The 103,615-nt window shown below is 36.7% G+C and overlaps 2 protein-coding genes across 2 annotated transcripts; both read left to right on the forward strand.

The window, feature by feature from the left end:
* Positions 1-1,604: 1,604 nt before the first annotated feature.
* On the forward strand, positions 1,605-33,612 carry LOC115928551 (mutS protein homolog 5-like). The gene is made up of 5 exons (XM_030995858.1): positions 1,605-1,655; positions 17,587-17,710; positions 28,674-28,754; positions 31,475-31,570; positions 33,518-33,612. Exons 1-5 carry the CDS (start codon positions 1,605-1,607, stop codon positions 33,610-33,612), a joined length of 447 nt encoding a protein of 148 aa, XP_030851718.1.
* Positions 33,613-55,547: 21,935 nt separating this feature from the next.
* Positions 55,548-101,981, forward strand: LOC105441443 (mutS protein homolog 5-like). Its single transcript, XM_030996754.1, has 17 exons — positions 55,548-55,628; positions 74,704-74,813; positions 84,025-84,146; positions 87,659-87,797; positions 88,600-88,662; positions 89,208-89,279; positions 89,607-89,663; positions 90,241-90,313; positions 91,158-91,267; positions 92,065-92,145; positions 95,074-95,119; positions 95,694-95,832; positions 97,107-97,323; positions 98,667-98,816; positions 99,622-99,840; positions 100,712-100,849; positions 101,681-101,981. Exons 5-17 carry the CDS (start codon positions 88,615-88,617, stop codon positions 101,867-101,869), a joined length of 1,539 nt encoding a protein of 512 aa, XP_030852614.1. The 5' UTR covers positions 55,548-55,628; positions 74,704-74,813; positions 84,025-84,146; positions 87,659-87,797; positions 88,600-88,614; the 3' UTR covers positions 101,870-101,981.
* Positions 101,982-103,615: the final 1,634 nt, after the last annotated feature.

A 103,615-nucleotide genomic window follows, 5' to 3' on the forward strand; every position in this document is an offset into this window, starting at 1 on the left:
CCCCCCCCCCCCCCCCCCCCCCCCCCCCCCCCCCCCCCCCCCCCCCCCCCCCCCCCCCCCCCCCCCCCCCCCCCCCCCCCCCCCCCCCCCCCCCCCCCCCCCCCCCCCCCCCCCCCCGTATAGTACGATAATACTCTGTAAAGAGGTCTGTACTCAAAAGGAGGAAGAAGAAGAAAAAGATAAGCTTTAATATAGAATTAAAGTAGAACATTTTAATAAGAATTAAAAATCGCTTAATTTTGAAGGTAGAATAGAAAAAGGAGATAAAAAGAAGTGAAAATAAAATGAGTTAAAGAAGAGACAAATAAAACAGCTTGAACCAATTCTAAGTAAAATGCAAAAAGTGAATAACCCCTTTCTGTTTGGATTGTCTTATATCATTTTGAGCGAGTAAAAATTGAGGAGCTTTAACCACATATAGTGGGTACTAAATAGACAGAAAAACATCAATTGTAGCTATACGTGACAAAAAATAGAATAAAAAATGTGTTAATTTCTCATATCTGGGTGAACATCATCGCTTTACACCGCGGATTCAAACATTACTCACGATTATTAAATCGACTTTGCCTCAGGCCATTATTTAGTAAGACGCTTCTCCATTCAACCAGGCATTTGTGGAGGTATAACAGGTGTAGAGCTTGGATAAGAACTAGATCATCAACACGATGCTATGTTTATATTTCCCTATAAGATGATTAATTACACGATCTGTGAGTCTGTTACTTTTATTTGTAACACAAAACATTGTATGCGCTTGGAGACTTTGGTGGGAAACGCTTTATAAGCACCGTTTTAATTATTATTATTATTATATATGCCTACAGATTACAGTGATGAACTAAAAAGATTTATCATTTTTTTATTTGATATTTGTTTCCAGATCTTTGAAATAAACAAAATAAAATAGTCTAAGGAATATCTTATGAAAATTTGTAGTTCTAGAATATGCTAAATATTCCCTGTAAATAGAAAAAGTTCACTAAACTACATACAAAGAGAGGTGTAAACAAATTACAATAGTAAAGTGCTCACAGAAATGTTCATGACATTCATCAGAAATTGACAGGCCTTCCTCATTTTGTCATTGAAAATTTGAGTGAAATAGCATATTGCATATCTGTATTAAGTGTCTGATGACAATGACTACATCAGACTTGAGCTCTAGAATGAATGGAAGGGGTTTATGATCCGTCATGTTGACGTAGTAAGCAGCGTTGCCCATGCAGGATGTAGGGATGTTTGAGCCCGATGGCCAGATGATTCACGCACTCATGATGGCTAACTTTGCGTGACCCTAGTAAGAACCCCCTTCCTATACCCACCCCCAAGGTCACCCAGCTATCCTCCCTCCTCGGGGGAACCGCAAGACAGACATTCTGGCGGAAGATTGATCCCGACACTTTCTCACAAAGTACACAAGTTCACAACTAGTCTTGAAGTTCCTGATGTTTTTTATATGTTAACTTCGCATGATTATTACGAAATATGCATTCCAGGGACCTATAGATATCAAAGGGACAGCATGTACGTCATTGAGTCTTCAAGTCTTTCCCAAACACGCTGGTGCATTGACGCTAAACTATTAATATCTTAACGTAGAGATGTCGTGGTTGAGTGGATACGTCACTGGACTGCAGATCACAAGGTCTGCGGTACGTGTCCCACCGTGGCACTAATGTCCTTTGGCAAGACATTGATCTACATTTGTCACACTCAACCCAGGTGATGTAAATGTGTACCTGGCAGGAAGTAATTCTTTGAAATGCTAGAGCGCCGTAATGGTAGCACAGCTAATGCCGGGGTAATAATTTCGAAATTTGTTAAGGCGCTTTGAGCATCCCTTGGGATGGATATATGTGCATTATGAATGTTATTATTATTATCATTATCAATAAGCCAATTGAGATAACATTTAAGAAAGAACAAAGAAATGTTTCTGTACATTTGATGGTCTTTGTGACAGGTGTCCTTATGTTTAAGAAATACTGATCAAGTAGACACTAAAAAAAATCTTTACAAGGGGTTGTAAGAGCAAGTGATATCTTAGTAAGCTTATATTTTGTCCGTTCCTTTTGATCTGTTTCTAAAATATTAGCAAATTGATTCAGAAAAGGGAACCCTCCACAAAGTACAAATGTCAAAAGAATATCAAAATATATGCCTCAACGACTTTCCGTACAAAATTGCAAAATTTCATAGTGCAGAAAAATTGAAATAAAGTGTCTCTTTCCTCTTAATTGTTTGCTCGTGACCTTTGCTGACCTTTTAGGAAAGAAGCTCATCCATCCCTTCTCTTAAAATGACCCATTTCCACTCTGCTTTCAAACGGACAGTACCAGATGTTTGACAAGACCACCTTCTTTCCCCGTTACTCCTCGACAACGTGGCAAGAGGGGTGTAAGATGAGAACCCGAGGAGAAGGTGAAGGGGGGAAATGGCTAAATTGATTTACCCTTCCTCTTACAGGCATCTTATTTCATCTTGAAAGATGCACAAAATTGACTCTTTAAAGAAAAGTTCCATGTTCCTATTTTCAGTTAATTCTTACATCCTTACTCTGGAACGATTTGTCACTAGAAAGTGTGTTGATAAAAGTAGGGCCCAAACAATGACAATTCAGTAAACAAGAATGCTTTCGTAAAACCAGTTGTTCCCTTATACCAGTGTTTGTTTGGATGGTGAACTTATGATGAACTTTTCAAGATAGAATATGAATCAAAATGCCAAGCTGATGTGGCAAAATTAATTATGCACCATTTGTGTTTCTATGGTATATCTCATTTTTGTCATATTTAAAGATTTTCTAGAATTGGGGCATTGAAAATATAAATGTTCCTTCATGCGAAGGGTAGGAATTAACTTGTTGAGGCTTTATGAAAAAGGAGTGTCTTAATATGGTTTAACTCTTTCTCTTTAAATCTGTTTCAGATGTCCTGAGCTTAATCCTTAACCCTCGCGTTATCTTTATAAGATGTGGACCTAGTCATTGCACATCACTTACAAATATCTCTAAATAATTGAAAAAAATGTTAATATTGTAATGCCTTTAATTTGAAAATAGATCTTTCACCAATTTTATGCCAACTTTTTAAACAAAAGCTTCTCTGACAACTAAAGAGCTCTGCTTGAGGCTACAACTAATACAGTCAAACCTGTTTTAGTGACCACCTGTCTACAAAGACCACATTTTTTGTTTCCCTTGAAAACGTTTTCTCATTGAAACATGAACTAAAGGAACTTGCCTGCAAAGACCACCTGTCTACAAAGACCACTTTTTGTTTTTTCCCTCTGGCTGTCGCTATAGACAGGTTTGACTGTATATGAAAAGTGGATTCCATCTACCGTATGAAGATTGCCATTATTCATAGCATGTGAATGAAATGCCTGGTAACCAGGGGTTCAGCAAGAGAAACATTCACAAATTGAAATACATTAGTAAACTGGTCTGAAGGCTCAGCGCTCATTTAAGTTGTAAAATGCAATTAAATTTATATCACTTACAAAATAGGTGATTTGAACAAAATAATGCTTAAAGATGAAGTTGAATTCCGGTCATGCCATTGCATTGTGAAAGAAACGGTGTGGAATCGACCAGAAAAGGTTGATCATTTAGCATATAAGAATTTGTGTGTATTGCAAGGTTCTGGAATCATCAAAATGATAAGAAATTTGGCCAAGTCTTGGTAAAGTTACAAACACTATACACAGAAAGATGTATATGGGACTACACGAGCACGTGGCGTAAAAATCCTACCCCGAGTTTTACAATGTTACTTGACATATTTAGAATATGAAGGCATTTAAAGAGCCATGTTTTTCAGGGAACATGTCTTATCTAATGTTCTTCCACACTTGCATAATACAACGATAATGCTCACAAATTATTTTTCACCTCTTCCCAGAACTCAACCTTCTCTTTAATTTACTCAGCTGAGGAAACAATCCTAAATGTTTAAGTGTACCTTTAAATGAAATCAGAAATCATGCATGCATCGAGGATTCCATTTCTTCCCTGGTTACCCATGTTTTTATCTATGTTACTGGCCTTGTCTGTGACAGGTACACGTTCGTTTAACCAGAAGTAAAGCTTTACATTTCAACTTCCGGAGGAAATCTGACTTTAAGAGTGAGGTCGCGTTGGATCAAACCCAAACAAGTTACATGGACATGAGAGTGAACTAACCTGCCTCAATCAGTATCCTTCAATGGGAGATTGATTGCAATGTGATGATTTTAGTTTATCAATTTAGAGCTATAATATAGTCAAACCTGTCTATAGCAACCGCCCAAGGGAAACACAAAAAGTTGCCTTTGTAGACAGGTGGTCTTTGAAGACAGGTTCCTTTAGTACATGATTCAATGAGAAACCATTTTCAAGGGAAACAACAAATGTAGCCTTTGTAGACAGGTGGTCTTTGTAGACAGGTGGTCACTAAAGCAGGTTTGACTGTACCATACCATGGAGAGAAGGGGGGGGGGGCAGTAGACATGAGCATTGCTAGTCCAGTTTGGAAGGAGCTGGGGTGTCAGACTAAATTTGCTGACAAATTAGTCAAAGTTTACAACAAACAAAAGTATGACAGGTCCTCAGATTTTCAGATTTAGTAATTGATAGGCACAAGGAGATGGCAGTTTTTTGCAAGGGTAAAAATGACAATATTGCATATTGCCAGCTGCCTGTGAGAAGGCCAGTGTTGCTATTGAAAATGCACAGCTCTTACAACAGTTTTGCAGGCAGGGGATGATATGCACTTGTCATTTTTTTTGTGTGAGAATATATTATAGTAAACTACCTTATGTGGAAACACACTAAGTAGCAAAAGTTGGACAGAACTGGGCATATACAGGTAGCCTTATATACTTGTTGCTCTTGAGGCTCAGACTACCCTCAAGTAAGCCACATGAATCTACACCATCATAGTTCATGTTCGCAGACTGTATTAAACTTATCCGCCATCAACCTCAAACTTGAAAGAGCATGTCCTACACCAATGGTTGTTGCCCTTTGATACTGTATCATCCACTAAAGCCCCGACAACCTGTTCAGCCTTCACCCCTTATCCCATGAAGAACAGATCCCTCAAGTTCTCTCTCTAAGAAACGGATGCAGCATCCATCTGTATCAACCCCATGGCTTCTGAGTTTGCACTGCAAATCATGATCAAGGTACCCGCTGTTTGGAGCCAGAAGAGCATTAACTCTAGGCGCGTCTTCATCATCTCGAGATTGCCAAATAGCCCGCTATTTCTGATTTGGGAAATAATCCCGAAGTTACAAATCGCGTCTTCATCAGCTCGAGATTGCTTGGCGTTTGCGCATATTGTGAGTCTTCGGTCTGGTGAAGATGCACCGGACAAATAGCTGGATATTTTGCCAAATACTAGATATTTTGCAAACTATCCCAAGATATCTTGGGATGATAATCCCGACCAAATATCCCGCAGCTAATTGCAACTTCGGGCTGACGAAGATGCAAATTAGCTGGATAGTTTGCGATCGGGATAGTTCAAATAGCTGGATATTTGGCAATCTCGAGCTAGTGAAGATAGGCCTTCTGTGTACTATTAAGCACATGAGTTAACTTAATGCCCTTCTGGCACTCAACAGATGATACACAGTATAGGCCTCAAGGATACAACGTTTCATGGGCTTCGTTCCCTGACTTTGTTGAGAGCAGTAAACAAGCTTGTGAATCACTCAGTCAAGCCCGGATCATCTCCCTATCTCAGCTTTCCATTTTAACTTACTTGCTTCTCGAGTGTCTTCACGACAACGTGATCTTGGATTTCGGCTTCAGGAAGATTTCTGTTAGGAGAGAAGGTCAAAGTTGTTTTGAAAATTAAATGAAGAAGATTTAAGAACCTCACAACATCGTTGCCATGGATTTTTGTCTCTTTAAGGATTAAGTCAGTGGCAGAAGTGCGATAGCTCAGTGGTAGAGCAATGGTCTTACTAGAAGGCTCCGGGTTCAAAGCCAAGTTGATGCTTTTATTGCCCTTGTTAAAGCAGGAGTCCTTAATTTCTAATCCATTTTGCTTATTGCCATTTTGACAATCATGTAAAATGAACACATCATCATCATCAAGTTCTTGATTGAATATTAGTTACAGCAGTTATGGTCATGCGATTGCATTGTGAAAGAAACGTTGTGAAATCGATCAGAAAAGGTTGATCATCTAGCATAGATGTACTGCAAGGTTCTGGAATCATCAAAATGATAAGAAATGAAGAAAAGTCTTCATAAAATTAGAAGCACTGTACACAGAAAGATGTATATGGGACTACACACACGTGCGCGACACATGCATTTCATATCTTTCAACAGGCGAGAGATACACTAATTTACCAAATATATCAATTAGTAGTCGGTTTCCCGTCAAAATTGTTATCATCATGTAATATTCAAAACATATTCTTTCACAAGATTGGTAATAAGAGCTTTCATTTCATTTTTTGAAATTGGGGCGTTTCCAATACTGAACTTTACCTTTAAATCGGTAGCATTGAATTACCTGCACATAGTCAAAAGGAAGTTCTTTTTAAGCTTAGTGTGTTCATTGATATATTATCTTACTCGAACATGAATAAATATCTGTTGTTCTGGTAGATTTTCTACAAAATGAATATCAAATTCATAGACAAACCTATTTCATATTGATTAATCATTCTGATTATAAGAATATGAAGAGGAAAACAGGAAAACCTGAGTGCTGTCCTCGGGTTGCTCTCAAGGTTACTTGAAGGAAACTTCTATCATTTTGGTGCAGTATAACTCCATGATGTTGATTAATACTGCAAATTGCCCTGAAGGAAATAGTCTATCAACTTAATGTACTTGCCAGTACAATATTAAGAATTTTGTAGGTCAGGCCGTGAAATTCTTATGAAGCATTTGTCACGTTCTCTTGGTTAATCATTCCAGAAAACTTTACCTCCGGTAATCAAGGCAAGTAAACATATTCAATTTCAATCATGTTGCAATCTTGTTTCCTACAAGTCATGTTGCTGGTATGTCCGTAAGCATGCTCTCTTCCGGAAGCGGGATGCCTTCACGAGGGAAGACCTTTCCCTTGGCCGACTGATTGCTCTCGGCTTCCATCAAGTCAGTACTCAGCTATGTTGTCCACCTCTTACCTGCCCCACTTCATGAATGACTTCATTACCAGTAGACAAGTACATGTAGTTAATGGTAGATGGATGAAAGAGCAATAGCCGCATTTGAGATGTCTTGGGGGTAATCAAGGGGTGGGTGTAGAGTTCAAGGGTAAAGGGGGTGGTAGGAAGGGGAAGGAGCATGGGGAGGTAGAGGAGGGAGGGGAGGAGAGAAGGGAGGGAGGAGTAGGGAGAGAGGAGGGGGAGGAGAGAGGGAGGAGGGGGAGGAAGAGGCAGGGAGTGGAGGTTACGGAGGCGGGTACAGTAGGGACTTTTCGAAAGGGGACGGTAGAGCATACAGAACGGAGAGTTGAGTTGACTGATGGTCCTCAAACAATTGGTTCCCGTCCTCATTTATGAACTATTTACATTTCTGGTGAGGGTGACGCATGTGACCCCTTTTCATGTCACTCTTTTTGGTATCTTATTCCATAAATCCTTATGTATTTCTTTGTTTTTGTTCTCCTTTAATCTTTTCTTTGTTACCTTTGATATACTTTCTTTTATCATTTTCTCTTCCACTTTTCCTTATGATATTTTTGTTTTATACTCTTATATTTTTCTTTTATACTCTCATATTTTTCCTTATCATCCTCATTGTATTTTTTTTTTTATTTCTCTCCTATTACCTATATCCCTTATCACTGCTCCATCCTGTTTACAGACCAGACATTATTTCAGCAGAGAACCGTCTTTTATTATGATTGACGGTGTTTTAAAACTTTGTTAATACATAGAAGCCTGCATCTTTCTGATATGTAGTGTGTCAAGCATGATTGCTTGATACAAAAATCTGTAAAACTTATTCATACCCATGTCTTCAAGAAGTCTGAAAAGTTTTTCAAGTCCAAAAAGTACAAACTTCAATAGTACACATTCCACTTTCATTATCTATAGACCTGAGGGTTGTGACTTGTCAGAGAAAGAGAGTGATGCAGCCAGCCCTTCGCTTGCTTCCATCCCCCTGGGACTGGGTGACTCACGCTCACACACACACACAAACACACTCCTCGTCGTCGTGACTCATCAACCCACAACCTCTGGCGGCCTGACAAAACACACAACAAATTATTAAGTACTCGTCCTTCAAGCAGCAGAGCAGGACCCTTTTGTTGTTTTCGCCAATATTGAAAAACCAAGTACCTGGGAAGAAATTAAACAGCCTCTTGACTCCTAGCAGTTTTCTAGGCTTTCTCATATAGATCTTTTCTGTGTGTCCTTTAGAAGCTTTTTAATTGTAATCAGTACTTTGGAACTGTAGTGGTGCGAAAATATGAATCTTCTTTCTTTCCAATTGTTCTTGTTTTTTTTCAAAGCTCATTTCTGTTTTTCTCATACTGTTTATTTATGGTTATTACTTTCTCATTTCTCCGCATTTAACTTGTCCCTTTCTTCTCTACTTATCTAATGTTATTATTTCCTGTCCTGTTTCATCTCTTCCTTCTACCCATTCATTTTGCTTTACATTTTGCCAGGAGAGCATTGAGTCTGTGTTAAAGGGACTTGGTAACATTGTAAAGATGAAAGAAAATGGTGCTATAAGGTAGTGACTTCAATGTTAGATGTACAATTAAAGATTGTCTGAAAGTTTAAGTGAAAACAGACCATTATTAACGATAAAAATTGGGAAAACCTAATCTGATCGATACCTTAATTCTCCCAACTATATTATTCAAATGTAATTACATTTTAGGTGAATATAATTCGTCACAAAGCAATGAATTGGCTCTATATACCATTCCAGACACGTAAGTGTTGAAAGATTTTAAAAAAGTCTGTCTTTTGTCTTATATTCATGGAAAAACAGTTGGGAAAATTCAAAAATGGTTGGGAGAATTTACTGTTAATCATTGTTACAGGGTGTTGCACAGTGACTCCTTCTTATAAAACCATTAATATCTTTAGGGTTTGAAAAAAAAAATCAGGATTTTTTGCATATTAGAGGCTTAGTACAGTAGAAGGAAGATAATAAGTAACATTTCATACACACATTACGCAATTTTTAAATCAACCTTCAACAATGTTACCGAGTCACTTTAAAGGTATATGAGCTGACACCTTTCTGGCTCTCTATTTAACCCTCTAACCTGTTGCCATTAATCCCTATTTTATCAAATAAGGTTGATTAAGATTGATTAGTTTGCTTCACGATGTATGTGTGAGAATTTGAGAAGTGTAAAACATTCAAGAAATGTCATTTCTCTAACTGAATCTCATAAAAATAAGAAATGTTTATCTGAAAAAGAAGATGAGAAGAAACCTCCAAATGAAAACAAATTTGACTCCATGAACTTTTATTCTTCAATTTTCAATGATAAAAGAAAATCAAGACCACAAATTATTTGTGATGATAGAAAAATATTTGTATTTAGTTCATTAATTAATTGGTCATTGGCCTTTTTTCCCTTAAAAAAAATTACTTAATGCGACCGCAGTGGTACAGCAATGATTTCTTTCTTTTTTGGTTAAACTTTTTTGTTTTTTTGTTTTTTAAAGAAGAGGGGTGCATTGATTTGGATTTGGTGTCACTCTTCTCCTATCTTACCATCTTCCTTCCCCAGCCTCCAGGCAACTCCCCCTATATGGGACTGACCCTTCCCCCTAGAGGGGTATCAATGTGCTCCCAGGAGGGGTAAGGCCTTGGGAGGGGGTAGAAAACTAGAACAGAGGAAGACTGTGGATTATGAAACCCATTTTCATGAAGAAGATTGGTATCTACCAGAAGAATACATTTTAGAAAATCTGATGTGTTGCAGTAACTCTGAACTACTTGATGTTATTGGAAGATTCCTCGATAAACCAATACCATACATGTATACTGCTGATAAAACATTTGTGTTGTCTAAGAATACTCTCAATACTTTAATACCAAGCTAATGTTAGCAAGAATATTCTCTGAAATGGTTCTAAACAGTCAATTTTCAATAGTTTTCTTACTTTTCCCCTAGAATGATGTGTTCGACCAGTACAGTGAGATGTAATTTTCAAGGGTATTGAAATAGTGTATGTGTGTGTCTTCTCATTGTGGAAATTGAGTGTATGTGTTTTTTCCTTGTTTGTGTGTACAAAACCCTGACAGGTAAGTGTCACAATAGAGTCTGTGCTTGCAGACTATCATTGAGTGACTTTCAGCCAATCAGATGACTCCACGATCTGCCCATTCTGTTAGCAGAGTGAAGAAAAGAATGGAGTACTATACACTGTAGCATGTGGTGTAGATTATTGCACTGCTATGACCTAAAGGAGATCTTACCTATGAAAGGTGGGGGCATTGGGGAATCGAAGATCAGAAGACACCTTACTACCTGTCCATACTAGATAACACTTAAATCATGGATGACAAGGCATAATCTTTTTTTGAAGGACACTGTCTTTAAGGTCATCCCTGATTTTCAGATCTACTGGATGGATTCATTAATGTAGTAAATATAAGGCCTAAAAAAAAAGATTTTGTATTGCCCTTTGCGACCGACCCAAAAATCTTGAAATCTACAGTCGACTTTTTAATTTTTTTAAACCATTTTTTTGAGGAAAAAATGTATGAAAGCACTTAAAAATATCAGCCCAAAGAGGGAGCTTTAAAAAAAAAAAGTTCTGACCGACCGACCCCTGTTTTGGCACCTAAAGGGCCAAATACAACATCCTTTTTTTTTAGTGGCCTAATCAATGATGGATATGACAGACATGTTCCTGTATGGCACCGTGGGTTTAGCTGATGTGTTTTTTAAATGGGGACAGTTTTTGGAATACCAGATCAAGACACACCTTACCTGGCTATAGTAAATAGCTGGTGGACTGGATGATAGGCATAATCTTCTATGAAGGACATTGTGTTTTGTTTAGGTCAATCCTGATTTCATGGCACAGGGTAGTGTCATTCAAGGAATTATGTTGATGGGACTAACCTTTATATTAATTTTTTTGTTAGTTCCTTTTACCAGAAGTATGACTAAGTGTTTTTAATTTTAGTATGAGGGCCATTTACACTTGCAACCAAGCAACCAAACATGCCTAAAGATGCCAAACCTGGGGCCTGACGGAGATCTTTCTTTGAAGTTTGCTAGGCAACTACACCAAGCCAGAAACATTCCAAGCCGGAGTATGAAATTTATAAATAGTTTCTCGCTCAAAATAAGTAAATTTATCTTGAAACTAGACTAGGTAGGTTAGGTCAATAGAAAGCACTTATAATGAGGAGAATGGCACAGGAAATTTATGTATCAATATAACTTATCTAGATAAAAAAAGTATTCAAGACCTATCCAAAAAGTTTTAAAGATGAAACAAAAGAAAGTTCAGAGACAGTTCTTGCGGCAGTTCTGAATATTGAACAAGGAAGTTCTAAACACTAAGGAAGAAAGCAAATTTGAGAGACCGATCGAGCAAGAAGCGGGATGTTTGGGATCAAAGTCAATCATCCCCATCATTCTTTCTTCCTTCCCCGCCCTTAGGCAGACCCCCTTTTCATTCTGTTTATATAGTGGAGCTGACCACCCCCCTAGAGGGGTACGCCACCGGTCCCTTGGGGTCACTTCCTGCACCCCTTTCAGAAGGCCTGTCTTCACTATCTCGAGATTGCCAAATATCCAGCTATTTGAACTATCCCGATCGCAAACTTTCCAGCAAGTTTGCGTCTTCATCAGACCGAAGTAGCAATTTGGTTGGGATTATAATCCCAAGATATCTTGGGATAGTTTGCAAAATATCCAGCTATTTTTCCTGTGCGTCTTCACCAGACCGAAGCGCTAACGCTGAGCAAAATATCTCGAGCTAATTTCTCAAGGTCGAGTTTCAAATTTCGAGGTCGAATCTCGAGCTGATTAGGACGCAGTTTGTAACTTCGGAATTATTTCCCAAATCAGAAATAGCGGGCTATTTGGCCATCTCGAGATGATGAAGACGCGCCTAAGGATCACAATGGCTGGGACAAGAGATGCTGAGGCAGCCTACAGGTAGACTTCAATTTGGGTAGGAGGAAGCCGGCGGTATTACTTGATTGAGAACAGGATCAGAGATTAAAATCATGGAGGTGGGCTAGTATTTATAGCATGAAATGTTGCAAATTCAGGAGCGTTGATGCGATGATTGAGCCATGATATGGGCAGATTCTATTACTTCAAGATGTCTTTCTTTGCTTTATCTTTGTTTTATCTTATTATGACGAGACCTTTAAGAATAAGGAAGCCTTTAATTTCTTTGTGTGGGTTTACTTTCTTTTTTGAAGTACCGTCTTGAAGAAGGCACTTATCGTGTTGGTATGAGGCTTTGAGGTTTTGAGGACCAACTCTTTGATATTGAATAATTCACTGAATAGAGTTTATGTTTATCATAAAAGCATAGACCTGTGAAATTAAATGCCTGCAATATAATGAAGGTGTCAAAATCTGCACAAATGATAGAAGTAGAAGCTAGAGAAAATGAACTTATATTTACCCCCTTTCAAAGTTCAAATTTTCATTAAGGGAATAGTCTGGGCAAAGGTCTACATTATAGTGCTGTAAAAGGGGATATTTATCATTATAAAGTTGACTCAAAAGAAAGTTACTGTATATTTGACTGAGAACGAATTGTCAAATCATTTTGTTGAGACCGTCTTGGATGATGACTTTGTGATAGGCCATTGAACCTCCTACATCTAAAGATGATTAGATGTGCATTATGGAAATGAACGTTCATGGCCCCTGTCTGACAACCTAGATTGCTGACCCAGAAACAATTCATATTCAATCATTCCATTTAATCAGCGGCATAGTAAAAATGTGTTCAGTGGGGTGGGGGGGGGGGGGGGGGAACAAGGAGGTCACCATCTTCTGTGGGGAGGGGAAATGGCACTGGATTATTTTTTTTTAAATTGAGTGCATGAACATCTTATACTTACATCTAGTTTTCTGTGATGGAGCTCAGCGACTGAGCAAAATCTAAACGGCATTTTGAAAAAAATATCATAATTTGCCATTTTGATGCATAAATTGCTACTATGCATACAGTAATCATGTTATGTTTATTTCATATTTGTCAACTTTTTGTGGGGGTGGGAGGGGGACACCTAGGAGTATGAGAATTTGGAGCAGGGTACGTTCCCCGAGGGTATGATGCCTTTAATATACAGAGAACATTCAGAGACTGTTTCCATTGCTGCATAACCCTACCAGTGATGATAGGAGATAATTCAAAGTTAGGATAGCTCCACTGCAAGCAATGGCAACAGCCCTATTATGATTAACCTAAATATTGACCCAGAAACTATTTGTATTCAATCATCCCATTTGATCTATAGAGAACATACATAGATTATTCTTAGGCCCTACTGCTTGCTGTGATATATATGTTGGAAAATGTTGTTGGCTACTTCATGTAAATCTATAACACGGAGCTCATCTTCCCCAAAATCTGTAACGGGTTCAATTAAGCAATTTGCTTTCTGATTCTGAAATGCTACAAACAGAGAAATTTAAAATAAAAGTGGAAACTTTATTCCAAACCATATCTCTTGAAAGTCTCATGAAATCTTTTTTTGTGACATACATTTGTCAATATACATTTATCTGATGGTAAAGTTGAGTTCTTTATTTCCATGCTCATGCATTATTACAACCCAAAGTTTCCCCATTTGAAAACAAAAAGCTGTAAAATGCAAACTATTCTCTGTATGCATTTGCATGAGATTTGGTGTGTGTATGTTGAATAGGGGTTTGCGCTGCTGTTGAGCAATGTTGTCAAAGACTTGGGGTGTGAAGCTGGGAATGGGAACAGTGTCATTAGAGTTAGCCATCTGTCTGACACCATTTCTTACTGCGATTGACCTGTTAATTACCCTTTAATTAGCAGTCTGATTAGAGAACTGCTTACCTAATACACATAGGGCATGTATTGCTAGACTGACTGATCATGTGATTTAAACTTTGTATCTTAGGTAACAATGAGAACTCCTTTTTCAGGTTTGATTATGTTCAAATAATTGCACAATTATAAAGAGAGAGGAAGATAGAGAGAGAAATAAAGAGAGAGAAAGACAGAGGGGGTTAGGGTTAGATATAGACATTAACTGGTAATCAAAGATAGAGAGGGATAGAGAAATGAGGAAAAGGGCAGAGAGAGAGAGAGAGAGAGAACCTGAAGAGAGACATGAAGAGAGAGCATGAGAGAAAAACAAGAAGAGTGTTAAAAGAAGAGAGAGAGATAGGGAAAGAGAAAGAGGTATACTGAAAAACCCTATAGAGAGGGGAAGGGGGATGTAAGAAATTGAAGACAAAAAGTGGGAGGGGCAGAGTGATATAGATAGGTTAGGAAACCGACTAATAAGTAAAAGTACAGATAAAGGGGCATCAAGAAAATGAAATAGAAGATAATGGGAATTTGATGGCACAGAGAGAAAGAGAGAGAGAGAGGGAGAAAGAGAGAGAGAGAGAGAGAGAGATAGAATACATTTCCATCTACATTAGATAAAGAATTCTGCAGACATGGAGTTAAAATGCAATCCGTCATGCTGTGCACACTGATGACTCTAGCTCTAACCCGCTATTAAATGAATCCATGCATCATCGAGCATTGTATGTGAAGACATGAAAAGGTTTCTCCAGATGTCACTTTATCCCTTTCTTGTTTTGCCACGGAGGTGAACGTTCGAGACATCCTACTCTTTTCTCGGAAAGCGGTCCATGATTCATACCTGCTCCCCAAGCCGTCACTGATGAACATTGTTCCCACATCTCAATGCTGTTTACAATCGCAGATAAATTAGGCTGTGTTCATACTTACTCTAACCACTTCAGTGGTTAGAGTGGTGATTTTGAAAATGAGGTCTGAGGTTCCAAACCAGAAGTTGTTAATCTCGGGCAGTTTATGGACGAGGAATTTCTTACCCACAAATAGCCTTGTGTAAATTAATACAGGATTTTCAGTCATTTATGAATATCATGTTTTGTAGGGAGATTTTGTCAGACATTTAATGAAAAAAATGTGTTAATAAGTGTGAATGAACTCTTGCCTCTAAAATAAGGCACATCGTTTGTATTTTTCAGATTCTATGAGAATTCAGGCAAGAGTTAATTACTTCCGGTATGTACACTGTATGCGGTAGTATCACACCTTTCAATTTGAATGAGGTGTCGGTAGGGCATGTGATATTTTTTTCCCCCACAATTTCTAGCTTTAAACATCTAAATTTTGTGAGTGTTAAAAAGGCATATGTAGAAAAAGTGATTTAAATGATTGCCCAATATAGCAACAATACTAGTTTTGATATGTTGGACAAGCTGTAGGCATTTTTTTAGAGGAAAATGTGATTTTATCCAAATTTGTACATCTTGACATCATGTCCTTTTTAGCTGTAAAGTAAAGCAAAAGTAGAAGATGCCTTTTTGTTTATGAAAACTAGGGGACTGTCAAAGAAAACTAGTATTGAATTTGTAATTAATTTTTTTAAAGCTAATGCATCAAACATTTAAGTATGAGCTAGGCATCTGTAGAAGATATGAAGTCATCATCATTGTTATTTCATGGCTGTCAACATCAGCTATGGAACTGAAGACTAATCAAATCCTTTCTAAGATAAGCAAATCCTCTCACCATCTGCCCTATACTCTGACTGTAAAGAGAAGGTTGAGTTCTGGGAAGAGGTGAAAAATAATTTGTGAGCGTTATCATTGTTATTATGCAAGTGTGGAAGAACATCAGATAAAACATGCTCCCTGAAAAGCATGGCTCTTCAAATGCCTTCATATTCTAAATATGGCATGTAACATTGTAAAAATTGGGACAGATTTTACGCCACATGTTCGTGTAGTCCCATATACATCTCTGTGTACAATGCTTGTAACTTTACCAAGACCAAATTTCTTATCATTTTGATGATTCCAGAACCTTACAATACACACAAATACTTATATGCTAGATGATCAACTCCACCCCATTTCTTTCACAATGCAATCGCATGACCAGAATTCAAATTTATCTTTAGAACACTTGCATCGTTATAAACTTGAAGACCTTCTAAGTGTGAATGCACCCTCCTTAATGTAACGCTCTTGACATTTAATCTGTCTGATTGATCCCAGCCAGGTGTGTGAACCCCAATGCTATGTCGTATCATGAGGCCTTGCCAGAGGTAGCACACTATAATCTCCAAAACATGGTTGGCTGCCAATCCCTTTAGGTACTCGAGAGCCAAAAGGCCATTGATTGTTTGTAAATGTGTGTAAGTTAATGCCTTTTTGGATCTAAGCAGATGGTTTAATCACAGACAAAGTCCTGTTCAACCTTTCAATCTCTTTAAGTAGGTGTACATTTGTTTGATCATAGACAAAGTCCTATTTAACATTTCAACCTCTTTATATCTATGTATGATTTGTTGTTGTGAGCAAGAAGGGAATTAACATTATGTAAAAGTATATAAGTTCAAGCTGTTCTAGCCCATAGCAGAGAATTGAATCACAGACAAAGTCCTATTAAACCTTTCAAACTCTTTATTTAGATTCATGTGGATTTGCGTGTTGTTGTTGTAAGCAAGAAGGGCTTAACATTGTAAAAGTATATGAGTTGGAGTTGTTCTGGCTCATCGCAGAGGATTTAATCACAGACAAAGTCCTATTAAACCATTTCAACCTCTTTTTTTAGATTTATGTAGATTTGTGTTTTAGTGTTAAAGCAAGAAGGGCATTAACATTACGAAAAGTATATAAGTTAGAGTTGTTCTGGCTCATCGCAGAGGATTTAATCACAGACAAAGTCCTATTAAACCTTTCAAACTCTTTATTTACATTTATGTACATGTAGATTTGTGTTTTGGTGTTGTAAGTAAGAAGGGAAATAACATTATGTAAAAGTATATAAGTTTGAGCTGTTCTGGCTCATTGCAGAGGATTTAATCACTAGCAGGGTCTTGTCAACCCTTTCGATCTACACGTACCTGTAGATGCATGGTGTATCAGTTGAGAGCCAGGAGGGTGCTAATGCTATGCTCTCAGCAGATAGCTCAATCACAGAAAAGGTCATATGAACCCTTTCAAAACTACACTTAAAGATGGTGTATCTCTTCTCTATGCGTCAAATATAAAAGTTGTATTTAAACACAGTGGGAAGGTTTCAGGAGAAAATAATGTTTAAGAACTCCCCTCAGGGAATGGGATCTGAATTTTTTAAAATATTTTTTTTTTAAACATTATTTTATGAAAAAATGCATGCAATTAGATTTTGTTTTGCATAGTCATGAAATGGTCGCTTAAAAATAAGTCGTCCACGTTCATAAAAAATTTACTAACATGTTTAGATAACTTCAGTTCTGTCACCTGGCATCATTTATACTTCTGTATACATGTATAATATATAATGATTAAAAAAAAACACTTTGAATGGACTGTAAATGTTTCATTTCTATTTGAAGACTATTAATTTTATATATCTTTTGTCTTTTTTCATTTTATCATCATTTAGATCTACCTGAGTGTAATGTGGCATGATGGGACATTGGGCGTCGCTTACTACAGCACGGAGACAGCTGAGATCTATATCATGAATGATACCATGGAGACAAACAACTATTCACTGCTCAAGAAAGGTGTGTACATATACAAACATCAGATTCGTTTTTCAAGGGCTATTTAAACTAGACAAAGCTTTTGTTTCCAGGCATTAGAGCCCATTGACGGAAATTAGTTTCTCCTTGAAATATGTGTTGTAGTTATCCCTAAGGTAACATCTTTTTTTTGTTCACTGGTGTATAATAATCATGGCATTAATATAAGTTTCTCCATTTTAAATAGGGTGATCATGTTGATTTAGTTTTTCACACATTTTCTAGTACCTATCCTCTTCAAAAGATTCAGTACCTTACCACTTTTTGAATCCAATAATGTGCACTTTTACATTTGACTTTTCTTTTTATCAGTTTTCTAAAATGCCTAGAACATGCCATGATATGTTAATGACATTAGTGATTTTAATATTCCTTTTGCTGTCTCTAGCAAATTTCAAATGATAGCTTTTTTTCGCTAAGATAATGTTTAAAAAAAAAATATTTTAAAAAATTCAGATCCCATTCCCTGAGGGGAGTTCTTAAACATTATTTTCTCCTGAAACCTTCCCACTGTGTTTAAATACAACTTTTATATTTGACGCATAGAGAAGAGATACACCATCTTTAAATTTCAAATGATAGCTTTTTTTCGCTAAGAGGGCAAGCTTCTGGAATCTAGGCAACATGGATATCTTGCAAATGTTTGTGTGATGCTCTTGTTTTCACTAGGTATAAACATGTTGAATTAGGCAAACACACCTGGGTGTAATTCAATTAGCTTATCCCTTTGTCTCGAGGAAAAGCCTCCATTATGTCTTCTTCCTCTCCTCAAACACAAGCTGCTATGATGAGGATGTCCTCTTGGAATGTCTTGAGGCTTCCTCAAACCTTAAAGAGAAGATTGAGTTCTGGAAAGAGGTGTAAATTAATTTGTGAGTGTTATCATTCTTATTATGCAAGTGTGGAAGAACATCAGATAAGACATGTTCCCTGAAAAGCATGGCTCTTCAAATGTCTTCATATTCTAAATATGTCATGTAACATTGTAAAAATCCAGGGTAGGATTTTTACGCCACGTGTTCATGTAGTCCCATATACATCTTTCTGTGCAGGGTGTTTGTAACTTTACTAAGACTTGGCCAAATTTCTTATCATTTTGATGATTCCAGTCACACAAATTCTTATATGCTAGGTGATCAACCTTTTCTGGTCGATTCCACACCGTTTCTTTCACAATGTAATCGCATGACCAGAACTCAACTTCACCTTTAAAGAGAATGTTAGGTTCTGCTAAAAAGAAGAACAATAATTTGTGTACTTCTCATTCTATTTTCATCAGTTTGTGAGAGTAACATCTACTGAAAATATTCCATGAAATGAATTAGTCTTCAAATCAGTTTTAAAAATTTGATGAGAAATAGCATGAACATGTGGCATAAAAATCTGTCTTGATTTTTATGCTGTTACATGCCATATTTAGAATATTAAGGCATTTGAAGAGCCATGCTTTTCAGGGAACAATTGTTATCATGTGTTCTTCAACACTTGCATAATAACAATGATAACGCTCAAAATTTTTCACCTCTTCCCAGAACTCAACCTTCTCTTTAACCTCAAGCCTTCATGGTCTGTTGAGACCTTGTTGTGTAAATACATAAATGATGTTTATGTGGGAACAGTGTAATTAAGGGTTATTGATTGGACATCCAGTCTCATGATTTCATTTTTGTGAAGAACCAAACACCAGACAGAGTCAAAAGGAATGTGGTATGAGAAGTAGAGGTGCAAGGCAGTAATAAAGATGGGGAAAGAAATAAAAGGATGAGGATAAGGGAGTGAGGAGTAAAAAGATATGAATTCCAAAGAAATAAAGGAGCAAGAGGGAAAATAGGCAGAAAGATGAAGGGTTGAAGATAAAAAATCATATATGTTACATATTTATTCAAATATATTTATACAGGATACACAAGATCAGAATGTTCCTGCTTTTCGTCTTGGTCCTGATATTAAAAACATAAAAGTAATAATGGTAAATACTATTTACAGTCAATATAATAACAAAAAAAAGAACAAAATTGAATTGAGACAATGCATGATGAATAAAATAAATCAAGAATGTAAATTATAAACATAAATTGAAATCAAAACATTATTTCTATGGATAAAAATGCACATAATTCTACACTCATACATGTGCGTGTAAAAGTCTAATATGCCTAAACAAGCCAATCGATACGGTACATGCCAGAGGACAATTTGTGGCTTTGTTATGGAGGTATTGTGGCATTCAGTCTTAATTAAAACTACCCCTTTTTGTCAACTAAAAAGAGCATGAGCCAGGAATTCAACAATTACAGGACAAACATAAGAGGGGGAAAAGAACCTCTAAAGAGTGCAGATGACACCTATTATTCCTTTTTCTTGTTACATGCTAATTGGAAAGGGGGAAACGTATTGACAGTTTGATCCTGTATGGGGTAAAAAGGTATTTCCTGCGTTTTGGAGATTAAGTGTCCCGATAGTGAAACCATTTGTTTGGTGAGAGTTTGTTAAAATCTGTACTTTACAAAGTGTCAGTGTTTTATTTTTGTATGTCTCCATGCACCAAAGGTGGTGCAGGGGGCATTTATGTTTTCAGGTTGTCCTTCCGTCCGTCCATATGTCCCGCTTTCTCGTTAACGCTATATCTGAAGAACCTCATGAGGTATGAACTTCACACTTGGTGACAGTGTGTATCATCATAGGAATACGATCTGATTATATTTTAGAGTAAGTAGTTCAAAGTTCAAAGGTCATTGAGGTCAATATGACAAATTACAGGTATAAGCCTCGTTATAGCAATGTCTCAAGAACCAAATTTTGAACCTTAAAAAAAAAAACACCTCCGAAATATTGTGTATTAAACAAGGTGTGGTTAGTTTGTGAAGAAGTGGCAACCAACTAAAAAACTAAGCAGGATTTTAACTCTGTCCCTCTGCTTAATAGTAAGTTAATCTTATTATTAATACAAAAATACCAAAGGAAACCAGTCTGTAAAGAGCTATTAACTCTGTGTAAGAATAAAGAGCTACATGTATATTGCTCTCTGACTCTTAAAGACCTTAAGACTTTAAGACCTTTCTCCTCTCGTCAATTACATCTCATCTCGTCGATTACATCTCATCAATTTCATGTCATTCCTCCTACCACCAAGGACCTCCCAGTGCAAGCATGCGCAACATATAGATGATATCATTCCTATTCCCAGCCCAAGATGTAATAGTAAGATGAGACGGTCTGTTGAGAACCAGAAGGGCAAATGAAATAATGGTATCTTACACAGTAGGCCTGTCTTCACTATCTCGAGATTGCCATATATCCAGCTATTTGAACTATCCCGATCGCAAACTATCCAGCTAATTTGCGTCTTCATCAGATCGAAGTAGCAATTAGCGGGATATTTGGTCGGGATTGTCATCCCAAGATATCTTGGGATAGTTTGCAAAATATCCAGGTATTTGTCCTGTGCGTCTTCACTAGACCGAAGACTCGCACTATGTGCTAACGCTGAGCAAAATATCTCGAGCTAATTCCTTGAGGTCGAGTCTCAAGTTTCAAGGTCGAATCTCGAGCTGATGGAGACGCGTTTTGTAACTTCGGGATTATTTCCCAAATCAGAAATAGCGGGCTATTTGGCAATCTCGAGATGATGAAGACGCGCCTATTGTATCCTGGCTCTCAGCATATGTGATATAGATACACCCTGCCTGCTATAGAATATCTTGGAAGTATTGAGGATGGTCCATATGTCACGTTGTTAATTGATTTGTCAATTACACTGTAGAACATTATCCTCTTTGAAGTTTTGCCCGCTGCCGTCTCAGAACCGATCAATTCGTCTCTCAGGAATTCCTTCCCTAATAATGCACAGCGCGGTCTTCCAGTGGAGGTGTTCACACATCCTGTCAATGTTACCACTACTTCTTTTCAAATTGAACTCTGTGGAAGGGTGTGTTCACACATCGTATCATTGATACCACTACCGGTACTTCTTTTCATTTGAACTCTGTGGAAGGGTGTGTTCACACATCGTATCATTGGTACCACTACTTCTTTTCATTTGAACTCTGTGGAAGGGTGTGTTCTCACATCGTATCATTGGTACCACTACTTCTTTTCATTTGAACTCTGTGGAAGGGTGTGTTCTCACATCGTATCATTGGTACCACTACTTCTTTTCATTTGAACTCTGTGGAAGGGTGTGTTCTCACATCCTATCATTGGTACCACTACTTCTTTTCATTTGAACTCTGTGGAAGGGTGTGTTCTCACATCGTATCATTGGTACCACTCCTTCTTTTCATTTGAACTCTATGGAAAGGTGTGTTCATGTGTGCTGTCCTAAAGGCTCATCATGTGTAACAGACCGTGTATAGTCAACCCATTTTCTTTTAAATTTATAGGTTTCATCAGAGGAGAAAAATTAAGATTCTTGCAATTACCCTGAGAACAATTGTCATAACTTAATGAATGATTTAAGTTTTTGTACATATTTTATACATCAATTATTTCCCCTACCAAACATTTTTTTCTTCAAATGACCTTGAAAATTGTATCCATACACCAAAGATTACTGGTACTCTAATAATTTTAATCAGAAGTCTGGATATCTAAATATGTTATTTTCTTGGATTTTCAGTTAATTTACACCAACGTTTCTATTTAATATGCTACTCCCCCAAATTTTGTTTGTGTCTTTAAGCTTTTGATTTATGTGAAGCTGTTAAATCTCAGTTCAAATGAGTAAGATAAAGAAATTAATGCAATCGCATCTACACTGACGTACATCAAAGAATAACACACGTGAATGTCGCAATCGGCAAATTATTTACTAGTAACACCAGAACTTGTGACATGCATCCTTTTAACTTCATACTTCCTTTTATATACTCCATTACTTCTAACCACCCCACTTCACAGCTTCCTTTTAGAAGTGGGAAGTAATTCATCATTGCTTCATCTCCAAATATGGAAACATTTATTGTCAATTAAACCATTTATTGTTCCCTTCCACATCGTGATGGAAATCATTTATTCTTTAATGTCATACGTTAAGATTAGGTGAATTGCTGTTTGGTCCAAAGCGAGTTCGTCTACAACCCAAGTGGTTTATTCCCATAGGATCTACACCCAGCCCGTCTACTATCCACATGGTCACAAAATTATTTTGTCTGCTTATCATTTGGTCTAATGAACATTTAGGCTAACAGCCATTTGGTCCAATTTCCATTTGGTCTAATCTCCAATAAGTCTACTACTAATTCGGTCCATTGTCCTTCCAGTCTAATAACCATTTAGTCTAATTCCCAGTTTGTCTATTGACCATTTCATTCACCATCCACAAGGTCTAATAATCATTTGATTATAATTATTTATGATTAAGTGATTATTAGACCATGTGATGTCAATCATATTGAAACAGACAAATTGGGTAGTAGAAAAACTTGTTATGGACCAAATGGCAAGAAACCAACAATTATACATTACCCATCCTTTATGAGTAGTTCATCTTCAATTCAGGTAATAGCTTCCATTAGTTTGTGCAGGAAAATAATAATCGAGCAAATTTTTTGATATTCTATAACTCTGTTAATTTATTGTACCGGTAAATGAAGCGACATGCAATGTTTGGTTTTTATAATAGTTCTTATTTCAAGTAAATTGTACAACTGTTTAAACAAGAATTTCTTCAAAATTTAATCTCATCCAGTAGTCAATGGGTTGAATAACTGACAAATCATTTATTGAAAATTCTTAATCTTAATATTTTTTTGCTGAATCTCCAAATCTAACAAGTGCAAATAGGGAAATCTACCTATATTTAGGAAGACTCCTTTGAAAATAAAACATATAACCTTCACAAAACTCGCATATTTACCCTTGAATGTTTGGACCATATACTGAGCCATCATTATAACATGTGATATGCGCGATAGCTCAGTCGGTAGAGCAGTAGTCTCGTAATCTGGTGACCCGGGTTCGAAACCAAGGCGATGCGCTAGTGCCCTTTGGTAAGGCATTAATCCTCATTACCAGGTCCATGGGAGAGGACCTAAAGCCCTCGGCCGTCTGGTTGCCTACTTACAAGCATTTATGCTTTCTTAGCAATCAGGTAAAATAACCACCACCATTCCATTATACAGTCATATCACTGGTATACATAGCTATATTGTTGTTTGATCACTAAAAAACAATTTACTATGTTACCTCAAGTACTTCCATGCCTTGTGCAAAGTTGAAACTTTCTTTTAAATGGTCATTATTCATGATTGATTTTGTCATGTGGAAATTCAAGTGTTATGCAAAGAAAATGAAACAACGGAAAAGCGCTATTGAAATCAATGAAATTGTAACTTTCTCACATGTGTGGAAAAACATGTGATGTGATGTAATGAAATGAAATGAACTTCAATCATTATCTTATAAGATTGCTTACAAAGTTCTTAAATTATGTCCTTTGTTCTATAATTACTCTTTGAATTAAGGACCTACTCTTATTAAAGTACTTCAAAAACATTGAGCGGAAAAGGAACAAACAGAAAGAAAAGAAGAAAAAAGCCTAAGAAAAGTAGAACGGAAAAAAGAAATGAACCTGCCCACCCATAAAAATCAAAACATGTTTTTTCCTAGTCCTGTAAGTCTTGAATAATCATGTGATGAAAAGCAGTGGTTGATCTAGAGGATGTTCAGACTTGTTAAGTGTGCGCCTATCCCACCTCCCGCCCACAATCTTCTATTGAAATATATAATGTTTAATCCCTTTTTATTTGATAAAAGTAGCCCAACCTCATTATATAAATTTACTGTAAAATCTAATATGAAAACTCTCCTTCAAGTATAGAATAAATAACATCAAAAATGTCTGAATAGTAGATCATCTAAGACACTCCCAAGGTACTTAAATACTCATCAAGACATCTAAACTTTCATTCGTATTGAATTTCATTCTTATGCTCCTTCCACTTCCTTGTACTAATATTCGCTTTGAATGTACTGGCTATTGTTTCCAAACACTTAAGTGAATGAGATAAATGAAAAAAGAATGCTGGTACTGTTTGTCTTCATCTTTTACATTGTCAAATAAGGAAATAAATCCTCTTACAGAGTGTTCACCAAATATGAGAGCATTAAAATATGAGCAAATTGTTAATTCATGAATATCCATTTTAACCATTTTAGCAAGTTAGAAATACAAAAATTACTGTAAATCTCCGTGTATAAGGCGCACCCCTTTTTTGGGGGAGGGAAAAAAAAAAAAAATGTTTTTTTTGTTTTGTTGTTGTTGTTGTTTTGTTGCCGAAAACCCACGCGGGGAAGGACCTTCATTTAACATCGAGGTGCAGTTAAAGGCGCTGATTTGTGCTTGTAAACTTGTCACAAATAATAGTAACAATGTCGTTTTTAGAAGAATGTGTAAGATCATTAATGTAAATTAAAAAACAATAGAGTACCTAGGTCCTAGGATAGAACCTTGTGGTACACCATTTGTTATATAAAAAAAATTGAGGAATTATTATTATAAACTACATATTTAGATCTATTAGAAAGATTACTTTCAAACCAAGGTGACGGACAAATTTTAATGTTGTTGTAGTTTCCGAGTGGTGAGTCAACACACTGATTACTGAGCTGGGAGACATTGCCAGACATAGCGCCATAAATTTAAAAAAAAAGAAGATCTGTACCTGTGAATAAGGCGCACCCCCGACTTTCAATTTTTTTCGGCGGCAAAAAAGTGTGCCTTATACACAGAGATTTATGGTAATAGAAAATTCTTCATATCAGTTAATAATCTCATATACATTTTTCAAGTTTTTCATGTTTTTGGATACAGGATAAGAAAACTTGATATACCCCCCCCCCCTCCCCACAATTCTGAATGTTCCATCAATTTTATAGGTTGGATGGTTTTATGATATAAATTTTCTTTTATACAATTTTATATAAAAAAATGATTAAAACACTGTTTCATGATATTCAGCTTCAAAATCAAATAGTCCATTTTGACTCCCAAGGAGAAATTCAAGTTTTTTCATGTCTAGTAAAAACATACCGGTAAACGATATTAAATTTTGGTGGCAAATTGTCAACTCTACTGATGAATTGTGTCACTATCATATGAGATGCATTTTGCTTGTACAAGATGTAGGGAAATGCCTTTAAAATTTAAACATGTGTAAATTCCCATTCATTAATGTAATTGTTCTAACACAGCTAATTAAGAACATGTGAAAATGGTAAATACTTCCTTGAAATCGATCTACATCGTCACTCTCCTTATAAGGAAATAATCTAGTATCACATGCCCAAAAAGGAAGTATATTTTATTCAAAATACAGAATTGAAATACATTTGTATTGAAAATGATGCAAGAGAGAAGAAGAGAGAGAAAGAGATAGAGGGGAGAGAGAAGGAGAGAGAGAGAAAGATACAGGATTGATGGAAAGAACGAGAGAAAGAAAGAAAGAGAAATAGATGAATAGGTCTAGAGAAGAAAGAGAGAGATAAAGAAATATAATATAGATAGAAAGAAAGACAGAAAGAAAGAAAGAGAAATGTACCTACAGGAGACAGAGAGAGAGAGAGAGAGAGAGGGGGGGGGGGATTACCATTAATTATTTTAATTTCACAACCAGGAGGAGTGGAAAATGAGAGGAAGAGGCTATGATAACCCTTATTTATCAATTATCTTCCTACACTCGTGTCATATTTATATCATTAACTAAGCACTCGTGATCGTCGAAAGTATCCTACCTTGTGGAGGTATACCTACCAAACAAGGATAACCAGGTTGGATAAGTAGCATCATTGACGTGAAGTAGATATGTGAAGTGTATCCTGAATATGCAATTTATCCTTGTCCATTCATTATATCCTCTGCAAGGATCTCACGTACGTGTCTCTGTTTAAGAAAATATTTGTATTATAAGAGTGTGTGTGATCTTCAGAATTTAATTACTGCCCAACCTTTCTCAATTGTCAGGAAATGTGTTTTGAGGAAACAAATAGATGGAGGTTCTCGATCATCCTCACAGAGTGAATCGCAAGTGGGATAAATTTCTACCTTTCTCTTTGGACTTCCTGGATTCTGAGAGATTCCGTTGTTAAGTGCTCTTCTCATAATTTGTGAGTCATCAAGTTGATGTACATTTTCTTCCAAACAAGGACATTGTTTTGATTAATCATGCATAGATTTTGTGCAGTTGTGATTTGATTAACAAAACAGTTGAAGTTCTCAGTCTGGAAGAAACTGTCTGCTGTTGACAGGAAGGTGTTAACGATCTTTATTCAAAATGGCATGCATCCTCATTTTCGGTAATTTTCTATATTAAGTACTTATTGTCTGTTGAACCATTTTGACCCGATTCACACTTAAAAGTTCTATGATTGAGTTGGATCCAGCTGTACCAATCATAGCTACCATGAAAAGAAATATTAATATTTCATTATTTCATTGAAACAAATATTATGAATGATTCAGTTTGATTGTAAGGAGTGAAAATATGTTGAGTTATTATTACCAGTGATCACCAAGACATGTCGAGGTTTATACCTAGATAACTGCCATTGAATAACTCCACATTTCTAGAAAGTTGTAAACCTAAACTGATTATTCATCATACATAGTTTCTGATTCTCTTCTTGTGATTTTCATTTTTTTTTCAATACTTTTTTGTAGATATTTATATTTATTCTATATTTGTTTGTCAATGATATTGTGTTAATTTCACTTGTTTTTTACAATATGCACAGACTCACTGAAAAGCAGTCTGTTGTGACCGATAGTGAGTTTTTACCATGAATAAATAAATACAATACAATACAATAATTTCTGGAAATGTCTCCAAAATAAAATAGTTCATCTGCATATACCAATGTTATTGATTCAAGAGGATTTGAACTCTAGAAAACTAGGAAATAGACATGTTATTACAGCAATCACATGCTTTTATCAATTAAGGAAATCCTTTTAGCTGTCTGCAATAACATTATTTTTCTAAGATGTAGAAACTCTGTCTACTTCAAACATAATAGAACCTTTCCAATATAATATTATGTTTCTTTGTGCCAGTATATTTCTTCCATGTGACATTGTATTACAAGAGCTGTAAAATGAATGCTTTGATATAATTGTAATTCATGACAACTTGGTCCAATTATCTTCTATGTTTAGGTCTCAGGTGTTTGAAGAAATATGCAATAATTACGATTTATCATAATTATACACATGTATGCATTGTCAGGAAATTAGAGGAATCAATTCAGAAAGATGGGTAAAATAAATTAATGGATAATATGAAAGAGAGAGAGAGGGAGAGAGGAGGGGGGGGGGGGAGCTAGAGTAAAGAGAAAAAGAAAGAGTATAACAGATAACAAACTTGTCATGTAATAACGTCAGTAAAATGTATTATGTGGATCATTATGATTACATTAAAAAGAAAAATGTGATCACAGGATCCGATAAACCATGTTACATGTAGCTGACAAAGCTTTCAAACTCTTTAATTCTCTCTCCTCCCCTCTCTCTCTCTCTCTTTCTCTCTCTCTCTTTCTCTATCTCTCTTCCTCTCTCTCTCTCTTCAATTTGTCATCTATCTCAATCCTCTCTCTTTTTATTTCTCTCTGAATATATGCCTCTCTTGTCTCTCTTCTCTTGAATCTATTTCACTTTCCATATCTTAAGAAATATCTGTTTAATTTAGCTTATAATTGATTACCATTACCTTTCATGTCTGTACCTCTCCTATCGCACTTTGTATAAATGTATCATGTATGTATTTCATCTTTTGCACAAGCTGCGCCTTGAGCATTTGACTGTCAAGTGGATTTGGCACCTTATAAATCATATGTATTATTATTATTATTATTATATATATGCATTCTCTCCCGATCCATTTCTCAAATGCTTAATTTCTCTTTGGTTACTTGTTCTCTCTGCATCCTATCATCCATATCCCATCACCAGTCTGCCATCAGCTGCAGCCCTGCTGCGTCATAGCGAGCTCTAAGGCCGACGAGAGACTCCTCCTCATGCTGCGGGATCTGGGTGAGTAATCCCCTACTTAGCTAATCCAGCAGATTATCCAGGTAATCTCAATGTTTCTTAACACGTGCATTGTTGTGAGAGAGATGATGCAGAGACTGTCGACAGCAACGCTGTGACAGCGAGGCTTGAGATCTCAAGAGAATTGATACACAGTCTTAATGGTAATGATGATAACATTTCTTATAATAACAGTGAATTATGCTTTCATAGCACTTAATTCACCAGTCTGTCTATGTGCGTTTAATAAATGAAAATGAAAGAATGAGAAAAATTATTATGCAGACATTTATAATGATACACAGTCTTAATAATGATAATAAAAATTTCTTATGATAAGAATGAATTATGCTTTCATAGCGCATGATACACCAGTCTGTCTATGTGCATTTAATAAATGAAAATGAAGAAATGAGAAAAAAGATTATGCAGACATTTATAACGTGCAACATATCCATCCAGGCAGTTACAATAAACAGATTCAATATAATAACAAGTTATTGACAAAAATGTAAACTATTAAAGTAAAGGATATTGGTGAGGTGTAATGCTACATGTATGACATGATTGATTATGCTACGCAATCTTTGTTCAACACTTTATTGATAAAATTGATAGCTTTTTTTTGATAAGATTTGTTTTTTAACTTGATACATTAAAATCATCATCTGTCCAACATTTGATAATAATGAACACTTTACAATCAAACAGTATTCACATGTATAATATCATTTTTGAGAACCAAAAAGATGCTAACTATATATGTTAAACACCCTTCTGGCCTCTGGGCTGATAATATGGAATATTGTTCAATCCTGTTTATTCCTACAGAATGAATGTTTGTTGATCACTTCTTTAACTTTTTTGAACTGGTTTAAAGAAAAGGACCTAATAAAATTAATTCAAGTGGCATTGAAAAGTTAAATAAATTCTGAATGCCCCCCCCCTATGGGGTACTAGGACTAGGAATAATTTTATTCAATAGTTTCTCTGTCATGAAAATGTTTGTCATTTTAAAGTCTATCAGAAATTAAGAAAAGTCTTTTAAAGCAATAAATTTGGCAGTGGCAGGTTCATCTATAACAAACCCACTTTGTATGGCTCATGGGGACATATCTTGTGATTATTTGCTCATGAATACTAGAGTAATCCCTAATCATTCAGTAAAATGCATCATAAAGCTTCCCTGCCTAAGGATCCACTTGTGACTAACCCTGAATAAGCTTAGCTTCTACATTCCTCCACAAAGCGAGGAAAGACACAGAACATATCCTGATTCCTGAGACGTACTATCTATAGAAAAGTGACTGAACAGAAAGATTAGCGTAAAAATATAAGAGATATGACTTCCATATCCCCTTCCTTCCAGAAGTCTAGTTAACTGGGGCTCTGATTCATATTTATGAAAAGTGTGTCAAGATTGCTTACTAGTCCCAAAGATGAAACCCATAGGATCCTCTAGAATGACTGTAGGAGACATTGTTTAGTGATGTCTTTGACTCAGTCAGGCCTCATTCACTTTGTTGTGTTGTTTTTGTCATTATAAGCTGTGTGGTTCATTGACATCTGAAACCAGGGTTGACATACATATCTGGGAATGTGTCCTTATACACTCATTTTTATGAAAACTATGTCAAGATTTCTTACTAGTCCAAAAGATGAAACCCATAGAATCCTCTAGAATGACTGTAGGAGACATTGTTTAGTGATGTCTTTGACTCAGTCAGATCAGGCCTCGATCACTCTGTTGTGTTGCCTTTGTCATTATGAGCTGATGTGGTTCATTGACATTTGAAACCAGGGTTGACATACATATCTGGGAATATGTTCTTTTATACTCATCTTTATGAAAACTGTGTCAAGATTGCTTCCTAGTCCCGAAGATGAAACCCATAGCATCCTCTAGAATGAATGTAGGAGACATTGTTTAGTGATGTCTTTGACTCAGTCAGGTCTTGATCACTCTGCTGTGTGTGGTTCATTGACATTTGAAACCAGGGTTGACATGCATATCTGGGAATGTGTCCTTATACACTCATTTTTATGAAAACTATGTCAAGATTTCTTACTAGTCCCAAAGATTAAATACATTGGATCCTCTAGAATGACTGTAGGAGACATTGTTTAGTGATGTCTTTGACTCAGTCAGGCCTCGATCACTCTGTTGTGTTGTCTTTGTCATCATAAGCTGATGTGGTTCATTGACATCTGAAACCAGGGTTGACATACATATCTGTGACTATATCCTTTTACACCTAACTACATGTTTGTCCTCTCTAAACAGGCAAATGTCCAATGATCACCAGCTCTCAAAGAACAGTATCTTTCTAGGAAGCTGGGCATGTTTACATTTCCTCATCCATGGTTGACATAGATCAGTGAATGTGTCCTGCATCTACATGTAACCCTAACCTCTGCAACCAGATAGATCTATGATGATTACTAATCAAGAGAGGGCTTTGAAACACATCAGTTCAGTGCCAGAAGGGCATTAACTCTGTGGTGAAGTATATGAGTTGATGCCCTTCGATCTGGCCCCAAACAAATGATAGTATTCTTTCAAAGTTGTCTCTAAATGAATCAGGAACAAAAATGTAAATAATCAAAGACATACCAATTTGCAAAGAATTTAATTTCATCACAAGGTGTTACCAGTTTGAAAATTGTGATCTCAGCTACCTAACAAGTTAATTCAGCAGTGATTTTTGTTTTGTGTACTGCAGGTGGAGTTGACTCGTGCTTTGGTGCTAGTGAGGTCTTGCCTGAGGATACTGGCAACCAACGAATTGATGTGCAGCTTCTCCCAAGCTTAGATTTCTGTAAGTATCTAAAGGTGTCGTAAAGTTGAAGGAAGTCATGGTTATGTAATGCTAGCACTTTATATAACAATCATATTAATTAAAAGCAAACTTATTGACTGAATATCATTCTGGCTCGTTAACCAACAACTCTAGTAAAACAATAATTAACTAACTAACATATTAACTCATGAATTAACCAAATAATCAGTAAATTATCAAACTGATTGAGTATTACTGAGTAGGTTTGAATTTTATATCTCTGCCAATACCATCGGCAGCGCCTTGAGGACCTTGCAAGGTCGATACGTGCGCTTTATAAGAATCCAATATTATTATTATTATTATTAACATATATGACTTCCTTGAAAGATAAGCATTTATTATTTAACAAAATTGGTCGTAGAAAGATAACAGTTTTCATATTAGTTTTCTAAATACTGATTTGGTTTCCTAAAGCATTACAAAAAAAGAAAGGCTATGTGGTTTTTGTTACATATTTTCAAAACTAAATTTTATGCGCATTGATAATACACTGAAAGCTGCTATTAGTGAATATCATTGGTTGCCTTGGGAAACCTGTTTCAAGGACAGAGAAGATGCAACCCCAAAAAACACTTTCATACAGCTGCGGAGATAACTTGTTGTAAACCCTTCTCACGACTGTTTAGAAAATTTTACAGGCCATCTCAAGCCTTTGGTTCCCAACCTTCCTTGCGGATTGTACAGCATTACCCATCGGTTGCCATCCCCCATGTCTTGTTATGTCTGCCCAGTGCTAATTCATTTTATTACTCCTATCTATTACTGTCGTCCCAAATGTAAGCGCGGAGATTTGCCCCTAAATTGCAGTGTCTGGGTGGGAATTATTGCCTAATTTTGATGTGGATCGTGGACCATTTGCCCTGTACTGTGGCAAGATGGAGTAGTAATTGAGCTACTGGTGTGAAATGGGGGTCTTGTTGGTTTACTAGATTTAGAAGGAGATGGAAGATTCTTTTATTTATAATATTTTATTAGAGCGATAGGTTTATGGAATGTTGATTTGAAGAATGCTTTTGTACTGGTAATCTTTCTTTGAGGGGGTGAGAGTCGTGTGTGTTTGTAAAATGTTTTCTACTACTTTTCTACTACTTCTTCCCTACTATTTTTATTTTATAAAGTCAGACCCTTTGAAATATAGCTGCACTTTTAGAAAGTTAGAATAAATAACCATTTTTCTTTTTTGTTGATGTATCTAAATGAAGTTGAATTGTGCAGGCTTGTACATTTTAAGAAAGAACTTTACCTACTTGCAAGCTGATATTGGAGAACAATCTATTGAAATTTACTACATGTTCGTATTATATCAGAGTGGTTTGTGTACTCATTATGTTTATTCTAATCTAGCGAATTTTGATCCATTAAAAATTCATTCTTTAATGTTGTATTTGCAGGAGATTTGAAGTGCTTTGTATTAGGAGACTACATTAGAGTGGGATCTAAAAGAAGATTAAATCATTAGACAGACAGACAGATATCGTTTTAATGTCCTCGTTAAAGCGTTGGTCACATCCCACCGTGCGTGTTTTTAATCCGTACGGTTTTGGGGGAGGCCACGGCCGCTACGTTTTCTGAAAACGTAGGGAGGGAGTGGCAAAGGTAGGGAGGGAGTACCGGCAAAGCACGTCACACGCACGGTGTAAGTACGTGGCCCGCACGCCACGCCTGGCCTAGAGCGGTTGCGTGCATCGTACGTTGCGCACGTGGTAAGTGCGTTGTACGTGCTTACAACGTGCTTACTACGTGCTTACAACGTACGGTCTCCGTGCGGTTGCCACGTTATCTTACGGAGGCCGTACTTACACGTGCTGCTTACGTACGGTGTCCTTACTCACTCGCACGTTGTAAGTGCGTGCACGTACGAAGAACTTGGTGAGTCGGGGTATGTCGAAGTATATAGGACGACATTCCCATTTTCTCTAGAAGTCCCAGGTATGCTGCCTCCTCAAGATGCCGCCCATTCCACCGCAGAGACTCCGGGTTCTGATGCTGCAAGAACACCTTCAAGTGGCAGCGCATGAGCTCGACGTGGTATTACTAGCCTTGATATGGGAGAGAGAGAGGCAACAGAGATGCCGACGCAGGAGAGGAGGAGGAGGCTTTTCGGGCAGTACGAAACGTTGTTCCAAGAGCTAGAGCGTGAATCGCGGGGGGACTATGTCGGATTCATCCGAATGGACCCCAATCTCTTCGCCGAGCTCCTGCTCCGAGTGACCCCTCGAATCACCAAGTGCCCAAGGTGTGTGTCTTCATTTCTGCCATAACAAATTCTTGGTTTTGCTTTGTATTTGCTTTAAAATTTACGACTTCCGGGTGGCACACAACAGCATATCCACGTTCGTGCCAGGGGTCTGCACCGCCATCTACAAGGAACATAAGGAGGAGATTTTCAACATGCCCTCCACACAGGACCAGTGGAAAGCCGTCGCCAGCCAGTTTGGAACGCCTTGGAACTTTCACCACTGTTATGGGGCGATCGATGGGAAACATATCGCCATCAAGAAGCCCAATAAAAGTGGATCGCTCTATTACAATTATAAGCGCTTCTGTTCTGTGGTGCTCCTGGCCATCGTGGATGCTAACTATTCCTTCTTGTGGTGCAAGGTGGGGGCAAACGGCTCTTCCTCAGACGCACGCGTGTTCAACGAGTCCACCCTCCGGGGGGCACTGGAGGACAACACCATTGGATTCCCAGCACCGGATCCACTTCCAGGTGACGACCGGAACTTTCCCTACTTCATCGTAGGCGATGATGCTTTTCCCCTGCGAAAGTGGCTCTTGAAGCCATACAGTCGCCGTGCCATGACCCACAAAGAGAGTGTGATGAACTATCGGACCTCTCGTGGAGAAAGGCTTCGGGATATTGGCTCACCGGTGGCGGTGCCTACTCACCACCCTGCTGTTGGAGCCTGACAGGGTGATTCGCGTTGTGTTGGGCTGCCTCACCCTTCACAATTGGCTGTGAAAGCGTCGGACCGGACTACAGGACCTTAATTTGGACCACGATGATGAGGATGGCAACGTGGTCCCCGAGGCCTGGAGGGAGGATGTGCAGATGACCGAACCCAACCAGATGGTCGGCCAACGGGCCTCAAGGGAAGGGAAAACCCTGGGAAACTTATCGAAGAAGACCGGATTGCCCGAGAAGAACTCAACCAGGCACTTCTCCTGTTTCGCCGAGAACGAGCAGTTGGCCTTTTCCTTTGTCACACCCTTTTCATGTGACCCCTTCTCCGATCCACCAGCAGCACCCTCCTCATGATCAGACGCTTTGGTGTCACCATCTGACTCTTTTTCGCTCCTCCTCTCCTCTTCCTCTCTGGCCCTCTCATCTTCCGCGGCCCGTTTCTGTTGGGCCTCTCTGGCCTTCTTATCCGCTGCCTTTTGAGCTGCAGATGCAGCTGACCCCTTATTCTGTGTCTTCTTCGGCGCCATCTTGGAGACGAAATGTTGGCACTCTTCCGTCGGCTCGGCTTTTGTATACTGCATAAATCAGTGCGCACAACGTGCGTTGTAAGTGCGGAGCACGTGCTTACTCGGTACGGTGCACGTGAGTTCTGCGTGCTCATTAGAAACTTGAACTGGGGAAGTGGCGAGTAAGCACGGACCACGCGCTTATCACGTGCGCAGCACGCACGTGCTAAGTGCGCCTTCCGTAGAGCAAGTGATTGTGGGAAACAAATTAAAAAACGCACGGAGTCAGTGCGTTGTGCGCTCGTTGGCAGTACCGGGCACGCACGTCACGCGCACTGGGGGTGAATCGGTAGCCCGAACGCAGCGAAAGTTCCTCGTGCACTAAAAGTGCTACGGTGTGTCTGCGTGCTCCCAAATCCGTATGGAGGCGGTACGCACCACGTACCGATACCCAAATTTTGCCCATGTTTTTGCACGTAGACAGCACGCACTTGCAAGTACGGCGGGATGTGACCACCGCATTAGGAAAGCATCTGGGCCAAAATTTAACTGATAACATTTTTAAATCCTCATGCCCTTCAAGTAGGGGGAGGGTGGGGGGGGGGGGCAGAGGGGTGTCATTAATGTAGCATGTAATATGAGTTGGCATGTTTTATTTGATGAAGGGGGGGGGGGGTCTTGACATTTAGAGCATTAACCCATTTGCAACTAAACCGCCCCAAACCCCCCTCCTTTTACTCACTGAACCACCCGAAACCGCCCGTCCGTTTTCAACGCGCTATAGTATCCGTTCTTGGGTCTACCGTGATGATGTTATACATGCGTAATCTTTACGATGTCTACAGAAGGATTCTGCATAGAAAATAGCGCATGTTTAATATTGTTCAGAACAATGTCAAAATGAGAGCAATGTTGCAACATCTTCCAGTGAGTAATAGGCCAATTTTACAAAATCTCTAGTTGCTAATGGGTTAAGGAGAAAGGGACAGAGACATAAACAGACAGTCAGAGACAGACAAAATTCTATGAAAATGTCTAAATCCTTCAGTTCTTCAAGAAGTGGGGGCCGTTGGGGATAACAGTAAGATAACATGTAATGTGCTTAAGCTTGTTTAGTTCATTAAATTAGGAGGAGAGTTATGTAGAGTTACAAAAGGGGGGAGGGGGCGAGGGAAAGAGTCACAAACAGAAGCAAAACGGAGGATGGACATACCGACTGACAGGAAAATGAGCATGTGAATAGAATGCCAAGAAATGATTTTTGATAGGAACTGAAAAAGGTTAATATCTAACAGCGCTCATTAGATTTAAAAGACAGGATGAGAGAAAGAAAGAGATACAAAGGTTGAAACAATATGAATTCAAAGAAGGAAAGAGAGAGAAAGGGGGAGAGAAAGGGGGAGAGAAAGAGAGAGAGAGAGAGAGAGAGAGAGAGAGAGACAGCGAGAGAGACAGAGTACAGAGAGAGACAGAAAGCGAAAGGGGGCGGGAGAGAGAATTTGGGACGGAGAGCAGAGAGAAAAGAGGCTGGGGGGGGGGGGGAGGGGGGAGAGAGAGAAAGAAAGAAGAGGAGAGAGAGTATAGAGAGAGAGAGAGAGAGACTGAAACAGACAGAAAGAGAGACCAAAAGAGAGAGAGGGGGGAGAGAAAGTGGGACGGAGAGCAGAGAGAAAAGAGGTTGGGGGGGGGGGGGGGTGAGGGGGAGAGAGAGAGAGAGAGCAGCAACAAGTGGGGCATGCACACTACTCACCAAAAATTTGGTATGACCAGACACCAACGGCTTTTTATCGGTTTGTGTTAATGGCAGTCCTAAAAATTAAATATGCTGCACTAATGTTATTCTTGGTTATTTCTATATCTTTGTGTGATGAAACTAACACCTGCACATGTATTACAAAAAGTTACATTGACAGACCAGTCTTCCTCACCGGAAGAGTTGAAAAGAGTTGAAAATTATGCAAACATGCCTCCACTTCCGGGCAAATGCATTTACACCCACTATCAACACTACAAAACAAATATATCCAAACCGGAACTGAAACTATTTTTTTTAGATACTCCATTTATGTAAATAAATACAGATGGCGATAAAAATGGGTCAGTAATTATTGAGGATGTGAATAAATTAGGTTATTGAAATGTTTGTTGTTGTATTGTTATAAGGAAGTTTCCAAAACTTGTTTGTTTACATTGCTTCACGATACCCTATCAGATATGCATGGAGAATTTTGGGGTTATTTTTATCGCTAAAGGTGAAGGACTTTTAGTGTTTAGTTTGATATCACTATGTCATGAAGCTTTTTGAATTATCAACATTTCAATTTGCCTCAATAGCTCTCCTCTATCTCTCTCTCTCTCTCTCCCTTTCTCTCTCTCTCTCTCTCTCTGTCTCTCTCTCTGTCTCTCTCTGTCTCTTTTTTAAACTTATTTCAAGTAGTAAGTTATTGTCTGTGCATGATAATTGTAAATTCATTACAATAGGCTGGAGAACAGTGCCTTTTATCCCCTTGAAAATATGCTATATAAATCCATTATTGTTATTATCATTATTGTTGTTATCATTATTATTACTAATTTTATTATTTTTTCAATACTTATATATTGAAAAAAGAAATTTATATCAGATACGACAGAGGAGATATTGTGAAGAGAAGAGAGAACCCCCCTCCGTAAAATTGTATATCAAATCCCACCAGTAGAAAGAAGATTTGCCTAGAAATACTTCAAATGAGGTTGTTTATTTAACTATATACTGTCAGTATCTTTGAGGAGAGTGAAAGTATTAGTTTTGGCGGCTGTGGCCCATGTCTTTGTCTCTCTTTTTTTGTTGGTTAAATAGAAATGTTAATGTGTATTTATAGCCGATTATCCGTTCATCTGTTTAATGTTATATCAACTACATACACTGTATGTAAACATATTGTTAAAGCATATTATGGTCAGTTTTATCTTATTTGAAAGGAGATATCAACCGTATCTTAATAGCCTATTATCTATCTCTTAGGAGTGAGTGAAAACAGAGACCAGAAACATGTTAAAAAGCTATTATCTCTTGTCAATCAATCCTCCGTGACATCCAATACAATCCCATCGTATTGGGTGATGCCGTTGTCAATCATCTAGAGGCTTTAATGAGATGTTATCTGTAATTGTTATCTGTGGATTGTTTGTGTTTGATGGTTATCTAGAGGATAGTATAACTGAACACCCCCACAAAAAAACAATGCAACCACAACAAGTTTTGGTTGTATGATTGGTTGTCCACACAAGAGGAAAATCATTTTGAAATTTATTCAGAATCACATAGGTACATGTTTCAGACTTTCAGTGCTGTAAACAAAACAAAAATAATAATTGTGGTCGTGGTGGTGGTTATTTTACCTGACTGCTAAGAAAGCATAAATGCTTGTAAGCAAGCAACCAGACGGCCGATGGCTTTAGGTCCTCTCCGAGGGACCTGGTAATGAGGATTAATGCCTTACCAAAGGGCACTAGCGCATCGACTTGGTTTCGAACCCGGGTCACCGGATTACGAGACTACTGCTCTAGCGACTGAGCTATCGCGCCTCATACCAGGTTACTGATTAGATAGACCAATGGTTCTTTATTGACTTTTCATTCTTGCTTAAGCCCGTCATTTACCATAGAAATCTAATATAATATTCCCATCCCATGAGCAAATATATTATTAGTCAAATCTAACTTTTTGTTTGTGTGTGTGTGAAGAAGTGTGGTTTAAGCACTTGACCTGAAATTCAAAGGTCGTGGTTCGATCCCTGACACAGTCCTTTGGCAAGGCATTAATCTTCATTTGCCACACTCGACCCAGGTGAGGTTAATGGGTACCTGGCAGGAATTAATTCCTTGATATATGCTCGAGGGCTGTATTGGCAGGAGGGGGGGGGGGGGTTATACCTCTTGTCAGGCACGTAGCCAGAGTTTGATGTTTGGGGGGGGGGGGTGCACATACATGTAATCAATCGACGTCCTGGGGAGGGGTCTAAAAAAGTTCAACCGATCTTGGAAATTTTGGGGGGCACTTCCCCCCCCCCCCTACTCCCCCCTCTGTGGCTACTTGCCTGCCTCTTGTTCAACTCCATTTCTACACCCATGCAACTTTAAACCACTATGGCCTTATATTTCCTGTTTACATCTGAGTGAGGTCAGCCAGGCCTTTAATTGTCAACTTGACAACTTGATGTGGACACCTATCACATTCATTAGATAACTTGACTGGTATTCAACACTGCTTAGAAGTGCATGATCTGCAGCAGATCTGAAATGACCAAGAAACGATCACCAGACGGCATCTGACGTAAGATCGATAATCGCTCGCAGAAAGAGGAGCTAGCTGTAGTTCACCCTCATATTTGAATGATGGAATTTCCCTATAGATTTTTTACACAAAATACCGGCCTCAATATTTCAATGAACATTGAATGTCTGAGAAGGGTACTAGCATAATAGAAACTGGACAATTTCATATTGCAGTACCTGTGAGTTGAACCTGAAAGGTTACACTATGAATTTGTATAAAACTTCTCATTCCCTTCTTTGTATGTCACACTCTATTTATCTATTTTGTGTCACAAAATCCTGGTTGAAGAAAAAGCAATAAGAGAAGAAAAAAATAGATTATATATAGGAGAGAAGTGGAGAAAAAAAAAGTGACAATATATTTAGATTAAAACGAAGAATTAAACAAAGCAAATACAGAGGGAATTTGAGAGGAGCAGAAAGAGAGAAGCTGTCTAAAAACATATGAAAATCACTCAACAACATGTTTTCTTCAAAGCACCTGATCAATTGACCACAATTGATGACATTTTTAAATGAGGATAATCTGATATATTAACAGATTATTTATCTCTCTGAAGTGGTGTTTGTCACCAACTTAATCCATAGTTGTTTGTCAAGCCCTTCTTTTTTATACCATCTTCTTGTCAAAGCATTTGAAGTCCCTGTCGGTTTCTTTTAATCCATTTTACTATATTAACCCTTTTGCTCTCACAAACATATATGTCTTACAATGTAGGTATTATACCTGGAACTTCAATCATTTGATACCTTCTTTTCATTCCTTTTGCTTGGTTGGATCATGGTTGGATAGCTTTTATTGCATTGTTTGATATTTGTCCTCTTTGATGACACCTTGTCAATTTAAGCTCTTGACAGGCTCTATCCAGATAGTCTTTCTTTGTTTGGTGCTTCAACCAACCCTTCACCAGCCCACATGCACTCTGTAGTGGTTTTGTGGCTTAGGTCTAAATCTTACCCCAACAAACAATGTCTAATTGTTATGATGTACAGTTACTTAAAGCCCCACTGCACTACTTTTAGCTTCTTGCTCCCTCTATGTAGGAAACAATGCCTAAGCGGTGCCCGGTGGTCCCCCATGATCCTTTTTTTTCTTATGTTAATTGAGAGCTGATTTGATGAGACGGCCACCTGTCATTGACCGTGCTGGGTGGTCTAATCCCTCCTGGCCAAACTAGTACAGACAGGCTTTAAAGGATAAGTCTTGGAGTACTTGGGTAGTCTGTTTAGAGCCAGAAGGGAATACTCATTATTTCACACAGACTTAATGCCCTTTTGTCTCAAAGCAGAGAAATTGTAATCAATATCTAGTTGATTGATAGAGCGATTTGTTATTATAATGATTGAAAATTTCATGGAATAAATTAAATTCTCTGATCCAAAGTCTAAATTCTGCTGGTTGCTATATAATGTACATTATATATTTAAAAAAATAACATATCAAGCAAAACAACTCCCTCCATCAAAAAATAAATAGAATAATACTATATTCTAACATTTCAAATGATACTTGTGTGCTAGTATAATGATATTATATATTAAAAAAAATAACATATCAAGCAAAACAACTCCCTCCATCAAAAAATAAATAGAATAATACTATATTCTAACATTTCAAATGATACTTGTGTGCCCCCCCCCCCCCCCCCCCCCAAAAAAAAAAGAAAAAAAAAGTTGGTGGTTAGTTGTGTGATTTGGTACGGCTATTTTTTTAATGCCAACTTGTATATGTAGTAGAGAACATCACAATTTGAGAGTCAGAATAATGTTAACTTGATGCACAAATATATGAGTGAACAGACTTCTAGTTTGAAGCATATACCTAGTATGTGTTTATAGAACCCCCATTCCACCTCTAGACATATAATTGATGTAGCTACTAACATTAGCAGTTTGTTGATGACCAAATAGACAATCTTTCACAGGTTGGTGTGTACATGCTGTGGTGATGTCTTTCCAAAAGGTTTAATGATTAACTAGAAATAAAACAGCTCAGTGATTTATTAAAACAGAAAGAAATTTAACACTGTGTTGTGAATAGGGAACCTGACATTAAGTAGAATTCAAACTAACATAGGGTATTACATACAAATGCAAAGCGCACAACAAGAAAGATGATAATTGTTTTTTCCCTTTTCTTTATAGATTAAACTTAAGTATAGATTTTCTATACACTTACTGCTCATTCTGGAAGATTAAACCTTAGCAATACCTTAGGACATCTTCAAATATGTTTTTGAGAAATGGTATTAAAAGAGATCTTTACTTGGTGAAATATAATGTAACATTCATGTAGTTAGAAGAGAAAAAAAAAGAAATGCTGCAATTGCTTGAAACCATGGAAGTAGATGCACAACCCCAAGTACAATAGTTAGGTTAGAGTCTGGATATCATAGACTACACACTTATCAAGTTTGCTGGAGTTTGTGATATTGTCCAGACTATTTCGCTAACTTTTAATCACAAAACATACAGGTTTGAACTAGAACTACATAAGAAATGAGAATCAAGAAATGACAGTTAAAAAGAAACATTTAGATGGTTGATATTGCCTTTAATACAGAACATCATAATGAACAAAGGAGATCAAAAAGCAAGGTGTCTACAATGAATTTGTGTTGTGGTTTGGCCAGGATTGAAGTTGTTTACCGCGGACACCAAATTCCCTTCTTTGAAGGTAGATGTGATTAGAGAACCTTGCTTGTTTGTCATGAAATTTTATCCGTAACAAAAGAAATAGGCAACCTTCCTTCTGCAAACAGACCAGGTACTTACTCCTGCACTTGTAATCTATCACCATTTTAGTCCAGACAGTAATCTTGTTTCTTTTTATTAGGGAAACTGGCACACAGGTGTTCAGAACTTCAGAGAGTACACTTTTCTGTCATAATTTGATACAGCCAATACCATGAAATGGTTCTTTGTTGTTGCCAACAAAGCCATTACCTTATGTTTGCTTTGCTAGATGACATTTCAATTTTATGAAGGCATATTGTGTTGAGGAATTTTGATTTTTTTTTCCGGAGAAAAAAAAGGTGTTTTTTATTAGTGAAGAATACCCATGACATGTGCATCAAGTTATTATTTCAATATAAAGTGACTACCTTTTTTTCAGATTTACTCCTTTGACTTTGTCCTTGTGCCACTGTTTGTATCTTTAGGAGAAGAACAACACTATATCATCAGCCGGCTGGCAGAAGGGCGTTAGCGCGCAAGCGACTCGAAAACTACTTTTCGAATTATTCGCATTTAAAGATTTGTTTCATATTCAAACTGCTTTCCGTTCCGAAAATTGGTTTAAAACTTAAAAGACTAATAGAAATGTTATAGTAGAACACGGCCTTAATTTTTTTATCGGAAATCAGTCAGTTTTATAAAAGTTTGAAGCAATTTAGTGCCAACGCCCTTCTGCTTAACGCTTCAGATTTGACCTGAAATTCGAGCTAATGCCCTTTTGCCAGCCAGGCGAGAGCCAGAAGTGTGTTAACTTGTTGACTATTTGGAGCCTGAAGGGCATTAACTATGTGTTAAAGTAAATAAGTAATTTTCTTCTTGCTCCAAACAAATGTATGTCACATGGAGTTTAAAGCTCTTCTTGTTTTTAGCAGATTATAAGAATTCTGAAATAATTATTTATTTTTCATACAAACGTAACACTTCTTTTTAGTACAATTCCCCCCCCCCCCCTTTTATCACAAGCCTCTGCCACCAGACAGGCAGGTTAATTTACATGGAGTTTAATGCCCTGTCTGCCTGGCTCTGAGAGATCCAATTTACTTGTAATTGAAGAATCATCAGCAAGTGAGCATGCAATGGAGAATTCCCCTTATCGTCTGATAATAGTTTCAACATAATGCCATGCATTACATAACAATGATTATACTTAGATTGTGATCAAAAGTCTTTTATTCCGGGTTACAAGCAATCAGGTCGATTTGTATGGATGATGCTGGGCATTATCTCCTAAATGTAGATATTGTTTCCCTCAACAAAAGGCAAAAGGGGTGGAAAATAGAACAGGGAATCTTTGTATTCAGATCACGCAAATAGGCATTGTTAACAACTGTCAATCTGGATTTCAACGATAGGTGTTTAGACCAAATGGTATGGAACTGTGAGCAGGAATTTCATATTCTAAAGCAGCACAGTTCACTGACATTTGCTGCATTTTTTTTTACATTTTAGCTTCTTTCTAGTGAGCAAACAATATCTGGCTAATTATTTTCAAAGTTCATTGACTTTTGATGATTGTTACTGATCTATTCTCTGTAAAAAAATAAATATCAAAATACTTATTAAAACATTATGTTTATTGATATCTTTTAAAATGACCAACTTTAAGAATGGTTTGTTTTTAACATTGTGCTCCAAAGAAATAACAATACAAACCAAAAAAAAAAAATAATAATTACAAAACTCTGTATAATTATAATGTTGATATTAACAACATTTACAAAAAAATACTTAGGGCAATATGTAGATATTGTTTCCCTCAACAAAAGCAAAAGGGGTGGAAAATAGAACAGGGAATCTTTGTATTCAGACCACAGCGTATAGGCATTGTAATTGACAACTGTAAAAAATAAAGTATAAATTTTTAATTTTAACTAAAAATACTTATTAAAACATTAAAACATTAAAACATTATGTTTATTGATATCTTTTGAAATGACCTACTTTAAGGAATGGTTTGTTTTTAACAATGGCTCAAGAGAAATAACAATACAGATATATGCAACAAAAGGAAGTCAATCAAATCACGACACAAATTCAACTTCTATATTTTTAAACTCTCTCTCTCTCTCTCTCTCTCTCTCTCTCTCTCTCTCTCTCTCTCTCTCTATCTATCTCTATCTGAACTTTTAAGAATACAGATACTCCTAAAATGAAGTTTTTGATAGAATCTCTATAAAGTTGTGTGGGGTGTGGTTAGTACCCTGTGTGGTCTGAATCTTATGATAGATGACAATACATATCCTTGGGTTTTCCACAAGATAACCTATAGGAAGGGTATTCTTTGGTAGGTATTGCAAGCACCTGAGAAGTTACTGTTAAAAATCTTTGTCAAAAGAAAAGCCTGCTTATTTAGTTTTCTAAAAGGACATCCTTGACAAAAATAGAGGAGGATGCACCTTTTGGAATTAAGGTATTATCATCATTTGAGATAAACTTTGCATTCCTTTTTTTTTATATTAAATATTTCATGTACCCATAACTTGGGGAACTTTTATGGAAAGCTAGCTCATAAAGTTGTCAAATATTGTAGACATGAACTATGTGTATGATAGATTCTAATGCAGAATAGAAAAGAAGGATAAATATTTATTTGAGGCAATAACTAGAAATGTATCACTATTTTGTAGACAGGTCTCCAGCTATAGAATGAGTTATGCATTTACCTTACTCTGTTAATGAGAAATACCATTTTCCATTTTGATATTGAATTGTTTAATGATATTAGGGGGGGCGGTCATGTATGAATGCCAATGGTGTATTCCTATATTCTTTGGTGAATATGTTTTGAATGATGTGGAGAAGTTCATCCATGAAGTGCAATATGTTTTTTTTCTTTGTTTGGGAGTTGAAATGTGTTTTTTATGAACTGATTGTAAGATTATCATTGTGTTTCAGTTTCATAAACACAATCTATCCTCCAAAAAAATGAAAAGTTCAATGTAAATTGTTAGATAACATTGCATTTTGCAACATTTTGCTTTTGACCGGGCCCCAAATTCAGGTGTACTTACATGATCATTAAAAATGGGGCATTATTGTATCTGGTTTTTAAATAATACCAATGTCAAGAATTATAGTATAGTGCCGAGAGATATCAACACTCACACTGAATTGAATTTCTTTTTTTAAGGTGTTTACATTGTAGCTTAGTTTGATATGAATAATTTGTGTTATATCTGAATCTAAAAATCTATCTTTAAAGAAATCTAAATATTTTGTGAGAGCGAGTTGTAAGCATTGTCACTTAAAATGTCACCACCTTTAAACTTCCGCTCCTACAAAGTTTACAGGGTAAGTCAGGTCACTGAATCTTTGGTAATGTTCATTCAGTGAATGGAGCTTCCTCTCCTTATTTCTTGCATCATCTGATAACAACCAAAGCTAACAGGATACACAGTGTGAAGGATAGCTTTAGAGAAGGGGTGTGAAGTGCTTATCAAGAACAGGATCGAACAAGCGTGTCCGGAAGTTGTACAGAACCGATCTTTTATTGCATTGTGCAAACAGTTTGTTGACTTTCATAGAATTGGGGGCCTGCCACCTAACATAGGGTGCATTTACACTGTACTAAAAAAAAATTATTAATTTTTATCTCATTCTGGTGGTATATGCCTATAGTTGCTAAGCATCTACTGGCAAACACAACAGAAAACCTTAAATCTAACTAACCACCTCTAGAGTGTGGTTTTTTTTTAAACGCCGGCAGAAATTTCACTAATTTTTGCAGTGTTAAATTTAATGCCCGCTCTCGAAACATCAGTGAATTATTCCGATTTTTTGTCACATGACTCTCCTTGCTTCTGTGCAATCGCATGCAGAGCAGCAACAAGTAGCGCATGCACACTATACTCACCCTAAAACCGGAATGACTAAACACAGACATTTTTTAATGGCTGTAAATGGTAGTAAAAAAAATAAAATAAAAATGGTGTTTTAGTTGTGTAAATGGGCCTACAATGACAATCAAAGTGAGAGAGAAAGAGAGAGAGATGACACAAATATTAAAGTCAGGAGGTATAGATATTGTGCATTGTGTTTACGCCTCATTGGGTATTTTGCGGTGAACAAGGAAAAATAGACCCATTTCATTATAGAAAGGCGCAAAGTGAAACATGCGTGGGATGGACACAAGCCTCAAGGATATTCGCTTAACTTTTGTAGTGATCACAGCTGCAATACCAAAAATTCCTCCTTTTCTTCTCCAAATGCCTCTTTTTTTAAATGGTCCCCATTGAAGCTGTCAACAATCGGTAATTTTCAAGGAACCCTCCATTGTGATAGTAATTTGAAATTGGAGCGAATGTCAGGCATCTAGAAGGCATTGCTCTTTGTGTCAGTTTTGTGGTTATATTAAGTTGCACTTTTATATCTTTAGGGCACTGTTGATAAATGTCATTAATTTTCAGGCCGCTTTTGATTACCTTTAGAATAGTTTAGGTTCCGTAAAAGGTATAAAGGATTCCATTTAAATCTCGGGTCTCAGAAACTCAAAGCTTTTGGAATGTGAAAATAATAAGGACAATAGATTTAAACTTGGCTTCAGAATTCTTTAGCATTGTGAAATTACAATTTATTCTAAAGTATTGAACTAAAGAAGTGAAATGTTTCATGAAAATTGATGATCAACTAGAGTGTTGCAAAATTAGTTGAATAAATTTCAAGGAGCTTTAATGTATTGATTATGCCATAGGACAGATGAATTTTGTAGTGGTTTAATCTTTGATATTTGAGTGTAAAGATATTTAAGCTTGCATTAAACATAGTTTACAGTCTATTTAAAAAACAGTCTCAAGGATATATGGGCTGTGGAAATGTGACTAAAATCTCCAGATTTCATGAAATCTTCCTCATGCAAAGCATGGATCTGATCATATCAAATTTATCCCATCCGAGACATAAATAGCCAGGTTTTAATCACTTGGAACTAATGCTTAATCTGAATATACCGGTACACCAGATTAGGTAGTACTGACTCTTAGATTGTCTTTCACTTTCAAATTGTGTACCAAGGCTTTCTAAATTTCTCTTTTTTTCTTTAGACACATCCCAAAATTGAGCTGCAATTTCAGCCTGATTGTGAATTTTCATTATATGGATTACACAATGTGGAATGATAAATATTGACTATTGGGAACCTGTTTGAAATTCACACCTTGGGTTCTTTGTCATTCCTATTTTCACCACCTTTTTCAAAGAAACCATATTTCAAATGCCCCACATTTCTCTGAAAATAGTAGTCTTGTCAAGAAGGGTAAACCCCCTAGCATCCAGAACATTCGGAATGAATGTTAGTTACGTTGGTAACGGGGGAAGCCTGTTGTTCCATTGTTGATCAAACGTTGCCAGGCAGCTTGCCGTCGTCACAAGGACATATGAAACACAAGTGTGCAGAGATTGGACTTTGAGCTGTGACGCAGCAGAGAAAGAGAGAGAGAGAGAGAGACGTTCGATAGACAAATAGGATACATTGGAGGGGTTTATTTTGTTGGTTCAGAAAGTTAAACATTTCCTGGTTTAAAGAGTCAAATTATCTGAAACTCCGGGAGGAAGTTCAATGAGCAAAGAATAATTTCTTCCTCTTTCTCTTTAAACAAACTTCCAAGTGTCTTGATTAAATGCAGGTGTCTTATTTCCATCTGATGTAATGTTATCCAAATAGTAGATTAAGCAATTTGGCCTATGAAATGTTAGAGAGCACCTCTTTCTATTCTTGTACATTCACCTGATTAGCGGATAATGACACAAAATTTCCCCCTAATATAGGAAAATGCTTTGATTTTGAAAAGAGATTTCATTTAGTAAAACTCCCATTGACCCAGATTTCCCACCCTCTCTGTTAATTTTCTGTTTTTCTATATGATAAAATGGATCACGGCTGGTATGTGGTAATCTGTTTTCATAACACAAAATGATGTAATATATTTGTTATTATTTTTCTTGTTTGACATTTCCCTTCTTTGCATTCAGTCAAACTTTTTATTTATTGTATTTATTTCAAAAAGTCGTTTGATAACTTTTCTCTTTCTGGTATTGTTAAACAAATATTCCCCTTTTGATTATATCACAATCCAGAATGAACTCTTCACCTTTCTAATTTCCCATTCAAAGCAAATAAAAACCCAGATGTTATAAAAACACAAATTTTCATGAATACATCTAGCACCAATTACCCTACCGGTACTTGTTGCCACAGCAAACATACATTGGCGCTTCATGTTGGACTTTAAACCATGACGACACAATGAGAATCCAGATATAGAGCGATATACCCCCTGTTCATACTTCCAGAATTCATTGTATAGTATTGAATGGTATTTTTACCAATCATTTTCACTCCATAATTGTTCACACTACAGGAAATTTATATAAAACTCATATAAAGAAGCGTCATATGATGAAATGTATAGCGAAATGCGTGTTTGAGTAATAAAAACTGGATAAAGAAATTTGGGTCCCATTCTAGTCAGAACATTGTATCGTATGAAAATCGTATAACTGGGCCAGGCTTTATGTGAACATGCACTGATTATTGGCCCATCTGTCATGTCAATTGAGCTCCTCAAAAACAGTTTCTTTATATGACGTTTCATTATACGATGTTGTTTTCTAGTCTGTGTATATATATATATATATATATATATGCTCCATTCACTACACTATGATTCTTTAAATGACGTTTCTTTATACAAGTTTTATATAAATTTCCTGTAGTGTGGACATGCTGATAGTATGGAGACAATGAGGCATATGGACAAGTGATTGTTACAATTGATATTATTCAATTAGACTTTGGACTTGTGATGGTGGCAGTGCAAACACTTGTTTGACTAAGCATAAATTGTATCAATACCATAGGCAGAGTTTCCTTGTGTAAAGTCAATGGTGGTATGGATTTGAAGGAAGAAAAGGATTAATTGCAAGAAAGAAGGCACATATTGTACCCAATTAATGACCTTAAAGTGAACTGATTAGAAATATGAAAAAGATCTTGTGGAACATTCTGTGAACCAACCAAAGAATGTTTAGTGTATTTGATCACAAAGTCACTAAATATTTGGAATATTCAGAAATATCAAAACTTGACTTATAGCTAGAGGTGCATTATAACCCAGAAAAGATTGATTCCAATCATAGCTTCATTCGTTATGTGAAACACCAGACATTTCTTATATAATATGGATTGATTAACAGTTACAGAAAGGGAAGACCAAAGTGATTTTTCCCCCTTAAGATTTGCTCCCAATTACTGAGAAGCATTTTTGATTATTTTGTCTACAGAAAAGATTGCTTAACTTCTTGCAGTGGATCACAAACTCTTTGATGCACTATTAGAACGTTGACTTTTATGATATTATTATCTCAAATAATTTAAAATGGGCTGTGATACCAGAAGTAATGCCATTCCTGACTTCATACAATATCATGCGACACATAATGATAAAATATAGAAGGTATTTGTCTTGCATAATGAAATTCATGAATCCTGTGAAACTACATTGAAGGTTTACCTAAGGTAGCGAGTGGGTAGAACGTCCTTCCTCTCAGTGAAGAATACAGTAGAAAGTAAATGCTTCTGTCCTTGTTAAGGAAAACAAAACTGATAAAAGTTTAAGGTCCTCCATAAAGAGGGCATGAATATATTTTTATGTAGAATTTTTTTTTGTTTTGTTTTGTTTTGGTTTGTTTATAAGTAGTCACAAACTCTTATCTTGATATGTTCAAAATTTACAATGTGAACAAATTATATGGTTACAAAAATTGCCCAACTTTTTATATCTCTGCCAATATCTCTTTTAATTGTTCCCCAGTTATGTAAGGCCTAGGGAAAAAATTAATGTGTATGTACATGTACTACATATATATGCCAAAAGTTGTATTTCTACAACTTACACACAAGCCAAAGATTGCCTAAGTCGACACATTTCACCCAGTCCCGTCAAGATCGTTTTACGTGAGGTTTACTGTATAAACTAGTTGCAATATAAAAAGTTTGATGACTATTTTGAGGGGGCTGTATAGTTCTATTTGTAAGTATTGTACATGAGGGGGAGATGGATGAGTCAATGTTTTGATATATTCTAGTCTGATCTCCTTTCTGTGTCATTGAGAGCAAAATTTAAAAAAAAAGTGGATTTCTCATTGGTGCCAATTCAAGCAAACCTAGTCCATGGTTTTAAGCTTGTATAGGTGCCACACGCTTGAATATGAATATGACTTTTTACTTTTCCTTTAAATTGAGCATGTATTAATAAATTGTTATTACCTATACTAAACAATTAAAAAAGTCAAATTGGCACAAAATTAGTTTGACTTGTTGTGAGGAGCCAAGTCAACCGAGAAATCGAACGATGAAAAGCTTTTACAAACATTTTGTCTATACAGAGGTTTAACCAGCTAAAACAAAAAACAAAAAATAAAATTAAGGACTACCGTAGTACTTTGGACAAGCGTTAGATTGATTTTGGAAAGGCTAGTGGTTTAAACCCCAATCATAGGCAAAAGAAAGACTTGCTTCTGGACATGAGTATGAATAATTATAGTAATTCTCTTTGTCATACAATATCTCTCTCTTTTTTCTTGGAAGGGGGGGGGGATATTCCTACTCATGTCAACATTCTGTAATACTATTTTGTGTGTGGGTAACTATTACTTACATCCATCAGATAGACTAGAATGCTTCAGACATGGTTCGATGACTGATTTTTGTTTTGATTGTGACGTAGACCAGTCATGCGTCAAAACTAAGTTGTCATTCACAACTACTCAACAAGCCTTAATTAAACCCACTCATGACATTGTGACGTAGATTGTTGACACTACACAAATACTGCTGAAGACACAAGAACAGGATTCATTAGGCCTGTTTTCATCAGCTCCAGATTGCCAAATAACTCGCTATTTTAACTATCCCGATCCCAAATTATCCAACTAATTTGCGTCTTCATTTGCCCGCAGTTGCAATTAGCAGTATATTCTTGGGCTAGTTTGCAAAATATCCCGCTATTTGTCCGGTGCGACTTCACTAGCCTGAAGACTCGCACTCTGCGCAAATGATGAGCAAAATATCTCAAGCTAATTTCTTGAGTTCAAGTTTCGAGTTCGAAGCTCGAGCTGATGAAAACACGATTTGTAACTTCAGGATTATTTCCCAAATCAGAAATAGACGCACCTATTGTGACGTAGATTGTTGACACTACACAAATACTGTTGAAGACACAGGAACAGGATTCATTGTGTGGGTTGCAAACGACACTACAGTCTTGATCAGATATTGATATATAAACTTGAACAAAGTAAATATTAAGTTAGTAATAATTGCAAATAAAGTAATTCTTCATAAAAAACTATTTTGCAACCATGCTGATTGAGAGTTAGTGAGATTGCCATTTTTCCATTTAAAACATCAATTTGAGTATGATTGTTTTTTTATAAATGAGAATGATGTTATGAATAACTAATTTAATCATTAAATAATAAATTTATTTGATCTTCAAAGTAGACATATTTGTGAGAGATAGAATTGAAAATATGAGTCTTATGTGAACCATCACTAACTTATTGAGCTTGCTAAGAACAAAATTAGAGAACATTGACTTTCTATATGAAAATAACCACAACACAACATTACCAGTAAACTGTAGCCTAGCACATTTCAATATTTGAGAAAAGAGCCCCACCCCCTATGGTGAGGGGTTTTCATGGACCAGTGGATCTGAGATTATATTATCCAAAACAAAACAAAAAATGATTTTAGAAGAGTATGAATTTACAAATAGTAACAAAAATAAAAAATAATAAAAAAGTGAAAGGCGTAAATATTCTAAAAAAAGAATGAAACGCCAATAATACCAGACAACAAAAACAACAACACCCCCTCTGGTGCAAATTACAAGGAATTTGCTTTTGTATTTATATAGTATCATAGATTCTAGGTAAAGGGGTTCAAAGATTCTTGTACAAAAAGGGAGAGAGTGAGATAGAGAGAGATGTGATATAATTGCTATTGATTAATGTCCATGAGTCTACTTATTTAATATCGTTTTGATTTCTAGCTGTTTGTTGCTGAGTTATCACGTTTGTTTACCCCTATCTAGCCTTCACAGACCTCCCAGGTCAGTGTATAATTCTGATGACCATGACTAGTATAAGCGTAATCAGGGTAATAGTTCTTAATGTGTTTATCAAAAGGAAGGAAACGGTTTGTCAAAAGTGAAGATTACACATCACCCTGGTGGTCGATAGAGGGAGCTATTCAAGATAATTGCGTGGAGTCCTGGCTTATGCTAGTTCTATTATTAGTGATTCACTTGATTATAATGTAAGTTTGAGCAAAGGAAGAAAAGTTGTAAGAGAGAGAGTCAAGAGAGATAGACAGACACGGAGAGAGAGAGAGAGAGAGAGAGAGAGAGAGAGAGAGAGAGAGAGAGAGAGAGAAGAGGGGGGGGGGGGGTGAAGATGAGGAAATATGTAATCAAGAAGGTTCTGGAGAAAATCTAGTTAAGATTTAAGAGGTAGAAATAATTTATAGAAATATACAGATAGGTATGTAGTACATGAATGAGAAAGGGTTAAAGTGAAAAGATGTTGACTAAAAGAGCATTGATTCCATTGAGCTAGTGAATGATACTTCTCTCAAGAGGGGGAATACCCCAACTAAATGATATGTTTTATATTGGATGTAATCTTAAATCTTCTCAAATATGACACCAAATATTTCAAAAGGTCAATTGCAATGAGTTAAAAATGATACTTCCTGTTGCTCTGTCACTGAAATGGTACTTGTTTAAATTTGTTTGCTATTTCTATTCATTTTTATCTAATTTCATTTGTCTCTCCCTACTAGATCTTTAACAAGATGCAGATAACATAATGCCATGCTACATCCAAGATATTAGATCAGCTACTCAGATAATTCTCTGTTTGAAGCTGATGTCCTATCAATTTCAATGGGTGGTTTTACAACAACAACAACAACAACAACAACAACAAAAGAAGAAGAACAAATTGCCCATAAATAGTCAAAAACGAATTAATCTAGGGAAATTAATCTCTCCTCTTTTTTTAAAGATGTCCCGTTCATCTCACATTGTGTGCAACCTTTTATGAAATACTTTTTTTTCTCTCAACGGAGTGGAGAAGGTGCAATTTGGGAGATGCTGTATTCCTTGCCAAATAATCAAATACAAGTAATTAAAAGATATTTAATTGACTGACGATTTTGAATAAGATTATTACTTAATGTTTGTTGGGTTTCATTCTCTTTTAATTGCATTTGTCTTTCGTACTTGCAAAAACTTGATTACTGTAGTTGCAAATTCAAGTTAATAATGCTCCGTCCTTGAGTTTGCTTGTTATTGCATTTCTATAGCATGTTTATTCAGAGTGTTTTTGGTGAGGTATTATGTTTCTGCAGAGGCTCCTCTTCTTTCCGTCTTTTGCATAAAAACAAAGAAAATCTGACATGGATTTAAGGCAGGAAGAGGCATATTATATGGAAGAGAATACCGGCCAATGGGGGACATTGAAAGATAGTCTAGCATCAGAAACCTTGTATCCTTTTAGACTGTCCAATTCTATACACTCTCTAGCTTTAAATTTCTGAACATTAAAAAAAGACAATTGAGATAATTTTGTTTGACTTATTTTATTCACAATGATTAATGAATTTAAAAAAAGAGAAGCAGAATACCTCTTTTGTGACAACTAAAATTGGATTTTGTCAGCATTAGTTTAATTTGGTTCTTCTAATGGGTGCTCATGTTTTGTATCAGAGTTATTTCTGTTAATAATAATAATAATAATACTCAGTTTTTATATAGCGTTTATTACAATCACTAAGCGCTTCCAAACTTGGAGATTATTGCCCCAGCTTTAGCTGTGCTGCCATTACGCCGCTCTAGCATTTTAAAGAATTAATTCCTGCCAGGTACCCATTTACATCACCTGGGTTGAGTGTGGCAAATGTAGATCGATGTCTTGCCAAAGGACATTAGTGCCGCTGCAGGTCTGGAACCGCGGACCTTGTGACCTCGACAGTCCGGCAACTTAAAGAGAAGGTTGAGTTCTGGGAAGAGGTGAAAAATAATTTGTGAGCATTACTCATTCTTATTATGCAAGTGTGGAAGAACATCAGTTAAGACATGTTCCCTGAAAAGCTTGGCTCTTCAAATGCCTTCATATTCTAAATATGCATGTAACATCGTAAATATCGGGGGCCGGCTTTTTATGCCACGTGTTCGTGTAGTCCCATATACATCTTTCTGTGCAAGTGTTTGTAACTTTACCAAGACTTGGCCACATTTCTTATCATTTTGATGATTCCAGAACCTTGCAATACACACAAATTCTTATATGCTAGATGATCAACCTTTTCTGGTCGGTTCCACACCGTTTCTTTCACAATGCAATCGCATGACCAGAACTCAACTTCATCTTTAACCACTCGACCACGGCACCTCTATTGAAGTTTGAATTGAAAGACTAATTGGATAGTGGATTAAATGAACCCCTTCCTTCCTGCCAGGTTCAGATTGGATATATGCCATGGGTTAACAAGAATTAGGAGAGAGGGAAAAGAAAACAATTATAAAATAACAAGAAATAAAGAAAATATGGATAGAGGAATAAATACAAATTGGAGAGGCAGAGGGGGGAAAGGGATGCAGAGATTAACGGGTGAGGAAGGATTAAGAGAGATGAAAGGCAAACACACAGATAAAAATGAAATACAGAATGGAAAAAAAAATGAATGTGAAATTTAAAGAAAACTTAGAGTGGGAGAGAAAGCAGGTGAGATACAAAGTAAAGGTCAAACTGAACAACAACAAATGTTTAATGGAGAAATGACAATACAATGTTTTCCAATATATTTTTTGGAATTATTGCATGATTATAATTTCCTTCTTCTTTCTCCTCCTTCTCCTCCCCTCTTCCTACTATTCTTCTTCTTCCTCCTATTCTTCTTCTTCCTCCTCCTCCTTCTCCTCCTCCTCATCACCATCGTCATCCTCCTCATCCTCCTCTTCACCCTCTTCACCCTTCTCATCCTCCTCCTCTTCCTCCTCCTCCTCCTCCTCCTCCCCCTCCCCCTCCCCTCCCCCTCCCCTCCCCCTCCCCCCCCCCTCCTCCCTCCCCCTCCTCCTCCTCCTCCTCCTCCTCCTCCTCCTCCTCCTCCTCCTCCTCCTCCTCCTCCTCCCTCCCCCTCCTCCCCCCTCCCCCCCTCCTCCCCCTCCTCCTCCCCCTCCTCCTCCTCCTCCTCCTCCTCATCACCATCAATATCATCACCATCATTGCCAGTGCAACTATATGAATTAAAGTAATATGATGGAAACAGATTTTATATATTGCTGTACAATTTGATACATGATTGTTATCAGGTTCTCTTGTGTCAGTTTGCAGTGTCCCTACTTTTATCATATCTTTGTTGCTTTATCTTAATGTTTCTACAGCTCTGGAGGTGTGTAAGAGGAGAGTTTTATCCATAAGTCTGCCGTCCATTCCGGAGCACTTCGCAGAGACGGACAGGACCATCTACATGTCTTCACTACTCTCATTTGATGCCACCTGCATGGTAAGAACAAAAACATATATTAAGGCCCCTCTGCACTACTTATACCTACTTGCGGCCTCTATACAACCAACAACGCCTAAGCGGTACCCGTTGATCCCCCATGATGCCCTTTTTCTTATGTTAATTGAGAGCTGATTTGATGAGATAATCACCTGCAAGTGGCCTTGCAGGGAGGTCTAATCCTTCCATGCCAAACTAGTGCAGAGGGGCTCTAAGAAACCGATACACTGAAAATAAATACAAAGTGGACAGTTTTAAGAAGTGTAGTAGTATAGTGGTCCATTCGCAGGACAAACAAAAGTTTACGGTTTCAAATCAGAGCCCGTCCCAACATCTATGGGTAGTTCCACATCTACCACCTTCCACCCAGGTTTACCTGATATGCTAGAGTGCTACATATTCAGCCACTTGGCTATAACCAATGTAATATTTTAGGAGCGCCAAGGACGTCATCATGTGACAGAAGTGAGAGTTATATAAGAAACTACCATTTCTATTATTATTATCATAATTTTTGTTTTTTTAAATAAAAGGAAAATCCAAACTTCAGAGCAAACAACTCTAAAAGGAGACTGAATAATTAGAAAAAGCAGACTGGTGAAAGTTTGAATGAAATCAGACAACAACAAAAAAAGTTATGAACTTTTGGAAGTTGTAATCACTTTACATTTAGGAACTTCAAATTGGCAGAAACCGGTACTTTCATTGATTTAGTGCTGGACAACAACTTTCCTATTTGTTCCAACACATACAATTCCTTGTAATCAAGGAAAGAGAAGATGTGAAATGTGGGGGGGGGGAGGGGGGGTTGTAGGGGATGAGGAGGAACAAACTATTTATCTGTTTATCTTTAAAAAATTCTTGGCTTTGATCGATACTTTTCACTTTACTTGAACTCGATTCATGAGAATTTGACAGGGCTTAAAATGGATGAGGGGTGGCATGCAACAAGCAAGGATTTTAGGGGACAAAGTACTTCTTCTCTTCCTGTTATCTTTTTGAAAGTCTTGTCTAAAATCAGTAATTTGTTGTTAAACTTTTTATTAAAACTTGGTTTGCCTCGATGAAATGACACTTAGAATTGATAATTGGACATCAAACAAGAATACAGACTTCTTAATTCAGTCCAGACAGCTGTTAATCAACCAATCGAAGACAAGTTTGACCACAAATGGTACGTACGTCTGCCCCAAATCAATATTATTAAAGACCCTGTTGGAAGTGAAAAACAAAATACATGGATTATATATCAACAGAAAGCTTATAAATCATAGATTACTGTAATATCAATTATATGCCATTTTAGTGTCTGTCAGAGGAGTATCAGCCCTCTGAAGACTCCTAATCTAAAGTTTTGAAAATTTGAATTTGTCCACCTCAAAATTAGCTATCAAAATTCCTTTGCATTGATTATGCATGGCTCGCTGCCTCGGCTATATAGGCGAGCTGTTCGGGTCCCCATGTTACGTTGTTACTGTAACTTCGGCAAATTTGACCCCTGTTGACCTGAAAATTGGAGGGGAGTGAAAAATGAGGTTTTAATTTGCTTTTGTACTATAATAAAAGGGAAAATACTTGTTTTTCCTTTATATTTATATTCTATGTTTATTCAGCTTTCCATTGATATATGAAGTTGTATTTTCATTGGATAGGGTCTTTAAGACAGTTTTGTAAATACAAGCATCCTAATTCAGCCTAGACAGATATTAATCAATCAAATATTATTTTCACTCATGAAATGTCTAGCAAAACTTGACCGGATATAGGGATTAGAATCATATTACAAGCAAGGTTATCTTGCATTGGAAAGATTCTCCATATTGCCCTGAATTTCATCCCTCAACTTTCAAGGTCATTGTCCCTCACGAGGAAAAGCTCTTAAGGAGATCTAGAGAAGACTTTCGAATTACAACTCTTCCCTCTTTTGGCAACCCTTAAGTTATCAAAGCTACAATTTTGTTCACATCATTTAGGCAATATTGGCTTGTCCAGATATTTAGAGTGTATTTCAAGGTCGTTGTGTCACATGGTTAGGGTTAAGTAAGAAAATCTACATGGATGTTTCTACAAGATGTAATTAAGACATGCGACTACATATATGTATGGCCTCCTGCTAAATACCAATTTGATCTATCCAATTATGCTGAATGTAAAGAGAATGAGTTTCTAACTTGTTGCATTTTTTTTATTCATTTATTTTACATCTTTAACCAGAGTAGTGTGTTCAGTTACAACAATACAAAATGATATCATTCATGTACAATAAAAAGCAATTGAATAAGAAAATACATATATAATATAAAAATGGTACAAGTCTTTCAGAGGGCTCTGCATAAAAGCACAAAACAAATAGTAACATACTTCATAAAATTCACAGTGTCTTGTTTAATACTGTTGAATGTTACTACAAACTTACAAACATAATGATTTGAAAATCAGGGGGGGGGGGGGGAGGGGTGGTAGGGTATTGTTGTTTTTCAAGGGTAATCTTATTGTCTTAGAATGTTTTTATATGGGGGAGGGGTAACCTACAATTTTAAAAAGCAACCAGTCCTATAGAGCGTTTTATCACTTTATCACATAAAATCATGAGAAGAGAGGAATATGTTTCAGTTAGATTAAAATTCAAGGCTGCTGACAGCATATTTTGAGAATGAATTTAATATCACAAGCATTCACCCAGCTGCCTTGATTATTAGTTCTACTTTATTTCAAGGCATTCCCGGCTTTCCTGGTCTCTGCATAGCGAAGAAACTCCTGCAAACCAGCTCCAAATCCTGCCCGAGTGCATTCGCTCGTATTACGTCCAGGATTATTCTATCACATGTGCTATCTAAAGCCCCATGCCACGGCCGTATTAGATCGCTCTTCATCACATGTCAGACCTAGTTGGAAAAAGAAAAAAACATTATCCTGAATTCTCGGCTTTGCAAGGCAAAAATACAGATAGATGAAAATATCATGTACTCATTACACCAGTGCTTCTCCAAGGCCAATTATATTTTGTATTATTAGATCTTTAATCCCTCTCTAAGGTATTGAAAATTAAATTTGAGTGTTCAGCAACTGGCTTTTTGAAGTTTGGAAGATTCTTGAGGGTACAAATGCATGACAAATTAGACTGTAAATCATATATATGAAAAAGGAGGGGATAGAGACCCCCGATCTGACATCATGCCCTCCCCTTACCGCCCCCCCCCCAATCCTCAAAAAATATCACGTAAATGAACTAAACTAAATCAATTTGTTTAATCCAATGTTACAATGGTTTGTGACAGTCTCCACCAAAAATGATTCAGACCAAACTTTATACGAGCGATGAGGGATATCCCTTCAACCTCCTTCTATCTCCAATCAAGAAAGAAACCATAGCAGATGCTAAATGAGAAAAGCTATATGCCCCCAAAAGAGTGTTGTTTTTTTCTTTCATCAACTTAAATGAATTTATTCTAAATTTGGTAATTCTTGTAACCATCGATAAATACAGAAATGAGATGCCTTCCTCATTAATCAGCACACTAAGTGTTGTGCACTTTAGCACTTTTTCTACGAGGTGAATATTTAACTAATTTCTGATCTCAGAAGTTTGTGAGCTAATGACTAAACCCAGTCATCAGAAACTTGACTCAAGTTTTATTTTTGCTGCACCCCTGACGAAAGAGACTTTGGGTGAATAACGCTCTTAATCCGAGGGATATTGATCGCATCCACGATATCAAACGAGCACCGTCTTATTCCCTTCAAGATCGCTAGAGCATTAATCATCACGAAGGAAAAGTATGAAAGAGAGTAAAAAGGGGGGTAAAATAGGGAGTCTGATCGGTGATAACATAAAAGTCAAAGTCTGCTCCGGGCCAATAATGTGATAAAAGGGTTGATCAGTTAACGGGGTGATTAAAAAGTCAGAACTTGTTCGACTAGGGATTCAGAGTTAGGAGAGGTCTGAATCATCCGTGTCAGGTTTAAGAGAGAGTCATCAAGGAAAGGGGATGTCCCATGATTCAAGCCTTTGCCTTGTTGTAAAGTCTAAAAGGAATTCTCAGATGGTGTGTAGACTATGAAGTAGATAATACCTTGTTACATAGTATTGGGTCTGCATTTACATGTATTGCACATAACTTTACAAAATTGTGCGTATTGGACATGAAACTACCAAAGTTAGGTAGTTACAATCCATTTTCTCTTTTTTATTAGTCGATAAAAAGAGATATCCCTGTTATGTTAAACAATTTTTTTAACGAGGCTCCAAATAGACGATATGGAAAGGAAGGTTCTTCATCTAGTCAATATGACAAGAATGAGGAAGGAATAATACTCATGCACCAGTTGGATGAGTAAATTTACAAACCACCTCGTTCAGAGTTGTCTCTCCTTCACTGAGAATACATCGGCTGATCGAGGTGTAGTTTTTGGAGTGCTGCCATCCCAGAATGCGGTCGAGAATTGCGTGAGTACGCTTGCCCGCCAGGCCAGTTGCCGCAAACGGAGACTTCCTGCGTAGGACCCGAAGCCTGCCCGGCGCTCGCAAACACTTGTCGCACGCTGACGCATGTCCTCCAACAACTGGTGCGCTATGAGTCACCAATAGAGGGCATGTGTCGAACGAACACTAGTACCACAACCTTAGACCAAGAAATGACATGACACTTTTTATAACCACAACTTTACCTGAGAACCACCCGGGACGCTAAAATTTCAAGTTTTAGAAAGTACTCTGAAAACGTTAAAAGGAAAAATGGAGATGGTAATTGTTTTAAATATATGATTGAATTTTAACTGAACTGTCTTCATCATTTTTAACTCTCCTAGTATCATATGTGAAAAATGACCGAAGGGATTAATTTGCATACTTTTTAGTTTTAATGGATGGTTTTGTCTTGCATGACACAGACACAAAAGAAATTTAATAGTTGGTCCATTGTGGTTGAACTACCATCTTCAAAGAAACATGTATACATGGACATGCCAGTTGTGAAACTCTTGTCTGAAGTAGATGTGAACTTTCAACTTTCAACTCTGAACTCTGACCTGCATTTGGCCCTTCATTTAAGATTGACTCTTGTCCTATCCTCTGCATATGTACCATGGATCATGGAGTAGTGGAATAATTTGTTAATCAGTGTATGGATCTACTGTTGGTTTTTGAAGTCACAAGTGTCATTGACTTATAGTGATCACAAGAGCCATCTATCCACAGAGTTTGGCCAATTTGGTTTCACCTCGTCACAACATGGCATACATGTATATTATTTGTTTTGTGCTTGCCCGGCCAAAAATGCAGTTGTGCCCAACTCTAACCAGGTTTGCCAAACTCTTCTAATCCATGGCTCTGGTGATCACCTGTGTCTAAAGGCCACCTGTCTTTATAGACTTCATGCTTGTTTTCGCATGCAAGAGCAGTGTTTCTTGTCAAAACTTGTAGTGCAATGAACCTGTATGACAAGAAACTCCTTGATAAAGACCACCTCTCTTTGTGGATAACTTTTTTTCTTTGTTTCCTCTCACAGTCTTTACAAAGAAAATTGCCTTTACCGTCATATAAGATAATATGATAGAACATGATGGCAACTTCTTTTGTAAAATAAGATAATATGATAGAACATGATGGCAACTTCTTTTGTAAAATCAAACTTCTGCATCACCTATTGAAATGTCCGAAGATGGCAATGGCATATTACGCAATCCAAAAATGATATATATATTTTTTTATAGGATATGCAATAGGTTATTGAATTGATTTTGTTGTGGAAAAAAAATCCTGTTAGTCAGATATGAACTTTAGTGGGTGCAAATGAATAACAAAAACTTTTTAAAATTTGCATTCAAAACCAAACTTTGAGGCAGCTAAAGTTTGAAAGGAAACAAGTTGAGTAAAATAGTGTTTAGAATCAGGTCATCTTTACTGTATGTAGAGGTCCTTTTATTGCAGATATATACTCTCTAAAAAAAATTGAGTGATCACGAACGTCACTCCTCTGGAGAGTGAAAATGTAGTGAAAATAGAGTGAACATTCACTTTTTTCTTCTTAGAGAGCACTCTAAAATCAATCGATTTTCACTCCTAAACAAGTGATCACGGACATCACTCCCAAGAAAGTGAAAATAGAGTGAAAATTCACTTCTTTTTTTTTTTTTAAGAGAGTAGAGAGTAATACATGTAGATATGTGGTGAATTAGATGAACAAAGAGACAGATCAGATAGACAAATAGGCTTGTTAATGAAATAGATGAAGTGAAACATTCATGAAAGATATTGATCAGTGAGTAAATGAAAATAAATACAATGAGAAGATGATTCTTGAATTGATTGAAAGAATATGTATACATTCAAACGCATGATGGCAAAAAGTATAAGGCCTTACAGAAAGAAAACAACAACTCAAATGAGTGGTTTCAGGATAATCAAAACAGCCAAGCAGCATTTTATAACTACTTGATTGATTTACACACCGACCACAGCCCTCCTTTCCTTCCTCAGTCACCTTCAAAATCATGCTCCATTTTTTGTATCACTTTCACATTTTTAAAGTGCCTTTTACCCCCTTTATCCCTCATGTGATTTCATAAAGCACCTTTCCCCAGAGCCCAGTGGTCAGTAAGATCAATCAGCTTCAATTATATTTGATGTCTTCATCCTGCAAAGTGCCGACATCTCGTTACAGATATGGCAGCCCAACCAACCCCTTTCCCTGCTTACTTAGCAATGCATCCTTCGTAAGTGATGGACCATAACCATTGTTGTTATTTTTGTGTGGGTCTGCCATTTTTTTTTAATGCGGTATTTGGATGAATTAGAAATTTGTTGCTCCTCATTCAAAGTTGATTATCTTTGAATGCAAGCTTGGTGTGTTTGTGTTGAATAGATCATCACAAGTGACTATTGCTTTCTTAATTAATTAATGAATCTATCCTATTAAAGGTATAGACCAGTTCTGGTCATGCAATTGCATTGTGAAAAAAATGTTGTGAAATTGATCAGAAAAGGTTGATCATCTAGCATATAAGTATTGATGCGTACTGCAAGGTTCTGGAATCATCAAAATGATAAAAAAATTTGGCCCAGTCTTGGTAAAGTTACAAGCACTGTACACAGAAAGATGTATATGGGACCACGCGATATTTATCCAGTCCGGATAGATATACCGGTAATAATTTACCCAATATATTAGTAGGCGGTTTCCCGGCAAACTTTGTATCATGACGTATTAGTCAAAACATTTTTTTTCACATGATTGGTAATAAAAGCTTCCATTTCATTTTTTGAGAGGCGTTTCCAAAACTGGTCTATTCATTTAAGCTTTGAACCAAAACCGATTGTTGTCCTTGGCTCCTGTAGTTTTCTCTGTTGGTTTAAAAATAGCTGCAATGTGTGACTTCATTTTCAGAGTACAACTTTATTCAAGTTTGATACCTTTATTTTTCTGCGAATGAATATTTAAATAATTCTTTTTACAGCATTGTGACAGTGAAAAACCTGAAATCATGGATCTCATCACAATTAGAGTCTGTATTATTTTGTATAGGAATTCCAAACCATTGACCGTCAGCCTTTTCACACACAGCTAAATTTCATCGTATCTAGAGCTGATTATAGTTCAAAGCTGTTTAACTCAACAGTTTTAAACAGCTTTAAAGAAAATTTTCCCTGTGTGAACATCGTTTATACGATGTTCGAATAGATACGAAGTTGCGATTCATACGCCCCTCAAAGCAGGCTGCAGATACAAAGTTCTAGAGAGCTTGACATTTTGTGTGTGAACAGTATACGTCTTAAAAACTGGATGGAGCGTGCGCTTTTTTTTATATAACCTGACCTTCAATGCGCAATGGCACTACTGCGCATTTTTAAGAGCAGTAGTTAATCACAAAATGATTAACGATCGCACCAAAATTTCTGTGTGTGAATGATATCGTATGTAAAGCTGATTAGTTTAAAGCGCTTTAGACTAATCAGCTTTAAAGAATTTTACTCGTGTGTGAAAAGGCTGTACGTCTTGCTCCCAATCATTTCAAGGACTGTATTTTGAGCAATGTGTTCATAAAACTTCAAAAATACTTTCAGTTACCGGTAATGTTTTTTAATTTGTTTGATTTCAAAATATTGAGTTGCTGTCAATTGCATTGATAGATTTAAATTGTATTGTGTATTTTCACAGAGGCAATATCTTACTCCAGCAGTTTCATGGACTGTTGTTTAAATATAAACCTGTAATGTTTTTATGGTGGAAGGCTTTGCAAGGCAGGTGTAGTGTATTTCTGAAAGGATGAATAAGCACTTTATGCAAGAACTTGCGCCCCCCCCTCCCCCCCCCCCCCCCCCCCCCCCCCTTTGATCGAAACAAAACAAAACAAAACAAAACTTTGACGTCTTTCTTTCCATTGACTTTAAAGAGAAGGTTGAGTTCTGGGAAGAGGTGAAAAATAATTTGTGAGCATTACTCATTCTTATTATGCAAGTGTGGAAGAACATCAGATAAGACATGTTCCCTGAAAAGCATGGCTCTTCAAATGCCTTCATATTCCAAATATGTATGTAACATCGTAAAAATCGGGGGGCCGGCTTTTTACGCCATGTGTTCGTGTAGTCCCATATACATCTTTCTGTGTACAGTGTTTGTAACTTTACCAAGACTTGGCCAAATTTCTTATCATTTTGATGATTCCAGAACCTTGCAATACACACAAATTCTTATATGCTAGATGATCAACCTTTTCTGGTCGGTTCCACACCGTTTCTTTCACAATGCAATCGCATGACCAGAACTCAACTTCATCTTTAAACAACGGTCACCTGCAAACCACAACCCCTCCCAGAATCCCTCACCTATGGGGCCCCCCTCTCCTAGAGTCCTAAAGTCCCCCCTTGTCTGATGCATGCACCGCTAATCCTCATGTGGAGGATTAAGACATTACGATACCTTGCTTTCTAAACATCTTTCTCTGACCTCATTTGTTCCTGAACACGCCTCTCTGGTGTATAGCGGTTAATAAAGACCTGTCCAAGTCTATTTAGGCTGATGTCTCAATTCTCAAACCACGAGGGCGGTGTGCTGTATTTTGCCGATATCCAGGTGACCGTTACCGAACCTCGATGGTGAGTGTGTGGGGAAAGGTCAATATACTAGGAGACATTCAATTGCTCTCAACGATTCTTGCTATTAAGACTGGACTGATCTAGAGTTATCTGGACCAACCTCAAAAGAACACAAAATTGGAATAAGGGCAACCAATGTAAATTAATTCATCTTTGTATTTATAGGATGAGTAAGTAAAACCTCCATTTTTTCAGTTGAGAGCCAGAAGGACATCAACCCTGTGTGGAATCATATGAGTTAACTAACGACCCTTCAGCTATGAGCAGACATCATGTTTGTGTTTATGGCTGAATTATTGTAATTAAGGCATTTTTATCATGACTGGATTGGTCACAGGTAATCATCTTTCTGCTGGGCATGCTACATTTACTGCCTAGTGGCATGCCATTTTTCTGGCAACTGCTTTTCTAAAATGTTGCAAAGCTACAAAATCCCTTTAAATTTTGGTCAAGTTGCATGGAAATATTGATTGGATAAGGCGGAAAGGACAAAGGGTGGGACTATTAATTTAATAATGTTATGGTCAATTTGTAGCACTTTTCATTTCCTGCATTCCTTGAAATTGGGAGTGAGATTTGGAAAAGGATGAGAAAGATGCAGGTGTGAGGACATACACAATATAGGGTGAGGAGAGTCAATGGAGGATGAGAGAGAGAGAGAGAGAGAGAGAGAGAGAGAGAGAGAGAGAGAGAGAGAGAGAGAGAGAGAGAGGGAGAGATAAGAGAGAGAGAAAGGGAAGGGGAGGGACAGAGAGGGAGAGCGAGAGAAAGAGAGAGAGGGGGAGGGAGAGAGGGGGATTGAAAGAGAGAGGGGAGGGGGAGGGAGAGAGAGAGGGGGATAGAAAGAGAGAAAGAGAGGGGGAGGGAGAGAGAGAGGAGGAGGATAGAAAGAGAAAGAGAGGGGGAGGGAGAGAGAGGAGGATAGAAAGAGAGAGAGAGGGGGAGGGAGAGAGAGAGGAGGATAGAAAGAGAGAAAGAGAGGGGGAGGGAGAGAGAGAGGGGGATAGAAAGAGAAAGAGAGGGGGAGGGAGAGAGAGGAGGATAGAAAGAGAGAGAGAGAGGGGGAGGGAGAGAGAGGAGGATAGAAAGAGAGAGAGGGGAGGGGAAGGGAGAGAGAGAGGGGGAAAGAAAGAGAGAGAGAGAGGAGGATAGAAAGAGAAAGAGAGGGGGAGGGAGAGAGAGAGAGGAGGATAGAAAGAGAGAGAGGGGGACGGAGAGAGAGAGGGGGATAGAAAGAGAGAAAGAGAGGGGGAGGGAGGGGAGGGAGAGAGAGAGGATAGAAAGAGAGAAAGAGAGGGGGAGGGAGAGAGAGGGAGAGAGAGGGAGAGGGAGAAAAAAAGAGGGGGCGAGGATTAAAGAGAGACAGATAGAATAAAGAAGGGAGAAGAAAACAAAGTTTAAAAAAAGTGAGTGAAATGTAGAAGAGAGAGAGGGGAGAGAGAGAGAGGGGGGGGGGAATAAATGCATTGGGAATGATATGATAGGAAGAGGAGTCTTGTGTAGGGGAGCAAGATAAAGAGAGAGAGGGGGGAATAAAGATCATGATTGGATGACCACTCACACCCTTGGTATAAGTCATTAACCCACACCACTAGGGTGTGCTTAAAAGTGATTAAATCACTAACTGAGTTAAATTTAAACAAGTGGTCAATTAGCAATTAAGCATTGACGCCTCATATTAAACCTGTGGTAAAGCTGATAGATGCATCCAATGGATTGACTATCCCCTAGTGATCTAGGGTTAACAACTAAATTAATCCTACCCCATTTTTCGCAACTCAAGAATGAAAAGTGGACTAGTTGAATTAGGGCCTTCTTGAATACTTTTTGAGGTAAGCTTTAATATGTCATATACTCAAGAAATATGAATCAGGAGAAAATTTGTTTTTCATGTACTTGAAAAATTACAAAACTTGGTAAGGCTATGAATAATTTAGTTGTTAAATGTATCTTCTAACTATTACTCCTACTTGTTGGATGACTGTCCCACCTCTTTTACTTTTTCTTTCTTACCTTTTTCCCCAAAGCTGTCTGCTGAGAGCCAGAGGAGTGTTAGAAGTATGCAGAGTGCAACTGATTTTCTTTAATCATTATTAATGGTTCACATGAGGCAAGATATTGGAATTGAGGGAAGACTGATAAAGTTACAGCTAAATTTGGCTAAACGTTGATGCAGACTATTACAATATTTGGCAAAAATATTTAAAAGGTGCTAATAACTCTAATTTTCACCAGTTGCTAAATGCTACATTAATATTCTGGAAGAATTCCCTTCTACAATAAAAAAAAAAAAAAAAAACAATGAAAGACGCAGAGCATTTAAATGAATGGGACATGATTCAAAGATAGATTCTGTTTGATTTCTAACAGAATGTGATGGATAACTTAGAACCGTTGTCGTACAGATGTTAATTAGGACAGAGGAGTCACAGATGAAATGATATGACATAGAATGTGAGAACTTAATGTACATGTAGTCATCAGTTTAAGGAGGAAGGGTATTCCCTCTTCTTAATTGTTTTGGTGAGTAACAACCGACTGTCAATTGAGGAAGGGTGGGCACATGTATTCACCCCTCCAGTAAAGGATGGGTACAGTGGCGTGCCCCAGCCCCTCCTATTAAGTTTGTATATTTATTAAAAGATGGGTACAGTTGCGTGCCCCTCCTAGTTTGTAGATTTATTAAAGGATGGGTACAGTTGCGTGCCCATCCTAGTTGGTAGATTTATTAAAGGATGGGTAGTTGTGAGCCCCTCCTAGCTCGTAGATGTATTAAAGGATGGGTACAGTTGTGTGCCCTTCCTAGCTCGTAGATGTATTAAAGGATGGGTACAGTTGTGTGCCCCTCCTAGTTTGTAGATTTATTAAAGGATGGGTACAGTTGTGTGCCCCTCCTAGTTTGAAGATTTATCAAAGGATGGGTTCAGTTGCCTGCCCCTCCTAGTTTGTAGATTTATCAAAGGATGGGTACAGTTGCGTGCCCCTCCTAGCTCTTATATTTATTATAAGATGGGTACAGTTGCGTGCCCCTCCTAGTTTGTAGATTTATTAAAGGATGGGTACAGTTGCGTGCCCCTCCTAGTTTCTAGATTTATTAAAGGATGGGTACAGTTGTGTGCCCCTCCTAGCTTGTAGATTTATTAAAGGATGGGTACAGTTGTGTGCCCCTCCTAGTTTGTAGATTTATTTAAGGATGGGTATAGTTGTGTGCCCCTCCTAGTTTGTAGATTTATCAAAGGATGGGTACAGTTGTGTGCCCCTCCTAGTTTGTAGATTTATTTAAGGATGGGTACAGTTGTGTGCCCCTCCTAGTTTGTAGATTTATTAAAGGATGGGTACAGTTGTGTGCCCCTCCTAGTTTGTAGATTTATTAAAGGATGGGTACAGTTGTGTGCCCCTCCTAGTTTGTAGATTTATTAAAGGATGGATACAGTTGTGTGCCCCTCCTAGTTTGTAGATTTATTAAAGGATGGGTACAGTTGTGTGCCCCTCCTAGTTTGTAGATTTATTAAAGGATAGGTACAGTTGTGTGCCCCTCCTAGTTTGTAGATTTATTAAAGGATGGATACAGTTGTGTGCCCCTCCTAGTTTGTAGATTTATCAAAGGACGGGTACAGTTGCGTGCCCCTTCAAGCTCATATATTTATTGTGTGCCCCTCATAGTTTGTAGATTTATCAAAGGATGGGTATCGTTGTGAGTTACGGTATCTGGACCAGTGTGTCAAATGGTTTTCAGTTTTTAGATTTCTTGGATGGAGTCTGTCAGTTTATCTAGTTGAATAACTGTGTACATCTTTATTCAAGAAGTATGAAGGTAGTTCACCATCATCAACTTCAAGAGTCTTTAATTTGGCAAATATTGGGGAAAAAAGATGAATAAAGTTGTCTCTAAGCCTTACGAAGAAATAAGTAATGGAATAGAGTATTCTGTTGGAAGTGTGTTGCTGACTCCAATATGTCTTTGAAAGTTTCATTGTATTTTGTAAGAAGTGGAACAATTTTTCTTCTCTCATTTAATGACTCAAATATATTGAATGATAGATTAATACAGCTTCTTAACTTTGCAGCAATGGCTGCAGTAGAGGGTAATCCCATATAAACTTATTCTTTGAACAAGAAACCAGAGGAAAACCACCCTGCTTGCTTGTTAAAGACTTGATCCATTTAAGAACTTAATCACCAGATTAGATTATCTTGATTAGCGCAATAATTACCCACTAGGATGCGGACGGTATGCTGTGACAGGCTAGTCATATCTTTAATTGATGACTCTTACATTCTTTGTGAGAAAGGGGTGTTCCACTGTCAAAAGATAGTGACACAGATATTGTAATGATCTCTTTGATAAGAAAGAGTTCACATTGAGTCAATAGGCAGTGTCACAGCTAACATGATTATCTTTAGGTTGTATTCATACGCATAGATAATGAGTTATTAACATTGATGACGAGAGGGATGTTCCACTGTCAAAAAATGGTGACACAAATATTTGTAATTATCTCTATTGAGGTAGCTTTCACATCTAAAGATTGGACAAGTCAATAGGCAGTGTCACAGCTAACGTGATTATTTTTAGGTTGTAGCCATACGCATAGATAATGACTTATTACCATTGATGACAAGAGGGGTGTTCCACTGTCAAAAGATAGTGACACAAATATTTGTAATTATCTCTATTAAGGTAGCGGTCACATCTAAAGACTGGACAGGTCAATAAGACGATGACACAGCTAACATGATTATCTGTAGATAATATTCATACATGTTTGTAGAGATAATGATTTACTCCCATTGATGACTAGTGCATTTGTTTATAAGAGAGGGGTGTTCCACTTTCTAAAGATCGTGACACAGATGTTGTAATTATCTCTTCAGGTAGTGTTTATAGCATATAACGAGTCAATAAGACGATTTTAACACAGCTAAAGTAATTATCACTAGGTTGTATTTATATGTAGAGATAATTGTTTGATTTCATTGATGACTATTGCATTTCTTTATGAGTAGAGGGGTGTTTCACTTTCTAAACATCGTGATACAGATGCTGTAATTATCTCTTCGGGTAGTGTTTATATCTAAGCATACAACAAGTCAATACTAACACAGCTAAAGTAATTATCACTAGGTTGTATTCGTATGTAGAGATAATTGATTGTCATGATGACTATTGCATTTCTTTATGAGAGGAGGGTGTTCCTCTGTCATAAGATGGTGACAAAGCTATATCTATTATCTCTTCAAGATATGTTCACATCCTGACATGGATGCTGATGGCCTTAATTGATGACTATTGAATATGTTTTATGAGAAAGGGGTGTCCCCCTGTCAAAAGATGGTGACAAAAATATTGTAATTATCTCTTAGGATATGTTGATATAAAAATGTTATATATTGCAAGTCTAATTAATGAATATAGTTAGTTATGTGAGAAAGAAGCCTGATATTACCCACACATTTTGTAGCAAGAAAAAAGAAAAGAAAAGGAATAATGTTTTTAGATTGTTGGATTTGGAGATATTGCATGAAAACAGTCTACAGAATTCAAGTTTATCTTAAGATGCCTTTAAGTTACATGCATCTTGGATACTGGGTAATGATAATGTAATAACATGATTACTTTTACTTCATAAAAAAGGCTTAATTATCTCCACAAGTTTCACAATACCATATGAAAATCATATTACTGTGTCTGGCAAAGATATACTTATTTCTTTCCTCCAAATCTATGTCAAAGTTCTGTTTTGTCACTCCATGGATAGAAAATAATAGGATATCCTGCTGAATTCCATGTAACTGTGTGAAGGATACCATAGTTCATTGACTCTTCATTGCATTCATCACACTATCAGGACAAACTGGAGCTTCGTGAAAATGATTAATCTTGTTACTATCTTGAACTATTTCAACAGCTAAAGGAAATCCCCCAGGGTTTTTAGTTAGGAAAGAAGTCGCTGAACTATGGGCCGAAATATTCTAAAAACTTGTTAAAAGAATGCCCAAATTACATATGAAGTCTACCAAGGATATTAGGAATTTGGGAACTTGTGCTATATTCAATTTTGATTTCATTTAGATATAATGTCGTCCATCAGATATGATGTAAATCTGTAAGGCCCTTCACTTATTGCTATAATCATGTACTCACTTTCTTTGGAGTCAAAGAGAAACCATTTTAAATGGAACCAAAAATGTGGTCTTTCTATACAGGTGGTCACTAAAGCAGGTTTGACTGTAGTATCTATACAAGCACTACTCAAAAACTTAGATAGTATCTATTAATATCACTACTAGATAACATTACTGATTAAAATGGCGTTCAAAGGCGAACAAAGAGTGGCATAACTCACTATGTTTCAAGGTAAATAAAGTATGTGTAGGCTTGCGGGTGCACCATGTGAGAGAGAGAGAGAGAGAGAGAGAGAGAGAGAGAGAGAGAGAGAGGATTGAGGAGTCCTGAAAAGGACTCTCTGTAATCTTTCTTGAGGGTGTGTAGTCCTGAAAAGGACTGTTTGTGTAGTCTTGAAAAAGACTGTTGGTTATCCTCTCTCTCTCTCTCACATGGTGCACCCGCAAGCCTACTGTACATCTACATCACCATGCAAGCCGACACTTACAAGCAGTAAATAAAGTAGCATTATTGATCTGTATGGGTTGTAGGATGGGATATACCTTTCACACTGCTTCCTTGCATTTCGTCTGTCTCTGATGTGACTGCGACAGCTGATAGAAATGACCCGTAGACAAATCATCCCCTAATTGAAGGGTGGAAACTCTAGGAAATTAATCACATTTCTCTTATTTTGGTCACTCCTGGGTGATAAATTCTGTTTACAAGCACAAGGGATAATTGATACTGTAATGTTTTTATTCTTCTTGATTGACATTTCACCATTTTATTTGATAGAAAATACAGTGATTGATATCTAGTTAATTGATTCTATCAAAGTGCATACCTATAAACAAGTGATTATAAATAGCTTTAATGACAGGGGATTCCTACTTTAATGTTAATGTCATCATTTAAGAGCTAGAAATGCAATAACTGAGAGCTTTTAACAAAGTTTAAGACTTTTACCTCTAAGAACACAATATGCATGACTCCTTTTCTACAGTTTTGAACAGGTAAGTTTTCAATCTTTTTTTGGAAAAGAAAAGAAAAAGTGCGTTTATGCGAAATATAATTTCCTATATTGTCCGAAACATCAATCATCCATAACATTTTTTAAATTTAAAACTACTTCTATTATTATACCTGAATGTTAAAAATTGTCTATATTGTTAAGGTATGAATGCCTTTAAAATGGTGTAAGTGATGAAACAAGAAGTTGAACATATTCACTGACCACTAAACCTTTAGATCACTCTCTAAGAATTTCTAAACCGCCAGGAGTGTGTCACTCAAAATTACAGGAAGCGTTTCGCTGTAGAATGGCGTAATTTAATGGAAACTTTACACGCAAACGTCAGTCTGACACGCCGGCCAGTGAAAGTGATATGAATAGATTGTAAGGAGAGAATTTTTTAGATGAATGGAGATGTGTAAGTTATCCAACCTTGAATATTTTGTTTCTACATGTAACATTACAAAAGTAATAAGAATAAACTTTTGGTGATAAATGTAGGTTAAACTGTTCGTTGTCTTTCTAGTTTTGTATGGGATTACTTCTTGGGGCACAAAAAAAAAAAAAAAACAGGATAAATCACAAATGAAGTGAGTAAAATAAAGGATTATATTAATTAAACCTTTTGGAGATTTTGATTTTGATTAAATGTAACTTGGTATTGTTCTCCAAAATAAACAGATTTTAAAAAAATTCTGAAATGTCAAATGGAAAGAGAAGGAAAGAGAAGAGATGATAATAATTTTGAAGAAAGATTCATTCATCTGAATGTGAAACTCATCAGAGGTAGGAAAAAAACAGATGTGAGAGAGACAAAAATGTAGACAACTGGAAAGATGAAGGGAAAGAGAAAAAGGAAAGCAAGAGAGAGGGAAAGAGAAAAAGGAAAGCAAGAGAGAGATGGATGGAAAACAAATACAAGCAGGAATAAATTGAGACAAGAAATATATAAATATTTATAGGTTAACAAGAGACGAGGCATATTCATTCAATTAATATTGCCTATTTGTTTGAGTACCCTGCCATAAGATGTCACAATTTAATTGGATTTTACACGCAAATGTCGGCAACCCTGGAAAAGAGTTGGTTCAAAGGAAATTTTTTGGCAAAAGATTCAGTCTTAGAAATCTGAACAGCTGGTCCCACTAAGACAGAAGATATTAAAAGAGGAAGACCTGATTTACGTCTTCCTTTGTTGCTGTTATGATTGCATAGAGATAGACAAAATTGGAAGAAGCAGGAGAGAGAAAGAGAGAGAGAGAGAGAGGGGGGGGGGGGGATACAGAGATGAAGTGGAAATGAGAGAGAGAATGGGAGATAGTTAGAGGGAGGGTGAGAGAGAGAGAGGGGGGGGGGGGTGAAATGGAGAGATACGGGGGGGGGGGGGGAGCAAACAAAAACAGAAGAAAGAGAGAATTGATTGTGAATAGAAGTTGCAACTAAATAGGTAATGTTTTTAATGAATTAAAAATTGTTTTGAAAAAAGCAGGTTAATCAATAAAATATTGGGAATAGAAACATAAGGAATGAAGAAGGGAAAGAAATATGCTGCAAGATGTGTTTTTTTCTTTAGGAGATAGAAGTATATGTCATTCACATTTTTAAAACCACTTCTCACGCAATACACAAGAATCTTACATTCTTAGATTTATCTTTTGCTCTTTTTCCGAAAATTACTAAACCTCATTCACTTTCAAATAATCATGCTCTTTATAAAAGATTTCCTGAATCAAATATGACTAGGTCTTACCCGAAATAGTTCTTAGGAAAATCTGATGTCACTGTCTGCATATTCCAAGGTGAAGTCCAATAATAATTGATTTTATTAAAAGATAAAGAAAAACAAACAATAATCTTATTAGTTTATAACTGTGTAAAGCCAATAAGCAATTTATAGCGTGATTGACAGTGCAATAGCGTTGATTCATCACTTCAAAAAGATGATATCCCGCAAACCGATCTTCTTTCTAGTTTGTAAAAGGATAAGGTCTCCGTTGCTAGATCCCGTTGAGCGATTAGCGCCCTGTGGTTTCCAGCGCGCTCAACAAGGATATGTCTAATTTTGAGTGATTCGCCAAGGATTATGGGTGGCTTGTCAACCTGTTCAAAGCGAGGACGAAAGATTTATTATTTATGCCCGTTATTCCTTTTCCTCCAAACAAGATCCAACTTTTTGTTTGGGGGGGGGGGGTGCAGGGAGAGTGAGATGATAAAGGTTATATATATGTGAAAAAGAGGATGCACAAAATACCAGATGAATGCTACCACCTAGCGCATTGAATGAGCTAGTCAGGTGATATAGCAATCACTTTAGAGTAATTTTTGTTATGTAGTAATATTAATAATCAAGTATTACCCACACAAATTTAGAGCAATAATTCATTAAAGTAATTTATTTTGCCTGATGTGACGATAAGTATGAGACTGAGGATGTTAGTTATCACTGATGATGGCTAGGATGATGATGATGATACTGATGATTGTGGTGATAGTTTTATCCATCTTGGCAATTTTCAATAATAATGGTAATGGTATACACAGAACATTATTACTATCATGAAATTGATGGTCAAAACTAGGAAATTATCATTTTCCATCCCTCGGATAGGACGTTAAATGGAAGCCCTGTGTACTAGAGTCACCACCTTTGCATGTAAGGAACTCATTGCACTATTCGTACAAGAGTAGGGGGAAACCCCAGTGTAGTGATCCACCTGCACACCCCAATCAGTCATACCGAGGGTTACATTGATTTTGTTCGCTGTTCCCCTCTCAGGTATAGGGGACGCCTAATACTTAATAATCAGTCTTTTTTTCTTCTTCATATGTGATTAATCTCAACTCATTTCCATCCTTGTAGATCCGTGCCACCGGAGGACTTCTGAAGTTCCTGGAGAAGAAGAGGATTGGAGTGGAGTTAGAGCGATCTGATGTTTCCAGTCCGGTCCTCAACATCAAGACATTTTCCTTGTAAGTCAGGGGGAAAAAAGGTTATGTGCCAATCGCAATGATTTTCAAAAAATCAGCTCAAGGGCGTTAAAAATTCATTTTATTATTATTATTATTATTCCTAACAATAAGAAATATATATATTTATATTGACATTTTTAACATGATGGCAAATAACCAATGACTGAAGCAGATAAGAGAGAAAGACAGATAGAAAGAGAGAGAAAGATAAAGACACATAACGAGAGAGACACAGATAGAGAGAAAGACAGAGAAAGATAAAGACACATAAAGAGAGAGACACAGATAGAGAGAAAGACAGAGAATGATAAAGACACATAAAGAGAGAGACACAGATAGATAGAGAGAGAGAGAGAGAGAGAAAGACATAGAAAGAGAGAGACACAGATAGAGAGAGAGAGAGAGGGGGGGGGGGGTGTGGGAGGAAGGGGGAAGGGGCCATATGTACTATAAGGATTAGAAAAAAGCGGAAGAAAAAAAGAAAGAAATTCATAAGTGGAGAAATTAGAGACAAAAAATATCCTTCATATTCTGTGCCTTGTTTATGACACATCGCATTTCCTGAATCTCCCAACCACCAACATTGTTTCCTGCTGTACATCCCAATATTTTAATAGGAAAGTGAGTCAAAACCAATGCCTGAAATAAATAATTATCCAATGTTTTTTTGTTCTTTTGTAACTTCCTCATTCATACAGACCTCTACACAACCTCACCACTGTTTCCTAAAAATCATTTTACTTTGTATGGTGATGGTCTTATATTGAGTCACCGCTTCCATGAACAAATCAAAGGGCACGGATGGAGAGAGATAGAGAGGGTGGGGGGTGTCACTTTAAATGTCAGAGCTATGAAAGGAAAGAAGAAAGATAAAATTATGGATGGTTTGAAGAAAACAAGAAAAATTGCGTGAGGGATGTTCACGTTTGATAATTTTTCTTCCACCAAGTTCAACATTTTGTAGAGCATGGATTGTTTTCAATTATCTCTTTATCACTAAGACATGCACTTGACAGTCCATCATCACATCATCACTCCAAACTTCTCATCTTTCTTTCAAAATCCCAGAGCAGAAACTATTTTTAACATGTGAAACTTCCGCATGATTCTTGACCACCAACAAAGTTTCCTTCCAGTTTTTAGGAACTGATGAGTCAGGAATATCCATAACACATTTATTATTTTTATACTGAGGCAGTCAGAAGGACATTGTTTTAAATATGGATTACCTCCTTCTAGCTCTTAGGAATTAATATATTTTGTAGAAATTAAGAATATGGAAAGCATTATTCCTTGGAAGGTTCTGATATACTGTATGCTATTGCAGAGCTGCCAACCATTCCGTGTTTGCCGGAATTACTCTGTTTTTTCCTCCAAATTACGGTATTACGTTTTTTCTTCAAAAAATACTCTTTTGTTTTTTTACATACTGCACGTTAAACAACTGCCCCAAAATGTTGATTTGATCACAAATTCAATAGAAAACTAAGTTTAAAACATACCTGAAGAGAAAAACATTCTCAAAAAGAATGAAATGCCGATAATACCAAAAACAAAACTAGACATATAATACTTGTTTGGAACAAGTATAGGTGGGCTGGTCAACTAAAATTTGATACAAAATAGAGCAAAAATAAGCGAGATACTGCTAAAAACAATGTCATGTAGATTAATGATGTGAACGAAATGCACCTTCTATAGTCATAATACGCAAATTGTGAAATTTCTGACATGAGGCCTTTAATCGAAATTTTCACTCTGATGACGTCATCAAAATGAAAAATGGTTATTATTGAACTTGTAGAAAATTATCTTAGCTACAACATATCGAAATTTTGAAGAAAATCGATCAATATATACAGAGATACAATCAATTTTACATAAATATGCTGACTTCATAATATGCAAATTCGTATTTTGAGTTCCAAGGCCATTATGATGATGTCACGATACACTTAATGGCCAAATGAGACATGAAATCATATCTCCGACTCATACTCTTTTCAAATATCAAAACAGAATTGGGGTCCAGGTGCATCCCAAAGAGCTATAATGAATTGTGTATAGGCATGTTTTTGCCCATGTATGTTATGTATTACAAGAGCTCGCGCGCACGGACATTTATGTTAAGCGAACGCTCATTCCGTTAATAATAGTCATAAAGAGATAAACATGGTATCAATTTGTTTGTAAAAATATGGAAAATATCTTGAAAGAAAAAAATGGCGATTCTATGTTTTGTAATGGTGTTACGCGCGAAAACGCGCGCGCACGCACGTGTGCGCGATTTTTGCGCGATTTTTTATAAAATGCTTAAAATGGCCTTAAACGTATGCAAAATAAATTTGAAACGATTCTCAGCATTATAAAATTTTGCGCGCGCACTAACGCGCGGACGTACGCGCACGCGCGCGTTTTTTGACATGAAATTGACCGGACTGATATTGACCTTGATCATGATAAATATGAATGAGAAATGATTTACCGTTATGAAAATATGAGCATGAGTAAATTTTCAGAAAATTTCACAAAATGGCGCCTAGATGACGTCATCAGTCAAGGTCAAGGTTTTAAACCTTACCGTGTTTTCTCCATATGCCTATACATATGTGTGCCAAATTTCAAGTTATTTGATTTAGCCATTTTCAAGTTATCTTGTTAACAAAAAAGTGGTTAGAAATAAAATAAATAAATAATAATAAAGGCAATTTTAACAAAATTATAAGGTGGTCTGTATAGATACAGCCCACCTGATTAAAAAAATACCTGCTTGTATGGAAAAACAGCATGAGGAATGGACATTTCTGCACTGGAAGTGTGTCATGTGTGGTTGTAAATTTCGATTTAATGAATTCCTTTTTTTGCCATCATGGTTCCTTTTTTTGGTCGCACAAGGTTGGCAGCTCTGGTATTGACGTATCGTATGCAGAGCACCAAAAGGGCGTATAACTATGTAAAATAATAGGGAGTTAATGCCCTTATGACTCAAAGTAGATGATATATAAACCCTCTGCTTACTGGAACCGGCTGATCCCTGTGTTATGTCAATGGGAATTAGAGAATTCAGTAGTCATCGGGTTAAACATAGAATATTAAGAATATAGAATATATTATCCTCTGGGATGTCTTTATTTGTTCCATTTGTTCAATTTCGCGTTTTGAAGACAGACATTCATTCATTCTTTCATTTTTTGCATTTTCTTTCTTATTTTAATGTACACGATTCTTTGTCATGATGTAAGCTGTTCCCTAATATTTTGAAGCGCCTTGAGCATTTAATTAAAATGGATAGTGGCGCTATATAAATCTCATGTATTATTATTATTATTATTATTGCTGAAATTTTGGCTATTCATTTTAAACCACAGGGTTGCATGGTCAACGGCATAGCTTTTGGTAAAAATGTTTCTACTCTGGTGATAGTGATGATTAATTTCATTTAAATTGGGTCAAAAGTTGAAGGTCACAACAACAACAATAACAGGAAGAAAAAAGAAGTGGAAAAAAACACTGATCGATCTTTGTTGTCCTTTGATTAGGAATACCGGGAAAAACCCATTTTAATTTTTTGTTCTATATGTGCTGTCTTTTAGTTTCTATAAAGGATTGTTTTTGTGCATGCAGGTGAAAAACAAGGAAGTGGCAACAACACCAATCAACGTTGTTTCATTTTCGGTTGACATTTTTGTTTACTATTGAATGAAAGTGGTTTGTTTACATACACAAACTACATGGACTAAAAATTGTAAAGATTATCTTGAGTGCTTGTAAGAGCTACACAACATTATTTTGTGTACACAAGAAACCGCCAAATGATAACAGAATTTTCTTTAGCTACATTTAAGAAAGGATGGCATAGTTAAAGGTAAAGACCAGTTATGGTCATGCGATTGTATTGTGAAAGAAACGTTGTGGAATCGATCAGAAAAGGTTGATCATCTAGCAGCTAGCATCTGCAAGGTTCTGGAATCATCAAAATGATAAGAAATTTGGCCCATTCTTCGTAAAGTTACAAGCACTATACACAGAAAGATGTATATGGGACTACCCTATATCTCTCACAGACCATGAGAGAAACAAATTTACCAAATATATGAATTAGTAGGCGGTTTCCCGGCAAATTTTTATTATCATTTAATAGTCAAAACATATTCTTTCACATGATTGGTAATGAGAGCTTCCATTTCATTTTTTGAAATTGGGGCGTTTCCAATACTGGTCTTTACCTTTAATTTGTGTGTCTCACTATCCAAGATCTTCATTGAAACATACACCTTATCAGGGAAATTAAGTTCACAGCACATCCGAATTGAAGATGCTTTTAATGATAACATAAACTTGTTGGGACTAAAGATGGTGTAAGAAAGTATTTGTGACTTTGTATCCTTGGAAAAAAGCAATGTTTAAATCCAACTGTTTTTGTTAGTATTAGGTTCAGTCACAGTTTTACTGTAGTGCTAAGGAGGCAAGTATTATTCTTGTATTAATCTCTTGTGGACTCCAGTCTCTCAATCGTATCAGAGGGACCTCATGTAGGTAATGTAGAATGGTTATTCATGCGTTTAAGGGGCACTATGCTGGTTTGGTCTCTAACATAAGATTATTAAGTTTCCAAAATCGTCCCTACATGCATTTACCAAGTCCCTCTATCTCCTACAGATAAAAGTTTACATGTAAATGACCGCTCTATTTTGTTGCCGTGCTTTATTTTTAAGCTTTGTTGGTTTAAAAAAACTTCTGGTTTTGTTTCTCATTATATTTGAACAATCTGTAAGAAATGGCTAGTTCCAAACCTCTGATGATGTAGATTTTGAAACGGCAGATGATTGATGGGCAGTCGGCCAATCATTTGATGAGGATCTAAAGTCTAGGGGGTATTTCTATTTGCTATTATGTCTTTGCCTCCAGGTTACCCTTAATGTGTTCACATCTTGATCTGATTGGGGGAGTTTAGGAGCCATCCTGATTACCTGTCCTTCAAGATGAAAGTAGTTATTACTCCATCCTTGAGGTGACAATAAGATTTATTGTGACGGCTATGCATGCATGTCGACTGTAGTCTCCTCTCTCTCTCTCCCCTATCTCTCTCCCCCTATCTCTCTCCCTCTCTCTCTCTCTGTCTTCCCTCTTCCTCCCTCCATCTCTCTCTCTCTCTCTCTATTTTTCTTTCTCCCTATTTATCTCTATCTTTCTATGTCCCTCTCTCTCTCTTCCACCTTCCCTCCCCTCTCTCTTTCTCTCTCTCTCTCTCTCTTTCTCTCTCTCTCTCTTTCTCTCTCTTTCTCTCTTTCTCCATTTCTCCATTTCTTTTTCTCTCTCTCTATCACTCTATCTCTCCCAATCTCCGTTTCTTTCTTTCTTTTCTTTCTCTTCTCTTCTCTTTCAGTTTTTCATCATCCCCTCTCTCCATCTCCCTTAATGTCTTTGTCATTATTTCTCTTTTCGTTCACTTTTTCATCACTCCCTCCTTACTGTCCCTTTCTTCTTTCTCCACCTCTCTCCATAAAAGGGGTATTCTTCTTACTCCAGACTCATTTAAACTAAGTTTCATTGAGAGCAGAAGAACAAAAACCTCTGCCTCAACAGAGGTTTCCCATTTCCTGATTTGTTGTAGTGGCATTGAATATTTCTTTTTATTTAGACACAATCAATATAAACTTGAGTGCATTATTAAGAAGCACAAATCCTGTACTTTGATACATGTACACTTTCTTTGCTTTGAATATAGACGGACCTCTTGCTATGTAAGAGCTTTGTAATCTTTGTATAGAAGTAACACTTTTAATGACTTTTTATGAATAAATAATGCAGAAAATTGTATAAGTGTAGTTAATGTAGGCCTTTAAACACATATTATTCATACATGGGGGCATTTCAGACAGTTTTTTTTAGTGGGAAGGGTGTTTTTAGTAAGAATTAAAGCAAATGAAGAGATTACCGCAAATTATCAAAAGAATCTTGGTACACCATTAGTATTTTTTTAAGGAATTTGCATTAATGCCCTTCTGGCTCTCAGCAGATAACTCCCATTCAACCAGCCAAGGTCATGAACCCTAGAGATGGATAGCGTGACTCAATGAGTGACTGACGGACGAGGAAAGGAGGCAGGGTGGGATACGAGGGCAGCATTTTATTTTGGCCAAGTTAGTGTGACTCGAAAGCCAAGAGGAAAGAGTGTAGCGTGCGGAGGAGATTACTGGCGGTAATTTCATTCAGAAATTTGTGCTAGTTTTTTCTACTTTTTTTGTCTCCTTTGTAGTAAGGGTCGCTGGGTTCCGTGAGATGGTAGGAATCCGTTATAAATCATTTCCGCGTTGTCACTCAACACGATTGAGGGGATATGAGAGGGAATCCCCGTTGGGATGTTGGCTCAGCTTGCATGCTCCTCATCAATAACCCATTTTGCTCCAGCGTGGATGGACTTCCTCTTTCCATCTTCATCTCCGTCTTTCTGTCTCTCTCAGTGTCTCCATATGTGCATCTCTTGTTCCTTCTCTCCCTCCCTCTCTCTCTCTCTCTTCCCCCTTCGCTCTGCATATATTTATTTTCTTTTATTCATATTCATTCTCCTTTTCTCTTTTTTTCTGTTACTCTTTATCTTTCTCTACTCAACATCGGCCGTTTATTACTTTTGATTTACCTTTTCAGAACTTTTACAAACTCATGCCTCTTTTTTTATTTCTCTTTCTTCCCATCTTTCTGACTTATTATTATCATCATTTAAAAACACACACTCTTATGTCAGTTCATTCCTTAATCAGCCTCATTTATCTATTTCTCTTCATGCCCATCTCTCCCAAACACTGTTTCTTTGCATACCCCTTCTCTCTATCTCTTCCTTCAAGTCTTGTTCTATTCATCTCGATCTGTCATTGTAATCTGCCCTGAATCATGTCTACCTCTGTCACATCTCTCTTGTGTCGTCTTTATCCCTATATCTCATTCACTCTTTTCACACTTCTCTCTCTCTCTCTCTCTCTTCCTTCAAGTCTTGCTCTCTTCATCTCTGACATTGTAATCTGTCCCATCTTTTCTCTCCATCTCATGTATACCTCTGTCACATCTCTCTTCTCTCCTCTTGTTCCCTATATCTCATTCACTCTGTTCACACTTCTCTCTACCTCTTCCTTCGCTCACGGCTTGTTCTCTTCATCTCTATCATTGTAATCTGCCCTAAATCATATCTGTCCAATCTCTTCTCTCCATCTCATGTATACCTCTGTCATATCCCTCTTCTCTTGTCTGTATCCCTATATCTCATTCTCTCTCTCTCTCTCTCTCTCTCTCTCTCTCTCTCTCACTCTCTCTTCCTTCATGTCTTGCTCTCTTCATCTTTGTCATTGTAATCTGCCCTGAATCATCATATCTGTCCCATCTCTTCTCCCCATCTCATACCTCTGTCTTATCTCTCTTCTCTCATCTTGTTCCCTATCTCTCATGCACTTCTTCACTCTTGACCTCCCACTTTTGCCTTTAGCCTTTAGCATTACTGTCTATTGTTCTTTATCAATGACATTTAGTAAGATCAGAACAGATCTTTAAAAAAAGGTTTAAAGATAGGATCTCTTAATGCTGAGGTCCTTGGAATGTTCTTGCATCTCATCTTTTTCCCCTACATGTAGATGTATACCCCCATCCCGCCTCTCTCCATCTCTCCTGCTATGTGATACCTCATCTCTTGCAAGTTTTCATTTTCCCTTCCTCCTACTCTCTATCCCACTCTCTCTTCCACAATCCCTCCCACTCTCTACACCCCCTGCCTTCTCCCCTCTTCTTTCTTCCCCTCTTCTTTCTTCCCCTCTCTCCCCCACTCTCTCCCCTACTCCCGCTTCCCACTCTCTCCCTCACTCTCTCCCTACCTCTCCTTCCTCCTTTTCTATTCCTCCTCTTCTCTCATGATCACCCACCCATCAATTGTCATATCATTGATGCCATCACTAAAATCAAAGAAAACTTCTCCCCCGTCTCTCTGCAAGGGTTGGCCGAGGGCCTGATCGACAGGCCTGAGAGAGATGAGAAGAACCCATGTTATGGATCATTTCCTAGCTGTCATTCATCATCACCACTCAAATATGAAGGGAAGTCCCTACTGAGACCAAGAGGAGCTCCCTGCCAAACATGTAACCTCTGCAGAGAGCCAGAAGGGTGTTAACTATGTGTTAAAAGTATACAAGCTACCCCCCTTCTACCTCCAAACAGACAATACCATCACAATCATATCCTCCTGTCTTTCTTAACATTTATTGTTGACTTGTTAACAGATTGAGAAAGTAAACGTCTGTATCTAATGTCAGAATTTGTATTTGCCCCCTCCCTCTCAATTTCTTGAATCAGAGTCATCTGCCTTTTTACCCTTTCATCACTTTGTAAGGGGAAGACCCCTATAAAGTTCACCCCACTGGGGGTAGTGTTAGTGCAAAGTCCGTGGTATGAGCTGTAAACAAGAAAAAAGCTGTCTAGTTCTTTTGAAATTGTCAAAATTGTTATGTTCTTCATTCTGTTGGTCTTTTTAATAACCTTTATATTTGAAACCATGCATATTTTACTTCCTACCTATCTCTTCTCTCTCACTCTTCTCTCTCACCCCTCTCTTTTTCTATCTCTCCTCTTTCTTGTAATCTTTCTCTCTTCCTTTTACCTCTATGTTCTCTTTTCTCTACCCCCACCTCTCTCTCTCTCTCTCTATCTCTTTCTCTCCTTCCTTTCTCTCTCTCTCCCTCCCCTTTCTCTCTCTCCCTCCCTCTTTCTCTCTCGCCCTTTCTCCCCTATCTCTTTCTCTCTTTCTCGTAAATCTTTCTCTCTTCCTTTTACCTCTTTGTTCTCTTTCTTTTTCATCTTTGTCCTCTCTTCTCCCGCTTTCTCTCTCCCCTCTCTCTCTCTCTCCTCTCTCTCTCTCTCCTCTCTCTCGCTCTCTCTCTCTCTCTCCCCCTCTCTCTCTCTCTTTCTCCCTTGCTCCCCTATCTCTCTCTCTCTCTCTCTCTCTCTCTTTCTCGTAAATCTTTCTCTCTTCCTTTTACCTCTTTGTTCTCTTTCTTTTTCATCTATGTTCTGTCTTCTCCCGCTCTCTCATTTCTCTCTCTCTCTCTCCCTCTCTCTTACTCTCTCTCTCTCTCTCTCTCTCCCTCTATCTCTCCCTCTGTCTGTCTCTCTCTCCCTCTATCTTTCTCTCTCTCTCTCTCTCTCTCTCTCTCTCTCTCTCTCCTTATCTCAGGTCAGATATGGTAAGCATTGATGTCAATACATACAGCAGTCTTCAGATCTTTCAGAAGGAGAGTCATCCATCCGTCTATAAATCTGGTGGCAGTGGCGCTAAGGAGGGACTAAGTCTATTTGGTAGGTTTCAAGTTATTTAGCATCTAGTATCTAATATGATTGGTAGATTTGTTATCCTCTCTTACTTTTTGTATGTATTTAAGATTTTGTTCCCTCCATCCAATCCTTCTCTCATCAGGGCCCCATAACAAAGACAACTTTATTGGAATTTATTGCTCTTTTTTTTATTAATAGGATCATACTTAATCATCAACTGTATAACTATAACTTCCGTCATCTCCATCATCATCATTTCCATTATTGAATGCAAAATCATAATTTCTAACATCAGCATTATCTTAAGTTTGTCATAGTTTCCTTTATTCTACTTTGTAATTTGTAATTAAGGACCGATTGGTACAAGTAGGTTTACTGTTAAGGATTTAATGAAATAGTGACCCTGAAAAAAAAGTATTTATAAGAAATTAACAAATAATATTAGACAGAAGAGAGAAAATTTATAGTTATAGATATATCTATCAAATAATAATTACAGATTAAGTTTAGATTATTTTAACATCTACATGTATATCATTGATTGGTCTTCTGTCCATTTTTGTTTAACTGGGAAAGTTGAAAGAAAGTTTTCTTTAAAACAAGAGTTAAAAGATGAACTTAATTCATAATGAACTTGTGATATGTTGATCATAGAATTATATTTCACCTATTTGCTAATGAATTATTGCAATGTTTAGGGGTCTTGAACAGAACGAGATCAGTCATTGGCAGTAGGCTTATGAGGTAAAGTTTAGTTACTTTCTTTTAATCATGAATTTCATGATTAACTTACCGGTATGATGTTTCTTTGCTGTTTTAAAAGTTTAAACGTTTATTGTTAGTTTTGATTTCATAATCATTATTTTGGGGGTAATAAAACTTCCCTTTTTAATGTCTAGGAATTGTATTCATTTGCTTACTGACTTACTATCAAACCAATCACTTAAAGTTCTTAACTGTTTTCCAAAGTGCATAGGTGATTGTGCTAGGTTTAAATACTTTTTTTTTTTAACCTTCAAAAGTTGAGTTCACAGTTGAATATGTTGGTACCTGTGCATGTGCATGTATATTTAATTTTCTTGTGAATTTTTTCAATGAAAGAGAACATCAAGAATGATTAAACTTGTCCCAACCCACTCACTCACCCACCCACAGGGTATTAGAGAAGCCTAAGGCTTTGCTAACTTACATGGGGTGGTAATCATGGGTGTATGGGTGTGGCTGTGTGTGTGGGGGGGGGGGTGGGTGACTGTTGTTCCTCTTTTTCTTTTCTAGATTCTGTTGAACTAATTGATTCTTTCTTATTGTACCTTTTTTTCCGCAGGAAATGTGTGGGTCAAATAATTTCATAATCCCACTGAATTGTTTTGAATAGAAATTTTTTTCCAGGAACTAGTAGATTCAATTTCTCCATTGTAAAAACAATCTGGCTTATTAGTTTTCACTGGAACTCATTGACAACTGGTTTTCAACTGAAAACAGTTGTTCTAATATCCTCATTAAAAACCACTTGGCAATTGTTTCAAATACAATTACCTTTTTCCTTTTACAGGACTAGAAATTCACCAAAAGTAAACAAAATGAAGAAAAAAAGATGGTAAAACAAAACTTTTTTGATATATGAAGAAAAGAAAAAGTTAATACTTGACCATATGCAAAAATCTATAGAAGAGTCATATGCATGGCTAATCAATAAAAAATAAAAATAAAGTCATCCATAGAATTTGATAGAGTTGAGCCGGGGAGGCCCATGCAAGAAGGCTGACTCAAGTCACCTCATTTAATTTCTTCCCTTTCTTTGTCACGTACCGCGTCTTGCGTCTTAACACGCAGCTAGAATGACTCTTTGAGGTGAGTCATGCTTCATTCATTAGTGTACTTCCCCCGTTTTTAATGACTGGGACCAGGGGTGAGTGGATATCCCCCTTGCTGGCTCATGCTGCCAAAAATTACCCTTCCTCCCCTACCTCCGTCTCTTTAGACTTCATCTCCAGACCCAAATGAATTATGAATTGGTTTTATTAGAGTTTGAAAATGCACATTTTGTTTACTTACAAAGTTCTTTGTGGACTTACAGAACAAATTATATTTCAGCGTGTTGACTTTTATCTATTTCATTTGTTATTTTGTTCATTTGCTCATTTGTTCATTTGTTATTTTGTTAAATTGTGATTTTGTTTAATTATTATTATTTTTGTTTAACTTTAATTAGCCGAGCTCCTCATTTGTTGTCCAGGGCTCTCTGTTTTTCAGAGCTCATTCACTCACTGCTTCTGTGCATTTTATTTCATTAGCCTCCATCCATTCAATGCTTTGTGGTGTACACCAAAAAAACATAAACAAACAAATATTTTTTATTGTAATAAATGGAAATATTAATCCTTCTTTGGTGAGATCACAAATGTACTTGGTCAGTTTGACAATAGATTTATATAAACAAATATAATGTAGAACAAGTTAAAAAAAAATCAAAAGAAAATCAATTTTGTATCAAAAGACAAAAATACCCTCATTGGATGCATTGGAAGAAGTTTGTAAAAGTTTTCAGCTGATATTAACCATGAATTTTTAAGACCTATTTTAATGTTCCAAAAGAAAACAAGAAATTTCATCCAAAATTTGGTACAAGATTGAAGCCCTGTAGCTTTTTATGCCCTCTTGGTAAAACAATCAGCTGGAATCTGCAATTGAGATTTTCTGTGATATTTGCTGACAGGGAGTAGATCTTAGGATACTTGTTTAGCTAAAACATTACAATTTATTCTTAGTAATTATATCTTTGTTATAATTGCTTATATACTTACAAGCATATACATGCTTTCTTAGCAGTCAGGTAATACAAACAAACGTTTAAAGGTAGTGTTCTGTACATGTCATTGTACTCCTCCGTCATTCTGCATTGCAAACTTTTTTCAGCCAGAGTTCTCCTGCATGACTTTGGACAAAAGATGGGGTGATTCAAAACTAATACATGATGAAATGTTATTCTTTTTTAAAAATCTCATTGTGATCTAATACACGTATGTATCAGTGAGATTTAAAAAGAAGCATTTTCTATAATACTTGTAGGTTGAATGAACAATAAACGTCTTGATATTAATATTTGATTGCAGAATGATAATTGTTGTCGGTGCTTTGACAGATATGCTATGTACGTGAAGTCAGGTAAATCCACTCATGGGTTTTCTTCACTTCTTACGTTATATAGAAATCAGGAGAGTGACTGTACTATTTTTAACAAGAGGTGGTGCTGTTTCGTTTTGGAAGATAGAGCAATAAACTCATGTTTTTTAATTTCATAAATCAGTTATAGATAATCAATTTTAGAATTTTGATATTTCATCACTTTTTCTCATCGATTTTGTAAATGTCTGAATTTTGTTTATATATTTTACAATTTTATATCATTGTACATAAATACAAAATTAATTAAGTCTTTATTTCAAATTTATAATAGTTAATCAAGTAAAGGTTTGCTGCTATCAAAAATGTTATTGTTAATGAAGCTTCATGTTTGCTCTGATATATGTTTACAGACTATGGTTCTTGCGACCTTCTCGTAATCTGGACCTTCTTCGAGAGCGCCAGGAAGCGGTTTCTTTCTTCTTGAATCCAAAGAACGCTGAGGTCACCGGGTCACTTCAGAATTGCCTCAAGAATGTTAAGAATGTTCCGGTAGGTGGCAAAGCAAGAAAGTATACATGTGTTCAGTTTTCTCCAAAACGCATCCACTTCTGTCTTGTTCTTTATATTTGACCAAAAGTTGCACACCAAGGATGCCTTTACTTTACTCCTAGTGTTATATTTTTTTATCTGTGTAAATATACTTCATTATTTTCTATTTTGCAAGATTTTTTTCAAATTGATGATCTGTTTCAGCAAGCTAAACAGTGACTAAGATGATTAAACTGTCAAATCCAGAAGTCACATTTTGGTGTTTTATAGACATTCCTTGCACTGATTATTACTGTCTGTTTAACTATACTGTATATACTAGATTAATCTTTGAAGGCTTCCATGGTGAGGATAGATTTGATTGGGGTTCGTGGTAACACCACACGTACTTTCGACAGGATTAGTTGGCCCTGAGAGTATTTGTATTTTTGTTCTTCAATATTGTATATTAACATTTGATCATGCAGTCATTAGAATTGTATGTTCAATGTCCATTTGTGGAGCTATACATGTACTACTGCATGAAAATAAAAAGATCTTTGTTTAATTAAGTAATTTAACTCCCATCCCCAAAACATTACAAACCAGTTTGCTCCCGTATCAGAGCCAATGGCCCCTATTCCAATGAAATTGGATACCGATGCACAGCTTAAGCTTTTGTCTAAAACTTGGTAAATTAAAGGTTGTTAGATTGAGGTCTATTTCTTCCTTTGTTGAATATGATCTTACATCACATGTTCGGTTTAAAAAATTAAAAAAAAGTTCTCAATGAGTTAAATTTTTGTCTTGATTTTTTTTCCAGAGAATCTTCAAGCAGATGCAGCAAGCACAAGCCTCCATGACAGACTGGCAGTCCCTCTACAAGGTAAAGGACTGCTCATGTATCCAGGATTAGATGATATTGATCATGATAATAAAAGGATTAATATTAAAGCCCCACTGTCCTACTTGTAGCTACTTGCTCCCTCTATATAGAAAACTTCCCCAATCGGTGCATGTTGGTCCCCCACGATCCTCTTTTTTTATGTTAGTTGAGAGCTGAGTTAATGAGATAGCCACCTGTCAGTGACCTCGCTGTGTGGTCTAATCCCTTCTGGCCCAGTAGTATTGACGGTCTTTAAAAGAATCATTTTTAATATTATTAATAATAGTAATAATATTAATAATGATAATGATTATGATAATTACAGTAATATTGCTACTACTGCTGCTGCTGCTGCTGCTACTACTTCTACTGCTTCTACTACTACTACTACTACTACTACTACTACTACTACTACTACTCCTACTCCTACTCCTACTGCTATTACCACTACTACTTCTACTACTGATAATGATGATGATAGAAATTTTTTTTTTTTTTACAGACACCAAATCAAATATGAATAACTCTTATTTTCCCCTGTACAGACAGCCTACAATGCCATCAATATTGCTGAGATATGTCGAGCACAGAGAGCTGATGTACCCATTTTCAAGAAGGTAGGATTTAGCCCAGTAGCAAAAAACAACTAGTTGAGATCAGTTTTTAATGGACATGTGCTGTGTGTCAAGGGATGGGGCTAGATCATTTTGTCAACTTCCCCAAAAATGGCCGTAAGAGCTATGACTTGTCAATGCAGTACTTAGCAGCCTTTCGACTAGCAGCAAATAATTTGAAGGGGGAGACAGGGATGTTTGACCAAATTTGCAGACATATGTTAGATGAAAAAAAATTCATGCAAAAAAAGGCGTCAGATTAGATAAGTTAATGGATGTGGATGCCCTTGTTTATTTTTGTTTGAAATGAATTTATTGTTTATTCCTCAGATCACAGAAGCCTTCACTGATGATATCCACCAAGTTGCTGCAGCCATCAGTCAGCTGGTAAGTATACACAGTCACAACCCCAAATTGTTTCCAAACCAACTCCACTGAAACTGACCAATTTTGGGCCATATGGGGCAAAATTCATTTTCCATTCTGGCAGTTGTCAGTCTGGGGCCAGTCATAAGCTTGGACAAACTGAGTATTACCTTCCTAAATCTTTGTTCACAAAGAAAAGCCAATCATAAAATATCTGTCATGATTGCACCCTCTTTGTGGTGGTGTGTATGATAGCTCAAAATGAATTGAAATAATTGTCATGACAAGATAATGAAATCTGTCAGATTTCTCTAGTATTAACAATGAATTCATCCTTGCTTTAACTTTGTTAAAGTTTCCAGAAACTTTAAACTTTCTGGAAAAAGACTTTCTCAATGAATTCTTAATGTGAAATGGCAGTTGAATATGCTTTGGATTTTTTAATGATTTTTAACCCCCCCCCCCTCCTGATAGAGTACCCTTTATAAAGAATACTGAAGAAATAAATCAATAAATTAAGGAAAAAGTAAGTTCTAAGGTTTGTTTTTGTGAATGTTATTAATATTCTCCTTATCTGTTTGTCATCTTGCATTTGAAGGTGGACTTTGAAGAATCGTTTGCCCAGAACCGTTTCATTGTGAAGCCACATGTAGATGAGGAACTCGATCAAAGTAAGTTTATATCTAATCACATTACAGTTTGAATGTGATTGGGATTTTATTTCTGATTTCATTTTTAGCTAGATAGATACGTGGTTATTTGATTTTCATTATAATAATAATAATAATAATACATAAGATTTATAAGGCGCCAAATCCACTTGACAGTCAAATGCTCAAGGCGCAGCTTGTGCAATATCTGGTTAAAGCACTTGTAAAATCTGCACATTACACGTGCATGTTTGTTAATTTGTTGTGAAGCAATGAAGGCAACATTGGGAAAAAATTAACAAGGTTCTGTAACAAATGAAGAGTTGACATACTGTACATATAATAATTAACATTTATTGTTAAATCCTTTCCATTTTGCTCGAGTTAATGCATGTTTGATTTGAATCAAATTGCAATGGCCAAGCTCATTGGCTCTTCCAAAGTTGTTTCAGTTTCTCCCATTTTTCCAGAGTTTGTGTTTTCAGATGGGACACGAAGAGAATTTTGTACCCCAAAACAAATTTAACTAAAATACTTTTACCAAAAATATATATTCATCAATTATTGTGATTTATTGTGATTTACACGTACTGTCATGGCTGGGGGGCATCTTTTTTCCTTTTCTTTTTAGAGAAGCAAATTCCACTCCATCCTTTTCATTTGGCCAAAGGTTGCATTGAGATATACGTTTAAAACTTTTTTTTGCATGAAGAACTTGGGAATAACGAAGGCTCCATCATATTGTTTACAACTGCAATATTATTGAGTTCATATTTTCAATTCATGGCGATCTTTCATCATGCTTCTCTAATGTTAGTAATTCTTCTAATTTAAATCATGTTTTGTTGATTGCTGCTTGAACTAGGAAAGCGTACCTACAGCACTCTACCGAGCTTGATGACAACTGTAGCCAGAGAAGAGCTTGATAGACTTGGACCACACATAGAAGAGTGTTCTATCATATATGTACCTCAGGTAGATAGTTTGAAAGATAGTTTCTTATTTAAACCTTATGATTAAGAATGTTCCCACATCCGCTGTAGGGCAAGTATAGGAATTTAGCGCAATTGCAGGGCCTTCAGGGAGAACAGTATTTCTGTGATTAGTGCACTTTAAAGGGATAATTCTGTTGCAGAGGGCGCTTCACAATTATTTTTTTTGTGAGATAAAGTGAGTGTCAAATTTGAAAGAACATTCAATTTAAATTACAAAATCATCTTTGTTTGATCAAAATCGGTTAAGAGACAGCTGAAATATCCATAAATATAATGATTTCTAATACTTGTGTACCACCACAAATATTAAATAATTTGAAAAAGCTGTTGAAAAAGCTGTTGAAAAAGCTGTTGAAAAAACGAAATAGCGCCTTTTACGTTTGTATTGTTATTTGTAATTAAATAATAAAGTAACGATCAGCATTTTTTTTGGAAAGTGGAGCTGAATTGGTATGATGGTATTGGCTAAATTTCACACATTTTGGGGTCTAAAATTAGGTTCTAAAAGGGCACTAGAAATGTCAAAGATAAGAACAAATGCAATAACCATGCACTTTGTAGGCATTTGCGGTCTGAAAATGTTTGTAGCCATTAAACCAAGGTGTTCAGGACAGCACAGATCTAGATTAATAATTACTAGAGTTACCAATGTACCCCCAATGAATAGAGCCTTAGATGCTGCTTATAAGTTACGGCTTGTATGGTGATGTAGATATCCACCTATGATTATATTCAGTTTATGAATGTAAGTACAATGTCTTCTTTATTATTCAACAGCTTGGGTATTTGTTGGCCTTACCATGCACCCAACACATGACAGAAACCAAGGACTTCACAATCGAGGGCTTACAATTTATGGTAAGACAATACTAGTAAAAAAAAAATGATGGATGATAATACTATGAACAATAATAATAATGATAATTTATATAATAGTAGTTATGATAATAATATTAATATGAATTATAATGATAATAACAATGAAATGTGTTTTTTAATGAAATATATCTTTAGACGATGTAATGTCCCACTTAGCTATCTTCTGAAGATGTAAATGAATACTAACTCATTTTCATAAGATGTAAATGAATACTAACTCATCTTCATTAGATGTAAATGAATACTAACTCATCTTCAGAAGATGTAATTGAATACTAACTCATCTTCATAAGATGTAAATGAATACTAACTCATTTTCATAAGATGTAAATGAATACTAACTCATCTTCATAAGATGTAAATGAATACTAACTCATCTTCAGAAGATGCAATTGAATACTAACTCATCTTCATAAGATGTAAATGAATACTAACTCATCTTCAGAAGATGTAATTGAATACTAACTCATCTTCATAAGATGTAAATGAATACTAACTCATCTTCAAAAGATGTAAATGAATACTAACTCATCTTCAGGATATGTAAATGAATACTAACTCATCTTCATAAGATGTAAATGAATACTAACTCATCTTCAGAAGATGTAAATGAATACTAACTCATCTTTATAAGATGTAAATGAATACTAACTCATCTTCATAAGATGTAAATGAATACTAACTCATCTTCAGAAGATGTAAATGAATACTAATTCATCTTCAGAAGATGTAAATGAATACTAACTCATCTTTATAAGATGTAAATGAATACTAACTCATCTTCATAAGATGTAAATGAATACTAACTCATCGTCAGAAGATGTAAATGAATACTAATTCATCTTCAGAAGATGTAAATGAATACTAACTCATCTTCAGAAGATGTAAATGAATACTAATTCATCTTCAAAAGATGTAAATGAATACCAACTCATCTTCATAAGATGTAAATGAATACTAACTCATCTTCATGAGATGTAAATGAATACTAACTCATCTTTATAAGATGTAAATGAATACTAACTCATCTTCATAAGATGTAAATGAATACTAACTCATCTTCAGAAGATGTAAATGAATACTAATTCATCTTCAGAAGATGTAAATGAATACTAACTCATCTTTATAAGATGTAAATGAATACTAACTCATCTTCATAAGATGTAAATGAATACTAACTCATCGTCAGAAGATGTAAATGAATACTAATTCATCTTCAGAAGATGTAAATGAATACTAACTCATCTTCAGAAGATGTAAATGAATACCAACTCATCTTCATAAGATGTAAATGAATACTAACTCATCTTTATAAGATGTAAATGAATACTAACTCATCTTCATAAGATGTAAATGAATACTAACTCATCTTCAGAAGATGTAAATGAATACTAATTCATCTTCAGAAGATGTAAATGAATACTAACTCATCTTTATAAGATGTAAATGAATACTAACTCATCTTCATAAGATGTAAATGAATACTAACTCATCTTCATAAGATGTAAATGAATACTAACTCATCGTCAGAAGATGTAAATGAATACTAACTCATCTTCAAAAGATGTAAATGAATACTAATTCATCTTCAAAAGATGTAAATGAATACCAACTCATCTTCATGAGATGTAAATGAATACTAACTCATCTTCATGAGATGTAAATGAATACTAACTCATCTTCAGAAGATGTAAATGAATACTAACTCATCTTCATGAGATGTAAATGAATACTAATTCATCTTCAGAAGATGTAAATGAATACTAACTCATCTTTATAAGATGTAAATGAATACTAACTCATCTTCATAAGATGTAAATGAATACTAACTCATCGTCAGAAGATGTAAATGAATACTAATTCATCTTCAGGAGATGTAAATGAATACTAACTCATCTTCAGAAGATGTAAATGAATACTAATTCATCTTCAGAAGATGTAAATGAATACTAATTCATCTTCAAAAGATGTAAATGAATACCAACTCATCTTCATAAGATGTAAATGAATACTAACTCATCTTTATAAGATGTAAATGAATACTAACTCATCTTCATAAGATGTAAATGAATACTAACTCATCTTCAGAAGATGTAAATGAATACTAATTCATCTTCAGAAGATGTAAATGAATACTAACTCATCTTCATAAGATGTAAATGAATACTAACTCATCTTCATAAGATGTAAATGAATACTAACTCATCGTCAGAAGATGTAAATGAATACTAACTCATCTTCAAAAGATGTAAATGAATACTAATTCATCTTCAAAAGATGTAAATGAATACCAACTCATCTTCATGAGATGTAAATGAATACTAACTCATCTTCATGAGATGTAAATGAATACTAACTCATCTTCAGAAGATGTAAATGAATACTAACTCATCTTCATGAGATGTAAATGAATACTAACTCATCTTCATAAGATGTAAATGAATACTAACTCATCTTCATAAGATGTAAATGAATACCAACTCATCTTCAGAAGATGTAAATGAATACCAACTCATCTTCATGAGATGTAAATGAATACTAATTCATCTTCAAAAGATGTAAATGAATACTAACTCATCTTCATGAGATGTAAATGAATACTAACTCATCTTCATGAGATGTAAATGAATACTAACTCATCTTCATAAGATGTAAATGAATACTAACTCATCTTCAGAAGATGTAAATGAATAGTGAAAACTTAGCTATATTCAGAAGATGTTAATGAATAATGAACACTTATATACTTATAGACAGTAATAGACTTATAGCTATTAAGTTATTTATGAAGTTTATGAAAATACACATTTTTCAAACAATTACAGAAGAATGTCAAATGGTCATCATTTGGAGCTTAAATGTCACTGACTTTTCTTTTTCCTGTTTTTCAATTTCTTTTTATCACAGTTCATGTCCAACAACACTGTTCATTACAAGAGTGCTAGAACAAGAGGTATGAAGAAAAATTAAATGAAAACGTTGATTGAAAATTATTATAATCGCCTGTGATTTAAAAAGAAACATGTCAACCATACTGCTGGTGTCCTGTTTCAGTTTCATTATGGTGGGGTTAAGCAATTTCTTGTACACATAATGAAGATGAAAAGAACTGCATATTGCCTAGACAGGAGAGATTACATAATACAAATATCAACTTCTATAAACTAAACTTCTTATTCATGTTCTGAACAGGCTGAATTTGGTGCAAAATGAATTCAAGAACTAGAATATGTGGTGGGTCGCTCAGCGCAAAAAAAAAATTGTGCAAAAATAACAGCGTTAAAATAACAGCGTTTACAGTATACAGTCAAACCTGCTTTAGTGACCACCTGTCTACAAAGACCACTTTTTGTGTGTTCCCTTGGGCGGTCGCTGTAGACAGGTTTGACTGAATGTAAGCCCTTTTGTTTGGTCTCATATTTACCGTAGGACTTTGTTACATATGTCATGTGTGCTTAAGCTTTGTTTTTCAATAATAATTTTGGGATATGTACATCAATCAATCAGTGTCCTTTTCTCTTGATCAGCCCTTGATGTGAAGCTAGGTGATACCCATTGTGACATCACAGACCATGAGACACAGATCATGCACCAGCTGCAGAATGATATCCTTCTAAGATCACAGGTCTTCTATGCCATCATGGACTATGCTGCTGAACTAGACTGGTATGTAACGGTCATTCTACAAAATGTTATCCTTCTTTAGCTATGGTCACAACTCAGAGCGGCAACCGACCGATTTGTAGCCTGCTAGGTCGCCGCTGGAATTTAGGCATCGCCCAACGATGTTTGGAGAAGTCGAGCAGGCTGTATAGCCTCAGCGGTGCCCTGTCGATTTCCCGTTGGTCCCCGGTCAACTTTAGGTATAAAATGGGCAAAATCTGGGAGCTTCTCTGCGCCGCGTCCTAGGAGTGACCGACTGATGACCCACCGATTCCTCGGCGGCCTCCCACCGGCCACCGGCTGATTTTAAAGAACGTCCCGGCGGCCGGCTGCTGATCGGCGGGGCATCTGCAGGTGTCTCGTAGGCCAAAATATATGCTCTGTGCCCGGGCGGTTGCCGCCTGGTCATTGACCTAATTGAGCGTTCGCCGTCGAGCGATTTAGGTAAAAAATTATAGCCGCTAGGTCAAAGGCTGCTGAGCTGGCCCTGCATGGACACCGACCGATTTTGAACTCGCCGCCCAGTGACCGACTGATCTCCCAGCAGCGACCGGGCGGTGACCGCTCAGCAGCCTTTGACCTAAATCGCTCAATTAGGTCGGTGCCCTGGCGGCGACTCTGAGCAGACGCTGCCCAAATTTTAACTCTGCGCTAAAACTTCAGCGGCGACCGAGTGATGCTCTAAAAACAAGTGGTGTTTGTGCCGCCGCTTGGTGCAAAATTGGATAAAAACTTGCCGCCGAGCAGGCTACTTTTTGTGGTTGTGACCGTAGCTTAAGATCACAGGTCTTCTTTTCCCTTAACCTTTTCCATAACTTCACATATCTATTGATGATAATTTAATTTCCATTAATACCATTTTGAAAAGTAGATTCTGCCATTGAGAATAAAGATCCTCAGTCAGAAAATATTTGTCAACAACAGTTCTAAAAAGTTGTACTTGCAACATCCCCCATGGGGTACATGTGTAGTTGTGATTATGATGTATGAACATTTCTATTAAGTGATGATGTACAATTTTTTACTACACAATGTTCATTAAAAGTGCTTATGACTAGGAGCATTTCTAGAAGAATATTTTATTTTTGGTGGGTTTTGAAGGGTTCTTTCATTCATTTTCTATATGTGCCTCATGTGTTTTTTAAATATATATTTTTTTTTGTGGGGGGGGGGGGGGCTTGAAACCCTCAAATCTCTCTAGAACCGTGACAGCTTAATAAGACATATTCTCAGTCTAATTGATCAATTTTTTAATGTCTTACAATAATATTTCCTAGTTTGATAGCTATTGCCATAGCTGCCAAGGAAGGCAACTACATCCGGCCTGAGCTCACCCACGGCAGTCAGTTGGACATCATAGGGGGACGTCACCCTCTACAGGAGCTGTGTGTCACCCCCTTTGTACCTAATAATGCACACTTTGGAGGGGACCATACCAGGATCAAGGTCATTACTGGTCCCAATGCAAGCGGGAAGAGCATCTACCTTAAACAGGTATCCCATTGGCAACATGTTTTTTGTACTGATTGGTTGAGAGTTGTGAAGAGGCATTTTTCAGACTGCATTTGAAGGTTAATTAGATTTTATAAGTACTTCATATTACGAGATGCTCCCTACAGAAGAAAAAGACTTGGGACATCATTTCATCGGATATAAAGAGTTGATATTATTCTCAACTATGTAAATAAGAGATAGGGGAATGCAAACTTGCGATTGATTAGGGGACTTCCGATTGATTTGGATCAATCACAACTCTTTATAAGACGGGGCCCTGGGATGTTGATGACTTGCAATCAAAGGTGTGGTAACCAAATGCCTTTGTCCTCCTCCTCCTCCTCCTTTTTCTTTTCTTTTTCTCCTCCTCCTCATTCTACTTCTTCTTCTTTTTCTCCTCCTTCTTCTTTTTCTCCTCCTTCTTCTTTTTCTCCTCCTTCTTCTTTTTCTGCTCCTTCTTCTTTTTTCTGCTCCTTCTTCTTTTTCTCATTCTTCTTCTTCTTCTTCTTCTCCTTCTCCTTCTTCTTCTCCTTCTCCTTCTCCTCCTTCTCCTTCTCCTTCTTCTTTTTATGCCATCAGTCAGCAAGCCAATCATGCAGTAAGATAGACAGTCTTTATTCCCATAAGCCTCTTCCTGTCTCTTTCTCTCTCATTCTGTTTCTCCATCTCTTGCCTGTTGAGATCATTCTGAAATCTTGTAGCAACAGTCAAGTCAAATGAAGATGTGAACACATTTTGTACTTGATGAAATATGCGTGCATGGACATGTCTTTGAAACAGACATCAAAATGTATAACACATCCCAAGAACCAAGATCTTTTTCAATTGAATTTCAATTTATTTATCATCCAACATGTAAGACACATTTAAAGTCATATATACAGATATACAGCTAACAACTGAATTATTCATACCCCTTGTAAATTTGATGTTTTTGTGGTTTTCGTAACTCAAGAATGAAAGGGGGCCTGCTTAAATTAGGGCCTTTGTTGAATACTTTTACATGTAAGCTTTAATACATGTATCTCACATTCTCAAGAAACATAAATCTGGATAAATAAATTCTTTACATACTTAAAAAAATAAAAAAATTTGGTAAGTGTATGAATAATTAAGTTAACAATACATAAATTGGGAAAATAATAGATGTAAGGTTACCTTCCCCCCCCCCCCACCCCCCAAAAAGCACAAGGCTTGTTACACAGAAGGCACCTCCTGACTGATATATTTCTGCTCCATTCCCCCCCCCCCTCCCTCCCTCCCTCCCCCTCCCTCCCTCCCTCCCTCCCTCCCTCCCTCCCTCCCTCCCTCCCTCCCTCCCTCCCTCCCTCTTCCATATACAGGTTGGTTTGATAGCATTCATGGCTCTGATTGGTAGCTTCGTACCGGCCGAGAAGGCAAGCATTGGCATGCTAGATGGCATCTACACTCGAGTTCACACACAAGAATCGGTATCAGTGGGACTGTCAACGTTCATGATAGACCTCAATCAGGTTAGAAATAGGTTTCAATCCAACTTCTGAAGTCTTTGTTCTTTATTTCCATATAGTTGCAACAAAAACATGGAGATATTCATTTCAAAATGTATTTTGTATACGTTGTACTTTGACGTGAAATGAATGAATTTGAATTTAAAATATGGTATCTACTTGAAGCAATGTAGGGATATACATCTTAAAATGTATTTCTGCATACCTTGTGTTTCTAAAAGATGTGAAATAAAAGAATTTGAATTTAAAATATGGCATTTATTGAAGCAATTATGCACTATAAGTACATGTTTGTTAAGCGCTATATGAATGGTAACTATTATTATCATAAAGAACAACATGCTTGAGGAATAGTTTAGTAAGACCAGATCAGGAAAGGAAAAGTAATTTTTCGAGTGAGAATTGGAAAGAGTGTGCTAGAATGCTAAATAAACATGTTTATGTACACAGGTATTTTAATTTCCTGTGAGTGCACCTCAAAGAATAAGTCACATTATTGATTTAAAAATGTAGCTCCTTTACCGACACGTATCACCTTTCTAATCTAATCCATGATTTAAATGCAAATGGAACATATATTTAGGTCCTTGCTGATTTGCCTTTCACATGTAGCACAGTGTTAGGCAGAGTTATTTCCTTAAACCAACAGCCTCAGTGTTCTATGAGCGTGTTCCGTTTCGGTTTAATAACATTTGGAGTGGACTATTAGGCTATTATTATTATTATTATTATTAGGTAAGCCATGACATTTTTTAATTCTCTAATATGAAATTTTAAACATTTTAAAATTGTTTTGTACATTCTAAAGCTATCTGCAGCCGTCCGTGATGCAACTAAGAACTCTCTGGTTATCGTCGATGAGTTTGGAAAGAGCACAGATACAGTGGACGGTCTCTCGCTGCTGGTGGCTTGTATTAAACATTGGGAAGGCAGAGGATCTGACTGTCCAAACCTGATGGTTTCTACTCACTTCCATGCCATCGTCAGAGAAGGGCTGCTACCAGCATCGAAGCAACTCTCTTATAAGGTAACGGTTCATACAACAAAGAACAAATCACCTGTTAGGAGCCTAAAGCATGATACGAGTGAATGCCTTTCTGGTGTTAAATAGGTATAATGTAAGATTTTGTTTTTGTTAGATACTGGTTACAGACAAAGGATCGGACCCGCCCCCCCTCCCCCACTCAGTGTTATTTAGGGTACGCATATGCGTGTTCCCAGCACCCCCCCCCCCCCCTTTTCAGCATAAGTCCGGTGTGTAAAGTCAATACGGGTAGACCTTTTTCTTTAGTTATACAAGCCTTTTCAGCACCCCCCCCCCCCCCCCCCCCCCCCCCCCCCCGTTTCCGGTGTGTAAAGTCAATATGGGTAGACCTTTTTCTTTTGTTACGAGCCAGAGATTTTGGGAACACGCATGCGGTGCCTCCGTTCCCGAGTGGGGGGGGGGGGGCGGGGATCAGACTGTCCAAAACTGATGGTTTCAACCCACTTTCACGCTATCATCAGGGAATAGGACTATACCTTCAACAGATTAGCCTTGTGCTAAAAAATATCCAATAAAGACTACTTCTACTTCTACTAATACTGCTCTTATTGCTGCTGCTTCTACCACTACCACCACCACTACCTCTACCACTACCACTACCACCACCACCACCACCACCACCACCACTACCACTACCACTACCACTACCACTACCACTACCACTACTACTACTACTACCCTCCCTCAAGAGAGACTTTTCTGGAAGTTCAAAGTACTCCTAAATGCTGTTTTCTGCCCAACTCTCTTCCTACTACATTATGCCATGAACATCAAGAATGTTCATGTGATAGAAAGATAATAATCTTATGTTTATTTCTTCATGCATATCAATTTTTTTTTAAACTCCATTTAGACCATGGAGGTGCTTGAAAATGATGGTGAATTGGTTTTTCTGTACGAGCTGACCGATGGACATGCTAACTACAGCCATGCTAGCCACATAGCACTGACCGCTGGTCTACCAGAAGAACTGGTCAAGAGGGGTACAAAGGTAAATTGGATGATGTTTCACTTCAGAGAGCGATGTAGAGGGAAAGAGAGACAGAGAGGTGAATAGACAGGGGAAACAGGGAGGTCGAGGGGACCGGAGAGAGAAAATTGAAAGAAAAACAAGTGATGGAGACGAACAAGAGTGTTTAAGAAATAAAGGAAAACTTAATAAAGAGGTTAAGACAGTGGGGTAGAAAGATTAGAGAGAGAATAGATAAGACAATTCCAGCAGAATACATGTAAGACAGGAAATATCAGTTTTAAGAACCTATTGGAAGAATGAAAGAAGGGGAGGGGGCGGAAATGAAAATGATAAGTTGTAGGACCAAGAGGAATGGAAAGAAGAAACAGAAAGATAGTTGTAAAAAGAATATGTGAAATTGACAGAGAGCAGAGAGAAAAAATAAAGAAGATAGAATAAATGATAACAATATTCATTCTCTTGACCAGTTTAAGACCTTGCTGAAAACGCACCTTTTTAATTCATGAATGATATTCTGCAGTTGTGAGTCAGTCAAAGGAGGTGCACACCAGCTTATTCCTTGTTTGGTTGATCTTATGTTTGATCTTATGTCTGACCTTATGTTTGATCTCATTATTATTTTTATTTTTGTTATTATATATGCATGATTTATTGAATAAAGAACATATATATTTTTTTAATGTTTATTATAAGTTTTGGTTGTTAACTTTTAGTCAGACAATGGTGCGCTTAAAAACACCCGTATTAAGCGTCTAATAAATGTTGTGTATTATTATTATTATTATTATATTATCTAAAATGCAATCCTCATCTAAATAATTCTACCATCAATTCCACCCACTTGTCTAGGTCTCTAAACTTCTGAGAGAGAACCAACCAATCCTGAGGGTAGACTCCTCAAGCTCCGAGACCCAGTTTGACAGGTACAAGGAGATTCTAGCCAAGTTCCTGGATCTAGACCTGGACTTTGATGATCTTACAGGATTCCTGAGGGAACAGGTTCTCTCTAGTCCTTCCTCAGCATCAAACAAATCCTGAGTCAGTCTAAGGATGTGTCAGTGATGCTGAGAGAGTATCATGATTTGTTTACTTTGCTTATTTTGACGTTTGTGATGTCTTGGAAACATGATTTACACTTGTAAAAGTCATTTACTTTTCATGTGACCGTGATCAGTGAGTATATGGTTTCTCATAATATAACTAAGTTTTGGAGTTATGGATATAAATTTACTTCATATTTGACCTTATTCTAATCAATAGTGGGGTTATTAACTTTATTCAAAGATCAGATATGCTAAAAAATCTTACATGTGGTCAATAACGTATGGAACAAAATACTTTACATCTAGCGTTGCTTGCCCATGAATACATTGAACTTAGCCTGTGTGAAACACCTTAAAGACATTTCCAGTTGTTTTTCTTTGATTCAAGTGGTAAACTTGATCTTAATATTAGTGTATGTTTTGTTTGTTTCTGAATTACACTTTGTATATTTTCCCTTTTATTTATATTATGATCAGTTAACATTAATTATTTGAAATTTTACATGTGCTACTTTTAAACACCTTTCAAATCTTTCGTGGTAAATTTGAATTTCAAATTCTATTTGTAAATATTATTTCCTTTTTATATGATCAGTGATCTCTCATTAGTAAATTTGATATCTGTATTAATGTTTGAATTACAAATTCTATTTGTAAATATTATTTCCTGTTCATGCAGTGACTTTTAATGGTGAATCTGATGCCTTTTTTTATTTTTTATTTTTTTCATTTATTCACCCTGTAAAATAATTGTTCACAGATAATAAAATTCAGTGGGTTACATTGAGATATAATACATAGTAGGAACAGTGCATAAACAAAATGTGTAATTGTGTTGTTTTGTGGAATAATGACCAACATTTGTAACAGGAAGATTATAATACATGTAATCTGTATAATTTCTTTTTAATGTAAGCAGAGTAGTAATAAATTTAACTTTACCTCTGAAATCTGATAAACACCTGTAAAACGTTTCTCATGTTTTTTGGTTTTTGGTGGTAAATTTGATGGTTGTATAATATATATTTTGTTGTGCAATTGTGATTTGTACTTTTGAAAATCTTTTCCTTTTGATATGATCAGTGATTTTTAGTAGTAATTTGAAGTCAGTTTTCATGTTTGTCATATGGGATTCATGATTTACTCTTGTATATTTCATTTATTGTCAATGTGATTTGTGAGTAGTACCAATTTGAACTTGACTTTTGTCAATTATGAACACCTTTGGAACCTAGTCTGCAAGCACAAACCCTGGTCAGTCGTAAAAGTGAGTCTGCACTATAAGACTACCATAGGCCATGTACTATAGCTGCTCCTGACACTAGTAGGTAGCTGGGCTAGACTTCTCTCAAGGCACAATGATTTGTTGATAAAGTGTCAAATTAGGGTCTGTGCCTGCAGACTATTTGGAACCTGTCCACAATCTTGATGGTAGATTCAATGTTAATGATTATTGTTTGTGGTGTTGTGGGTTCATGACCTATTCTTGTTTTCTCTTGATACGATCTGTGAGTAGGAATAATTTGAATGCAACTCTGGTAATAAAAATTTGAAAATCTTTCCAACTATTTGATATGTTTTTAGGGAAAGATAGAGCAGTTAAGATAAAAGATAAAAAGTTTTGACAATGACTTCACTCTTATAAATGATGTTTTGAGAGTAGAAGTAAATATGAATATTTAAGATTGTATTCTAGGGTCAATCCTGCCGGAATATTATGTCATACCTATACACCACTCTC

The sequence above is a fragment of the Strongylocentrotus purpuratus genome, unplaced genomic scaffold, assembly GCF_000002235.5.
Source record: "Strongylocentrotus purpuratus isolate Spur 01 unplaced genomic scaffold, Spur_5.0 spur5_scaffold_3, whole genome shotgun sequence".
NCBI lineage: Eukaryota > Metazoa > Echinodermata > Echinoidea > Camarodonta > Strongylocentrotidae > Strongylocentrotus > Strongylocentrotus purpuratus.

Bases quoted from the DNA above. Each gene is read 5' to 3' on its own strand.
- LOC105441443 (XM_030996754.1), top strand. From the start codon at position 88,615: ATGCAGCAAGCACAAGCCTCCATGACAGACTGGCAGTCCCTCTACAAG. The intron at 91,268-92,064 runs GTAGATAGTTTG...ATTATTCAACAG, and splicing joins CTATCATATATGTACCTCAG to CTTGGGTATTTGTTGGCCTT. The intron at 99,841-100,711 runs GTAACGGTTCAT...AACTCCATTTAG, and splicing joins CGAAGCAACTCTCTTATAAG to ACCATGGAGGTGCTTGAAAA.
- LOC115928551 (XM_030995858.1), top strand. From the start codon at position 1,605: ATGTCGTGGTTGAGTGGATACGTCACTGGACTGCAGATCACAAGGTCT. The intron at 28,755-31,474 runs GTGAGTAATCCC...TGTGTACTGCAG, and splicing joins CCTCATGCTGCGGGATCTGG to GTGGAGTTGACTCGTGCTTT. The intron at 31,571-33,517 runs GTAAGTATCTAA...TTTCTCTAGAAG, and splicing joins TCTCCCAAGCTTAGATTTCT to TCCCAGGTATGCTGCCTCCT.